General features: G+C 31.7%; 1 protein-coding gene across 3 annotated transcripts; it reads left to right on the top strand.

Moving 5' to 3' along the window:
* Positions 1-25,125: 25,125 nt before the first annotated feature.
* On the top strand, positions 25,126-126,974 carry LOC145265394 (uncharacterized). Of its 3 annotated transcripts, none has more exons than XM_080121211.1 (5): positions 25,126-32,116; positions 105,449-105,585; positions 108,908-109,201; positions 116,243-116,485; positions 126,379-126,974. In XM_080121211.1, the coding sequence occupies exons 1-5, from the start codon at positions 25,264-25,266 to the stop codon at positions 126,556-126,558; spliced, it is 7,707 nt and encodes a 2,568-aa protein (XP_079977337.1). In that variant the 5' UTR covers positions 25,126-25,263; the 3' UTR covers positions 126,559-126,974. The 3 variants fall into 3 exon arrangements, with proteins under 3 accessions (XP_079977337.1, XP_079977336.1, XP_079977339.1); XM_080121210.1 differs by having other exon boundaries at positions 116,243-116,521; XM_080121213.1 differs by lacking the exon at positions 116,243-116,485.
* The last annotated feature ends 17,205 nt before the right edge of the window (positions 126,975-144,179 follow it).

Here is a 144,179-nt window from a genome sequence, read left to right as displayed (position 1 = left end):
TTTTTAAAAACTCCTAATTGTTTCATTTTTATTTTATTTTATTTTTGGTTTTCTTAGAATTTTGCCAATATATGTGTGGTTGAATAGATTTATTAATTTTTTTAAATTTTTTTAATCGATAAATTTCGTTTTCAGGGAAGCAGTTAAAAAAATTAAAATAATTAAATACTCATTTTAAAATAAAAACAACTTTTAAATTAAAGATTTTAAATTTAAATAAAAAAAGAATAAAAAATTTATAGAATTGACATAACAATGGGATTATACGACAGTGCATGTATCTGCGATCAAGTCGGTCTTATTCTATTGGGGATTCAAGAAAAATAAGTCCCTCGATGATCACTTGGACTTTATAGAGACGACAGCTGAGGCCTTTCACACGACTCCGATGGAAACACCCTAGGTATGCTTAGAAAGGTAGGACTTAACTATAACATTTTAAGAAATATGATTTAAGATTACTATTAAAGCCAATCTGAATAAGGTCGATTTCCTAGACACAACCATAGACCTAGTAAATAAAGACATATTTCTACAAACAAAATAAAACTCTAATATATATAAATAAAGGATTCTGCCATTCAACTACAGTCTTCAAAAACATGGTCGCTAACATTAGTAAAAGAATATAAGATCTCGCATCAAATTATGCGATTTTGAACAAGAACACGATATTATAACGAAATACTATGCAGAAGTGGGTTCGCAGAGGTCTCATACTAGTTCATTCAGAATTAACAAACTCAAATCAACCACAATAGAATGCGAAATATCATTTGGTTCTCGCCCCCTTTTCCTTTAACATCGAAACACGAGTAAGTGATATATTCCTCAAGCTACCAACTAAATACTTCACCCACAGCATAAAATACACAGATTACTTAATATAAATGCAATTAAAAGTAGCTACTCTATAATCCATAAAGACATTCATCTCAAACGAACCGAAGATAAGAGAAAGCACCACCTAGAGGGTAACTAGCCGAATCCACTGTGAAAAATTTCCCCCACTCTTTATCTGTGTCTAAATCAAAACGTGGATTCCATGAACAAAGCTTCTTTCTTGGAACTGCACGCCTGTGGAACTCTGTTCTGTCTGCCTGCTTCCCACCTGACTACAACTTAGATGTCTTCAAGTCCAACGTTAACAAATTCCTAATGAACCGCCCCCTTAAGTAAACACTTCATCAAATCTCCACACTAAGGTAATGTACTTGCAATAACCCTTATCCCTGAGTGGCTTCCGGGCCTTGATAAGTGGTGACCAAAAAAAAAAACTGCAAGGAGAAATTCCTGTATATGAAGTGACGATCACAATTCAGCCCAAAGCCAGAAACATACATTGACACATTCAAGCAGAAATTATATCTACGCAGAAGCTCATTTGAAGTAAGAATAAGAATTAAAACAGCCTTAGTGACCCGAGTGTATTGATTAAACCATAACTGGAAAGAAATAGAGAGAAGGCCATCGTACTCCCCAGCCTCGACATACGCGAAAAATAAGGGACATTAACGATTCTAGTAAAACTTATTTAAGCAAATGAGCGAACTGTTCAAGGGATATCTCTACAGAAGACAAACACTCTTAATAAGCTGGGAAAGCTATTTGACGGATACAGAAATTACGTTAAAATTTAAAGTAAAATCAAGATAAATTCCTCATCTCACAAGCAGAAAAAAAAAAGATTGACATATAGATAAAGTATTTTAACTAACGAAGATTGTTTGTAAATTCCATTAATTTTGAAATTAATTATGTCATACTTTTTTTTTTATTTAATTTCTCAATACATAGATTACTTAACATAAATGCAATTAAAAGTAGCTACTCTATCATCCATAAAGACCTTTATCTCAAAGGAACCGAAGATAAGAGAAAGCACCACCTAGAGGGTAACTAGCCGAATCCACTGTGAAAAATTTCCCCCACTCTTTATCTGTGCCTAAATCAAAACGTGGATTCCATGAACAAAGCTTCTTTCTTGGAACTGTACGCCTGTGAAACTTCGACAGGATAAGTTTTAGATCAATCATGTTTATGATTTTAAAATAAAATTAAAATATATTTTTAAAGTAAAATTAAAATATATTTTGAAAGTAAAATAATTTTTTATGTTAAAACTTTCTCTAAAGTTATCATTAGTAAAATGACAATATAAAATAAACCCATGCTCTAAAAATATACACCTTTTAAAATGAAAATTACTTGCTCTTTGAGAAATAAAACTGGCTTTGACGAGATTAAAAAAACAAAAAAAACTTTTCGGTTTTACGATAAAATATAGACCATAACAGAACACATAAACAATTAAGAAATATTCTCATTTCGGGCAAAGGGGAACTAAGTAATTAATTTTAATCTAAGGTTTTTATATTTGATGCAATTTTTAATGCTTTAATTATTTAAGTTAATTGTTTTTAATTTTCTATGTTTTTATTTTAAAGTAATAATTTAGTTATTTCAAAATGTAATTTTTGCGTTCTTTTTTTCAAACCCTCGAACCCAAAAGTGTATGATTAAGAGGGTTTTGGTAACAATGCTAACTAAATTTAAGGAAATAAAAAGATAAATACATTTTATCCAATCACTCATGTCGGCAATTTAAAAAAAAAAATCCAAAATTAACATTAAAAAAATCAGGTTTAAAATAATATGATAAAATAATATCAAGAACTATAATCAACGTTGTATTCTGTGTAGCTTGCGAAATACCATTTCCGATCAGACAGATATAAGACAGCCCAACATAGACGTTCAGAGACTGGCCCCTTTCGTGTTAGATTTAAAACCGACGATACCGATGTTTTTCTAATCCTCGATAACACATATTCATATAAATATTACGCTGTTATATAGATGCTGGTATTCTCTCCCACAAACCTTACACCCCCCCACACACCCCGCTTATTTATCTTACCACTTATAAATGTCGCTTTCTTTATTTTTGTTATTGTTATTAATAAGAGTTGTGTTAAAGCTTATATTCACGCACTTCATAAGCGCTTGAGAGAGTTAACTCACGTACATGCATTAGGTTACCTCAATATCATTATGCATTTAGAAAGGCCATCGTAATTTACTGGCAAAAGAATTCTGTCATAGTCACGGCAAAACATGTGTCTGTGAATAACTGTTTTATCCATGAATAATATAAAAGAACGATAATCTATTAACCTAGATTATCATATATATATATATATATATATATATATATATATATATATATATATACACGTTTTATTTTTTGTTACCGTATCTTTCTGTTAAGTTACATTATTGTTTCGGCTACACGGCCGTTTTTTTTGGCCGTTTGTAGCGTCCTCAGACTTTTACAGAAAACGCATATTTGCTCTACAACAGTATTGAGCACTTTCTTCAGTTTTTATTAATTACCATCTCCACTATATATATATATATATATATATATATATATATATATATATATATATATATATATATATATATATATACTAGCAGGCCGCTCGGCGTTGCTCGGTCGCAAAAGACGCATAAATATTACATTTTAATTAATACAGAAACTGAGGCATGTGCATAGGATTATCATCTTTTTCTAAACAGTTCACTTCTTTTAAGAAAAAAAAAAAAAACTAAAACAAAACTCGAGCTGGGATTGAAACTTAAACCTAAACACATTGCGTCAAGTACGCTAACCATTACATCTGCTTGACACGTCCTTTACAAATTGTTTTCAAAAATCTTATTCTTAACATAAAGAAGCTGTCATGTTTCTCGACCGCACATGCGCAGTCGTGAAATAGTTGACAAACACGTAAAAATCCGACGACCTTTACGTACCAATTTTTCAATTTTGACCCGATAGCAGCCCCCTTTCCGGGTTAAGACGGATTAAAAAAGTTTTCCACACAACTATGAATATCCTTTATACCAAATTTCAAGTCTGTAGATCAAAAATTCGTTGAGTATATAAGTTCAGAAGTGTCCTCACACCACATTCTCATATATATATATATATATATATATATATATATATATATATATATATATATATATATATATATATATATATATATATAAATGACTACTTAATTTTATCACATAAATTAATATATGAAAATATAATTTTATGCGCAAATTTTAAGGATTTTCTTCAACAGTGCTCAATACATAGGCAGAGCTAGGTAGTAAGTTATAAAAATATATATGGTAATTAAGCTACACAGAATATCCCGCGTTTCATTCTCACGAGAATGAAACACGGAATATTCTGAAACATAGCTGATGGAACGAAAGCAGTCTACCACCGTGTGTTCGGAATTTCGCACAGATTCTCAGGTTTGACAGAAATATTCCTAATTTTGATAAAATACACCAGAAGAAAGAGAAGTTATATCGGCAGACATATATCCCCCATAGATCCTTTAAGCGATGCACGTAGATATTTAGCATAAAGAGGGACACGTAGAAATGTGGGATCACCACGAATATCTATCAGAGAATTTTATACGTAATTTCATAAAATATCCTATAACTGAAGTCTTAGGGGAGGTTCGACTCCCATAGCTCCCTTAGAGGACACTTAGAGATTCGAAGATATAATTTACATGTCATAAAACTAAAGTTTAAGTTTTAATAGTGGAGAGGCTGACCTCATAGCCATATTAGTTGAGCACACTTACGTTGTCTTCAATGGAAAGTCTGATTAGAGTTTTAGTGTAGACTTTGAAATCGTTCTTTCTAATGAGGGCACGCACAGACATTGACATTTATATCTATAGATTGTTTTTGCAACTTCTTATCGAGTCATGGTACATTAGACAACTGGGCCTTGTATATATTTTTTTCATCCCGTACCACAACTCCTCCTCGTTATTATAGATCTTTTCTGTTGAAAATACTTCATGCAGAACATCTTCAGTCAGTAAACAATTTATACGAGCATGACCTTATGCAGTATGCTTTATATATAATACGCGTATTTACGTTTTACGTGCGTTATCACTTTCACACTCTTAAATGTAATCGGAATTCAAAAATATAATAAAATAAATAAATGAAATATAAATAAATAAAAACTTGTTGAATTAAAAAAAAGTGAATAAAAAAAATGAATAAAAAAAGTGAATAAAAAAAAAATGAATAAAAAAAAAATGAATAAAAAAAAATGAATAAAAAAAATGAAAAAAAAAAATTAATTGGTGTCGCTAAGTTGAAAAATTCCGATTTACCCATTTTTAATTATTTGCATTAGCCAAACTACTGTTCTCATCTTTTTATTTTTTTTATTACATCTTCACCCCAAACAAGGCACATTGCCACTTTGATGTAGGGGGCTACTATTAGGGGCACAGGTGGGGAGTTGGACAGCAAAATGTCGGTTCACGTTACACTTGAACTTCTGCATGTCAGTACAGTTGGGGAAGCAGGAACCTGGCAGGGAGTTCTAAAGTCTAGCGGTTCTGGGGAAGAAGGCTCTCTTACATCTAGGGATCTCGACTGTGAAGGGGTGGGATTGTACTGCTTGTCGGGTTTGTCGGGGGTATTTACGTAGAGGAGGTACAGGTGCTTGCAGCTCGTCGGAACATACACCGTTAAAGTACTTGTAGAACAGGCAGAGGGATGCTGCATTGCGTCGATAGGACAGAGGCTGAAGCTTGGATGATAGTTCAGGACCTATTAGGTTGGCGACTCTCTTTTGAACCTTGTCTAGGAGTGAGAGACTAGTAGCAGATGCACCGGTCCAAATATGACAACAATACTCCATACATGGGTGAATGGTGGCCTTATAGAGGTACAGGGTACCGTCAGGGGTCAGTAGCTTTCTAGCACGGTAGAGAGAAGCTACTTTTTTCGCAGCAGTCCTAGCAATGCTCTCAATGTAATTGTTCCAACTCATGTTTCCTGTGAACGTTAAGCCGAGGAGTTTAAAAGATGTGCTTTCAGACAAAGCGTCTTTGGCCATTGCTATTGGTGGTAGAGAAGGTTTCTTGTAGTTATTGAAGGAAACCAGTTTAGTCTTGGCAGCATTGAATGTGACCATCCATTTTTGTCCCCATTCCACTACAAATTGGAGCTCATTGGAGATGCTTCTGTCATTTCTTTAGATATGTGTTCATTTGTTTTCCTGTCGTGTCTGTTATAGAGCGTTGTGTCATCAGCATATATACCCATCTCACAGGCAATTTTGTCAAGGAGGTCATTTATGAATATTAGGAATAATAGATGTCCAAGGATAGACCCCTGAGGCACTCCCGCATTTATATCATATTGTTTAGATGTACGACCGTCGAGGACAACCTGGATTTTTCTTTTATCTAAGACGGATTTAATTATGTTAAGTATTCTTCCAGTGATACCGTATGATTTGATTTTCCTGAGAAGACCTTCGTGCCATACCCTGTCAAAAGCCTTAGATATATCAAGAGCTACCGCTCTACCCTCCCCTGCTTTGTCAAGTGAATGGTATATACGCTCAGAGATTACAGTTAGAATGTCTGCTATGGAACAGGCTTGCCTGAATCCATATTTTTGGTCGGTAAGAAGTTTAGCATCTGTAAGGTGATGGACTAAAGCTTGGTTAATTATGGACTCCAATATTTTGACAAAAAGTGGGAGGAGGCTAATGGGGTGGTAATTTGCTGGGTCAGTTCTTTTGTCAGAATTCTTGAAAACTGGTACCACAGAAGCAGTTTTCCAGCAGGCAGGAAAACAAGATTCATTAAGGCATTTGTTGTAAAGTTTGGAGAGGATTCGAGCTACTTTGGCGGAGCACTTTTTTAATAGCACAGCCGGGATAAGATCAGGTCAACATGATTTTGCAGTTTCAAGATTTTTTATGATGGCATGCACCTGAGAAGGGGTGATTTTCAGATCGTCAATGTGGCGTCTGTCCGCAAAGGAAAGTCTGGTAGAGGGTGGTTAGCAGGGTCTAGTGTAGAGTTGGAGGCAAACCGACTGGCAATCATGTTAGCCTTCTCGATTGCTGAGCAAACAACTTCATGATTGTTGGATAGTGGGGGAATTGTTGATTGCCCATTATTTACTACACTGTTGGAGATTTTCCAAAAGTCACGGGTTCCTAATTTCTGAGCTTCGATGCGTTTTTGGGTGGTTTCTCTCTTAGCTGTCGCTATTTCTTTCTTACAGTTACTTCTGACTTCTATATTCTTCTGTCTGTTTGAACTGGATTTATGTCAGTTAAATCTGTGGTATGCGTGCTGCCTTTGCGCGATGGCAGCTGCACATATGGAAGTAAATCATTGGGGAGAGTGGGGCTTGCTATAAAATTTCCGCGTGGGGACATGTGCTGTTTTGAACCATTCAGTGGTCTCATTTGCGCACTGTTCAGCAGAAAGTGAAAAGATATTTCGCCATAGGGCGTCTCTAATGAGATCCCTGATGGCTTCCCAGTCGGCCTTTTTATAATATCTCGTTGTTTTGAGTAATGGCTCTTCCATTTTGGCTTTAGGGTGATTTCAACTATTATCACTACATGATCAGCATTCCCAAGTGGGCTGTAGGCGTTCGTAACACAATCATCAAGAACTGTGGTCAGAAACAGATCTAAAAGTGATGCGTGTTGCTCTTGCTGGTCAGGGAAACAGGTTGGAAACGTAGCCGTCTGTGATAGGGAATTAACTGTTATTTTTCACAATGTTTCGGCCAATATAACCTCTGACCTTCTTCAGGTGTATCTTGTTGAGGATTAATAATCTGTATTATTTGGATTATTCAGTCCCCTGCTCTCATCTTGGGTGTTATTTTCACAACGTTTCAGCCGATGTAACTTCCGAACTTCTTATCGAGACTCTGGAATCTTTCTATCAAATTCTGGAATTATTATTCGCAATCTAAAAAACAAAAGCTCGCAAATATAATATCAAATCGGCATTTGCCAATTTTAAAATGAATTAATTCAAAATCGAAATCAATTATCCTTTTTATTAAAACACTTAAAAAAACATTATTTTTTCATGAATATATAACAAATTAATGTTACCAAAGGCAAGATAAGTTACTCTACTACCTATCTGGATACGTTTAGTAGTGTTTTAACATATTTTAAAGCGTTTTTCGGTTCTAAAGAAGTCGTGTGCTCACTTTGTCGATTTAGAACGAAAACTAACAAAACACACCCAATAAATGTCACTAACTGTATGAAGATGTAACTGTATTTTGTTTAATGTTCGATTTGTAAACGATTATCAAGTGTGCTCGTGCAATGTTTATGACAGTCATGATTATTTTCTGTTCTAACTGCCCATGATTTTATTACTCAAGACAAGGCATGAAATCACTTGATGTATAGAAGTTAAGAAATACTACTTCAAGGCAAAAAAATAAAAAAATAAATAAAATAATAATAAAAAAATAATAAAAATAAAGTTATAACAATTTAAATTTTCTTAAAGAAGAAACTTAATAAATAATACTTATTAAACCTTGCATATGCTTATTATTTTCAGAGAAGTATTGCCACATGAGAAGGTAATGCATGGGAGGATAGTCTCGTAACAACAGAACAGATACGCCACTACATCCGACCTGAATTGGACATACAAAATAAATACATTAATCTGAAATAGTTTAGTAAATTGAATTGATCTTAGTTCAGTTGGAAACTTCTATTGAAGTAACAGTATAGTTTCGGCTTCAGACATACACAAAATGTTCATAAGTTATAAATCACGTTATCTATAATATAAATCTCACCTAACTGTTTAAATGTATGTATGTATGTATGTATGTATGTATGTATGTATGTATGTATGCCTAAAACTTTTGACAGAGGCAACGAATTTTCACGAAATTGGTATAATCTTGAAGCTCGACCCTTCGGCCGACAAATCGAAAAATTGGCCAAAAACATTAATTCCTTCAACCCTCAACTGGGCACATTTCTACAAGGAGGAGTCACTTTTTTTCGCCTATATTTTCGAAAGTCATCCCTTGTTTTCGATTGTCTAGCTTTAATTTAAACCTACGTCACTTCCATTTAGCGATGGGCGCAAAAACAATAAAGACGTCATGTTTTTTTTTTTTTTTTTTTTTTTTTTTTTTCCCACGTTCTTTTCCTCCTTCGGGGTACGGGTTCGAACCTACCTGCCTACTACTATTTTTTTTATTTTTTTTGTTCAACACACACCTCCAAACACAAACATCCAGGCAAGTCATTTTTAAGGGCGCAAACGTATTACTAGTAACACTTATACACCTCCTCCTCTTCCTTCTCTCCCTCCTCCTCCTACTACTACTAAAAGTAATGTTTTAATAACATGTTTTATGAAACCTAAATATTTAACGCGTTCTTTTTTGGTTGGTCGCTCTTATTAATAAACGTGTTCGTTGTGTTCGTAATAACAGGTTGTGGTACCCGAAAGAATGTTTCGTTTGACGCCGATGGTCGGCGCGTGACGTCACGCCGAAGAAAGGGCCTACGTTTAGATGGGTCGAGACACATCTACACACTGATCATGCGTTGATCAAGTTACTTGTTCTGTCACGAATATATTTAGAAGTCATATTTTTCGACGCGTAGATTTAATGTGGAAGTTTTTTTTTTTTAAACGCAAGCGTAACAGGTGAATGAAAATACGATTCCTGGCCAAGGGAAGTAATGTATGCGATTGGATTATTTCCCTTTATTAAAAGTATGTTTCGTACTTATCTCCCTTGCAATTTTCTCCGAAATTTTATGATTTCTATTTATTTATTTATAAATAAATAAATAACTTAATTAATTGATTAATAATAATAATAATAATAATAATAATAATAATAATAATAATAATAATAATTGTTGTTGTTGTTTAAATATAACCAAGTTTTAATTACCCTTTCGCGTATACCTCACCTCACTACTTACTATAAGTTATAGCTTATAACTAGGGCTGTGACAACAGCATATTCTTTTCATTGTTTTGGCTCTCGAATATATATCTGACACAGACTCAGTTAATCAACCGAAAGCCACATCACTCTATATAAAAAAAACATATAAAATATTAACTGATATATACTCGAGAGTCAAAACAATGAAAAGAATATTCTGTTGTCACACAGCCCTACTTATAACTAATTTATTTAATAATAATTTTTGTTACTAAAACATGAAATTTAAGAAGACACGACGTTGCGTTTTTATTTAGAATACAAATTAGTACAAATCAAAATGAAAAACATTTTTTTTTTTAAATATGTGGTTTTAAGCAAAAACGACAGTACTTACTTGTCATGTCGAAAATAGTAATATATAAATTTTTTTCGAAAATTCAGCGAGTAGAACAAATGCTATAAAAAAAGCCTATCACCATGGTCTAAAGTATGCCAAATATTAAAGTGGCGAAAAGAGAGATAAATAACTCCTCTGCATTCGCAATCTTTAAGGTGTTTACATTCAGGGAAAATGCGAATGATCCTAATTTTCTGTAAAAATTAATTGTAACTGTAAATAATTTTCTACTAGATGGATTTTCGTAATTTTTGGATATATTACTATTTTCGACATAACAATTAAGTAAGTACTCTTGTTTTTGCTTGCAATCATATATTTAAAAAATCAAGTCACTCAGACTCCAAATTACTATTGGCTCACAGGAGCTTTCACGCAATCAAAGATCTCTCCTTGAAAACAGCCTGTGGTGTTCCTTGGAGTTGTGTGACAACAAGTCTCCCCAGATTTCTAGTACTCTCCACCTCTTTCAATAGCATTTGTAAATAAATTTGCATTATCGCAACAGCCGCTTGCCATTGATTTCTCGTTGGTAGCCTCTATTATTCACTAGAACTTGAGTAAGCCTCCCCAAAGTCCCAGTTCTCTTTGCACTTATCCAGCGGAGGTCTGGTTAGTGCTCTCTTCGGTCTTTTATTCCTCCTTGACTGGCTATTCGGTTTCACTCTTTTTTTGGGTGGGGGGCGCAGTGATGTGGTAATCGGGGATGGGGTGGGATTAGAGAACTTATAGGTATGCAGCTTCAATGTTATTTTAGCGCCTCATGCTTTGTCTCTGCAGCAGTTTGTCTGGCCTGCACTTGTGGTCCATGTGTGTTAGTCACTACATTCAAGGGGTTTCCTTAATATTTCAGCTGTTTTCATTATTTTTGTTTGCTGTATTTTTCCAGTCTTTTATTTTGATTCCAATTTCTCCCATTCTTTTTTTAAAGTGTTTCAGGATTGTTCCTAGTGCTCCTACTATTATAGGTATTAGCTTGATTTTCGTCATCTTCCATATGACTTTCAGCTCTATGGCTAGGTCTGTATATTTGCTCCATCTCCCCTTTTCTTTGATATTCACTTTGTAGTCGGCTGGAACAGCAAAGTCTATGATTTGTATTATTATCATTATTATCATTATCATTATCATTATCATTATCATTATTATCATTATTATTATTATTATTATTATTATTATTATTATTATTATTGGCGGCGGCGGCGGCGGCGGCGGCGGCTCTCAAGGAGCTTTCACACAGGGTTTCAAAGATCTAATTGAATACAGCCTGTGGTGTTCCCTGGAAGCTGAGTGAAAACAAGTCTCCCCAGATTTTCCAGTACTCTCCACGTCTTTCGATACAATTTGCAAATAAATTTGCATCATCGCAACAGCTGCTTGCCATTGATTTCTCGTTGGACTGGAATTTGAGTGACAATAAGCCTCCCCAAGGTCCCAGTTCTCTTCGCACTTATCACTGGAGGTCTGGTCAGCGCTCACTCCTCGATCTTTCCTTCCTCCTTGACTACTTGGCTATTTGGTTTCACTCTTTTTATTGGGGAGGGGGCAGTGATGTGGTAATGAGGGGATCGGGGTGGGGTTTATTATTCACCCTAAGCAAGACATGTTGACACTTGAACGTAAGGGCCTACTAACCGGGATTATATCTAGGAGAGACTCTGGGGAGTTGAGCAATGAGACGTCAGTTTGCCTTACATTTAATCTTCTGCACGTTAGTACAGTCAGGGAATCAAGAAACAGGAAGGGAATTCCAAAGGCTAGCAATTCAAATGAAGAAATTATTAGCGTAGAAGACTTTCCGGGATTTTGGAACTTCAACAGGTAAGGGATGGTATTTGTGTTTCACTGTTTCCAGTTGGATCAAATTACGCACTGCCATGAGCATTCTTATGACAGTTTTATGAACCTTACTACTTGTGGGCTGGTTTATAACAAATTGGAACTGCTGGTTTTATTTCAGACAGTTGTAACGAAACGGTGCACTCTTTTAGTAACATAGTGCGTAAGGGCGCGTGTAAGAAAATCATCATCAGCAGCAGCCGTAGGATAGCTGACTAGCGAAAATAGCAGCAGCAGCAGCAGTTAAAGCAAGTATGCAAATTAGCAAGTGTGAACGCGCTGACGTCATGGGAAGAAGAAGGAGAGAAAAAGAAAATGAAAAAAAAAAAGGAAAGGAAGCGACCGGGGATGTTTTGAAGCAATGTGCCGTGGGGTCAGTGAAATGCATTGTCGGTAATTACTGGAATAAATGTTTTTTTTGTATTCACCTAAATAATAAAAAAAAAATACTGTCTCATTTGTATGTCCTTTCTTATTTGTTTGTTCCTGCGATGGTACCAAACAACGTGCGTGTCTGAGTGACTGAAATGTAATGACACGGTTCGAGCGTAACGGACGCATTACACACCTTTCAGAGCAAACAGATTCTTTCCATCCCGCTTTTTTGTTTTCATCTCACTTTCCTCCTCATAGATGGGTTGCCTTTAATCATGAAAGATAATACATTGATCTAAAATAGTACACTAAATTAGCATTAAAGATAGTACAAAATTTATTTCCAATCGATTTCATCAAATTTCATATTTAATCCTATCAACGGTTTTTGTTTTGATTATGAATATAAGATAGCTCTTCCACACAAACTCAAGTCATCTTTCTTTGCTAATGACAACGAGAAATTTGACAGGAATCTAATACTTTCCTATCCTTGGTTTTTGGTCAGCATCTTGCTGTTATGAATTCGGAATAATGGCATATGAGCAAGAAAATTTAATCCCACCGAAACTATAGTACTATAACTTCTATTAAGAATACTACTCCCAATCATGGTAATTCTGTACCATGATTATTTAGCTGCTACTACTACTACTACTACTACTACTACTACTACTACTAACACCACTACGACTAATTGTACCTATTTACAATGCCTCCCCACGGGACAGAGTTAGACACCAGGGTCGTTTTTTATCGTGGAGAAAAGGTACAAAAATTAAAACTCGTCTCAGTCGTGAAGGACTTCTCTTCCACTGAAAGAGAACAAGAAATGAAAGTGCAGCATTTCAAGAACATATACTACACTTTGATCTTGGCCAAAAGACACTACAACTAATTATAGTAAGAGTACTTTTATTCGTAGGCTCAAATTCGACGTCATTATAATGATATTCAAGGGAGATAATTCATTTTTTTCGCATTTGATCTAATTTCAAATCTCTATTCATTTTGATGACAACAATGACGGCGATTTTTTTCATAGTTGAATCTATTTTAACAAAACAAAACTATTCGATGAATTTACGTAAATTTTGGTGGATTCTACCTTTGTGTAGAGGAAATAAATATAAAAAAGATAAAAGGACAATAAATAAACAAAACAAACAAATAAAAACCCAAGAGATGAAACGAATCAAAGTCGGTGTTTTTTCTTCTCTCTGTTCTTTTTACTTTGAACGAAGTGGCCTTTCTGCTTTCGGCTTTGTGGTCGGCACTTAACGCCGATGGAATGCGTTTGGATTTCACGATTAGCCAATCGCCTCGCATGGAGACGCGGGAGGGCTTGAAACGTTTGTGACGAATTTATAATAGCCGTGTATTACGCATCACGTAGCGGCAGTGTTCCCATTTTCTTGCCTACGCACGAATGTATAGTTAGACACAAGGTTAGTTCCCTAAAAAGGGGTACCCTAGATTGGAACAAAAATAAAAATTGCATCACTCTAGAAGAACTTTTCCTTCACTGACCGAAGACAGAATAGACTAGCATCAGAACAGATACTACACTTTATTCCTAACCAAAAGGTATGATTGACCTACTGTTTAACTCCCAGTACTTGATAAGGCGATTGCACAGAGGACTAGCACACTTTCTACTACTACTACTACTACTACTACTACTACTACTACTACTACTACTACTAAAAATAACTACTACCATACTCACAACCGCTACTACGGCCACTAAGACTTATATTAAAACTGACATTACGACTATTCCCATTACAAATTTCGTTCCATATTAATCTTTTTTTTTAAATTGCGCATGCGTCCCAAAAAATCGAAAGAATAACATTCAACAATCGTACTTTATATATATATATATATATATATATATATATATATATATATATATATATATATATATATATATATAAATTACAATTAAATTTACCAAAATGATCCAAGATGGTAAAATTAAAGCATATTGTACATATTAAAGAATTAATATTTATAAAGTTATCTCAGCCAGATGTAAAAGCTCGATAAAACCAAATAGGAAATCGAGCTTATAATATGAACAAACAGTTAATAAAATATGCTAAAAAAAAAACACTTATATATATATATATATATATATATATATATATATATATATATATATATATAAAACGAAAGATTTTTTAATAAAAATAAAATTTTATTTACAAAAAACGAAATAATTTCATTTTTAAACAAAAAAGTCAATTTGGAATACCTTTTTGATGTTTATTTTTGTTATTTTACATAAGTCCAATTCACCGTTCACATTTAGAAATGTCGACTTTTAAAGGTTTTAGAGTATGTTTACAATGAATACCCTTCAACCTCCCCATGTTAAGAACAGCTTTCGGAATAGACACTCCCCAACAACCTCCCCATGTTAAGAACGGCTTTTGGAATTTGGCACTTTGGAGATATGACCGTTGTGGGTAATACTCCATGTTCAATGAGAAATCTTCTACTTAAATCTTCTTGTTCCCAAAATTTTACTTTTGCATAATTTTTTTTTTATATTTGCAACTTGCGATGGTCGTGCTATCCATTTTTTAAAACTTAATTTTTATTATTTTATCAATTACTTTCGATTTTTTTGGCGTATGACTAATTAAAAAAAAAAAAAGATTAAACCAGAACGAAATTTAGATTTCCGTTCCATTTTTAAAACTACCGTAAAACAGAGTGTTCTCCACAAGTTTAACCCAAATTTGTTTTACAGGTCTGAATTCCCTATATATCAAATTTCAAAACTGTAGACCAAAAATTGACAGAGTAGTTCGGTAGAGAGACCATTCCTCTCGCACACACAGAAGCAAGGTCACTTTTATATATAAATAGATTGTGATGACTACGATTTGTAAGATCCAACTACTGTGTCTACTACAACGAACACTTAAAGTACTAGTTTAACTACTACTACTACTACTACTACTACTACTACTACTACTACTACTACTACTACTACTACTACTACTAATAATACTACTAATAATAATAACAACAACAACAATCACAATAACAATAACAACAATGATAATAACAACAACAACAACGACAATAATAATAATAATAATAATAATAACAGCAACAACAATCCACAATAACAATAACAACAATGATAATAACTACAACAACAACAACAACAACAACAATAATAATAATAATAATAATAATAATAATAACAACAACAATCACAATAACAATAACAACAATGATAATAACTACAACAACAACAACAACAACAATAATAATAATAATAATAACAACAATCACAATAACAATAACAACAATGATAATAACTGCAACAACAACAACAACAACAATAATAATAATAATAATAATAATAATGATAACAACAACAATCACAATAACAATAACAACAATGATAATAACTACAACAACAACAACAACAACAACAATAATAATAATAATGATAATAATAATAAGAAGAATAATAATACTAATACTACAACACATTATCACATTATGACTAATTATAGTAAAAAGTACTATGTATTATGATTCCAACGACTACAAAGCCTACTACTCCTATAACGAACTACTAATTATAGCCACTATGGGACTATTACTCCTACTATTAAGAACGCTAGTGTAATTAATACTAAGACTACTACTTCGTGAACATCTATGAAAGGTTATGATATGACAATTACGTATAATACAAGTAATAGCAATATGAATAAGAATAATATTATTTCAATTTTTTTATCATTTTGTTTTGGCTGGGTATGGGGTATCCTACCGGATGCCAGGCATTCGGGCGCTATTTCTGACACACCAGGTCTTGGTCCTAACTGTCCCTTTAAGTGCAATTGTTTGTATATTTCTTGCACTTGGTTCACCGGGTTATTATGATTACTGTTATGACAACTATTATGAGTGCAAAAAGATACTGTAACTAATAAGAATAGTAATATGAATATTAATTCTAAACCAGTAGAACCCGTGGAAATTCCACGGAATGAGAAATACATCGAATCAACCGATATGTTTTGATAGAGTTGATATTTTTCTGGATAGCGCAAAAAATATTTTTTTGTAAAAAACACAAACAAAACAAATAACATGCAGCAAAAATGAGTTTATTAGCATTCCTATGAAAATAGTATCCATTGTATTTTAAATATAAAACTAATCCAAATGAGATAAATTAATAAGTACTTATAAATACTCATAAAGTAATATTGTGCTACATAGTTCAATACAGTTAATATAATTATATTGTAAGAGACTATTTTTAATTTACTCCTTCTGCCCAGGACCTTGGCAGACAATGTTCTTTTTCCCTGCTTCTTTCTAATGTTCCCTTTTTTGCATAACGTTTCGTTGATTTTTTTCTTTGGCGAAGAACTGCTGCATGTCGAAATTACTACCAATTCTTTTCTCACACCGTTACAGCAACGATCATATATTATTGTAACGATATTCGAAAACGAGACTATGTCAAAGGGAAATCACTCTCATATTCTTGTCCAGTGTTGTCAAATGGTATTTTGAAGCCAAATTTCGCGAGCTTGGCTTTTTCTGAAGCAGTTTGGCCTTAATAAATTATATTCAACTTTTTTCAAAGAGTAACGTACGGACTAACTAAGAAAGGGACAAGCCAAATATTATATATATATAGAATGATATAAGATCTGTTATTGATATTTTTTATTGGCGATATACGCAGTTGCTTTTTTTTTTTACACCACTTATCAAGGCCCGGAGGCCACTCAAGGATAAGGGTTAATGGGTATACGTAAGTAGTGGAAATTTTGTAAATTGGATTACTTAGGGGGATGGTTCATCAAGAACTTGTTTACGTTGGACTTGAAGACAATCAGGTTGTAGTCAGCTGGAAAGCAGGCAAACGGAAGAGAGTTCCATAGGCGTGCAGTTCTAAGAAATAAACTTTTTTTTCTGGAATCTACGTTTAGGTTTAGGCACAGATAAAGAATGTAAGAAATTGTTGATAGTCGTTTGGGTTAGACGAGTGTTTTTCGTGAAAGTTTGACGAGTGGAGACCATAGATTGAAGCTCAGACGAGCAGTCTCACAAAAAAAAAATAAAATGAAGGAATATAAAATAAAATGAATATTAAGAAAGATCCTCCTCCTCCTCCTCCTCCCCCTCCTCCTCCTCCCCCTCCTCCTCCTACTATGAATACTATGTATTATAGTTGCTTAGTAAAAATGATTACTATGTGTATATTGGCTACTACTATAAAACTACTTGGCCTTTTGGCCAAGATCAAAATGTAGTATCTGTTCTTCAGATGCGGCACTTCCATTTTTCGTTCTCTTTCAGTGGAGGAGAAATCCTTCACGACTGAGACTATTTTTATTTTTGTACCTTTTCTCCACGTTAAAAAACGACCCTGGTGTCTAACTCAGTCCCGTGGGGAGGCATTGTAAATAGGTACTATAATTAATAATAATACTAGGACTGCTAAGAATACTACTAATAATACAATGACGGTTAATATAACTACTAAGAATAATGCTATGACTAAAACTATGAATGCCATGAATAATGCTATCACTACAAAGGGAAAATGTGATAACTATTAATATGACTACTGCGTATAATACTATGATTACTAATATAATTAAGAATTATACGATAACTACTAAACAACAAGTATTATTACTACTAGATAATGAGAGATATATATAATACGAAAGTATAATTATGGAAAGTAAGCTACACAAAATAAAACACTTTGTTTCGTTTCAGGGCAAATAATTAGGGTAATATAATACTACTCAAATATTGAAGTAAATACCGAAAAATGCACCCAATCTGTTATATTATGAAACTTAAATCGTCTTGCTTGGGCGTTGAAACCACCCACCCGGTTTACAGTTTCTATAAAACAAAGCCATAAAAGCCTTTTTTTTTTCTTTTTAATCGACGTTTTTTTTTTTTCGCGTTTAAAATATGCAAATAAAAACAAAACCAAATTCCATTTCTGCTTTTTTTTTCATCGGCATTTTACGAATTTTATTTGTATTTTTCATTGCAAGTTGGAATCGTTCTCAAACAAAAACAAAACAACTGCGTTTACGATTTAATCTATTTTAAAGTCTTTTATATATTCTGTAATTGACAGTTTAAAGACGTTGAAAATACTCAGATCAGTTTGCTTAGGCGTTGAAACGGTATTAATAAAATGAAACTACCTATCAACGCATATTAAAATCTAACTTTTTTTTTAATGAATGGAACATAAAAAATCGTGCAATAAATAACTGTTACCAAATGCAATAAAAGTTACATCTCATAGTTAATCGGTTGGTTAAGAAACAACGAAAAATCAAATCCATTTAACCGGTAAATCCTATTTCTCGCTGTAACTGTAACCAAACGCAATAGCAGTTATTTTTTTTTTCTAGGTATTTGCTTTAATTTTTACGATTTAAACTATTTTAAAGCCATTTTTATTGCATTACATTCCGTAATTGGCAGTTTAAAGACGTTAAAATTACTTGCAAATGTTTATTAATATTTTGAAAATGCTGCAAACAATAAACTTTTTAGTTTTTTAAAATCGGTAAAAAGTTGTAGACGGTGACTTGTGATAAGTACTTTCGTTAAGAGTCGCGCTTCTTTGTTTACACAGCCATTCGATGGAAGTGACGTCAGACAAATTTTAAGGTACGGATGACCAACACTGTTTATAATAGGCACCGCCAAAAATGGCCGCAAAATCAAGTTGTTGTTGTTTAAAAAAATTTTTTTTTGTTTTGCTTAACTTAAATTAATTATTTTACTTAACATATTCACCGAATTTCACACTTCAAAACTCAAAAGCGGGATAATTAAACACAATCGAAGTTCTGATATTCAGACGTCAAAATAAGGTATGCAAACAATTTTTTTTTTTTTAATCTATAATTCTGTCCCTTACAACAACACAATATGTTTTGTTCAGTTTCAGATGATTATTTTAAGCATATTTGTTCCCACTTCAAAACAAGGGGGGGGGTTTGTAAGCAAAAAAAAAATATATATATAAATATCGTTTATGTAAAATAAGTACACTGTTATAAAGTTCATTCTTCTCCTAATAATCGCTGAAAATTTCGTATTGATCGGATAATTACCTGATTTTTGGTAGATTTTTAAAAAGACGGTCCGTCAAAAAGTACTGACCCCCCCCCCCAGTTTTGGCGGTGCCTAGTTTATAATGTAGCTTTTTTTTTTTTTTTTTTTTTTAAAGCAAATATAAAAATAGAAGCTTTGGTAAATTTTTATTTGATTTCTACCTTAACATTTTCTTTTAAAATGACGATTTTTGAATGTTTTCGAGTATGTTGAAAACGAATATCGCATTTAAATTTTCATTAAATAAGTAGTCTTCTGGATATTAAACAATGTAATTCCTTTTGTGGTGGCTAATGTTGTACACGCAAGCGCGCATATTTTTGGCATACTTGATATACTCGCTATTCCATAGATTCAACAGTATAACATATACTGACCCAACGGATCACGGGTAGTCTAGTATGTTATATAAGTTTGTATCATACACGAAGAATTACGGAAATATAGTGTAGTTCCCTAGTGTCCGCACCGGCGCACCAATATTCATATGAATATATTTTTTTTCCCAGTGTGATGATGCGACGTGTTTTCTTTTAGCTTTTTGTCCAGAATTCCTCCTATGCTTAAAAAAAAAAAAAAAAAAAAAAATCTAGATGATGTACGTCCCCATGACTGAAAGAAAATATCGTACGCCAAAAATCACGTAAATTGTGCTTATAAAAAAATATTCATGCCTTGGATTTTTATAAAACTTTTTGAAAAGTTGTAACTAACTGATTTCTATATAATTTTGTTTGTCTATACTTCGCGATAACTCTTGGGTGTGTCCTAGGGCTCCTTTAGGGCTAATAAAAACACCCCATTTTTGGGACTATTTTACTATATTTGTCCAAATTTTTCTGTGTATGTCTATTCAGCAGTTTTGCATGGTGCTGAACTCAAATTTAAATATGTTAAGGCTTTGGGGACTTTTGGAGCTAAATGGGAGGAGGACAAATTGTGAACTTAGTCATTTCTTTTTTTGCAGAACTCAAATTTACGTCAGTTAAGACCTAAAACTGCACCGTTTGTTCATTTTCACTAGGATTTGACGTCTCCTGGGGGACTTTTGGGTGGGGGTGGGGCAAATGCTGAACTTAGTCATTTTTTTATGCATCGTCCACTGTGCACTCGGGGGGGGGGGCATGCATGCTTCACTTATTTGTATTAATTTCACCCATTGAAAGGTTATTTTGTTTAATACGAACACTCGCGAAACATAATTTTTTAGCGTCATTTTTTTTTTTACAGAGGTTGTGTTGTGCACTGATCCTTTTTTATTTTCTTTCACAAAATAAGAAAAAGAAATGGTTTTTAAAATTCGTCGGTAGAGAGTTTGGGAGCGGACGAGAAATGAAAGGAGCGGCGTTCTAAAGAAAAGGAAAAACAATACATAAAAAAAACAAAACAAAAAAAAAACAAGTGCGAATGAATATTGTTAAGATATGACCATTCAAGTTGCGCGATTAACGACGAAAATGCTATTTGAATTGATCCACGAAAGACTAATAAATTGACGCACGGTTATAAATTCTCACAAAAGATTCACGGACGTATCAATAATGATATTTCGTATCAATAATGGTTTAGCGTGAGAGACTGGAGAAAATGCTATTTCAAAGTTAAACTGACAGACTGACGAAAATAATATTTAAACATGATGGAACGTTAATATAAACTTAAGTATGACAGACTGGAAAAAGATTTCAGACTTTAGCGTGACAGACTAACACTACTATTTCCAGATTAAGCGTGACAGACTGACGAAAATTATATTTGAAACCATAGTGCGACCGGACTCACAAAAATGGTATTTCAAACTTTAGCGTAACAGACTGATAAAATAATATTTCAAACTTTAGCGTGACATACTAACGACAATGGTATTTAAAATTTGGCGTGACAGACTGATGAAAATGGTATTTCGAACTTAAGAGTGACAGACTGACGAAAATGGTATTTTAAAATTTCGATTGACAAAATGGTATTTCAAACTTTAGCGTGACAGACTGATAAAATACTATTTCGAACATGAGCATGACAGACTGATTAAAATGGTATTTTGAACTTTAGCGTGACAGACTGATAAAATACTATTTCAAACTTTAGCGTGACAGGCTGACGGACATGTGTAAACGAAAAATAGACGAGAAAATCACGAACAAAACTGTCAATCCCATTGAGTATTTGAATAAAAGATATTTGTGAAGAAAGAAAGAAAGAAAGCGAGAGAGAGAGAGATAGAGAGAGAGAGAGAGAGAGAGAGAGAGAGAGAGAGAGGGGCATATTTATTATTATAATGTTATAAGTAATTTGAAAGAAAACTTTGTCAACAGACCGGACTCGTTCTCTTATCAATCGGATATACCTGTGCATAAAAACCGCACCCTAAGATCGAACCTGAAACTTTTCTTCGATTCCTATCCCCACACAAAATGTCTTCTGATTCGGTTCGTATTTATAAATGATCACCAAAATATCGATCTTCTATATCTATACTTATCTTTATATATAACAAAACAAAACAAAACAAAAATAACTAAAACATAACAAAACAACAACAACAACAACAACAACAAAAAACTGAAACAACAAACAAAAAAAAAAACAACAAACAAACAAACAAAAAAGAACAAAACAAAGAAATCGCAAAATAAATCTAAAAAAAAACAACAACAAAAAATATTTTCGATTTCTAAAGTTTTTAACGAAATCCTCTCTTAACGATTCCGACACGCTTACACACAACTACTGCAAACATGTTTAGCTTTTTAACGCCAAAGCAAATTCTATTCAATGCCCAGTCTTCTCTATTATTCATCGGTTCTTCATTTCCGTATATCTGACAATGTAATCGATTTCTCTAAATATCGATTGATGTTTTTATGCAAAACATTTTGTTTGTATTTTGCAAATTGACCACAGAAATTAAAAAAAAAAATTAAATAAACTTGTTTTGTATAGATAGATAGATAGATAGATAGATAGATAGATAGCTAGATAGATAGATAGATAGATAGATATCAAACTATTGATTTGATTACAATTACATTGATAAAAAAAAAAAAACAAGGTTCAGAAACTCTACAACGTAAAAGCAAAGTGTAGTATCTGTTTGGTGCTGCACTTCGTTTTTTTTTTTTGTCCTCGATTAGTGAATCCTTCTAAATTGAGGACAATATTATTTTTGTCCAAATTCGCAGTACCCATTTTTGGATTTACCCCACATTAAAAACTGACCTTGTACCTAGGCAAGTAAATAGGAACCAAAAATGATACGCACTCACTGACATTCGTATAAGACAAATAGATAGACAGACAGACAGACAGACAGACAGACAGACAGATAGATAGTGAATTCCTTAAAACATTTAAAAAGAGTTGATTTGAGGCTTGTTACAGGGCTTTGTTATAATTTTAAAAAATTATGTAAAACCACATCTTTTTCAGATTATTGATCTTAAACACGAACATATACCCCACGATATTATCGTCAGCTCGTTATACTTGCCTGTCGTTGCTCGGAATTCTTTTTCCTTTGATTTTTTTTAAATATTATTTTTTTATTCATATACTGTCATGTATATTTTATTTTAGGATTAAAAGAAAAATCCGGTATCGTATTGTCATTAAATGAGTGATTGAACAATTTTTTTTTTAATAAATTTAATCTCCATTTTTCTAAAATGATTGTATTGTAAATAGGTTCCCGAACTTTAAATTTCTATCACTTTAAAAATTGTTTATTTCAAAGATAAATTACTGACAATTTTATTCACTTATATGACTATATTGGATTACGTCCCAAATATAATTCTCATACAATAAAATAAAAAAAAAACATCACATAATAATACGATAAGACGTATGTTCGTATATACTTTATCTATTTGCGAACACATTCACCTAATTGGCGACTAATCTGATGTGGCCAAGGTAAACAATTCCGACTTTAACCATTTTTAAATGAATTGTTCTACAATCAAACATTGACTAAAACGTTACAATTTTAACTAAATCCATTTCAAAAAGTGACGTTTGTTTTATAAATTTGAATCTCGTTAGCAATTTATAATATACAGTTTTTTTTTTCGAGACATTTTGTTTTGCAGTTGAAACTTTCTTATTTTTTATACCACGGCATTTCATCTTTTCTATTGTTGATCAGTGAAGGATAAATTCTTCTAGACTGAGATAAATTAAATTGAGATGAATTAAATGTTCTGTCACAAGCCAAGGTGCCAAATCTGGGGGAACTGGATCTAACGACAACCCCCGTGGGGAAACAAGTGAACAGAGAGAAACATACATATGTAATTTACGTAGATAGATAAATATTTACAGTTGAAACGTTCTAGGTTGCCTTTTTGTATGTCGAATAAAATTTGGAACTTCTGAAAAAAAAAAAAAAAAAAAAAAAAATTCTGACGATTACGACTATTTTTCTTGGGTTCCCATAAATAAAAAGAATGGACACGGTGTCTTTTTGTTGTTCTCCGATTTTATGTTGGGAGGAGATTTATAAAAATACGTAAGCTTGTAATAAAAGTTCAAACAGGTTATTAGGACAAATAGAGAGAGAGAGAGAGAGAGAGAGAGAGAGAGAGAGAGAGGGAGAGGGAGAGAGGGAGAGAGGGAGGGAGAGAGATTGAAATAGAAAGATAGATAACTAGACAGATAGTTAGACTCGAATAAACTAGATAAATAGAAAGACTGACATACAGATAGATCGCACACACACACACACACACACACACACACACACACACACACACACACACACACACACACACACACACACACATATATATATATATATATATATATATATATATATATATATATATAAAGTCCGATAGAGAAATATACAGATAGAACGATCAACTGGAAGATACATAGTAAATAAAAGAAACAAGTGATAGATAGATAAATAGATACATACATACATACATACATACATACATACATACATACATACATACATACATAGCAACAAAGTGAATATATATATATATATATATATATATATATATATATATATATATATAGTGGATATTTGACGTTTATATATTTGGAAATTGTATGCATATATATTTCATTGATATATTTTTCGTTTTAATGCAAAAAGATACGCACTTTATTCCTACTTCTCCACCCCCCCCCCATTTAAACATACGTACACACATCATATAAACTAATTGCATATATAAATATATATTTATATATCCGTAAATATATATTTATGTGAGTATACATTTATACAATTGTAAAATTGATTACATTTACACATACATAAAATTAGTGTATAACACACATACACACACACACACACATATAAATTGGTATATAGCGTACACATACATGTATATATATATAACATATATATACATATATAGATAATATAATTAATATGAAATTAATTACACATATATAAAACTTATTACACACATATTCATTCAGCTATTAACTGTATAAATTACGAAGGTAACTGCCCCGAAGTTTTCGTGAAAAACGGGATAATAACATACTCTGCTTTGATCAGATCATTTCGTAATAAATGAAAACTTAATTATTTATTCATTTTTTTTTAAAATATATATTTTTTTTACACTGGATTTAATATTTTATTGCTAAATAATTTAAAAAACAACTGATTTGCTGTAATTACGATATCAGTGCAATAATAACTGATAAATATAAAAAATATGTCCAATCAATCACCAACTACGTCATCGATCGATCATTACGAAAGTTCGATTATCAAATATCAATCCCATCTGAATCCATCGGCCGATGAAGACCCCTGGTGTTTGTTTTGTAGAACCAATTTGAAAACGGAACACATTCCGTATAAATATATATTTGACGAACACCAGCCCTTGGACGGTCTAATTGAGTCTCGCTTGGGCCTAGAGTTGGATACGACTTTACCGTCCGCTTATCTATGCCACAAGTGCGAGAGGGAACTTCAGCGAATGAGCTGGCGAGACGCGACCGCCCGTAAAGACGTGCAGGCCAAGTTGGAGTCTAATTTGCACCTCTGGCCGCCCCACTCGTCGCTGCCGGCTCCTGGCGAACGGGGGACTGTCTCGACAAACGCAGCAAGCGACCACCAGCGCCTCTTCAACCAGGACGCGTCGTCATCTTCGAGTTTTCAAAACCTGCAGTCCGGTGCCCGTGTTGACTCGGCTACAATGGCATCGCCGAGAGGTTTTAGAGATGCGAGAGAGGTTCAATTCCAGGCAGGGGAGATCAAGGAAGAACCTCATGACAACGAAGAAGACGATGTCGAAGAAGAGGAAGATGATGATGAAGAAGAAATAACTGGAGATACGACAACTTATATTCTTTACTCTACGCCCAGTGGCACGCTTGAAACTAGACTTGTGTCCCACGAAACATTACGTAGCCCGTCTCGTAAACGTAAGGGGAACAAGAAAAGAACTAGTCGGTACAGCGTCGGGGACAGTGAAAAAAACAGTGGTTCGGAATCAACCTCATTTTCCCAGGATTCAACCTATGGAGATGTACTTTCGTTATCCGTCCCTGACAGACTAAATAAGACCGACCGAATTAGTAGTATTATCAGTAGCAGTTACAACGCCAGCAGAGACCTGACAGTACTCGAACCCCAGTCTCTGGAAATGAACATACCCGAGGATGGGGAGACGAGAAGCTCAACGGCAACTACGACCCGACTTCGTTACGAACACCTCGAAGAAGGTGGGAAATTGGCTGAAGATGATGACTCTCGGGAAGAATCGGATGAAGACGCCATGACCACCACAACCACCACTACGACAACGACAACCATGACCACGCCGAAAGGAACCACCCAGTGGACAAAAACGAAAATAAAAACAATATGGGATGATGTCGATGAAGAAGAGGAAACCGAAGAAGTTGCCGTCGAAGTGGCTACCCCGACCACAACCTTACCTTCGTCGACAGAAGCTGCGGTTGCCGCTGCCAGTGCCGCGACCAAAAAAGCCTTTAGTCATAGTCCGGATACCCGCCGGAGAAAGCGAGAGAATCGCCAGTCGAGCAAAGAAAAGAATGATGAGGAGGGCGACGGAGTTGAGAAGAAAGCTAAAACTGACCGGTTTGAGAGTGAATTCCTCCAAGAAGATGACCCTTGTCGAAGTCCAGGAGTAGTTGATATGGATACCACAACCAGGACTACACAGTATTATGAGCAGAGCCGGATGGATTCCGGCCGGCCAAGATCACTTCAGCTGGCCGGAGACCATTTAGGAAACGTATGTTTATATCGTGGAAACTACGGTGATGTTGGACAAGACTATGGGGAAAGAGATCGACGCATAGACAGTATGACGTCCGCTGGGATCGATATGAAATATATGAGTCCAGATCAGGGCTGGCAATATTTACACGATAAACCTGGATCTAGCACGGTTGAGTGGTCAGAAAAAGAAGATGGGCGGCTTGAGTATTACAATAAAAACATGGAAGATATGGTGCATTCAAAAATTGAGGACGAGGACTACTATATGAGAAATAAAGAACAAGAAAAAGACAAAAAACAACAAGAAGAAGAGAAAGAGAAGGAGAGTGGTGTAAATTATAGAGAGAAAGGAGAACATAGAGAAATAGAGGAAGAAAGAATGATGGAAACTAAAGTAGAAAAAAGAGAGTCGTACGCGAGTCAGTTTTACTCACAACAAGGTATTGACGTGTGCCAAGAATTTCCTTTCTCGTCACCCGATCAACAAACTGGTAATTACCGAAGCGATGTCGGGGTGGAAGGTGACGTACGTGTGGACGGTGGCTACAGACTGGACGAGAACAGAACAGCAACTATTATCAACTCGTCATTAGGGTATCAATCAACCGAGTTTAATAGCGATTACCCACCTTACCCGGGCAAGCAAAGCGAGAACGCAAAAGAACACTGGTCGAGCAGTTCGACGACGGATCGTAACATCGACGTGGACAGAGGTCAGATGCCAAAAGCCGGGGTCACAACAACCACGTACGATAGGTGGACGGACGACGGCTCACTAGCGAAAACTTACCCGAAAGAGCGCGACCAGACTCGGTCGGGTTTGGAACGTGTGACGGACTTGAGAGACGATTCTTGCGAGGAGATGTATTCGGCGGAGGAAGGGTCGTCTTGGGACGGTGCTGGTTCGTCGAAGAATCAAGGGGGAGGACAGAAGGGAGGAGGTGGAGATGAAGCATCTGGGTCAGGCTCCCCATCAAATTTGAGGAGGCAGGGTTCAAAGGAGAGTCGATCGGGCGGCCGGCATCGAAAAAGGCGACATAAAGGTAGAAAACGTGATCGGTCCAAAGACAGCGTGAACTCGAATGATTCCAGCAGCGGCAGCAGTAATCCCGTGATGCAACCCCACGAGGAGACTGGAGGAGGCGAAGAGGAGCGAGAGGTCGGGTTGGCACACCGCGAGAAGGGGCAGGTCAACCCGACAACAAGTGTCGAGGAAGGAGATGTCGTAACAGCTATGGCAACATGCAGCGGGCGGATGGAAGAGGAAGAAGTCGAAGAAGTTGGGGAGGGTGGCGGTGTCCCACCGACAGTCGAATGGCAGGAGAAGGTAGAAGAGAGCAATGCGGGCGCAACAACACCGGGGCACCACTTATGGACGACTGTAGCCGGTGACACCACCGACGAGAGGGGTGGGAGCACTGCTTCACCTGAAACTTATCACTCACCGACGACAGAGTTAGCTTACAAACACTACCCCGACGATTACAGTCAGAGGTATTACGACGACGGTGGTGGCGGCGGTGTTCGCGACGGCGGCGGCGGTGGTGGTGGTTACGAAGAGACCGGTAATAACAACAACGACAACTTCGAGGGGGAAGAGAAGAATCTTGACGAAGACAACAACAACAACAACAACAACGGTTTTAATAACTCTAATGACGAGTTTTGCAGCGTCGATCGAGAAGCAACCAGACTTACCGAGGAGACGCTTGTCGCTGCCTCTTTTACGGGAGACTCCTGGGGAGCAAACCCAGCCAGTTGCAATCCAATTGACAATTACCAACAATACGAGGGTCCCGAGGATAAAAATACTGACCGAAATTACGGCCAGGTGCCCGGCTCTGAACAATCACCGTCAACCCTAAACAACAAATCATTAGAAGACCCCTCTTCTCCTCCACTCGGTGGGGACTACAGCTCCCCTGATACTGTTGACAAAACGCAACCAGACGCTGATTACATTAGCCCGACATCACACAGTTTAGAAGAGAGCTGTCCCACGGTAAAACTCGTCTCTCCAACCATGGATTACCAAGATACTAAAACAGACAGCGATACGAACGCCATCTACACAGACAACATTGGAACTAATACCGATGTGAATGCGGACACCATCCGGATTGACACTGATTATGATTTGAACAACACTTCGACCCTTGAGGAAAATTCAAACATGGATAATAACCAGTTTGACTGTTCGGACAATCTGGATGATAATGTCGTCGGACATTCTGACAACGCTGATGCTGACCAAGTCCCACAGTTTGACAATATGGATTCGTACAAGGAAGACTATTCGGTCAATATATATGATGATCAAATCCAACATTCTGACAGACTTGATACTAACGAAGTCGAACAATCTAGCAATGTGGATGCCAATCAGAATCAATATTCATACATGGAACAATCTGAAAATATTGATGCTAACAATATGGATTCAAACCAGTTCCAATATTCCGAGAATACAGATTCTAACCCAGTTGAATATTCATATAATATGGATTCTAGCCAGGGGCAATATTCTGACAATACGGATGGCAACCCGGTGGAATATTCATACAATATTGATTCTAGCCAGGGACAATATTCTGACAATATGGATGGCGATGCCGTAAAATATTCATACAATATGGATTCTAGCCAGGGACAATATTCTGACAATACGGATGGTAACCCGGTGGAATATTCATACACTATGGATTCTAGCAAGGACCACTATTCTGACCACACGGATGGCGACCCCGTGGAATATTCATACAATATCGATTCTAACCAGGGTCAATATTCCGAGAATACGGATGGCAACCAGGTGGAGTATTCATACACTATGGATTCTAGTCAGCGACAATATTCTGACAACACGGGTGACGATCGTGTCGAATATTTAGATAGCATGGATTCTAACAAGGTCGAATATTCATATAATGTCGATTCGAACCAGGGCCAATATTCTGAGAATGCAGATGTTGACCCAGTTGAAATCTTAGACAATACGAATTCTAACCAGGTCGAATTTTCATACAATATTGATTCCAACCAGCCCGAATCTGGAAGGTATTTGAACGCGGACGCTACCATCACAGCGGAGACCAGCGACACCCAATGGAGAGAGCCGAACCTTGGAACTGACAATTTGAACGAAGGTTCAGAAATTAGAGATGATTATGAAAGTTATCACAAAGAATTCGGTTACACTGGTGAAACGGATTCTATTGGTAATAGAGGCTTCGTTTCAAACTACAACGCTTATGAAACTTCGAACCCAATGGATCAGTCGCCAATGAAAACCGAAGATGTAGCAGATTTCGAGAAAGCGCCATCTATCGATGAATGGGCCGGTTACAAAGATGGTGAATATGGCGATGAGCAAACACAGTCGTTTAACAAAGAGATAAACCAAGAAGAGCAAACTATGAATTGGAACGAGTCGCTTGAAAGTAAAGAAAGTTACGAAGATGGTTATGTGGCCAAAATTGAAACTTGGAGTCCGGTGGGTAGCGATGCTCAGAAAGAAGAGGGAGACGCCGAGGACGATGGGAATAGAAATTACAGTAACGATTATAATGTCACCTTCGAGACAGATAACGCGTACGGGCAACAAGATGGCGAGAAGTATGGAGGGGAATACAATCAAACTTACACGGACGATTCCAATAGAAATATCGAATTCGAAGTCGAAGCGAAAGAATCGTACAATAAAGAATACGAGATGTCGGAATCAAAACTGAACGACTATTCGGCGAATGACGCCTACACACGACAGGATACATATCCGCGTTATGGTGACAGCACTCCTGTCGAAACCAAATACATTGTCGAGGCGGGAGAAAGTCAAGATTATGGCGATAAAACTGGCGAATATAGCGGTGATACTAACGCCACCTACAATATTGAAGAAAGCGGATACTCCGTTACTGACTATGACGTCGATAAAGGAGATTATATAGACGAGCGACTGGTGGATCCGCTGGATAAAGATACCGACGAACCGTTAGAAAAAAATAGCGACTTTAAAATCGAAGAAGTCGACCTCAAAGAGAATTCTACTGAGTATGATATGAAGGAAAGTCCCGTTGATCAGGGGACGAGTTATGCCCAAGATGTTGATGACGAAGATGCCTGTTTCGGTGTAGACAATATGGCTGCTTTTGGCAATCAAGATTGGAACTTCAGTCAACAGGAAGATGAGAAGGAGGCCGGCATTGAAAGAGATACACCTGAGGAGCTTTCCTGGCAAAGTACTTCGTCTGCCCCAGCAGATTGTTCAGCCAGGAGGCCTGTTGATCTACACCTTACAAGCACGATATACAACGAAAATACTCTGACAGTTGGGCAGGAGTTTGATAATGGAAATACTCTAACGGTTGAGCAGGAGCTCGACTACGAAAAGCAATCTCCGGTAGAAAGTAACAACGTCGAGTATAGTGTATCTTCGCCTGTACAGGAAATACAGAGTAGTCCGTATAGCTCCCCTAGCGAGAAAAAAGACGAAACACAAGGAGAGGTGGTCGAAAGTCTGGCGGAACAAAATATTTATTCGATGAATGAAACAACTGGCGATGGAACTGGACAGGAAAGCGAAACCCCTGAACAGTTCCAGGGTGATGATATCATTTCTCACAATGTAACTAGCGTATGTTACGCAGCTGTTATAAGCCCGCGAGGTACAGGAGTTGAAGAAGAGGTTCTAATGGTCCAAACTGATGAGACTGAAGAAATTCCAATCGTGCCCGAGATTCGAACTCGTATTATAAATGGGAGACAACCATTCGACGATTCCCGTTACTCATCAATGTATGATGAAGATATGATTACATCCCTTGATGGCTCTTCATCAATAGGACCCGCATGGAGTTCATTCAGCGCTCAGTACGAGGTAGATGGTGTGGTCGAAGCAAGGCTAGAGGCTGTGGAGGAGGCCGTGATTGTACCTTCAGTACGTGGCGACGTGAATGATAGCTACAGTTATGGGTACGGTTTGATGACGATGGATGCTGTTGGAGAAGGCGAGGCTGTATTAGACACAGAGGGTGAATTGAAACTGCTCCCAATGGGGGTCAGGGATGAGCCGGGCGGAAGCAGCTTCCCGGATGGATCCTCTGAGTGTAATCAGGCCGGCTTGCCGAACAACAGCGGCGAGTTTGCGGACACATCGGAAGGGGGCTCTTTTCTGGATGTAGCGGGTGACACAGAACAGAAGAGGTGGGTGTGTTTCGAGTCCAGCGAGAATAAAGCACCTTCAGCCATCGGTGTGATACCGCAAATTGAACGTCTGAGATACGGAGTCAGGGTTCGATCGGGGCATGCAGGTAGGAACGATTTTCTTTAGTATTTTTATTTAATGTTTCTTTTTTGTGTTGGATGGTGATCTTAGAATATGACTTCAATTTTGTCTTCATGAAACTTTTCTCACCCATCTTTCTCTGTCTATATCTATCTATCTATCTATCTATCTATCTATCTATCTATCTATCTATCTATCTACCTATAATTTAATCATAGTTCATCTATGCAACTCTATCTCTCTACCTCCCCCCTCTCTCTCTCTCTTTAAACTGAAATTTAAGCCATTATCAGCGTACAAACAAGAAGGCTAGGCATATAAAACCAACAATCGGTTCTTTTATATGGCAGGAGCGCCTTCTAAATGGATGTTTCTGTTTAGAGCACAACTGATTCATGATACTTGTAATTTTGCATTGTAAACCATCTTATATAAATTGCATTGTAAACCATCTTATATATAAAAAAAGCCATCTTATATAAAAATAATTTTATAAAACCAACAGCAGGTCATCTACAGTGCTATGTAGCCTACAATGTATTGCGGATTAAGTTACTGCGGGAGGCATAGGAACTCTAGGAGTACCGCAATAGATCCCCAACTCGAGCAGGCGATTAATCGATTTGATTGAAAAATAGGGCGATTTTACTGATTCGTTGGTCATCATTCAATCACGAGTAAGGTCAGGTATCTTTGCTAGTATATATATATATATATATATATATATATATATATATACACACACTTAGATTATATATTACGTATATTATGTTGATATTTTTTGTTTCAGTATTTACTTACAGAACGTACTCAGCGCACATGAGTAGATCTGGGTAGTGTATAAACATTCTTATGGAGAATTAGCTACGCACACATGCACACGCACACACAAACACACACACACACACACGCGCACGCGCGCACACCCATCCATATATATATATATATATATATATATATATATATATATATATATACACACAATGAAATGAGAATTACAATTAAGTTTACAAAGATAATAAAAAATAGCAAACTTAAAATATATTATAAATATTAAAGACTTAATATTTATAAATTAATCCTAAGCAGATGTAAAAGCTCAATAAAACTAAATAGAAAATAGAGCTTATAATAAGAACAAAGAATTTATAAAGCATGGTAAAACACTTTAACAAGAGTTAAAAACATATTTAATTTTCAAAAAGAAGACACAAATTATATATATATATATATATATATAATTTGTGTCTCCTTTATATATATATATATATATATATATATATATATATATATATATGATGAGAATGATGGAAATAGTATTCCGACGAAATAGAGAAATAAAAAGAAACAAACCGAGTTATGTGTTCATCAATGTATCGTCTTTATTTCTAGACTTCCTCTGGAAGAATGCAATTAAGAAAACAAAAACACGAGTACAAATATTTGAACATTTTCTTGTAAAAAGTGTGACGCTGTTCCATTTCCTTCTTATTTCTTTATTTCTGTCTGTCTGTCTCTCTCTCCACACACACACACACACACACACACACACACACACACACACACACATATATATATATATATATATATATATATATATATATATATAGTATAACTAAAAGAAAACGCAATTGCAAATTCTCTTCTGATTTCCGGATTTTGTAATCATGCCGATATTCCTTTATTTTCTTGTAAAGTCAATGAGTTCCCATTCTTCTGATGAGTTAAGGGCGGAATAAATTTAAAAAATTGACATAATAATTACATGAATAATTCTCCGCTACGAAACAGGTGCAGTCAAGAATTGAACATTTTAACATGCTTAAAGAAATAAACGGTAAGATTGACAACATCTTTAAATTTAGAATACATAATTTTTATCATTTGTTTGTATACGCTCTGTAGTTTTACATCGAGCTTCATAAATGAAAGGATTGGTATGAATAAAGGGTGAACTATAATTGAAGATGCATATGATTTTACTTCCTTCTTTCCCCTTACTTTCTTCATCTCTATGTCACTAACTGTTAAATAACATTTTTGATGCAAGTATGATTAATTTCATATTTGTAGTTTCTTTTAATGCATTAACCTGCAAAACTTTTGCAAACCTCTTTCCTCTAATAAGAAAAATGGCATTTTCCGAAACTGGAATAAGGTATTTCTTGTGTATTTGTACTCCTTTACGGATAATTAAAATTTTGTATACCTTCCTTATAGGTTTATAATGTCATTTAGAAAATTTGAAAACATTTTCAATAATAATATTTTTCTGTTATATATATATATATACATATATATATATATATATATATATATATATATATATATATATATATATATATATATATATTTCTCTCTCTCTCTCTCTGTCTATATATATATATATATCAGTGAATTTATATCTATCTACCTATCTATCTATCTATCTATCTATCTATCTATCTATCTATCTATGTGTTTATATTTATCTATATATCTGTTATCTCAGTTCATATACTCACCAAGGTGTGTCATTTTCATTTTCACTACCTCCCCATTTTTCTCTCTCTGTTCTTGTTTTTTACGTCCCCCCTCTTTCTCTCACTAGGAAACCTTTACCAGCACTGTTATATCAAAGCAAAACATAAAACACGTGAACATATGTATAAACATTCTTTGATTTTGACAGCATAACAAAATAATAATGTTCGCACATTTTTTTTTTGCAATCGTAATCTGATTACTTTATTATATAACAAGCTAGCCGTGCTGCCCGGCATTGTCCAGGTGTTTGGAGGTGTGTGCTGAGCAAAAAAAAAAAAAAGTTAAAAATAATAAAAAAAATAAGTTATAGTAAGCAGGCTCGAACCCGTGACACGAAGACGGAAAAGAAAATGAAAGAAAATCTGACGTCTTACCGCTACTCCATGACGCGACCGGAAGTACGGAAAGTTAAAATTAGGTTAAGTCAATTCAACCGATACGATGACTTGGAAAAATGGCTCGCAAAAAAAAAAAGGACCCCTTTTTTGTAGAAAACTGTCTTGTTGAGGATGAAGGAATTAATGTTTTGGGCCAATTTTTCGATATTTGTCGTTCGAGATGTCGTGGTTCAAAATGATACCGATCTTGTAAAAATCCATCGTCTCTGTCGAAAGTTTTAGGCATACATACATACATACATACATACATACATACATTTAAACAGACAGGTGGGATTTATATTATAGACTAGCAGGGCTACCCGGCGTTGCTCGGGACCGTATAAACAATGAAAAAAACAAAAGCAGATATTGAACATATGTTTTATTCTTAGGGGAGAGGAATCTTTCAGCGTTACAAACAAACATTTTTCTTTTATATATATAGAAAATGACAGGTTTTTTGGGGGTCCCCCTAGAAGATAACTGATCAGTTGACCAACTTCTAGTGGTCCGTTTGACGTGAAATTTCGATATTTGTCATCCGGGTGATGGGGCTTCGATATGATATCAAATTTGTCAAGTTTGGTTTCGTCTTTCAAAAGTTTTAGCGTTACAAACAAACATACATACATACACACAGACGTTTGGCTTTTATATATATAGATGTCCTTTGAAACATCGTTTATAAACAAAATAAATAATGTTAAAATTTCGGAACTGAATGGTTATTAACCGATGGATTCGGCATAACTAAACGCAACAGCAACACGTGTGCCAACAGTAGGTTCAACGCAAGTTTGTTAAAAAGTCTGACAGTAAAGTGGTCTTAAACAATCTAGCAAACAAAATTGCAAATAAGCAAGATTATTGATGTGCCCGGCATTGCCCGGTATTAAACGTAACGTTAAATTCCTTTTAAAACATGAGTAAAAAAAAAAATGGAATACAACTGAGACATGTGCATGCGAATATTATGTTTTTTTCTAACCAGTTAACTTCTTGTACATAAAAAAAATACTCGAGCTGAGATCGAAACCAAAATCCAAAGACAATGAGTCAAGTACGATAACCATTAGGTCAGCTTGACAAGTTGCAAAAAAGTGTTTTCAAACCTACTTATTCTTAATATAATGTAAACGATTCGGGCATGCAGACTCGTGAAACAGTCGACAAACAGATAAAAATCCAATCACCCCCCAAGTATTAAATTTTCAGTTTTGACCCCTTAGCAGCCCCTTTTCTGGACGAAGCCCGATTTAAAAGATTTCTACGTGTCTGAATACTCTATATACTAAATTTCAAGTTTGTAGATAAAAAATTCGTTGAGTATATTGGTTGAGAAGTGTCCTCACAGACATACACATTCTCACTTTTATAGATATACTGGCAGTCCCGCCCGGCTTTGCTCAGGCCCTATGTACTGTTCATAACTTTATGTGCATATATGTATATATATTAAAAATGCAAATATATACGATAATGCCTTTCTATGTGACTTCCTTAACTACCATAGAGAAAAGTTGGTAGAGACCGCAGAGGTCATTTTTAAAACTTTGACCACAACTTTGACCCCTTAACATTTATTGTTTCGAGCTCAAATTAAATTATAATGTTTGATCCATGTCCACGTAACCTATATCTAAAATTTCAAGTGTTTAGACACAAAATTGGCGGAGGAGAATTGTAGAGTCTGCAAATGTCAACTCTGTAAACTTTGACATCTTGCCAGTCAAAATTTCGCCCAAATCTGATTAAAAAAGCTTGCTGAAAGTTTGAATACCTTTTATGTAAAATTTCAAATGTTTAGACACAAAATTGGCGGAGGAGAATTGTAGAGTCTGCAAATGTCAACTCTGTAAACTTTGACATCTTGCCAGTCAAAATTTCGCCCAAATCTGATTAAAAAAGCTTGCTGAAAGTTTGAATACCTTTTATGTAAAATTTCAAATGTTTAGACACAAAATTGGCGGAGGAGAATTGTAGAGTCTGCAAATGTCAACTCTGTAAACTTTGACATCTTGCCAGTCAAAATTTCGCCCAAATCTGATTAAAAAAGCTTGCTGAAAGTTTGAATACCTTTTATGTAAAATTTCAAATGTTTAGACACAAAATTGGCTGAGTTATTTGGTAGAGTCCGCAGATATCATTTTTTTTAAATTTTGACCCCAATTTTGACCCCTTAACGTTTACTATTTTGAGTTCAAGTAAAATTATAAAGTTAGATCCATGCCCAAGTAACCTATATTTAAATTTCATGTGTTTAGACCCAAAATTGGCGGAGGAGTTTGGTAGAGTTCTCAAATGTCAAATCGTTGAATTTTGACCCCTTAACAGCAAAATTTCTGGCCGAAACCCAATTAAAAAGATTTTCCCAAATCTCAATAATCTGTATGTCAAATTACGAGTCTGTAGACCGAAAATTGACAGAGTTGTTTGGTAGGGAAATGTAAACACGTAAACACACAGACACACACAGACACACACAGACACACACACACACACACACACACACACACACACACACACACACACACACACACACATTTTCACTTTTATAAATGTATAGATAGATTTGATTTTAACAAAACAGAATTGCGATTTAATATTTAATATCTGATTTTTAGAGGCATAATGTTGTAAAGAAAGTTCTTTTCAACCGAAAATGTACAAGTGATGATGCAGTCTATCATCCAGTTTAGCAATGCAATAAAGAATTGTAGTAAATTAAAAAAAAGAAAGCAATGGGGATTCGGTATTTGGCTCCCTCCCTCGGTGGAATGAATTGATATCAGAGTTCGAAACTGGAGTTTAAAGAGCTAGCATGCTAGAGGTAGAGCAATCTGGCCAGCAAAACATGCCCGGATAGTGACCGGCATTCCCCAATAGGGACGTCTCAGGCGATTAGCAACAAACTAGCCTATTCTCTAAGGGAGAACACAAAGCTTCACAGGACCAAAGCCATATTGCAGGGGTCACCAAACGAGGAGGGCATATTACTGTCTTTTTATTGCTATGCGGGTCAAAATAAAAATAAAATTAATTCGACGCGTTTTATGATGTTTTGCTTTTTAATTTTACTTTTCAGAGAAATTTTTCTCCCAAACTCCAGTCTTTTAATCATTTTCTGAAAAATAAATAAATAAATAAATAAAAAAATAAATAAATAAATAAATAAATAAAAATTAAAAAATCACCACACTATTTTCACACATTTCCATTTAAATTTTTTCCTGAATATTTTTACATTTTCCATAAGAGCTCCGCAGGGACGATTGAAAACTTTAGTGGGCCGAATCTGGCATGCGGGCTGTAGTTTGGATACCCTTGCCTTAGTTAAAAGGGAACAAGTCATCGCAACAAAGGTTGATATTCCATTGGCTTTTGTACCAAGAGTAAACCCCCGGACACTAACAATACAGGCGCCAACAGTACATTCAAGCGCAAGTCTGTTAAAAATGTCTGACTACAAAGTGGTTGTAAACAATCTAGCAAGTAAAATACACGCATCAACAATACTCTGACATTTGGGAAGGTACCATTAGTGTTTTTTTTTTGTTTTTTTAGTAATGGGATACGAAAGGTTTCATTTATTTGCATTCTCTTTTTTAGAGAGAATTTTTAAAAATAATTTTGAATGAAATTTCCCAGTTATTTGTGGGAACAGAGCAAATAATAATCGTCACTGTTGTCGCAAAATAAATTCATGATTTTGAAGCCTTTAAGTTTTCGCGAGTATTAATATTTATAGACAAAGGTCAAGTATTATGGTTCACTGGTTTTTGTAAAGCAAAGAGGAAACTATTTACAAAAAATGAAATTGAAACAAATGCGCAATTCTTGGAAAAGTATGTTGTTTCGTTGCAGACGAGGATATTTGACGTCATTATGGTTTTGCTAATTGATTCAATCCTTCCATCTTCTGTAATTTCGTTTAACAAAATATGTACATGTTTAGAAAAATACTTTAATGAAAGTATGCCCTCTATTTACTTGCTTATATACGGCATAATCCCGTTGGCACACTGAAGTTAAGCAACGCTGAGTCTGGTCAGTACCAGATGGGTGACCATTTCTGAATATCAGGCACTTTATGTAGGCAGAGGTATATTGTCATCTCCCCCTGAACGGTATGTACTTGCAACTAGGGGCCGCTTGTGAACATGATATTCCCATGAAGTTTTTCAAATGGGGGAAGCTCGTTCAACCCACCTAGGCTGCATGTCACTAACATTTATTTCCCCCCTCTCCCCTACGTAGGTAGAGTTAGGTTTTAAATGGTCGGTTTTTATCATAAAAGAAAATACTGCTCTCCACAAAGGAGCACTCTGGATTGAGAAAAAACTAAAAATTACCTCAGTCTATTAAGACCTCTCCTTCACTGACCAGTAACAGAAAAGATGAAGCCCAGTATCAGAATAGATACTTCACCTTGCTCCTAACCATGTAATTTAGAAAATCAGTTTTGCTATAAAATCGATAAGACATCTTTTACTAAATCATGAAATTTAAATCCCATAGATATTTTCGTTTTTTGATCCCTCCACAAAAGGAGGGTCGATCTGTAAATTCACCTTTGCCCGTCCGTTCGTCCGTTCGTCCGTCCGTTCGTGTGTCCGCACTTTTCTCAATGACTACAACTTAGAATTTTTTGAAATTTTGCAGAAACATTCAACATGATATGAGTAAAAAAGTAACAGAACGGATTTTCAGGGAGAACTCTGGTTGACACCCCCTCCCCACGGGTGCCTTTCGGGTTAAAATGGCTAAAATTGACAATTTTGTGCTTATTAAAAAAAACTGATGCCTTGGATTTTTATAAAACTCTCGGAAAAATTGTAACTAACTTATTTCTATGTAATTTTTGTTTTTCTATACTTCGCAATAACTCTTGGGTTTGCCCCAGGGGCTCTTTTAGGGCTAATAAAAACACTCAATTTTTGGGACTATTTTACCATATTTGTCCAAAATTTTCTGTGTATGTCTATTTAGCAGTTTTGCATGGTGCTGAACTCAAATTTAAATATGTTTAGGCACTATTTGTCCATTTTCACCAGGATTTGACGTCCCCTGGGGAATTTTGGAGCTAAATGGGGGGGGGTCAAATGCTGAACTTAGTCATATTTTTATGCCTCGTTCACTGTGCACTCACAGGGACCATGCATGCTTCACTTGTTTTTCACTTCTAAATTTATAAATAAGTATTTGTCCCGACCAGGTGTTATTTGTTTCTGTTTTTAAACTATGTCGTCTTTTTTCGAAAATATTTTTGTTAAACAAAGACAAGTATTTCTGCATTCACGAATACCAGGTAACGCCTTTTTATTAATTTTATTTTTTAAAAAAGATTACGTATGTATAAAAATAATTCTAACGCGGTCAAAATATGTTTTGAAGCAATTAAATCGAACTGCATATTATTGTTCTTAAGAATACACGGCAACAATGCACCAAAAGAACTGATGGATCATAATTTTGTCTCGATGGCAAAAATCGATAAATAGATTGATTTACTTTGTATATTAGTTGACTTTGTATTAAGATAATACGATAATACAGAACAATAGAATTGTTGGTTCATTGTTAAATAGATTTTCTTGTTCATTGTAAAATAAAATTTTGGTTGATTGTAAAATAAAATTTTTGGTTCATTGTGAAATAATTTCTTTGGTTCATTGTAAAATAGAATTCTTAGTCGATTGTAAAATAGACCTTTTGGTTCATTGTAAAATAATTCTTTGGTTCATTGTAAAATATTTTGTGTATCATTATAAAATAGAATTTTCGGTTCACTGTAAAAATAGATTTTTTGGTTTATTGTAAAATAGAATTTTTCGTTGATTGTAAAATAGAACTTTTGGTTCATTGTAACATACTTTTTTTGTTCATTGTAAACAAATTTTTGGTTGATTGTAAAAATAGATTTTTTGGTTCATAGCAAAAAAAATATTTTTGTTCATTGTAAAAATAGATTTTTTTGGTTCATTGTAAAATAGTTTTTTTAGTTCATAAAGAAAAAAAGATTTTTTGGTTCATTGTGAAAATACAAGTTTTGGCATGCTGGAAAAAATAGATTTTTTAGTTCATTGTAACATATCATTTTTGGTTCATTTTAAAAATATAATTTTCGGTTTATTATGAAAATAGAACCTTGGTTCATTTTAAGAATATAATTTTCAGTTCATTATGAAAATAGAACCTTGGTTCATTTTAAAAATATAATTTTTGGTTCATTATAAAAATAGAACCTTCGTTCATTTTAAAAATATAATTTTCAGTTCATTATGAAAATAGAACCTTGGTTCATTTTAAAAATACAATTTTCGGTTCATTATGAAAATAGAATCTGGGTTCATTTTAAAATACAATTTTAAATTCATTATGAAAATAGAACCTTGGTTCATTGTAAAAATATAATTTTCGGTTCATTATGAAAATAGAACCTTGGTTCATTTTAAAAATACAATTTTCGGTTCATTATGAAAATAGAACCTTGGTTCATTTTAAAATACAATTTCCGGTTCATTATGAAAATAGAACCTTGGTTCATTGTAAAAATATAATTTTCGGTTCATTATGAAAATAGAACCTTGGTTCATTTTAAAATACAATTTCCGGTTCATTATGAAAAAAAGAACCTTGGTTCAGTGTAAAAATATAATTTTCGGTTCATTATGACAATAGAACCTTGGTTCATTTTAAAATACAATTTCCGGTTCATTATGAAAATAGAACCTTGGTTCATTTTAAAAATATAATTGTCGCTTCATTATGAAAATAGAAGCTTGGTTCATTTTAAAAATATAATTTCCGGTTCATTATGAAAATAGAACCTTAGTTCATTGTAAAAATATAATTTTCGGTTCATTATGAAAATAGAATCTTGGTTCATTTTAAAATACAATTTTCGGTTCATTATGAAAATAGAACCTTGGTTCATTGTAAAAATATAATTGTCGGTTCATTATGAAAATAGAACCTTAGTTCATTGTAAAAATATAATTTTCGGTTCATTATGAAAATAGAACCTTGGTTCATTTTAAAATATAATTTCCTGTTCATTATGAAAATAGAACCTTGGTTCATTTTAAAAATATAATTGTCGGTTAATTATGAAAATAGAACCTTAGTTTATTGTAAAAATATAATTTTCGGTTCATTATGAAAATAGAACCTTGGTTCATTTTAAAATATAATTTCCGGTTCATTATGAAAATAGAACCTTGGTTCATTAAAAAAATATAATTGTCGGTTCATTATGAAAATAGAACCTTGGTTCATTGTAAAAATACAATTTCCGGTTCATTATGAAAATAGAACCTTGTTTCATTGTAAAAATATAATTTTCGGTTCATTATGAAAATAGAACCTTGGTTCATTGTAAAAATATAATTTTCGGTTCATTATGAAAATAGAACCTTCGTTCATTGTAAAAATATAATTTTCGGTTCATTATGAAAATAGAACCTTCGTTCATTTTAAAATACAATTTTCGGTTCATTATGAAAATAGAACCTTAGTTCATTGTAAAAATATAATTTTCGGTTCATTATGAAAATATAATCTTGGTTCATTTTAAAATACAATTTTTGGTTCATTATGAAAATAGAACCTTTGTTCATTGTAAAAATATAATTTTCGGTTCATTATGAAAATAGAACCTTGGTTCATTGTAAAAATATAATTTTCGGTTCATTATGAAAATAGAACCTTGTTTCATTGTAAAAATATAATTTCCGGTTCATTATGAAAATAGAACCTTCGTTCATTGTAAAAATATAATTTTCGGTTCATTATGAAAATAGAACCTTCGTTCATTGTAAAAATATAATTTTCGGTTCATTATGAAAATAGAACCTTCATTCATTGTAAAAATATAATTTTCGGTTCATTATGAAAATAGAACCTTCGTTCATTGTAAAAATATAATTTTTTGGTTCATTATGAAAATAGAACCTTCGTTCATTGTAAAAATATAATTTTTTGGTTCATTATGAAAATAGAACCTTCGTTCATTGTAAAAATATAATTTTTTGGTTCATTATGAAAATAGAACCTTCGTTCATGGTATTGCTTGTTATTTACCAGATAGTTCACTTTTCTTTGAATTGAAAACAGGCGTTTTTTTACACCCAAATACTAAATTCTGTTAAAAGTTTATTTTATCACGTGAGAATTATATACGGACGTAAGGTTATTGATAGGATTAAGGAAAAGAAAGTTATGAGGGGCTTACCACTCAGACCTAGAGTTAGTCGTATGGGAAAGCATAATTATTTTACTAACCATTCATCATGTCGAAAAAAATGAGAACGCATAGAATTTTTTTTCGTTAACTGCTCTAATGAGTAGGTAGGCTTTGTCTATCGCCTGACTCTTATACTCCTCCTTTTTTGTCTATTAGCAAGACATAGAATTACCATCACACGCACTCCCCATGCTTTATGTCGATTATCGCCTAGGATGTCGTCCCACCATCTTTCTCTCACACTGGAGAAATTGTGGACATTTGCTTGACGTTTTTTTCTTCACACGATTACATTGAGTCGGTCTTGTCTGACAGGTGAAGTGTACAGGTTTGACACCTTATATGGCTGCTATGTCCGACTGACCGGACAGGAGCCCTAATTCGTAGGAAGTATTAAGAGCCACTGCTTTATCATCAGTTGTATAATATCAGGTTAATTGTAGTACCATGTTGCACGTGGAAAGGGACCTCGCACTTATCTCCGGTGGGCTTCCCAAAGCCACAACCTCATAAATGAAGACTCGAGTAATGGTTTACTTGTGTAGGATTACTGCCATTAGGCAAGCACTTAATTTAAATACAATGTAAACAGACATCTTGTTTAACTCCCTAGTTGGAGTGTCCTTGTAGATATGGTCTCTAATTAACTGTAACCCCTTGCTTCTTGCAATTTGTCGAATTTGGGGTAAATATGAGTTAAAATAAGAATAGAATTACCCCGAAATGAGGGATCGTTTCTCAAACAAAACAGCTTTGCACCACTTTTATGACCTCTTATGAATATTAAAATGAAGATGTAATGCTTATTATCATATCATCCATTTGTCAAGAATCCTTATTCTAATGTTGTCCAGTTTTCATTACATTATTTTGATTCTAGAACATGGCTTCAATTTATGGCTGGAGAGATTTCAAGAGATTTGCTTAATTTGTGTCGAATGGAAATTAATCGAAAATTAAAGCGATCTAAAATATGTGAATTTTCATATTGAGAGATTATATCCCTAAAACACATTAAAATACCCCAAATAAAATTCGAGGATATTTATAAATTTATGTCTAACTTACAGGACCCGTGGAAATTCAACAGAATGAGAAATATATTGAATCAGCAACTATGTTTGATAGAGCTGATATTTTTCTGAATAACGCAAAAAACATTTTTCTTTTTTTTTGGGGGGGGGGGTGAGCAGAAAATCAATAACACGCAAAAATATGAGTTTATTAACATTTCTATGAAAATAGTGTCCATTATATTTTAAATATAGAACTAAGCCAAATAACATAAATTAATAATTACCAATAAATGCTCAGAAAGTAATATTGTGCTATAGTTCAATACAAATAATAAAATCACATTGTAAGATACATCGTCTGCCAAGAGGTTCTGGACTTAAGGTGTAAAAAAAAAAGAAGATTCTTTCTTACTATGTAATTATATTATTTGTATTGAACTATGTAGCACAATATTACTTTATGTTATTTATTAGTATTTATTAAGTTATATCATTTAGGTTAGTTTTATATTTAGAATACAATGGACACTATTTTCATAGAAATGTTAATAAACTCATAGTTTCCACGCGTTGTTGGTTTTCTTTCCTCCGCGCCAATAATTTTTTCACTATCCAAAAAATGTCAGCTATCAAAACATATTTGTTGATTTAGTATATTTCTCATTCCCTTGAATTTCTTACTAGTTTAAAATTAATAGTCAAATTACTATTTATACTAGTCACAGTATCTTTTTGCAATCACATTGTCATTACTTGTATTGGTTATATTAGTCACCATATTAGTACTCGTAATAACCCGATGAACCAAGTGATAGAAATGTACAACAATTTTACTTAAAGGGGCAGTTAGGATCTTTAAAAGATCTCTCTGTTGGAATGTCTGAAATAGCGGGCGAATGTCTGATATCTGGTAGGATATTCTTTCATCAGCAAAAACAAAATGATAACTGTCATGACCTGACTCTGTTCGCAAGCTCTTATGCTGATAACACGTAAATTTCTGTGTCACACAAAGACTCTTACATAGCGTCGACATACCTGCAATCACTGTTTGTTTTTGCGGCATGGCGTTTAACCTAACAAAAACAGTTGTACTATTGTCCTCTAGATATCTCTCTCCTATTCCTGTCCATGGGATTTGATTTCAAGACAGATTTGTGCCATTCTAGAAATGTCATAACGTTTTGGGAGTAATAATAATAACTTGCAATCTCAGGTTTGACGACCACTTGTCTTATATATAACACGAGGTTAATAGGAAGCTTTACGTGTTGCATATCTTGAACTACCAAACTCCTCATAAATGGTATTTGCTGACCAGGATTTACAAGGCAGTGATTCGTCCCCCACTTGAAATACAGGTCACTAGTGTTCGTTGGTGTTGGCAAGGTGTTCTCTTATTCTCTTGTGCGTCTACAGCATCATGCCATCAAATATATACTACATATTCCCTGCCGCAATCCTATTCCCTCTTAAATATATGATCTGATTGGGTTAGATTTGCTGTCTTCTCACTGGAATCTAGCAGTTGCTTCTGTTGCCTACAGTTTATTTCATGGTTCTTGTCCCATCGCAATGTTTAAATACCGCCCTGTGCAACAGGCACACCAAACCTGCGACTTTATACCATTCACGTTATACCCTCTGCATAATCACACCGGTGTTTGCACAGAGAGGTACTGATGATCTCATTTCGCATTGTGTTTTGCAGTCCTGAACGTGTTGCTTCAGAATTGTGTAAATGAACATGTCTAACTGTCACATTTCCGGAGTTCTGTATTGGCTGATTATTCTGGTGTTCCTAAGTTTTGTGCGTTCCTTATTTGCATAGAAACCTCTGTCTATTGCGAACGATTTTATGACAATGGTTAAATATAGGAAAAAAGGGAATTGAAACTAAAAAGACACCATTAATCTTACTCATATTACTATTCATTGCTTCATAATTAGTTGTAATAACATTATTTTTTGTATAATAATATTAATTGTAAAAGTCATAGTATTATATATCATAGTCATAGTATTATTTGTTGTAATCATGATATTATTTAAAGTAATAACAGTATTATTTGTAGTAGTGTTAGTATTATTTCTTGTTGTCATAGTATTATTTGTTGTAGTCATAGTATTATTTATAGTAGTGTTAGTATTACTTGTAATCGTCATAGTATTTTTGTAGTAGTTATAATATTGTTTAAATTAGTCAAAGTATTATTTGTCAGAATCATAGTATTATTTGTAGTAATTATAGTATTATTTGTTCTAGTCACAGTTTTATTTATAGTGGTCATAGTATTATTTTTAGTAGTCATGATTTGTTGTAGCGATAGTATTATTTGTAGTAGTCATAATATTATTTTTTGTAATCATAGGATTATTCGTGTTAGTTTAGTATTATTTGTAGTTGTTATAGTATTATTTGTTGTAGTCATAGAATTATTTGTTGTTGTTATAGTATTATTTGGTGTAGTTGTAGTATTATTCGTAGTAGTCATAGTATTACTTGTTGTAATCATATGATTATTTGTTGTAGTGAGAGTATTTTTGTGGTCATAGTATTATTTGTGGTAGTCATAGTATTATTTATCGTAGTCATAGTAATATTTATTTAGTCATAATATTATTTGTAGTATTTTTAATATTATTTGTAGTAGTCATAGCATTATTTGTTATAGTTATAGAATTATTCGTAGTAATTATAATAATATTTGTTGTACTCATGGTATAATTTATTGTAGTTATAGTAATATTTGTTGTACTCATGGTATAATTTATTGTAGTTATAGTAATATTTGTTGTACTCATGGTATAATTTATTGTAGTTATAGTAATATTTGTTGTACTCATGGTATAATTTATTGTAGTTATAGTAATATTTGTTGTACTCATGGTATAATTTATTGTAGTTATAGTAATATTTGTTGTACTCATGGTATAATTTATTGTAGTTATAATATTATTTGTAATCGTCATAGTATTATTTTTAGTAGTCATAGAATTATTTGTTGTAGTTATAATATTGTTCGTCATAGTCACAGTATTATTTGTTGAAGTTATATTATTATTTGTTGTAGTCATAGCGGTGTTTGTTGTAATTTTAGTATCATTTGTTTTTGTCATAGCATTATTTGATGTAGTGACACTATTATTCGTAATAGTCATAGTATTATTTGTAGTATTTATAGGATTATTTATTGTTATCATAGTTATCTTTTTAATAATTATAGTATTATATGTAATAGTCATAGTTTTATTTGTTGTAGTCATAATATTATTGGTTGTAGTCATAATATTATCTGTAGGAATTATTTGTTATAGTTACAGTAATATTTGTTGTAATCATGGATAATGCTGTTATAGTCATAATATTATTTGTAGAGTCATAGTAATATTTGTATAAGGCATAGTAATATTTGTTGTAATCATAGTATTATTTGTTATAATCAGATAATACTGTTATAGTCATAATATTATTTGTAGGAGTCATAGTAATATTTGTATAAGGCATAATATTATTTGCTATAGTCAGAGTATTATTTTTTGTAACCATAGTAATATTTGTTGTAGTCATAGTATTATTTTTTGTAATCATAGTAATATTTGTTGTAGTCATAGTATTATTTTTTGTAATAACAGTATTTTTGTAGTGGTAATAATATTTTTTGTTGTGGGCATAGTATTATTCGTTATAATCATAGTATTATTTATAGTTGTCATAGTAATCTTTGTAACAGTCATAGTATTATATGTAGTAGTCATAGTATTTTTCTAGTAATAATAATATTATTTATAGTAGTCATAGTATTATTTGTAGTAATAATATATATAAGACTCTATAGGGAACGAAGATACACAAACACAGATGAATTCCTTTTATATATTTTAATGTGAGGGTTAAGATTGTAGATAAAACAAAAAAAAAACAAAAAAAAAACAAAAAAACAAAAAACAAAAAAACATTATTGCGCCTATCAGATTTTAAGGTTGAAAATCCGAATTTTGAATGTGTTTAATTTTTCATCTTTTGTGTTTTGAAGTTTGAATATGCTAATAATAATTGTTATTTTTCGGATTAGCAAAAAAAAAAAAAAAAAAAAAATGTTAAATATTTTCATTATTTTAACGAAAATCACTTATTTAAAAATTTTTGAAAAATAAATTAATAATTTTCTTTTAGTTAGCCCAATATTGCTAATATACTATTAATTTGAAATGCTTTGAAAGAAAAAATCCATAAATAATTGCGCATTTTGCTAAAAATACAATAATTTCTTTTGGTCATTTGTTGTTACGTGATCTTACCTTAGTTATGGTAGACCATAAGGCCTACAAACAGTTGTTCGCATTACCAACAGTTGTTATCTCCCCTTTTTCCAAAATTACGTCAAAATCTAATGAAAGTCTTTTTCATAAATTATGCGATAAAAACTTAGGAAAAAAACAACAATTTCTTATGGTTTATGGAAAAAGTTTTATATGGTTTATGAAACAAGTATATGGTCCACAAGTTACAAGAAGGGAAAATGGTTGTAATCATGAAATTAAAAATACATTAAAAAAAATTATGGTTGATGTAAAACAAAAATATCAGAAAAAAAAAACAGTTTTAGTTTATTTTTATTCACAGGAATTTACAAGGAAAAATTTAAAGCTTGATAGAAATTAGTGTGAAGGAAAAAATATAAAGCGAAAATAACATAATATTGAAGGTATTTCACCATGAATGGCGTTTGGAATTATAATTTCACTTATTAAAAAAGGGTTTTGTTTGGTTACATAAAAAATATTTTAAGTTTATAAATGATCAGAAATGAAGAAGGGGGTTATGTCATCCGTCGTTGTCGATGAAGACCAAAACATCACTGTGTACCATCTGTTCTGATGCTACACTTAACCTATTCTTTCCTCCTACTTTTCCCCACATTAAAAACCGATCTTGTATCTAACTCTGCCCTCCTGGGGAGGAAAGTAAATAGGAACATCATCAGTTTGTCAACAATCTGATGATGATGTGACTTGTGCTTGACTTAGTCTAAAGTGTGGGGGACTTGCATCTACCACACTCTCTCGTTCAGAAACACTTGGTCCTGATGGCAAGACAGGGTCAAGACGACAAAGCGTGATAGTAGATGCAGGAGTTGTCTCCAACACATATGGCACCTAGTATTTCCAAAATGGTCACCTATCTGGTACTGGCCAGCCTCATCGTTGCTTAACTTCGGGGGAGGGGTATGTTGGCAACATATATATATATATATATATATATATATATATATATATATATATATATATATATATATATCGCTTATGGAAAAAAAATTAAACCCTTATAAAGTTAATTCTTCACTTAATCGTCAAAACAAAGGTTAAAAGTACATGGAAATTTACAGGACTAAATTAACTTCATTTAGTCCTGTAAAGGCTATCGTAGTTTTTTCCAAACTATATTTTGAATTTTTTAATTTCTCCACGCGAAATCTATAAAGTGAGATAAAAGATGGACTTATATGAAATTCAGGTACTTATGTTATAATATTTTTGCATATTCTTATAGCAAATCACCCTAGATCTTATTTAGACAAAAAAAAAAAAAAAAAACAAAAAACTAATCGATTCAAAAACCGTTAAAAAAAAGTATTTGATTATGTTATCCATCGTGACAAAAATGGCGGTGAATTGTGATCATTTGGAAAATTTAAAATTTAAAATTATATTGAAAATAATAAAAAAAATGTTTTATATTATTTTGCTTTTTATATGATAAAATTCAGGCTTTTATCTTTCTGGGAAAAAATTGCTCAAGAATAATGGATTTTAATAGATTTTAATTCATTTAAAAGAAAAGAAAACTTCGTTTTTCTTCCATTTTTGGCCGTGTCTAATGTATATATATATATATATATATATATATATATATATATTTATTGATTTATTTATTTGATGATGATAAAACTCGGTGCAGTTCCAGCATGGCATAAAGCCACGTGTTCTGTGAATCAAATTTTAAACAAGCAGTTAATTTTAAAATTAGAAATTTCAATTATTGCATTTCTTATACTCGAAACCCACTCGCTGGCATTCGAGCGAAACCCAAAATGTCCTCAACTGCCATAGGGTTTGGGCAGTCTAGATAGCATTCCGCTACTAGCCGAGCCCGCACGACCTTGTGCGTGACACTTGTTCTCGGTGTTCGAATTGTTTTAGCCTGGGAAGGAACCGACTACAATCTAACTTTTTTTTTATTATTTGTTCATTAGGCCGCCTACTTACTCCCACCAATTTTCTTAGTAGCTACCGCCTAAGCGGACATAATAAGAGGCTCTGTGTTCGGCTTGAGGATACAAAAAGACTTTAAGCTATGCGATGAATCTATTGCACGTGGCGACACTCTCAATAGGAAGAGTGGAAAAATAGAAGCTGTAATTGTGACTAGCAGACGAGAAAGAAGTCAAATAAAATGGCGACCGTTTAATCTATCTATATATCTATAAAAGTGAGAATGTGCGTGTGAGGATACTTCTCAACCTATATATTCAACGAATTTTTGATCTACAGACTTGAAATTTGATAGATAGGATATTCAGACACGTTGAAAACTTTTTAATCTGTTTTCATCCGGAAAAAAAGGGTAGCTAAGGGGATCCAAATTGAAAAATTGGTACCTGGGAGTCATATGATTGTTATCTATTTGCTAACTCTTTCATGAATACGCATGCGTGAATAGTTCATATTACAGATTAATTATGGTTAACATTGGTTAAAACGTGTCATGCTAGTGTAATGGTTATCGTGCTTGACTCACTGTCTTTAGGTTCTGATCTCAGCTCAAGTATATTTTCTTTTTTTTTTACTTACCAGAAGTGAACTGTTTAGGAAAAAACATAATATTTGCATGCACATGTCTCGGTTTCTGTATTAATAAAACTATAATATTATATGTATTTTACGACCTGGCAACACCGAGCTGACTGTTAATATTAATGTTCGCTTACGAATTTAATATTCCCTAGATATTTCCTTCTTCAAAGATGGACGATACAACCCTTAAGAATGAATGCTGCTGACATTAACAAATGATAAATGCAAAACTCTTCATTATATGATAGACAAATAGATTTATTTTTATCTTTTACTAGCAGGCCACCCGGCATTGCCCAGCCGTAAAATGCGCATTAATATTATATTTTAATTCATACAGAAACTGACATATGCATACGAGTATTATGTTTTCTTTTTTTTTCTGAACAGTTCAATTCCTGTAAGTAAAAAAAAAAAATAATAATCGAGCAGAGATCGAAACCAAAGCCTAAAGCCAGTTAGCCATGTACGATAACCATTAGACCAACTTGACACGGTTTTACAAAGTGTTTTCAAACCTATTTATAATTAACAAAAAGAAGCTATTAGTTTCGCGGCCGCGCATGCACATTCGTGAAACAGTTGACAAACAGATCAAAATCCGATGACTCTCACGTACCAATTTTTTCATTTTGACCTTTTTTCCGGATAAAAACGGATTAAAAAGTTTTCCACATGTCTGATTACCTTCTATATCAAATTTCAAGGCTGTAGATCAAAGATTCGTTGAGTATATAGGTTGAGAAGTGATCACCCACACGTATATCAAATCCATTGCCAAGGTCGCTGTAAAAATGGTGGGATCCTTCTACCGCTCCAGTAGATATCTCACTCACGATGCAATTCTCTACCTATATAAAAGCTAAGTACGGCCAACGATGGAGTACTGTTGCCACATCTGGGCAGGAGCTGATAGAAGCAGCTTATCCTGCCTTGGCAGCGTTCATAATTGATTTTGTAGCTTAGTGGGGGATGCCCGTTTCTCTTCCTTGTAACATCTTTCCCACAAAAGAGACGTTGCGAGCCTGTCTCTGCTTTATCGTTATTTTCATGGCAAGTGCTCAGCTGAGCTCCAATCTATGATCCCCCCCCCCTTCGCTAAACTTTCACAAAAAACACTCTTCTAGCCAAAACCACGATCAATACCGTAACCAGAGGCCTGAAAACATCGTATTCCATGTTGTAACCAGAAAAAAAAACAACAACAAAAAAAAAACAACAAAAAAAAAAACAACAAAAAAAAAAAAACAACAAAAAAAAAAACAAAAAAAAAAAAAAAAAAAAAACAACAAAAAAAAAAAAACAACAACAAAAAAAAAACAACAAAAAAAAAAAACAACAAAAAAAAACAAAAAAAAAAAAAAAAACAAAAAAAAAACAACGTATTTTAGGGTCACCGTATCCCGGGGTTCTATTGTAATCAAGATAAAAAACGTTGAGAATACTGGAAATTTTATATTTGGGCAACATTAATTCTTTATTAATGTTCATTCTTTATTCACGTTAAATCTTGCAACCGTTTGGCAAAGATATACATATAGTCTTGGAAGATTTTTAACCTTTAAAAGTATATAAAACTACTTATTTTTTATATTTTTTTTATCATCCGTTAGAAAACTGTTTAGTCAGTAAGTCGTTTAATTATCTGCAATCGCCGTATCAACTCAATATATAAAGGACGTTGTTCTGTTGACTGTCAGCATAGTGATCCCTTTAGCAGACTAGACGATGATGCAGCTAAAGGCTTTTTTTTTTTTACCTGAAGCGATGTTAATGTGTTAATGTGTTAATTGATGTAGTAGTTATAAAACAATGGGAGAAGATTAGTTTGTGTGTTTCTTGATTTCAGATATTGTGACGACAGTAGCGTCTTTCGATATTGCCATGCACTACGCCAACAATTAATATAAATTGTCTATAAAAATGTTGCTGTATAGTGAAGCAAGAAAGTGAAGCACATGAAACGAACATACATTCATATATTGAAAAATGGAAATCTATGAAACATTTAGGAATATTAGGGTCACCAGCTAGCCTGTGCTAGAGTTTTCAAATCAAAATTCAAGGAAAACATGATTAAATAACAACACATTTATATATCTAAACGTATTTGCAAAAATATAAAAAAGTATTTTTTTATATTCAATGACTTCACGTCTTGTCTGAAGCGATTTCCATAAAAAAGAGGGGGAGAAAGAAAAGATGAAAGATAGAAAAGATGAGAGAAAAAGGAAGAAATAGAGGAAGGAAAGATAAACGTAAAATAAAAAGAGTGATATAAAAAAAGAAAGAAAGAAAGAACGAAAGAAAGAAAAAGAAAATATGAAAAAGTATACAACAATTTGAAAAGAAAACTAATCTTCCGGACAACACCTAGTTACCTTATCTCGCAATTCTAATCGGCATGTTATTAAATTACAACCGGTCGCACCTTCTTTTTTTGTGCACGGACGAGAGTGACCTAAATTCAAGGCATTTTTTAAACAAAATTTTTATCATAAGTTTTAATGCAAGGTTTTGTCCGTTGCCCCGCCTGTATGTCACGTTATCTTCAACATAGTCTTATCACATAATATTCAAATTTTTTAAAAATCTTGAGCAATAGTTAAGTTCGGTGCCTCCATTCAGTCTCAAAAGACTAGATACCCTCTGTAATAATAGTTGCGCGTGTAATTGTGAGGCGAGGTTTGCGCAATTTCTAACCACAGCTCTTCAAAATCGGCACTTCTTGGGTCCAGTGGCAAGTAGAAATGCTAGACGACTGGAAACAATGCCGAGATACGCGGAGAGCACATACATACTGAAATTCTCAAATAGTAACCCATTTTAGTAATGAGCAGACACAACGTTGCTTAACTTCAATGATCTAACAAGAATCGGTGTGCCGTATAATTTTCAAGTTATCTCCCCCGAATTATACTGTGCTACAATAGAATGAAATCTTTAATTCCGGAAACTAAAATGTACGTAAATTCGTACGTGGACTAATTTAGTGCCGGATATTCTGCCTCTTTACCCGCAATGTTCCAGTGTAGCTTCGTGTTTTGAAATGATTTTACATCATTGACGCCTTCTCGTGAGATGTTGTTGTGATTGCCAGTTAAGAGATGAGACACTGTTATATACACATTTTATCAGAGTTTCTATATGTCGCAATATCCGCTATTAAAGGAGGCTCCAGATAATAAAGCAAAAATGTATTTACATGGTCCACATATTCTGTGTAATTCATTGCACTAGCAATCAACGTAATTTGATTTGAGGTATAAAGACATTTAACGTGGACTGTTTTCATAGTAACTATGTAGATAATTGTGTGTATATATATATATATATATATATATATATATATATATATATATATATATATATATATATACGTTTTATTTTTTATTACCGTATCTTTCTGTTAAGTTACATTATTGTTTTAGCTACCCGGCCGTTTTTTTGGCCGTCTGTAGCTTCCTCAGACTTTTACACGAACATTTCTGTAAAAGTCTGAGGAAGCTACAGCCGGCCCAAAATAAAAACAAAAAACGGCCGGGTAGCTGAAAAAATAATGTAACTTAACAGAAAGATACGGCAATAAATAATAAAACGCATATTTGCTCTACAACAGTATTGAGCACTTTCTTTAGTTTTTATTAGTTACCATTTCTACTATATATATATATATATATATATATATACATATATACATACATATATATATATATATATATATTATAATAATGTAGTGTATTAATTATCATATATCTTGGCTGTACTTCGCAAACGAAAATTCTATGGAGGCGTGGTCCACGAGCAACGGCAGGCACGCTTATAGCTGGCGAGCCTGATGCGGGACAAGCAGGTTTGGACACAATTATCATATATATTATATTACATTATACATATTATATATATTATTAAAATATTTTATGTTAATTATTATTTAATTTTTACTATATTATTAGGCATTATATGAATGAATTAAAGTATTATGGTGTCTTATATATATATATATATATATATATATATATATATATATATATATATATATATATATATATATTATGTTAATTCATTACATATCATACATTATTATAATACATCAATTGTTTTACATACATTTTAGTTTTTGTTTTACATATATTTTAGTTTCCGGAATTAAAGATTTTATTCTCTTGTAGCGTAGTATTATTCGGGGCACACACACACACACACACACACACACACACACACACACACACACACACACACACATATATATATATATATATATATATATATATATATATATATATATATATATATATAGTTTTGTTTTTCGGCGGGAAGGCATCCAAAAATTGAAAATAATTGAATTTCCACAAGGGTCGGTCATAGTGCTCAATCATAAGAGAGCAAGTTACATATATTTTTATTTTTATGGAAATACAATCATATCTTGCTACGATGTGCAGATCGTTTCAATCATATTAGACATTATCAGGCAAGAAAAATTAAGGTGCAAAAACTAAAAGTGTTCCAGATCAATTTCAAATTTTGAGGAGATTCGAAAAGGTCTGGAACCTTTTTAGTTTTGTACCTTTATTTTTCTTGTCTGCTGATATCTAATATGGTTGAAACGGTCTGCACATCATAACAAGATATGGCTGTATTTTCATGAAAAAAATATATATAAAGAAATGAAGGATGGATAGCTTTACTTCGTTCTGATCAAGAGAGACGTTCTGGATGGCTGGAGATTTTTTGTTCAACTTTTCTTCTGTTCGTTTGGGCGACATTGGTTTATTTGAAAGCCCCGGTAATTCGTCTACTACACTTTCGTAGATTCTTCTGGGAATTAAAATTCTGCCAGTTTTCTCCTATTAGTCATAATGAATCGTGAGAAATTTACCAGTGAGGTAACAGCAAGTTTATTCGACTTCACTCGGGATGCACAATATCGCCACTGTAGGCATATTACGATTTTTTAAGAAAAACATTAGTTTCATCTTATATACACATATACACATATACACATATATCTATCCGTCTCTCTATGTCTCTTTCTCTCTCTCTCTCTCTCTCTCTCTCTCTCTCTCTCTCTCTCTCTCTCTATATATATATATATATATATATATATATATATATATATATATACAATACTTATTATTACCCTTTCTTTATTATTGGTCTTTTTCTTTTTATATTTTCCTTTTATACTATCCTGCATAATGCAACCTATTCAACATGGCTGCGTTCGTTTTGGAAAATTGTAACTTCAACACTTGCATAACTATAATAGAAAGGTTTAATTTTGATATCGAATATCCGTAATTTAACAGAATATTCGATCAATTTTTTTTCTGTCACATTTAAGTTGGTATTTTTGTTGTTCTGTCACTCTCTTTGAATGCGTTCACGTCGTTAAACGCGTGGCTTAAATTGCGGATTAAACATTCACGTTTTCCTTTGGCTTCGCTTTAATCTCGGGGATAGTGAACAATCAATTTTAAGGTTTTGTTTATAATTCGATATAAAAATGTGATGATGTTACATCAAATTTAACGATAAAAGTCTTTTTACATACGTGCGCGGTCGATCGATGGCGGTTGATCGGATGTTTAGGCGAATAACACTCGTGTATAGAAAACACAATGAAGTCTTGTTGGTGCTCACACTTTATTGGAGAAAGTTTTCTCTTTGAGAGAGAGATAAAGAGATAGATAGATAGAGAGAGAGAGAGAGAGAGAGAGAGAGAGAGAGAGAGAGAGAGAGAGAGCACGGGATTTACTTCTGTTTAATTTTCTAACTTTACCTTAGATCGGTCGACCGATGGACAGAGTCTCCAGAAAATTTTTATAAAGATTTCTACATTGTCAGGCAGGATTTATTAACTTGTTACTCGACTCGAACTGTTAGACCTCTATTCTGTCCCCAGAACACAGAATGTAATTTCTCTGTAACATCATTCAACACCTAATTTTCTAGCGCGTTTTAATTTAAATGTATATATGATGTATAATGTATGAATAATATAAAATAATATAAAATATACACATAATATAAAATAATATGAAATATATAAAAAATGTTAAATAAATAAATAATATAAAATGCATATACGATATAAATTGTATAAATAATGTAAAATGAGTAAATAATATTAACTGTGTACATAATTTAAAATGTATAAATAATATGAAATATATAAATGAGGTAAGATTTATATATAATATAAAATGTATAAATTATGAAAAATAATGTAAAATGTATACATAATATATAACAAATAAATTATAAAAATATAAAATGTATAAACAATACAAAATATATAAATAATATAAAATGTAAAATACTGTAAAATGTATGAGTAAATACATGTATGTATACATGAAAAATGTATGATAGAAAATGTATGAATAATGTAAAATGAATAAGTTATGTAATATATATATATATGAATTATGTAAAGTGTATTAATGATACGCAAAATATGAATGATATAAAATATATAAATAATATAAAAATATAAAATGTATAAATTATATAAATTTTATAAAGTATATAAAATGTATTAATAATATAAAATGTACGAATAATATATAATGTAACAGTAATGTGAAATGTATAAATAATGATATATGTAAATAATATAAAATGCATGAATAATATCAAATGTATGAAAATGTATAATGTATAAATTATATAAAATGCATAAACATTATAAATGTATAAATAATATAAAATGTTTTTATAATAAAATATGTATAAATAATATAAAATGGACAAATAAAGTAAAATACACTAATGTTATAAAATGCATAAGTAATATAAAATATATACATGGTGTAAAATGTTTTAAGAAAGTAAAATATATAAATAATATAAAATATAGCATTATTATAAAAGTTATAAATAATTTAAAATGTATAAATAATATAAACTTTATAAAAATATAAAACGTATTTATAACATAAAATATATAAATAACATAAAATATATAAATAACATAAAATATATAAATAACATAAAATATATAAATAATATAAATTAAAAATAATGTAAAATATACAAATGACATACAAAGTATAAATAATATAAAATTTATAAATAATATTAAATATATAAATAATACAAAGTGTATAAATAATATGATATATAGATATTATCATATGTATAAATAATATAAAATGTATATATGTTTAAATGATATACAATATATGAATGTTATTTAATATATCAGCAACATAAAATTAATAAATAATATAAAATGTATATATCAATATATGAATGTTATTTAATATATACAATATATGAATGTTATTTAATATATCAACAACATAAAATTAATAAATAATATAAAATGTATGAATAATTAAAAATGCATAAATAACACGTTGTATAATTAATGTAAAATGTATCAATAATATAAAATGTATGAATGGCATACAATGTATAAATAATGTGAAATGTATCAAGAATGTAAAATGTATAAATAATACAAAATTTATAAATAATATAAAATATATGAATAATATAATATATATATAAATTGTGTAAAATATATAAATTATATAAAATATATTAACACTGTCAATATATGAATAATATAAAGTATACAATTATGAGAAATAATATAAATAATACAAAATGTGTAAATAACATTCAATCTGTAATGTAAAATAGACAAATAATGTAAATATATAAACCATGTATAATGTGTAAATAATATCAATGTATGGATAATATAAAATGTATAAATAATACACAATTTATAAATCATGTAAAATGTATACATGAAATGAAATATACAATATAAAATGTGTAAATAATATATAATATATAAATGTTATAAAATGTATGAATAATATATAATAAATAAATAATGTAATACATATAATAACAACGTAAAATGTATCAATAATATAAAATATATAAACAGTGTAAAATATATGAATAATTTAACTTATGAAAATAATATAAATCGCAGAAGTAATAAAATATGTGTAAATAACCTAAAATCTGTAATGGAAAATGTATAAATAATGATAAATTATATAAAATGTATAAATAATACTAAATTTTTAAATAATAAACAGTTATAAATAATATACAATGTATAAATAATATAACATGTAATAATAATACGAAATGTATGAATAAATTAAAATGTATAAATAACATAAGATGTATAAATAATATAATATGTATAAATAATGTAAATTGTATAAATAATATAAAATGTATAAATAATATAAAATTTATAAATGATATAAAATATATAAATATCATAAAGTGTATAAATAATAAATATCATAAAGTGTATAAATAATATATAATGTATATAATGTAATATATATATATATATAAATAACACAAAATGTATTAAAATATGAAATGTATAAATTATATAAAATGTATAAATAATATAAAATATATAAATAATCTTGAATGTATAAAGAGTATAAATGTTATGAATAATGTGAAATATATAAATAATATGAAGTATAGAAATAATTTCAAGTGTATAAATAATGTAAATGTATAAATATCGTCAAACGTATAAATAATATAAAATCTGTAATGTAAAATGCATAAACAATGAATATGCATAAATGAAGAAAAATGTATTGCTTGGATTTTTTAGTGTAATGTTTATGTTTTGGTTAAACTAACTACCGATATTATTCAAGTGTATCTTGCTAAACTCTAGAATCTTTCTATCGAAATCATTAATCTGCACGGAATTTCAAACGGAGACTGTTATCTAATGAACGGGTGTAGCATTATCTTCTTTCGACAGCCATAATTAGATAGAAATCATAAGTAATTTGCAATTGCATTTCCGGTCGCTTACACTAAGGATTGAACCCTCAACATTCAGAAGATAGTAACTTTTACAACTGAATTTTTTCAAGTACACTAAACACTACTCCACAGTCCCTGCAAACTCTTGTATATTTTCGCTAATTTTTTGTAGTTTTTCGATGTATTTTTATTTTAGTATTATTTCTGATCTAATATAACATGCATATAATAATGTAAAATGTATAAATAATATAACATTTATAAATAATGTATAATATAATGTTAAATATACAAACAATATAAAATATGTAATATAAAATGCATAAATAATATAAAATGCATACGTTCTAGAAAATATATAAATAATATAAAATGCATAAATAATATGAAATATGTAGCATAAAATAGAAAAATAATGTAAAATATATAAATACAATAAAATAATATATAAGTAATATTAAATATATAAATAATATAATATATATAAGTAATTTAAAAATAAATCTTATAAACTGCATGAATAATGTAAAATGTATAAATAATATAAAATTTACAAATAATATAAAATATAAAATATAAAAATATAAAATAATGTACAATATACAACGCAAACTGATTATAATAATATAAACTGATTAAATAATGTGATATGTATAAATAATATAAAATTTACAAATAATATAAAATATAAAATATAAAAATATAAAATAATGTACAATATACAACGCAAACTGATTATAATAATATAAACTGATTAAATAATGTAAAATGTATAAATAATATAAAATTTACAAATAATATAAAATATAAAATATAAAAATATAAAATAATGTACAATATACAACGCAAACTTATTATAATAATATAAACTGATTAAATAATGTGATATGTATAAATAATATAAAATGTATAGATAATGTAAATCGTAGAAATAATATAAATTGTATAAATAAATTGAAATTTATAAATAATTTATATCGTGTAGTTAAAGAAAACACGGTATCAAAGACAAAAAGTATCAAGGCTTATCGTCTACTCGACGATAAAGATCAAAGAAATTGTCAATTGTTCAAGAATCGCTGTCAAGAGGGGACAACCCTCCCCCCAAAAAAAACAAAGTGTGGAAAAGAGAGAAGATTAATAAGAGAACGGCTCAACAAGTATTTATTCGCTTTAGACTAAAAGACAATGATGCTGTAGTACTTTGGGAAGCAGACTCGCGGTATCATGCTTCACTAATGTCATTTGTTAGCAAATAAACTTTTTATTGGAAGTTCTGTTTGGTTTTTGATAAAAAGAAGCAGAAAAGAGAGAGAGAAAGAGATATGCTTTGCTATGGTTGTAGCCAGACCACTTTTTGCTTTGGATGTTCATAGGGGGTATCAGCGAATGGAGCTCGGCCAAGCACCTAATATCAGCATCAAGTTACAGCATAGGGAGGCTAGCAACATCTCTCCTGTCTGAAAGAGGTTGTAGGAACATGAAGGAGTCATCCCGCACACCACAAAAAGAGTACTTCGATCGGACCTCCTCAGACATGACAGCAGTACTCCATCTCATGGCGTATCTGACTCTTATGCAGACAGAGGATTGCTTCAGGAGTTAAGTACTTTCTGGAGCAGTAGGATGATCCAACCACTTTTCTAGCAACCTTAGCAACAGATGCTTTTATTGCAGGTCCGGAGTGAATGGGTCAATGTCAGTACTAGAAGTTTATAAAAAACAGTCCTCTTTCAGTACGAAGCCATTGATTTCGATCTGGGAAGAAGTAAGGTTTGAGCTTTGATGGTGAAAAGAAAGAAGTTTGGTGTTAGAGGCGTTAAAAATAACATTCCATCACATTGCACCATTTAAATTGAAGTATCGCTATATTTGACAATCCTAAAAGACAACGAAGCGTATGATATCTCCTTAAAAAAAAAGAATACGAAACCTATTGTTTTGGATTTTAAAAGTCAAGCTTTTTGGGTACGTCTTTTGAAATAAATGGGTAATCATAATTTTCAGCTTGTAGATTCACCCACGTAGAACGAAAGGTATCATGTGTTTGACACTTCGAATTCGTGGTTAAGTTGTTGCTCAACGAGTCCACACACACACACACACACACACACACACACACACACACACACGCACGCACGCACGCACGCACGCACGCACACATCATTAAATGTTTTTTTTTTTACAAATAGTAAAATGTATAAATAATCAAGATTCAAAAACAATTCAAGGTGTTGAGTTTGACAGACAAACGATTGATCATCGAGGGGTTTAATAACGATGGTCCAAATTTACTATTTAAGAGGACAGTTCAACATGAATTGGCTTATTCGACTTAAAACAACAATGTTGTAGTCAACCAGGAACGCAACCCGTGGTATAGTATTCCACACAGAGGTGGTTCACTTAAAAAAAAAATGCTTATGGTAGTTTCATTCAGTTTTAGGTAAACAGAAAAGAAAAGAGGGATTTTTGCAGTGGTTGTAGTAAGACCAGGTTTTGCTGTGGAAGTTTTCCCGGAGAGGACCATGACTAAATTCTCATTTGATAACCTGCCATGAAAATAACGTTGAACTAAAACAACGTCTGAAGAAACTTATATCGTCTTCTATCCCAGAAAAAAACTTAATTCGTCAAATATTTAAATTTAAATCAATTTCGTTAAATATTTTCATATAAAAATATTTTTGTATAAAGGAAAATATTTACAATACTAATTCTTCTAAAATGAAAATAAAATTCATAGAACTATCAAGATTTTAGCGCCACATAAGAGATACCATAGTCAGTTTGGGTATCCATTAGGTCGAACACTGTACCAAAGCAGTTCCAAATAGCGACTCGTAATTTACGTTCAAAAGTTTTACTGGTTATAATAAGTCACAGAACAAACGTTTCACAGACACATTCAAACAGGAAATAATTGAAACTTTGACCCTGCAAAGTTGTCAAAATTCAAGTGGATGACATCTCGCAACCTTTATGTTGACACCTCTTATCAAACAGAAAAATAAAAATCATATATATATATATATATATATATATATAAATATATATATATATATATATATAGGCATATGTCTGCATACATTTACATATATACATATATATATGTATATACTAATATGTATATATGATGATTGCAACGTCTTGTCAGACGAGTGCCACTCCCTCAGACATTTAAAATCCATGAGCCCAAATGCCTGAGGGAGTATCTATACAAATATGATGTTACAGAGTCTTAGCTTTGTACGACAGCTAAGTCTCTCTCTCGGTTCAAAATGTTGAGATCCAGCAACAAGCAAGAGCAAGATAGTCAGCAACAAATTAAACTGCAGACTAGCTTAATGCGGGTAATGGTCTTCCGCTTTATGGTTTTTTAAATCAGAGATTTGCTTCTCCTAGAAAGGTTGCCTTCACCACGGCTTACGGGAGCCCTCTCCACCCCAATACACGTATACACACACAAATATATATACATATATACATACATATATTTATACATATATACATACACATATATATAAATATATACACGTATATATACATATATATATAAATATTTATATATACTTACATATATATACATACAAGTTAGAAAAGCATTTCATCCAAGGTAAATTGTTAAACAAAATGTTTTTACTATAGGCTTTAAAAATAAAGGTACAAGATTCAATTTGAAATTTATTTATCTTCAAAGTGTACTTTTATAAATTTTACAAAGTAAGCTGTAAATATTTAATACCTTATTTTGTAAAATGTATAAAAGTGCACTTTGAAGATAAATAAATTTCAAATTGAATCTTGTACCTTTATTTTTAAAGTCTATAGTAAAAACATTTTGTTTAACAATTTTCATACCTTGGATGAAATGCTTTTCTAACTTGTATGTATATATATGTAAGTATATCTAAATATTTATATATATATGTATATATACGTGTATATATTTATATATATGTGTATGTATATATGTATAAATGCCTTGGATGAAATGCTTTTCTAATTTGTATCGTGTCTTTTTAAGATTATATTTGATTTAATTTATTAATTTGGATTTAAAAAAAGATGAATGTGGTTTTGTATGTATTTATAAAAACACTCCTACTCTCTATTTCAGATTGTATTTCTCCACACACCACAACTCATTTTTGCAACCCCCTCTTTGTATTATTACAGGTCTGAATATTCTGTTTCAGTTTGTAATTCTCCTCACACCACTACTCTTTTTGCAACCCCCTCTTTGTTATAAATGTCTGAATAATGAGAAAATCTGAATTTTTTAAACAAAAACTTTAAAATAACTTTTTTAGATTTAATTTTTTAAACTTCTTTCAGAATAGAAAATATTTACAATTTAATAAGGAACATATTTCATATAGGTTTCATTAAAAATATTCAGTAGATAACGAGAAAAATAGAGATGAAAATTTCAAAAGGAGTGTATAACTGGTTACGCTCAATAGTAGTCCTCACTAGCGAAAGACTTTGTTATTGTTATTCTATTATTATTATTATTATTATTTAAAACATTTTGTGTCCTGCGCTTTCGCGCGAGGACTAATATAACAGTTTATATTTTTTTAAATTTATTTTTATCTATTTTATACGAGCAACTTTACGCCTATGTACCACTAATTCTAACGCCGGGCAATACCAGATTGTATTGTTGGCAAACTAGGTTCCAGATGTGGTTAACACTTGGTAAAAAATCCAGATGTCCCAAATTGCTGTATATCAGAAAAGTAAGATTTCTCAGTATTAAATAACTGGTAACGCTCAATAGTAGTCCTCGCTAGCGAAAGACTTTGTTATTATTATTATTATTATTATTATTATTATTATTATTATTATTATTATTATTATTATTATTATTTAAAACATTTTGTGTCCTGCGCTTTCGCGCGAGGACTAATATATGTACTTTATGCAAATATGATTCATTTCATATATATATAAATACACAGATGTATATACACATATATGTATATATATACATGCATATATACGTATATACATATATATATACATATATATTTATGTATATACAAATATGTATGTATTCATATCTATACATAGATATATACATACATACACTTATATGCATATACAAATATGTAAACATACATATATATATATACATATATACATACATACATATATATACATACCTATATATACATACATGCATACACACATATATATATATATATGTATATATATAGTCATCCACATACAGTACTATTTCGCTGTTTCACACACACACACACACACACACACACACACACACACACACACACACACACATATATATATATATATATATATATATATATATATATATATATATATATATACAGGGTGTTTCAAAAGTCTTGGGAACATTACAACATTATTAATGTTGTAATGTTCCCAAGATTTTTGAAACACCCTGTATATATACATGTATATATATTATGCAAATATAATTCTTTTCATATTTGTAGTTTCTTTTGGCTAACTAGAACGAAAATAAAAAATATTATTCTCAGGTGAAGTTTTACCGGGGTAACCAAAGTTTAGAATCCAGTAACAGTACAGTACAGAGAGAGAGAGAGAGAGAGAGAGAGAGAGAGAGAGAGAGAGAGAGAGGGGACGAGAGAGAAAGAGAGGGAGAGAGAGAACGCTGTTAAAGGTTTGTCTTAAGGAGAATTGCTGTCCAACACCCTGGAAAACCTCGCCAGTGAGCTCTGTGTTTAAGAATTCAGGTGATCAGTCATACAGACCAATAAGTCTCCCGTGCGTCATGAGTAAGTTGCTGGAATCTATGCTAAATAGATAAGTAGTCAACAACCTTAGTAAAAATAACCTTCTTAGTGACATGCAATATGGTTTCCATTCTGCTAGATCTACAGCCGATGTGCTTATGGTTATATCTCAGGATTAGCGAATCTCTCGACAGAGGCTTCCTTTCTAGGGCAATTGGTCTTGACATATCAAAACCCTTTGATAGGGTATGGCATAAAGGTCTACTTCACAAGATCTCCAGCTGTGGTATAGCTGGAAATGTCTTCTCAATTATTAAATCATTTTTCTTTGATAGGTTCATAAGAGTAGTGGATGAGGGGCAGAAATCAGAAGCTCACAGTATTAATGCTGGAGTTCCTCAAGGGTCTATCCTGAGCCCAACTCTCTTTCTGATCTATATTAATGATTTTCCATCTTCCAAATAACATCCTTACATCATTCGTAGACATTTATGATGACGATACTACAATCTATGGTAGCACATCTAAAACCGTAAACGAGCAAGTTTTCTTAGATTCTCTCTCCTCTGATCTTGACCACGTGGTAGAATAGGGAAAGAGGTGTCTGGTTACTTTTAATGCATCTAAAACCAAGCTTCTATCTTTACATCATCAAGCTCTTATCCCCATCTGACATCAATTGAAATGAATGGCTTTCGTCTTCGTGAGGCTCCATATTTTGACAAGCTTCTGAGCTTGACCTTTACTCCTGACCTGAAATGGAACACGTACATCAAATCTGTTGTCAAGGTCGCTGCGAAAATGTTGGGATCTTTTTATCGATCTAGTTGATATCTCACTGCTGATGTAATTCTCTACCTACATAAGGGCCAGATACGTTCAAGAATGGAATACTTTGCACGAGCTGATAGAAAGACCTTACCTTGCCTTGACAGAGTTCAAAATAGACTTCGTAGCTTAGTAGGGGATGCCCTTTTCTCTTCCCTTCAACCTCTTTCTCACAGAAAAGATATTGCGAGCCGGTCTCTGCTTTTTCGTTATTTTCATGGCAAGGGCTCGTCTGGGCTCCAGTCTATGATCCCCTCGCCAAACTTTCACGAGAAACACTCGTCTAGTTGAATACACTATTAATAATTTCCCCCACTCTTTATCTGTGCCTAAACTTAAACGTAGATTTCATGAACAAAGCTTTCCTCTTAGAACCGCGCACTTACGGAACTCTCTTCCGTTTGCCTGCTTTCCAGCTGACTAAGATATGTTCGTATTCAAGTTCAACATAAACAAATTCTTGATGAGCCGTTTCCCTTAAGTAACCCAAATACCAAATTTCCACTACTAACGATTACTACGATATCGTCCCATTGACTACTGTACACCCTTTAACCCTTATCCTAGAGGTGCCTCTGGGCCATGATAAGTGGTGACTTCTATATAAATAAAAGAGAGGGAGAGAGAGAGAGAGAGAGAGAGAGGGAGGGTGAGCAACATGTTTTCTGTATGTAAGAGGCTATAGTTTCTTACATACAGAAGAAAGGACATTATCCTCCGCTAGATTGCGAAGCCAAATGTGTAGCAGGAAATCTCCCTGTTTATAAAACCACTATCATCAACCAGAGAGGGCTCTATTTGTTTTTATAAAGAATTTTTGCATTAAAACTAAAAATAGATGGCGATTTCGCTTACCACAATGCTCAACATATGAAGTGGTGGCGACACATATAGAATCATCCACAGATAGACTGTTTCACTGTATTAAAGCTCTTCAGTATGTCTAGACATGGCTAAGATTTATAACTGATCGTTTATTGACAGTCCTAACTTTGCGTAGAGTTCTTGGTTATTATTTTATATTTAAGCTTTGAGCTTGGTGCGAATTTCCTGCGTTGCTGATGATATTCGATATACATAAATCAATATTTAAAAAGCGTATTTAAATGTTTATTTCATTAAGTTGTTGACCGCATAACTATATACGCACATTATTTGTGTAACTGCGTGTTTTGTAGCTAAAAATGTTATAAAAAGTCGTTGCATATGTTTTGTAACTGACATAAAGCACTCGTGATATATATATATATATATATATATATATATATATATATATATATATATATATATATATATATGCCATCAGAGTGCTCAATTATGAGGAAAATCCGAAAATAAGATAGCCAATACTCATCTCTCTCTCTCTCGCTCTCTCTCTCTCTCTCTCTCTCTCTCTATATATATATATATATATATATATATATATATATATATATATATAGTCATCCACATCTGTTTCGCTGTTTCCTAGCTCATCAGTGGCTAGAAACTCGATCGCTCAAACGACAGTCGGAGCTTCTAACCGTTGTGTTATACGGCTGTGTCTTATATATATATATATATATATATATATATATATATATGTATGTATATATACATATATATACATATGTATATATACATATATATACATGTATATATACATATATATGTATATATACATATATATGTATATATACATATATATACATATATATATACATAAATATATATATATATGTTGAAGACACTTTGAGTATGTGTTTGCGCATGAGTTTATTCCATATAGACTCTCAAACAGCTGGGCCGATATTTTTTTTTAAATTTCACATAAATGTACTTTATTTGCCTGCAAGTGTTCTTAGTTTAGTTTTGTATGGGTATACCTCCGATAAGTATCGAAAATCAGAAAAAAAAAACAGATTAAAGAAAGAATAGTCCGATTTTCTGCAAAGTTAACACCCTTATATAATCTAACATCACAAGTGCATTCGAGAAGTTTTATCAACCCTCAAGCAGAAGTGTCCGGCGTATGAAATCAACGGTATTATCTATGATAAGACATGAGATTTTTCGAAATGAATGTTTTTAATTTATTTATTGCGGACTATTATTCTCATCTTTATTAGTTGTTGTTTCACGACGTTTCGGTCAACTATTCCTCTGGCCTTCGTCAGGTGGTAACCACGACGGATAGGAACTTGTAATCTCCTAACTGCATTCTCAGCAATTACTGCCATCCGCCAACTATCTCTATTCAACGTCTCTATCAACTGCGCCACGGGCCCCATTGAATCTCTACGGTTCCAGATGAGAATTGTCTTCAGATAGCGGTTTCAATCCTACTCAAAGCCGGCCAGAGGCTTACTTGGCCAAAAACGTGGTGAAACGACAACAACTACAGATGACAGTGATTGCTGAGAATGCAGTTAGGAGATTCGAAGTTCCTATCCGTCGCGGTTACCATCTGACGAAGACCAGAGGAATAGTTGGCCTAAACGTCGTGAAACAACAAATAATAAAGATGAGAATAATAGTCCGCAATAAATAAATTAATATAAATAAAACTCATCTTAATAATGAATTCCAATTACAACAATATAGATGAATGTTTTTGTTTAGAGCACAACTGAACAATAATACTTGGCTTTTGCATTTTGAACTTTAATTTAAGTTATTATAGACAAAATAATTTTATAAAATCAATAGTACCACAGCGGACTAAGTCACTATGAGGAGGTATGCGAAGCTCCACTTTGTGCACGGCGGTTGATCTCCGACTAGAAAAGACATTCAATCGATTTTATTAAAAAAAAAAGGACCGATTTCACCGATTTCGATGAGAATAAAGTTTGTAAAGTTTTGACATTTGTTGATCCTCATTCAATATTGGACAACGTCGAGTCTTCCTGGTAGTATATATATATATATATATATATATATATATATATATATATATATATATATATATATTTATATATATGTATATATATGTATATATATAAATGTATATATATGTATATATATATATAAATGTATATATATGTATATATATATATAAATGTATATATATGTATATATATATATGTATATAAATGTATATATATGTATGTATATATATGTATGCATATATATGTATACATATATGTATGTATATATATAAATGTATATATATGTATACATATATGTATGTATATATATGTATGTATATATATGTATGTATATGTATGTATATATATATATGTATATGTATGTATATATATGTATGTATATGCATGTATATGTATGTATATGTATGTATATATATGTATGTATATATATATGTATGTATATATATGTATATATATATGTATATATATGTATGTATATATATGTATGTATATATATATATATGTATATATATGTATATGTGTGTGTATGTATATATATGTATATGTATATATATATATACACACACTCATATATATATATATATATATATATATATATATATATATATATATATATATATATTAAAAAAACTAAAAAAAAAAAACAAAACAAACTAAATAGAAAAACCTGTGGCACTGTTGGGTTTATTCGAAGAAAATATTAACTGTCCCTGATAAGTTTCTTGGTATTCGTCCACCATTCAACGACCCACGTGTAAGACATAAAATATTATTAAAAAAACAATTTGTTGGCTTAGGAATGTAAACTACTGATATATATATATATATATATATATATATATATATATATATATATATATATATATAAACAGTGTTTCATGGTAAACAACTGATGATCCCTTGAAAAATAAATTATTGGTATTATAGTAAATTCGAGAGCGAGTTGATGCAGTGATTGCAGGTGATTAAATGACTTACTGACTAGATGGTTTTCTAACGAATGATAAAAAATATTTTTTTTTATAGTTTTAAACGTTAAAAACTTCAAAGACTATATATATATATATATATATATATATATATATATATATATATATATATATATATATATGTATATACGTATGTAAATGAACATATATATGGTTTTAGAGATAGATAGATTGATATGCCGAGAGAGGGAATGTGTGTCTGATTGTGTGTGTGTGAGAGAGAGATAGAGAGATAGAGAGATAGAGAGAGAGAGAGAGAGAGAGAGAGAGAGAGAGAGAGAGAGTTAAACAGAGAGACGCAGACCTGTGAGTTCGTTGGTCTGTCTTCGTCTTGGTCTGTAGGCGTTCCTAATTTCTTACTAGGCACGCATAAGTAAACAGTGACTTATGTTAGAATTAGGGGAGGAGAAGGGAGGATATCTCCAGGTTCAGTCACACGGAACCAACAAATTGCGTGGACATTTTAGTCTTCTCTCAGTTCACATATGTGTCATTGGTTTTTCTCACAGCCTGTCTTTTCACAAAGCGACTATTTTAGTCGGCATAAATGCGTAAACACTTTCTGAATATCTATTATTATTATTTTAACCCTGGGTCAATCAACGTTTGTTTCCCTTTTCTCCATCAACTCTAATTACAAAATATACATGCTAGAATATCCTTTAATTCTGGGATTGAGTTTTGTTCGAAAATGACGCTAAAGGTGTTATTAGTTTTTACTTCCCTTTTGTGTTCATATATTCTCTTATAGAGCTGACATTGTGTCGTGCCTATGTATATTTTTCCGCAGTCACGACAGGGTATGGTATATATGATATATATGGTATATATAGTATACATGGTATATACACCTGCTTTGGTTTTGGAATTGTGTTAGATATACGTTTATGGATTAAGTCTTTGATTTGTTGAAGAAGTTATATCTAATATTTCAATTTTATTTGATTTGATATTTGATATTTGATATTTGCACAATCAAAGACTTAATCCATAAACCTAAATCTGACACCAATTCCAAGATTAAAACATGTGTATGTTCTATATTCTGTCGAGACTGTGGGGAAATATACATAGGAGAGACACGACGTAACCTCGATTAGAGAATATATGAACACAAAGTGATATAAAAACTAATAAAACCCAAACGCCTTTTTTTGCCACATTACAGAGTATGATCAGTAGTTTGACTTTGAGAATGCAACTATCTTGAAAACGACACACAATAAATCAGTGCGTCGTTTAATTGAATCCGCTTTAATCTCCCATTCTTTCAATTTAATTAAACAAAAAATTGAATAAAACGAAGAAACGTTTTTCTTCACATCTGTCCGTACCTATCCAAAATAATAGCACAAGAAAAGAATTTAAGCAATGGTTAAAATCTAATTGTTTGATAATGAATAGTCATACATATAATGCACATATATTACCCGTGTTCATATATATATATATATATATATATATATATATATATAAATGAGATATTTTGAGACAGTGTGTTCTTATGCATATATATATTTTTTAAATACATATATATTTATATGCATATATATATATATACACACACACACACACACACACACACACACACACACATATATATATATATATATATATATATATATATATAATTTCTTTATTGATATGGAAAAATGCTGATATCCCCCACCTCTTAATTTATATACTCCTGATAAACTTTTTTGTCAAGGAACATTTTAAACACTTGGAAAAGCTCGCACCGAACGAGCGAAACGTCGTCGAGTTTTAAGGCCTCACCACCTCTGCTTTTAATACCATACATGTCGGATTTTTACCCTTGTTCATAAGTTTTTCATACTTTTATTAAATTTATTAAATTAATATTTTATGATGTTTTTCCTTTTGAAAAACATTTCTCCAAAAGGAAATTCCATAAACTGTTAAATAAAAAACTTTCATGTAAAAATATCTGAAGAGAGCTAAACAAGGTTCGAAACGCGTTATGAAAATATTTTAAAATATTCAAAAATGTTTGAAAAACCTACAATTGTTGATGGTTATACTCTTTTAAATATACATTTTTTCTCTGGTTAGAATCACACGACTATCACTTATATATATATACACTTGTGCCCGATATTATTCATACCCCTCGGATCTTTGAGATTTCTATAAGATTATTGCTCAAACCAGAAGGTAGACAATATTAAAGGGATTTCAAACAATAAATCAAGCATAAGCATTTAATTTAAACTCAACAAATAAATAAATTATGCAAGTTTGAAACATTATACAAAGAAAAACAATAATGGCACTAGTTCAAAATTATTCATACCTCTCTTACTAATAGTCAATAGCATGCCCTTTATTCTTAATAACTGCCTGTAACCGTTTTGGATATTTATCAACAAGGTTTTTACAAGCATCAACACTGATTTTTTACCATTCTTCAATGCAGTAGTTCTCCAAATCCCTCAAATTTCTAGGTTTCCGCTTTTTAACCTCAGTTTTCAATATGTGCCAGAGGTTTTCGATAGGGTTCAGGTCGGTACTCTGGCTAGGCCATTCCAAAACATTAATTTGATTATCCTCAAACCATTTCTTGACTATTTTGGCAGTATGTTTTGGATCATTATCCTGTTGAAGGACCCAGTTTGGTCCTAAATGGAGCTTCTTCGCATCCTGTCTAATGTTTTTCTGGAGTATCTCCAAATATTGCTCCTTCTTCATGGTTCCATCTATCTTGACCAAACTACCTGGACCACTAGCCGAAAAGGATCCCCAAAACATTAGGCTACCACCACCATGTTTCACCGTGGGTATGGTGTTCTTTGGGTTGTAAGCTTCTCCTTTCTTCCTCCAAACGTAAGAAGCATCCATATGGCCAAACAATTCAATTTTTGTTTTGTGAGTCCACAAAATACTTGAGAAAACGGACTCTGGAGAATTCACATGGTTCCTAGTAAACTTTAGACGTGCTGCAAGGTGTTTTCCGGTGTGCAATGGAGTCCTTCTTGGTCTTCTTCCTTTCAGACCATTTTCATGCAGAGTCCTTTGCAATGTTTGCCTTGATATTTTTATGCCAGAAGACTCCAGATTTTCTAAAATGTCCTTAGTAGTGGTGGTTGGATTTGCATTAACACTTCTTACAATATTCCTGGTGGCTCTAGCAGACAGTTTCCTTTTCCTTCCTCTACCAATCAAGTTGTTTGTTGTGTGGTGGCTCTGGAATTTTTTGATGATGCTCTGTACTGTTGCTGTAGGGACCTCAAATTTCTTGGAAATTGACTTTTAACCTAAACCATCCTTATGTGAATTCGCAATTTTAGTCCTAAGATCATTACTAAGCTCTTTTTTCTTCCCCATTCTAATAATTTTTATTCTTTTATTGGTTTTCAGTTGATATCATTTTAATTTCTGATAAAATGCAAAAAAAAAACGAAATGAAATTAATCAAAGGTTGTATAAAAGCATTCAAAATAAGAATCAAACAGGAAACAAACAGTCAGAAACTCGATTAATACTGAAAAAATAAGGGGGTATGATTATTTTTGAACATTGCAGATTTTATAAATAGCTGTATATTTCTTTTATTACAACTATCCCGAGATTTTAAGATGACGAAAATGATCAGAAGAGGTTTATTAAGAATATGTATCAATATGGATGTAAACAATAAATTCTAACAAAGTTACACCTAATAAACTCAATTTTCAAGGGGGGGTATGAATAATATCGGGCACAACTGTATATATATATATATATATATATATATATATATATATATATATATATATATATATACATGGTGATTCCCCCCCCCAAAAAAAAACCGGGCCCCAACTCTAATTAGGCCCCGTTTCTTAGTGTTTTGTCCGAATGAAATGAAACTTTGGTCATAACTAATTTATAATATTCAAAACATCACATCAAAACACTAGGGTCTTTGGCCTTTTTTTCTCCGTTCTACAACATATGTTCTAGATGGCCTCCATTTAGCTTTTGTTTTCTTTTTAGTCAACCTGTATATATATATATATATATATATATATATATATATATATATATATATATATATATTAAACAAGTAATTTTTTGTCCATGACAAAATATACATATTTATTGTTTCAAAATTTTCCAATCATTCACAAAGACGCTTCATCAGTGTATAACTATTCACAATTAGTCAGTAGATGAAGATTTAATTAATCTGATCAAAAGAGGAGAATACATTAAAAGGTATAAATTTTATGAATATTTAACGTATTTTTATGTTTTCTCAATCCATGAAAAGGAGATAAAATGTGTTTTAACATGATTAGAAATCCGAAAATTGGAAGAGAAGCTGCAAATAACTTTTAATATGTTTACATTTCGCCATTTCTAAATTGCAACCAAATTAAAGGAATAAATTGTAAGATGGTCAACCATGAACTTTGGAATAGATACTTTTGTCATTCATTCATTATATTGCTTTGTGATTTTTAAATAAGGATTGGTATATATTATAAGGGAATAAAGTATAGTTCCACAGATATATATATATATATATATATATATATATATATACATATATATATACATATATATATATATATATATATATATATATATATATATATATATATATATATATATATATATATATATACTCTGGTTACTATTTTCCAAAGTCGTGGAGGTTAGAGCCGAAACAGTCGATAAATAAAGGTTTAGATTGACTAAATTGCGACAAAAGAAAGCAATTTTGTATTCCAATGACTTTTCTTTCTTTTTCTAATAAAGATAACAATTGGTCGGCCAAGGGCAATCGACTTTTAGCCATCCTCTCTGCGCAAGGCCAGAAGTTAAATAACACTAATTGCTTAAGTATTAGCTAATAGGACCGCCGCTTTGTCTACGGCTAGGAAATAGTAATGGCTGACCCATGACGTCAACGACACCATTTTCCCTTTATCTGTGTCCTCGAAAAATGCCTTTCAAGACCACCATTCGCTTAATTATTCGCTTTTGTTATATCGCTTTCAAGATGTCGTCGCTAGTTAATTTCTTTCGTAGAAATAAGTTATTTTAATGTCAAAAATAGAAAGGGTGCATAATTTAGATCTTCCGAACTTCTATTCGAAATTTAGTTGTTATTTTCACAACGTTTCTACCGATTTAACCTTCGATTGTTTGCAGTTGCATCTTTTTAAACTTAGGAAACTTTCAGTAGAATTATTATTTTTTTTGATTTTTTAAAATCTTTTAGATGAGGCTTAATAATTCGTGCATTCATTTGTTTTTGTGGACTGTTATCCTCACCTTCATATTTGTTGTTGTTTAACCACGTTTCGGCCAACTCACTGCACGCCTGTGGAACTCTGTTCCATCTGCCTGCTTCCCACCGGACTACAACTTAGATGTCTTCAAGTCCAATGTTAAAAAATTCCTAATGAACCGCCCCCTTAAGTAAACACTTCATCAAATCTCCACACTAACGTAATGTACTTGCAATAACCCTTATCCCTGAGTGGCTTCCGGGCCTTGATAAGTGGTGATCACTGTGTAAAAAAAAAAAATCCTTTGGCCTTCTTCAGGTGATTAACCGCAACGGGATAGGAACGTCGAGACTTGTAACTGTATCCCCAGTAATTACTGCCTTCCATATTTGTTTTCTCACCACGTTTTGGTCAAATAATCCTCTGGCCGGTTTTGAGTAGGATTAAAACCACTATCTTCAGGCAATGCTCACCTAGAACCGTAGAAATCAATTCCTTTATATCCATTGCGCCACGAGCCCCGAAGTTGAGATAACAACTATGGAAGCCCGTAATTATTGGGGATAAGTTACAAGTTTCAGCGTTCCTATTCTGTCGCGGTTAAGCACCTGAAGAAGGCAAGAGGATGAGTTGGCTGAAACGTAATGAAACAATAACAAATATGAAGATGAGGATGATTATCTGCAACAAAAAAAAAAAAAAAATTAAAGGGCTTCTACTTCGTTAGAAATCTTCATGTCGGACTGAGGAACCGCTACATGAATTTGAATCGAACCTATGATATATTTAGAACTTGCGGAGAGAGAGAGAGAGAGAGAGAGAGAGAGAGAGAGAGAGAGAGAGAGAGAGAGAGAGGGGGCCAAGATGAATGAGCGACACAAAATTTTATGCATAGCATCTTTCCTCCTGATGTTGAATTGATAGATAATGTCTTTTTCTTTTTTTTTTTGGATTAAAAAAAAATGAATATATATATATATATATATATATATATATATATATATATATATATATATATATATAATTATTCACTGACACATGTTTCGTCGTCTGCGACTCATCATAGTTGCTTAATCTAGCGAGAGTCAGAATCGGGACCCCATGGTATATGAATATAAATATCTGTAATATATATATATATATATATATATATATATATATATATATATATATATATATATATATATATATATTTGTATATATATATATGCACATTTATATGTATATATATATGTATAAATATATATATATGTATATGTATGTATATATGCGTATTTATAATATCTATCTCTATATACTTCCTTCCATACATATCACATATATATACATATTATACATATATAAAGATATATTATACATATATTTATATGTATATATATATATATATATATATAGATAGATAGATAGATAGGGAGAAAGAGAAAGAGAGAGAGATAAAAATAAAACGACAATATGAAAATATATACTAATGTATAAAGATTTATACATTTGTTCAATAAGGATGATACTTCAATCAGGGATGTAGAATAAGTAAAACTATTTATACCATAGTATTTCGAGGCTTAATGCTTCTCATCAGAAACAAATATCAGAAAAATTAAGCTATAATCCTCCTCTATCACAGAGATAACTTTAGTTCTCCGATTCCCTCCCCAAACAGGTTTAATATTTTGCAATTCTCCTCTCACTGCACAACTATTTCATTCCTAATATAGCTATCGATGAACGGCGCATCCCTAATTTGTAACCTAGCATCTTCTCTCTTCTTCTGATGAGAAGCATTAGGCTTCGAAATACCATGGTATAAGGAGTTTTACTTATATCATACACCCCCAATTGATGTATCATCCTCATTGATTAAACGAATAAATAAGTATATATTTTTTATATTGTCGTTTTCTCATATTATTGATATTCTGAGCAACTTGCTGAGCTTTGAATTATCCTGATAAGTCCCTTTTTAAATTATCGATTTTATTATTATTTTTAACCACTTATATATATATATATATTTACATATGCATGTTTGCACTTAACATATATATTTTTAGTCAATATATATATAGAAGTAAAACATATATATTTTTATTTAATATATACATATATGTATATATCGAATATAAATATATATATTTTTATTCAATATATATATATATATATTGAATAAAATATATATTTTTATTTAATATATATATATCTATTATATCTATAAAAGTGTGTGTGTGTGTCTGTGTACATTTCCATACGCAATAACTCTGTCAATTTTTAGTATACAGACTCGAAATTTGATATACAGGGTACTGAGATTTGGGAAAATCGATGTGATCGAATTTCAGCCAGAAATTTGGCGATTAAGGGGTCAAAGTTCAACGATTTGACTTCTGAGAACTCTACCAAACTCCTCCGACAATTTTTGGCCAAAACACTTGAAATTTTAGATATAGGTTCATTGGACATGGATCTAACTTAATAACTTGATTTGAGTCCAAAACAATAACTTTTAATGGGTCATAATAGGGGTCAAAGTTAAAAAAATTGACCGCTTTTTTCTTTTTGCTCAACATACACCTCCAAATACCCGGGCAACGCCGGGCTGAAATGCTAGTATATATATATATATATATATATATATATATATATATATATATATATATATATTGAATATAGATTTATATATTTTTATTCAATATATGTATATGTATATATATATATATATATATATATATATATATATATATATATATATATATATATATATATATATAATATAAAGCTGTGTGTGTGTGTGTGTGCATGTGTGTGTGTGTGTGGTCACGAATAGGCTCCTATATATTTGACTATTTTAAAAAACTGCTCACATATAATGGTAGAAGATGTATCGAGACACAGGAATGGGTATGTTTGATCTGGCAGAACGGTGGTTCATTAAAATTGTGGGATCTGCGTTCGCGCCTGGTTCACAAAGTATGGAAATAAAAAATTAAAAAAAAAAAAAAAAAACGTTTACAAGTGTTTTTGATATAGATGTACATAATACTACTTTGATAAGTATGTTTGAACTTAAATAGGGATGGTATAATAAAATTGTGGGGTCGTCATTCGCGCTTGTCCTCCATAGAATTGAAATAGGCCCAAACTTTATAAAGACTTTTCATATCTATCTGCGTAAGTATACTTTGATAATTATGTTTCAGTTTGAAGAAATATGGTATAATATAATTATGGGGTATTCGTTCGCACCTGACCTCAATAGAATGGAAATATGTCACAAAGTTTAACAAGGTTTTTTAATATAGATCCACAGAATATTGTGATAAGTGTTTCAGTGTGAACAGGTATGGTATAATAAATTATGGGGGTTATCTATTTTATTTTTACTTTCATCATATTTTGCTTTGGTTTTGATATCCCCAAATTCAACCCAAATTTACAACCCTTCCTTTTCATAAGCTATCATACTTTCATAAATCAGAGTCCATTTTCTGTAGACTGTTTTCAACGACGGGTACTTTTGCTAGTATATATATATATATATATATATATATATATATATATATATATATATATATATATATGTATGTGTATGTGTGTATATATCTATATATTGAATACAAATTTATAAATTTTATCTATCTATCCATATATATATATATATATATATATATATATATATATATATATATATATATATATATATATATTGAATATAAATGTGTTAAGTGCAAATATTCTTAATATATAATTAATGACATTAAAGTAAACTTCTCGCCATTTAACGAAGCATGCATATGTAAAGAATATTACGTTAAATTCTAGTGACCAAGTTATTATTCATTTTTCTCTTTTTCAAAATACCAAAAGAAAAAGAAAACATTTGGTGCGTTTTGACAGATCGGTTCACGCACAGATGATATATTGAGTTTTTTTTTCTTTTAAACATTTATAATTTCCGTCCTTCTTCAGCAAATAAAACCCCGAAAACCGGTCAGAATTTTTTTCTGTTTTATTTCATTTTTTTAAAAAGAAATCAAGTTTCATTTTTTTAAAAGAAATCAAGTTTCATTTTTTTAAAAGAAATCAAGTTTCATTTTTTAAAAAAAAAATCAAGCTCCATTTTTTAAAAAAAAAATCAAGCTCCATTTATTTTTTAAAAAATCAAGCTCCATTTTTTTAAAAAAAAATCAAGCTCCATTTTTAAAAAAAAAAAATCAAGCTCCATTTTTAAAAAAAAAAATCAAGCTCCATTTTTTTTAAAAAAAATCAAGCTCCATTTTTTTTTTAAAAAATCAAGCTCCATTTTTAAAAAAAAAAATCAAGCTCCATTTTAAAAAAAAAAATCAAGCTCCATTTTTAAAAAAAAAAATCAAGCTCCATTTTTAAAAAAAAAAAATCAAGCTCCATTTTAAAAAAAAAAAAATCAAGTTCCATTTTTTTAAAAAAGAAATTCACGTTTTTGCTTCACTTTTGAATCGTGTCTTTGCTGTGCAGTAGAACCCCGGGATACGGCCTTAAAATTAGTAACAAAAAACGTACATTATATATAATACTTATGTATATAGTTAAATAAAATTCTAAATAACACCGTAAGGCGGGACAAATACCGTAACTAGGGCCGGAAAAAAAAAACATCGTATTTCACATCGTAACCTGAAAGAACCGTATCCTAGTGCCACTGTATCCCGAGCTTCTACTGTATATAAGAATAGGTTTAAGTTATATTTTTAATTCTAAATGTTCCATGTATATTGATATGTAGAGAGATCTCGAGAATTCAAGTATATCTGTCTCTCTCTTCATATACAAGGGGCGTTCAAAAAGTAACGCCTTCTATTTTTATTCCGCCCGAATGGATCAGAGTGGATTGTAAGTTGCATTGTTATGATGATTGAACTTATGCATTCATGACCTAAACGTTTTCTCTGTCTGTGAAAGATATTGACGATGTGAGACTAAGAAATAAACCTCTGTCATGGTCGTGCGTCAGAAGCGGAGATGCGTCATTGAATTCCTGGCAAAACTGCATTGAGAATCGTGGAGACCATCAAGAAAAATAAATCATGGAACACAAAATGTCGCTCATTTTAATGGTACCACTTTCGTCTTCGTAGCTTTTCAACTTTTGAGTTAAAAATTAGGAGGCTTTACGTTTGGAACGTCCCTCGTATATAACATGGTATAGTTTAGCACTACAGACATAATATCTGCACTTCGTTTGATTCGGCAGATAAATAATAATAAACTGGTATAAGATGGTTCGGTTTAAAAAGATCGAGATGACTTTCGAATTAATGTCTATGTATGATGGTGTATTCTTTATTTGGATAGCTATAGGATGGAACGATAAACTTTTCGCCATAGAAAAGACAACATGATTTCATTCCCATTCGACGAAAACCGGGTTTTTTTTTTTTGTGTGTAGGTTGCAGACTATCTACTAGTTGGCCAGTTGTATACAAATTCCAATAGGATTAACAGCCTTCTATCATGTTTGAAAGTGACACAATGTGCGACGAGCGAGATCGGAGATGCGCCGCTATACAACTCATGCTCTCTACCGATCCAAGTTATGACAACAGAACCAGTGCCAGCACACTCAAAATGCATCGCTAGATTGCCACGAATAATAGGGACGTGCCCAGAGTGATAAAAAACAAAGTTTCCGGCCACAGTTATGGTCTTTGGTGTGGTTTTAATAAGGACCACATCATGCCACCTCACATCTTCGAAGTCGGCTTGAAAGTTAATACCAAAGTGTACCTGGGTGTGTGGAAGAGAGTAGTGATCACCTGGTGCAATCAGGTAGCCACTAGCAGACTCTGGTTGTGGCAGCAGAACTCGACGCCGGCCCACAAGTTTAAAGAGACCCAGACTATGCTTCAGAAGGAGAGCTACAACTTTGTACCCTTAACTCACTGGCCCCCTCTTCCCCCGATCTGAACCCGCTGAACTATTTCGTTTGGCCGTACATCGAGAACATCTTCGACATGATCTCCGACAACACTAAAGCCAGCCTGATCACCGCCATCCACCGTGTAATCGCCGAGTCTAGCCGATTGATATTTGTTATTTATAATCTTATTTGATATTTCCCGTCGGCGCTTGTGGAAAAGGTATGTTTCTAGTTCCGGAACCTTATCAAGGCAGTGATTGAGGCTGAAGGTGGCTAGATTAAATAGATGTCAGCTCTACTGCATAATGAAGGTAATTGAATTGATTTTTCAATAAAGGTTTTAAAGTGAAGCCGTAATGTTGTTTTCTTTAGGGCGACAATTTTATCGTTCCACCCTGTAGATGAAGAATTCTGAAATTGGGATGTTGTAGCCGGGCCGATTTGTACATATTTTCTAGTGATGGGACGATTCCAATATTTTTCCCGATTCTGATACAATTACCGATTCCGTATTAAATTTCCGATTCCGATACATTTACCGATTTCGATTCTTTACAAATCTCTAAATATTTAACTATATAGTTGTATTTTTTTCCGATTACCGTAAAAACACACATGTTAAACGTTCAGAACGTAAAACAATATACTTGTGGGGGGAATCTATCGATTTTAGTATCTTTATTTATTTATTATTTTATCATTATTACTAGCAATGGAAAATTTAGCTTTAAACAAAATCAAATAGAAAAGATAATTAAAAGAATCGTTTTGGGATCGGAAAATCGGTACAAATTTTTCCGATTCCGATACCCATAAATCCGATTTTTTCCATTCCCGATTCCGATTAATCGTCCCAACACTAGCATTTTCATTTAAATTGGAATTCATTATTGAGATGAGTATTATTTATTATTTTATTTTTTTGCGGACTATTATCCTCATCTTTCTTAGTTGTTGTTTCATGAAGTTTCGGCCAACTCTTAACTCCGAATCTCTTAACTCCATTCTTAGCAATTACTGCCATCCATAGTTGTTGTCGTCTCACCATATTTTTGGTCAAGTAAGTCTTTAGCCGGCTTTGGGTAGGATTGAAACCGCTATCTTCAGACAATTCTCACCTGGAACCGTAAAGATTCAACGTCTCTATCCACTGCGCCACCGAAGAGGCCCGTGGCGCAGTGGCACTAATTGGTGGGAATACAGTTAGGGGGTTCGAAGTTACCACCTGACGAAGGAATAGTTGGTCGAAACGTCGTGAAACAACAACTTAGAAAGATGAGGAAAATAGTCCGCAATAAATAAATTAATAAACTAGTATTTTCGTTATGTACATTGCGATGTCCCAACTTAAAACACAAAACAATTAAAATAAACTAAATAAACTAAAAAAGGTTATTGCCGTCGGTTTACTTTATTTCTCTTGCTTTGTAGATAATCTCATGGATTTGCAAATGCGCTTGGAGTTAGTGCAATGCTATTACGGTTGTGGCAAAAGTCCGATTCAAGCCATCCATGATTACAAGAAACAGCATTGTCGTGTCGATAACCCATGCACTACACAAGATCTTATCAAATTAATCAAAATGTTTGAGACAAGCTATACTTTACACGATCTAAAAATATCTGAAATAATCGCAATCAACGGAGAAAAAAGTATAATCGTCAGTGAAATTGCAATAGAAACAATTTTCAATAAGCAGAAATCAACACCGGTTCATAATGTTTCCAAATCGACAGGTATTCCTTGATCAACTATTCGTAAATAAATGCATTGCGGAAAGGTTTTTTTATCGTTTCTACTTCTATAGAAAAAGTACTTTGTGTGTGTGTGTGTGTGTGTGTGAGAGTGTGTGTGCGTGTGTCATTATGGATTCGGAAACAACTGGGCAGAGTTTCATGAAATGTCATACAAATGTATTTTATATGTCTGGGAGTGTTCTTAGGTAGGTTTAAATCGAAATGTAACCAATAAGTTTCGAAAATTGAAAATCCGAAATAAATTTATTAAAGAAGGAACACCCTTATACAACCTAACATCACAAGTGCAAGTTTTATCAACACACAAGCAGCAAGGTCCTGAGTATAAAACAAACAGTAGATTTTGTGATAAGATAGGGGCGCGTTCGAAATAAATATTTCTGTTTAGAGCACAATGGGACTATAATACTTGACTTTTGCATTTTTAATTTTAATTCAAGCCATTATATGAACATAATTTTATAAAATTAGCATTAGATTCTCTACAGTACAATGCATATTGCAACGTATTGTAAACTAAGTCACTACGAAGAGGCATGTGAAACTTTCTCCCGGTTCACCTCGGTGGGTCTCCCACTAGAGCAGGCAATCAATCGATTTGATTGAAATATAGGCGATTCCATCGATTTGGATAACAATAAAATTATTGGGAGTGTGAAACATTCGTTAATTCTTATCAATCTCGGGCAACGCAATGTCTCCTTTCTATTATTTTACTAAAATATTTGGTGAAGTAAAGCAAGAGATATTTATTTCCGAGTAGGAATGTTATTAAAAAAAAATGAACGGAAAAACCCAAGAGAGACAGAAAGGAAAAACATTATCATTTAAGCCAATGACTTAATTATTTTCCGTTATCGGTGGAATAAAGCAAATGGTAATTGCTGTATAAAGTATAAAGTATAAAATATAAAGTACAAAGTATAAAGTATAAAATATAAAATATAAAATATAAAGTATAAAATATTAATTATAAAGTATAAAGTATAAAATATAAAGTATAAAGTATAAAACATAAAGTATAAATATAAAGTATAAAATATAAAGTATAAAGTATAAAATATAAAGTATAAAATATAAAGTATAAAATATAAAATATAAAGTATAAAATATAAAGTATAAAGTATAAAATATAAAGTATAAAGTATAAAATATAAATTATAAAATATAAAGTATAAAGTATAAAATATAAAGTATAAAGTGTAAAATATAAAATATAAAATATAAAGTATAAAATATAAAGTATAAAGTATAAAGTATAAAATATAAAGTATAAAGTATAAAATATGAAGTATAAAATATAAAGTATAAAATATAAAGTATAAAGTATAAAATATAAAATATAAAATATAAAATATAAAGTATAAAATATAAAGTATAAAATATAAGTATAAAATATAAAATATAAAGTATAAAATATAAAGTATAAAGTAGAAAATATAAAGTATAAAGTAGAAAATATAAAGTATAAAATATAAAGTATAAAGTATAAAGTATAAAATATAAAGTATAAAATATGAAATATAAAATATAAAGTATAAAATATAAAGTATAAAATATAAAGTATAAAATATAAAACATAAAGTATAAACTATAAAGTATAAAATATAAAATATAAAGTATAAAGTATAAAATATAAAGTATAAAATATAAAAGATAAAGTATAAAATATAAAGTATAAAGTATAAAATATAAATTATAAAATATAAAGTATAAACTATAAAGTATAAAATATAAAGTATAAAGTATAAAATATAAAATATAAAGTATAAAATATAAAGGATAAAATATAAAGTATAAAGTATACAGATGATAAAAAGAATAAAGTTTACTGCTGAGAAGATGGGCGGTTCATGGCGAATGGGCAACATTCTGCAGAAATATGAATAACGAGCAAAAAAAAACAACTTTCTAAGTGTTCATATGTATACGGCCTATAAGGATAAAATACAGGAAATATCATAAAATCAAATTTGGCGGAGACAAAATCTATGAAAGACAGAAAAGAAGAAAAATAAAACACAGTAAGAAATTAAAATAAAACGAGACCTTGACCAATCTGTTTCGTGTCAGCGAATGCATTCAGAAAAAGAAGTTATTAGATTGAAATCTTCACTTTTTTCTGTAGACATTTGTGCGAAGAAAACCGGTCAAACTTTTGTCTGATTTTAATTTCTTTTTTGTGTTTAACTGTTTTTCTTTACTGTTTTCTATACATACGACGTATGTGTTGCATATTTTTTAATTTTGAATAATATAAGTAAAATTGTCGACTATAGACCCGAACAGCTATGTTCATTAGCTACTAAACCGAGGGTACGACGCTTTTCTCAGGATTACGCCACTTACCCTTGATCCTCAGTTTATAGTGTTGAGTCGTAAGTAAATGGGCATTAAATGGATTAATTGTATTCTGTTAACGTGTCCCATCTCAAAATAATTTTTTCGATCTAACATCCAGGAAAGACTCAATTGCAGCTACCGCATTCAGTGTGACGTCATTTCCGCTTAAATTATATCGATTGTTATGCTCAACAACTCAGTCTTTTTGTCGACAAGTTGACTTCACTTGTCTTTGGTATATTCTGCTTGCACATTTCTAACAAATATGTATTAGAATAATATCTGTACAAGCTAAGACGTCCAAACCATTTAATAAGCATCGTACTTGGCCTTTTAGCAAGGAACAAAGTGTAGTATCTGTTCTGATACTAAATTTCACCTATTCTGTCCTCGGTCAGCGAAGGAGAAATTCTTCATGACTGAGAAAATTTATATTTTTGTTCCTAACCAAAGTACCCCTTTTTAGGGAGCTGGATTCCCCCACATTAAAAATCGATTTTATGTCTAACTCTGCCCTCTTGGGGAGGCAAGTAAATAGAAACATTTAAAATGTATAACATTGTCTGAAGCATACGTCGGGTTAATGGTTTGGATTACAGTTCTAATTTCCACATGGAAATATTTTGTGTGTCAGGTAAGGTGACATTTTCCCATTGACTACTGTACCCTTATCCTCGAGTGACCTCCGGGCCTTGATAAGTGGTGATTTCTTTGTAAAAAAAGGGGTTAGAATTTGGCTTAAAGTCTAAGTTTTCACGTTGAAATCCATAAAAAAACTAATTTTCCCGTCATATAAAGTGTAGAATAAACACCACTATGGAGCGCATTGCGGAATTGTAAGCAGCTATGTGAGTTATGTGAAGACAGAAATATAAGGCAAGCAATCATTTTCATGCAAACATGTACTAACATGAATGGAGCCCGAGCACTTAAGTAAGTAATACATTTTTTTTATTACAATCCGCATGTTGTCTGTTTTCTCAGGTGGCGGGTGTGTTTTTAACAGGACACTTTATATATCGTTAGTTATTATTCCAAAAATCAAGGTCCTGGATATGACCTTAAACTATATCGGATGGTGAGCCCCCAGCTTGCGGGCTTTGGGGAGTGTGGAGTCACCCTTTAATTGCCATTGCTCTCAGGTCCACTCTGAACCGGAGTGGTAGTACCTGTTAGGGTTACAACTATGGGTTGAATAGAAACCGACTTAAAAAAAAACCAAATATACTCCATTAAAAAATTGTTTTTCAAAATCACTGGATTCGGCATTAAATAGCCCAAAAGGGTTGATATGCCGTAAAACAAAAACAACCAACCAACCAACCAACCAACCAACCAACCAACCAAAAGATGCATACATTTCACACTCATAGTATTTTATGCAAATGTTTATGTAGTAAGTTTTCCACGTGTTTCGTTGAATAGCGTAAATCTACCGAACAACTCATCAGAGACAGGTCATGGATATGTGCTCCTCGGGGGTGGGGGGAAACAAACAAACAAACAAACAAAAACAGTTGGAGAATTTTTTTCTTCGAATAAAAACGATACGGCGAAGGAAAATGTTCATAAAATAAAATAAAATAAAACTCTGTTAAAATTCACAAAATCATGTGAATAAAAGAATCCTTACTATTATAGAGGATATAGAGACACCCTTCCAAAAGAAAAGCAGAGTTGAATTTAAGACTTATAAGATTAAAACTTTATATGTACTAGCAGGACCCGTTTACCGGCATTGCCCAGTCGGACAATACACTTAAACATGATATTTTAATTTATGCAGATTGCTTAAGTATTGTTATAGAATAGACCCTTCATCGTTTATTACATATTACGAGACATAATTTGGCCGGTGGATTAATTTGCAAAAAATAAATAAATAAAATAAATAAATAAATAAATAAAATAAATAATAAAAAATAATAATAAATAAAATAAATAAATAAATAAATAAATAATAATAATAATAATAATAATAATAATAATAATAATAATAATAATAATAATTAGCGAGACCTGTGGAAATTCCACAGGGGACTCATTCATATGTAATATATTGATGTTGGCATTCTGTAGATGTTCAGTGTAAATGGAGATGCTCTGATATTATTGTAGCTTTTTTGTTAAAACTGCAAAAGCATTTATCTAAGCTAGCACGAATGTCCAGTAAAGCCTGGTCGTAAAGTATGCTTAATATGATATTTTAATTCTTGCAGATTTCGTATATATTATTATAGAGTTAATGTTCTATCGATTTTTATATGTTACAAAGTTGCGATTTCAAAAATAAAAAAAATATATCCATATGAGTTGGATGCGTTAGTTTGAATTGAAACCGAAACCAAAACTTATGAAGAATTCTGGATAAAATTATTTATAAAAAATAGATGATTTAAGTGCCATCAGCTATAGTCGAAACCGAAACCCAAACTTATGAAGAATTTTTGGTAAAATTGTTTATGACAAGAAATACAAGAATATAACAATTAAACGACCCGGATGTAAGCTTGACACACAAAAGTACACACACGCTATCGTATTAATATATAGATGATGATGGTGGTGGTGGTGGTGGTGATGATGATGATGATGATGATGATGATGATGCATACAATAATAATATACAATAATATATATATATATATATAATAAGATGATGCATACAATAATAATAAAATAATATACAATGATATATAATAATAATAATAATAATAATAATAATAATAATAATAATAATAATAATAATAAATAAAAAAATAATAATGACAATGTCGCTCATTAAATTCCGTCTGTGTTTGTTTACAATATCACGTCAGTTGATATTTGGGTTTGACGATGAATATCATGAAAAAGTAACTTCTGATTAATGTTTAGTTTTTATATATACAAACGAAGAAATGTCTTGCAGCGATTTAAAATGATACCTTTTGTTTTATTGTAAACTGAACTCATTAATAATAAGAAAAAACTTAAAATAAATTGATAAGGAACATTCGGGCTTGAATAGGGGATAATTTGGTCCGTAGTCAAAAGCTCTACCACTAAGCTATTTCTACAAATGTTTGTTTTTAAAATGAAATAATTTACTGAGATTATATTATATATTTAACCGATGTAACGTAAAATATTCCCCGGTAAAATTATTCTTTTTTATTTATCAGAGAGAAAGACTATTATTTTAAGATCGAATTTTTTCGATTTTCGAAAATGATTTGCTGAGATTATATTATTTCCCTTGGTCGGTGTAACGTAAATTATTCTCCTGTAAAAAAAAAACTATTCTTTTTTTATCTGTAAGAAAGAAAAGACTATTTTTAAGATTGGATTTTTTCGGTTTTTCATTACTTATCGGATGAATTTCTGTACAAAACATATCTGAGAACACTGCCAGGCATATAAATTAGCTTTGTGTGAAATTTGCAAAAGATAGGCTCCACCATTCCATTCGAAACTTATGAGGAAGGAACTCACACACAAACGAAATAACTTTTATATAAGAGTGGGTATATATATATATATACATATATATATATATAAATATATATATATATATATATTTATATGTATATATATAATATATATATATATATATATATATATATATATATATATATATATATATATATTTGTTTACCAGTGGTGAAAAAAAACAGACTAGAGTACTCAATGTGTAGCCAGAGCAGTATATAGGAAATTTATTACTGTGAGTCCAGAATGAGTTTGCGTATTGTTTCAGCTAGGGAAAAATCCTCAAAAACAAGAGGAAATATCCGACTAGCTTCGTCAGAATTCATAGATGGACTAAGTTATAATAATCTTCTATATATATAAAAGCCAAACGTCTGTGTGTATGTATGTATGTTTGTTTGTAGCGCTAAAACTTTTGAAAGACGGAACCAAACTTAACAAATTTGGAATCATATCGAATGCCCATCACCCGAATGACAAATATCGAAATTTCACGTCAAACGGACCACTAGAAGTTGGTCAACTGATCAGTTATCTTCGAGGGGGCCCCAAAAAACCTGTCATTATCTATATATATAAAAGACAAATGTTTGTTTGTAACGCTAAAACTTGAGATGAAAGATTCCTCTCCCCTAAGAATAAAACATATGTTCAATATCTGCTTTTATTTTTTCATTGTTTATACGGTCCCGAGAAACGCCGGGTAGCCCTGCTAGTATATATATAAAAGCGAAAATGTATGTATGTATGCGTGTTCGCTTTTTCTGTGTGTCTACAAAAGGCTTCTTTCAGAGAAGCGGTCGGTCAGTTCACAACTTTTTAAAACTTTTTATATCACATATAAATGGTAATATCTCACAGTTAACAACGAAGCTCGCCTGTCTATTTAATTTGGTCGATTTCGGGAAGATAAATATTCAATATTTGTCGCTCGCCGCATGTGGGTTAGTCTTTTTCCTATAAGATCTTGAGTGTGGAAAAAAAAAAAAAAGCGTTCAGCAGTAAATGAATACCATCCCGCAGTCAAACTCATTAAAACGGGCACCTGCTAAATCCAAGTAATTAAATAAATTCAAACGTGTTTCCGTTAGCATCTCGCGGTGGGGCAATGGTTAACATCGCACTTTTTTTTTCACACTTTAATTTACAACTTTACCTCAAGGGATCGGGTTCGATCCTCATACTTACTTTTTTACCCCCCCCCCAAGCACCCGGGCAACGCCGGGTACCCCTCGCTAGTATCAAATAAGAATGGAAAAATCGTAGCAGATGCTTGAAAAAACTCGGTCTGAACGAGCGAAACGTCGTCGAGTTTTAAGGTCTCACCACCTCTGCTTTTAATAACATACATGTCGGATTTTCACCCTTGTGTATATATATATATATATATATATATATATATATATATATATATATATATATATACATCGATACCTCCGTTTAGTCTCAAGAGATAGACACCCGTATAAAGGGTAGATGCGCATGTAATTATGATGCAAGTGTTGCGCAATCCTTAACCACACCTGAATTGGCACTGCTTGAGTCCAGTGACAAGGAAATGCCCAAGACTGGCTAAAAACAATACCGAGATTAGCGGAGAGCACATACATCACCTGGAATTCCGAAATAGTCACCTATTTTCGTGCTGACCAGCCTCAATGTTGCTTAACTTCGTTGATCTAATGGGAACCGGTGTGTCAACGTGATTATGCCGTATATATGTATATACTATTATATAAAAGAAACTTTGTCTGTGTGTGTGTATATGTGTAAGTTTTGTTCTCTATAGACTCCAAAACGACTTGTCCGATTTTTACAAAATTTAATAAGTATATACTTTATTTATTTTATAGTGATTTTAGATAAGGTTTTGTATCGGAATACCTTCGATAAGGATGGATAATTAAAAAAAAAATCCGATGAATGAAGGAGCAAACGACTTTGATCAAAGTTAACACCTTATACAGCCTAACATCATCGGTGTATTTAAGACATTTTATTACTACACAGGCAGAAAGTCGTGGCATATAAAATCAACAGTAAATTCTTTGATAGAACAGGCGTACTTTCAAAATTAATGTTTCTGTTTAGAGCACAATTGAAGCATGATACTTGATTTTTTTCCCATTTTAAACTTAAATTCAAACCATTATATAAAAATAATTTTATAAAATCAGCAGTAGATTCTCTACAGTGCAATGTGGACTACTATGTATTATGAACTGCATATATTGCGGGAAGACATGTGAAGTTTCTTCCCCGGTGCATTGAGCTGGTAAACAATCGATTTGATTGAAAAATGGGCGATTTTACCGATTTCGATGACAATAGGAGGGTGAAACATTCGTTGATCATCATTTAATCCCGGGCAAAATCAGGCCTCATTGCTAGTATATATATATATATATATATATATATATATATATATATATATATATATATATATATATATATATATATATATAATATTAAATTTATCAACGTTTGTTTCCTAAGTCTCATATTTTTCTTCTGGGATTGGATTCTGTTGTTTTATTACAACCTGATTCTTTTTTTCTTTTTTTAAGGTGGTGGGGGATATTTGTTTGGTGTTTGGCTCTTCTACAAATTATTCCGATCATGAGATAATCTGAAGAACATTTTCGCATTTTACTTATAGTTTATGGAAGGGTTGCAGGTTAATACCTCTCCCCAGTTCTCCCTTCTAACTTTTCCTACCACAAGAGCAGAGTTAGTCATCAAGTTAGTCTTTAATATCGAGTAAATCCAGCTCCTTATTGATTGAGACGAATTTTTAAATTACCTTAGTCGAGAGAGATTTCTTATTCGTTGAACGAGGACAGAAAAATACGAAATATTAACAGAAATACTACACTTCATTCGTAGCCTATTACTTATGAATTAAAAAAAAGTCACATTTCGCCCCATTTTTATGAAGTCTTTTAATAATAAAGACGAAATATAAAAATTATCACATCCGTTAATGATATACTTTTGACTGTAAACATACAAGCACAGTTAGAATATATATATATATATATATATATATATATATATATATATATATATATATATATATAATATAAAGCTGAACGTCTGTGTGTGTGTCTGGTCACGAATAGGCTCCTATATGGTTGACTATTATAGAAAACTGATTACATATAATGATAGATGTATCGAGAAACAGGAATGGGTATGTTTGATCTGGCATAATGATGATTCATTAAAATTGTGGGGTCTGCGTGCGCGCCTGGTTCACAAAGTATGGAAATAAAAAATTTAAAAATTAAAAGAAAAACGTTTACAAGTGTTTTTGATATAGATGTATATAATAATACTTTGATACGTATGTTTTAACTTAAATAGGGATGGTATAATAAAATTGTGGGGTCTGCGTTCGCACCTTGCCTCCATAGAATTGAAATAGGCCCAAACTTTAATAAAGACTTTTCATATCTATCTGCGTAAGTATACTTTGATAATTATATTTCAGTTTGAAGAAATATGGTATAATATAATTATGGGGTGTTCGTTCGTTCCTTACCTCCATAGAATGGAAATATGTCACAAAGTTTAACAAGATTTTTTAATATAGATCCACAGAATATTGTGATAAGTGTTTCAGTGTGAACAGGTATGGTATAATAAATTATGGGGTTTATCTATTTTATTTTTACTTTCATCATATTTTGCTTTGGTTTTGATACCCCCAAATTCGAAGCTATCTCTTTACAACCCTTCCTTTTCATAAGCTATCATACTTTCATAGTCCATATATATATATATATATATATATATATATATATATATATATATATATATATATATATATATATATATATATATTGTTTTTTTTTTACTCACGTTCACCTCAAACAAGACGCACTTGGACATAAGGGGCTATTATTTGAGACTATGTCTAGAAAAGATTAATAAGATGTTGGTTTTCATTACATTTAAATTTCTGCATATCAGTACAGTCAAGGAAGCAAGTAGCAGGAAGGAAATGCCAAAGTCTAGCTGTTTGAGCGAAGAAACTATTAGCGTAGAAAGTATTCTAGTATTTGGGAACTTTACCAGTGAAGAGGTGTGATTTTGCTGCTAATCATGTTTATAGAAGTTATGTAGGTCGAGGGGGGTACAAGTGCAACGAGTTTATCAGAGCATATTCCATGAAAATACTTGTAAAACAAGCACATGGATGCAACATGTCGGTGATGGGACATATTAATACATTTCTGATGATGTGATCTACGTTGAAACTGCAGGAAAGCGATAACATCGCCAATTATTTATTCAGTTAAATATGAATTTACATGCAATATGATTACTGGTGATGGGACGATTCAAAATTTTTTTCTGATTCCGATACAATTATCGATCTTATTCTAAATTTCCGATTCTATCAACGATTTCGATTCCTTTAAAATCTCTATATGCTTAGTAATAGAGTTGCTTTTTTTTATTTTGTAATTTCGGATTAGCATGAAGATTTCTGTAATATTTTCGCAAACATCAAAATAAAGCTGTATTAGTTAAGTGTTACTAGCAGTTTAAAATCAATAAATACCTATCAATGTATCATTAGTGCCAGCAATGGAAAATTAAGTTTAAAACAAATCGAACACATTAAAAGAATAGTTTTTGGCATCGTAAAATAGGAAGAAAATTTCCCGATTCCAATACCGATTTCGATACACTTAAAAATGTGTCAGAGTTTTACGATTAATCATCCAAACACTAATATTAATAATTAATGAACATCTGATGATCGGATGTACAGTGAAACTGCAGCAAAGTTAATGCCTCTGTCAATTATTTATTATTGTTAAAAAATCTTATCCGAAAAGGCCAAGAGAGAGGGGAAGGTTATTCGTTTGCAATTATAAACACTAGCTACGAGCAGGACCCATTCGTCTGCTTGTATCAAATCCGTTATTCAAAGATGGCCGCGGTTAATTAGTCAGAATTGCCATTCGAACGTTTTTAGCAATTCTCGTCTTTTTCTCCTTCCTCTTTTTTATTGGTGCTTTTTTTGTTGTTAAGTGTGAATTACTTATGTGAAGCCAAGCTTGCCTGTCACTTTGAAAATGGTAGACACACACGAAAATAGAAAGATTCTTCGCATATTTGCCTGATAAATCAACAACCCTGATTAGCTGTTAAAAGCGACTCAACATTTTTTTTTTTTTTTTTTTTTAGTGGTCAAATCATTTCGTTTTCGTTCGAAATACTTTGTTGGTCAAACTCGGGAATTTATTCCGAAACCTAGAATAAATTTCACGGCACACAATCGCCAGATGTCATTTCTGTCGTATGAAATCAGATGATTATGGCGGGCATTCGTTTCTCCGATATCTTTCAAGTTAGAATTCTTTCTAGTGGGAGCACATGAAGATTGACAACATCTCTGAGTCAAAGTGTTTTCGTGGAAGGAACTGAACTCGAACTCGGAACACTCAAATTACCAATTTGCACCATTAACGTAATCAACATAATGTCCTTGTTCTCCTGCCTTCGTGTTTACTCGTCCTTCGATATATATATATATATATATATATATATATATATATAGTAAGATGATTAAAATAATTTATAATAAAAATTAAAAATCGCTTTCATAAGGATGAACAAAACAAAATCAATAAATTGTACGATCGTTTCGGAAACGGTGTTTTTATTGAGATAGATGTAGTTAAATTTACCATCCAAATGAATGCTTTGACGATGATACTTACGAATTTTAAAAGGCGAACCATTATAAGATACATCTGCCTTACTTAAAAAATGCTAGTTTTATTTTTGGTGTCTTTAAAAAAAAACACCCAATATCTTTGCTGATGAGGAGACTTTGTTTCAAAAAACTATATGTTAAAATTATTGTCCATGACTTAGTGTCTATCTCAATAAAAACATCGTTTCCGAAACGATCGTACAATTTATTAATTTTGTTTTATTCCTCCCTATGAAACCGATTTTTAATTTTAATTATAAATTATCAATCATCTTACTAAATATTAAAATAGCTCTAGGATATATATGCCTATTGAGCTTATATTGCATTACAACGAGCACTGTTTTTCTTGTATTTTAATTACATTAGTGATTTTACTATCACCTTAAAATACACTCTGCTCTTTAGACCGCTGTTCTAATCTCCTTTAAATTTATATATATATATATATATATATATATATATATATATATATATATATATATATATATATATAATGTACATATACATATATATATATATGTATATGTATGTGTGTATGTATGTATGTACCTATGTAGGTATGTGTGCGTATCAATGAAGGACTGAAATTTAATATATAGTGTTATCTAATATAAATCTCATCTGTCTGTTTAAATGTATGTATGTATGTATGTATGTATGTATGTATGTCTAAAACTTTCAACAGAGGCAACAGATTTTCACGGGATCGGTATCGTTTTGAAGCGCGACCCTTCGGACGACAAATATCAAAAATTGGCTAAAAACATTAATTCCTTCACCCTCAATTGGACACTTTTCTACAGGGAGGGGTCGCTTTTACGCCGATATTTTCGAATGTCATCTCCTTTTTTTCGTCACTTTCGGTTTGGCGATGGGAGCAAGGACGTCACGTTTTTTCCCGCTCTTTTCCTCCTTTGTGGTACGGGTTCGAGCCTGCCTGCCTACTACCACTTTTTTTCTTGCTCAACACACATCTCCAAACATCCGGGCAACGCCGGCACTCAAGCTAGTTAAAAATATATACTCATACACACTCAACTGAGCTCTCTATTAATTCCTCCGAATGTATGCCTAAAAAAAAAAAAATATATATATATATATATACTAGCAGGCCGCCCGATGTTGCCCGGTCGTAAAATACGCATAAATATTATATTGTTATATTGTAATTAATGCAGAATTCTTATTTATTATGAACAGATATATCATATTATCGTAGGTATTAAACGTAACGTAAAATCTCTGTAAAAAATGAAATAAAAAATAAATCCGGAAAGAAACTGAGACATGTTCATGCGAATTTTATTTTTCTAAACAATTGACTTTTTGAAAGTAAAAAAAAAAATACTTGAGCTGAGATCGAAACTGAAATCTAAAGTCAATGAGTCAACTATTACACCAGGCTGACATGACAGTGTTTTCAAATCAATTCATACGGAAGCTTTCATGTTTTACGACTGTGCATGCGCAGTCATCAAATACTTGAAAACAGATAAAACCCAACGGTGGACTCCCACGTACCAATTTTTCAATTTTGACCGCTTAGCAGCCCTTTTTTCCGGGTGAAAACGGATTCAAATTTTTTTCACATGTCTGAATACTCTATATACTAAATTTCAAGACTGTAGATAAAAAAAACGTTGAGTATATAGGTTTAGGAGTGTCCTCACACGCGTACGCATTCTCACTTTTATAGATATATAGATATACTTTTTATTGTTTTACATAAGAATCAATATGTCGCCACACAGTCATGAGCATGTTTCGGTCAGCTAGTTACAAATAACTAGAGGCTTCTTCAAGCGATATTGCTTATACAAAAGTTTAAACTTGTGCATAAATAATATCGCCTTAAGAAATCTCTAGTTATTTGTAAGTGGCTGACCGAAACATACTCAGGAATATGTGGCGACATATTGATGACTATGTAAAACAAATAAAAAGTATATCTTGCCCTATTCGGTATGGAACTATCTTGTATTAAACTTCATTAGTTGTTTTACCTGTAGAAAATATAAACCAGTAATTATATATATATATATATATATATATATATATATATATATATATATATATATATACATATATATATATATATATATATATATATATATATATATATATATATATATATATAGCATGAGTAAGTTAGTCAAATTGATCTTGAGCAGGAAACTAGATCCAATATCCGAAACATTTTTTTTGTTCTTGTGATTAACGGAAGTGGCGTTTGATCAACACTGCTGGGGAGCCATGATTTAATATACTGTTTTGTTGTTGTTGTTGTTTTTTTAAACCCCAAAACAAAGTTTCATGGTAAATAACATTATGGCTATTGTGAATTTGAGAAAGCAAGTTGATGAAGCGATTACAGGTGATTAAATGACAACTGACTAAATGATTTTAGTTTTGTTAAAGTCTTTAAGTAAATTTAAGTTATACGTTTTGAAAAATATTTATAAATAATTTTTGTACATTTATTGAACACCGTCTTTTCATTCTAGTCTATCGCTTTTTTTTATTTTTAATGTTTCACATATATTTCTCATTCATCATATTTTTCACATATATTTCTCATTCATCTTACACGTTTGATATTGTAACTCACGTACGGATTTTTTTTTTGTGTATTTATTTATCTTTTTATTATTTTTTCTGTTTATTTATTTATATTTCGATGTACGTATATTTTTACTTATATAATGGTCATTATTTTTTATATATCTTATATTTATTAAGACACACACACACACACACACACACACACACACACACACACACACACACACATATATATATGATATATATATACATAAAATTACCGGTAGTCAAAGGACAAAAGGTTCCGAATCTTTTATCTTCTGACTACCGGTAATTTTTATTTATTACACTGAAGACTGCATAAACATGAAACACCGGTGTCAGTGGCAAGAATAGTACAGATTTAGGTAAATATATAATATGTGTCTATGTGTGTGCGCGAATAATTAGTGTTAAATTATTTAAAAAAAAAACAACGTATAAAAACAACGCAAATGTTTGATCCTGAAAACTGCTTACTTGAATAAGCAATCGTTAGTCCAAGTTTAATTTTTTATTGCAAATAGTTTTTCTATTTCTTTCCTTTCATTTTTCCTGTTTGATTCATAAAAAAATAGTCCCCGGCAAAATGAAAGATGGCCGACGTGATGACTTGTTGTTTTAATGGCAATTTTTACTTTTGTTTTGTCTAAAAAGTAAAAATAGGAAAAAAAGATGACAGTTGTCGATTTGACAATGGGTGAGGATGATAGGTAGGTTAGTTTCGTGGTGGAGAGATCGGGGTTAAAAGTGCCTTATTGCAGGTGTTTGAAGGATTGGGGATTTTAGATGTATACGAATGTATTATATATATATATATATATATATGTATTTAGAACAGACTCTCTCTCTCTCTCACGCACACACACACACACACACACACACACACACACACACACACACACACACACACACACACACACACACACACACACATAAGTGCCTTATTGCAGGTGTTTGAAGGATTGGGGATTTTAAATGTATACAAATGTATTATATATATATATATATATATATATATATATGTATTTAGAACAGACTCTCTCTCTCTCTCACGCACGCACACACGCACACACACACACACACACACACACACACACACACACACACACATAAAATAATAAATGCAATTTAAATTCCCGGAAAAAAACTAAATTTAACCTATCGCAGACTTAACACCTACATAACTCGACTTCTAAAATGTTTATAATTACAAAAGAGAATTCAACTATATGAGGATGAAAAAAAAAAGAAATAAAGAAAGCCTTCAAGAAAGCTATATATATATATATATATATATATGATCATAAAACATATACACTGAGGTTCGAATCCCAGAAACAGTTAAGCTACGCAAACGAGAGAATACCTTGAAAAACGTGTTTTATAAAGAAAATAAATAAATAAATAAATAAATAATATTTGTTTATTTATTTACGCCCCCAAAATATAAGCACTTTTCTAAGGAAAAATATTTTTCATGATCTCCAAAGTTGGAGACGCTATTAACCGTATTATCGTTATATATATATAAATATATATATATATATATATATATATATATATATATATATATATATGTGTGTGTGTGTGTGTGTGTGTGTGTCTGTGTGTGTGTGTGCGTTCCTACAAATGAGAGTTTGCGAGCATGTCTCTGCTTTATCGTTATTTTTATGGCAAGTGCTCGTCTGAGCTTCAATCTATGCCCCCCCTCGCCAAACTTTCACGAAAAGCACTTGTCTAGTTAAAACCGCTATATATAATTTCCCCACTCTTTATCTGTGCCTAAACCTAAACGTAGATTCCATGAACGAAACTTCTTTGCTAGAATTGCTCGCCTCTGGAACTCTTTTTTGTTTCCCTGCTTTCCAACTGACTACATTATGGTTGTCTTCAAGTCCAACGTAAACAAGTTTTTGATGAGCCGCCCATTTAAACAATCCAAGTTACCAAATTTCCACTACTAACGATTAATATGATATTCTTACATTGACTACTGTACACTCATTAAACCTTATCTACTGGGCAGGTTGGCCGTCTGGTTTGCTCTTTGCTTATGGAGTTAAATTCAGGCTTGGGATATTCAAAAGTAGGAACTAATGAACTCAACGATGGTGGTAGTGCTCGATAACAAGTGCAAAATATTTTTAAAATATATATTCAAAGGTAAACAGCTATATTTGGTCGCTACAAACAGCCGTCTGTTTCAGTCAATGAGACTTTTTCCTATATCGTCGAATGATTCAAGTTCGCCCGACTAAGTTTCATTAACTGAAACAGATGGATGTTTGAAGCGACCAAATGTAACTGTTTACCTCCGAATAAATAATATATAAATATATATGTATATATATATATATATATATATATATATATATAAATATATATAACGAAAAAGTATATTCGATTTACTTGTTACGTATATATGCATATATCTATATACATAATGAAAAAATGTAAATTTTAATTTTCTTCACGCACACACACACACACACACACACACACACACACACATATATATATATATATATATATATATATATATATATATATATATATATATATATATATATATATATAACAAGCGGAAGGCTTTATAAAAAATCCGACCATTTGAGGTTCTTAGTGCAGCTCTGCAATATTTAGTCTCGGAGGAGATAGAGTTTGAAAAAATGGAGACAGACAGAAAGACATATAACTTTTATGTACTAGACTGAGAATACCAAGCGCTGAATAGAGGAGAATGACAACACTTTCCTAAAAAAACAAAAAAACAAAAAAAAAACAACTGTTCAAATCATTTTAGACTATCAACGATAACACAGTAGAAACAAAATAGCTAGGAAAAAAATTAGGTCGAGCATTATTTTAACGTTTTCCTTGACCCACACGTTGTGTGCAGCTTCAGTCGAAAAGGAGAGGGAGACAAGAATAGAAAATAACTCTAACCCGCTTGTTCTTTGCAGCAACAACATATATTTTCTCATTGGTTAAGCCGTTACGTCATCCACGTGATCCAGAACGTTTTCCACGTCTCTCACGAAATCTCGAACGTTCTCTATACCTCTCACGAAATCTTGAACGTTTTCAACATCTCTCACGAAATCTCGAACGTTTTCAACATCTCTCACGAAATCTCGAACGTTCTCTATGCCTCTCACGAAATCCCGAACGTTCTCTACGTCTCTCACGAAACCTCGAACGTTTTCCATGTCTCTCACGAAATCTCGAACGTTCTCTATGTCTCTCACGAAACCTCGAATGTTATCTCATCTCTTTTTTATAGTCCTTTCCCTCTCCCGATAGTGACGTCACATTGCATGCATTTACACACGCGCATCCGCGCTATGCTACATTATTAATTTTGTTAAAATAACCTTAGGAAAATGCATGAGTTCATTCGGGTTTTTAAATGAAAACAGCATTCATAGTTTGAGAAATGAGCGGACAAGTTTGTGGCAGCCGCCTCCGCACATATAAATACATTAGAACGTTTGTTTTTGTTTGTAAATAAGAATTTCTTTTTTTGTTGTTGTCCAATAACAAATGACCGAATTATTGGAACGTGAAGAAGAAAGACGCGTCTTATATTAATAGAATCCACGAAAGAAAGAAAGAAAAGCCATGTTTGAACGGACGAAATAGAATTATTGAAAGGCACGCATTATTCTCGCAAGAAAGGACGTATTTTTTAAAGCGTATTCGCATTTCTGTAAGAGGCTACGTCGGTCGGTCGATCGAGTCGGTGCTTGTGCAGATTGGTGATCTTTTAAAGCCACGCATTTCAGGTGAAAACATTATTACGCAATGACTTGTCATGTCGAAATTAGTATAAATTCTAAAAATTACGAAAATCATCGAAAACAAATGTGCTAGATGTATTTTATACAAAAAGTAATCCACAATTTCGTTTTAAAAATGTGTTTTAAAGTGTCAGACTTTCAATTTAAACCAAGAAAAACCCTTAGTTTTAATCAAAGGAGACCTTTAATTTTAATCAAGGGAGACCCTTAATTTTAATCAAGGGAGATAAATAAGTTTGTTATATTGAGTTAGTCACACAACTCTTCTACAATTATCGAGTTTTATCGTGTGACAAAACTATAATTCAATAAATTCTATTTTTACTTGTAATAATTTTTTTCTACTGGTTCAATTTTTGTAAGTTTTGGAATTTATACTAATTTCGACATGGCGTGTAGATACATATTTTACAAAAGAATCGCCACTTATCAAGGCCCAGAGGCCATTCAAGGATAAGGGTATCTGTACAGTAGTCAATGGGACAATATCGTAGTAATCGTTAGAAGTGTAAATTTGGTAAATTGGATTACTTAAGGGGAACGGCTCATTAAGAACTTGTTTACATTGGACTTGAAGACTGACATATTGTAGTTAGCTGGAAAGCAGGTAAACGGAAGAAAGTTCCATAGTGATGAAGTTTTTAGAAAGAAGCTTTGTTCATGGAATCTACGTTTAGGTCTAGGCACAAATAAAGAGTGGGAGAAATTATTGATAGTGTTTACAGCCACCGAGTGTTTCTCATGAAAGTTTGGCGAGGGGAGACTATAGATTGGAGCTCGGACGAGCTCTTGCCATAAAAAATTATGATAAAACAGAGATAGATTCGCAACGTCTCTTCTGTGAGAAAAAGGTTGCACGGAAGAGAAAAGGCATCCCTCACTAGGCTACGAAGTCTATTCTGAACTCTGTCAAGGCAAGATAAGCTCTTCCTAGCAGCTCTTGCACAGATGTGACAGCAATACTCCATCCTTGGACGTACCTGGCTCTTATATAGGTAGAGTCAGAAGTGAGATATCTACTGGATCGATAGAAGGATCCCATCATTTTTCCAGCGACCTTGGCAACGGATTGATGTACGTATTCCATTTTAGATCAGGAGTAAAAGTCAAGCCCAGAAGCTTGTCAAAACATGGAACCTCCTCAAGAAAAGAGCCATTCATTTCAGTTGATGCCAGATGGGGATCAGAACGTAGATGATGTAAAGAGAGAAGCTTGGTTTTAGATGCATTAAAAGTAACAAGCCACTTTTCCCCCAATGTACCACGTGCTCAAGATCATAGGAGAGAGAATCAGAGAGAACTTGGTCATTTAAGGCCTTTGATGTGCTGCCATAGATGGTAGTGTCGTCAGCAAAAATGTCTTCGAATAATCTAAGGATGTGATTTGGAAGATCATTAATACAGATCAGGAAGAGAGTTGAACCCAGGATGGACCCTTGAGGACTCCAGCATCAATACTATGAGCTTTCATCTAAAATGCATTGGTTTAAAAAATTGCCAATCTATACAAGGGCCGGAGAGTTTTTTTTTTTTTAATGCTAAACGCCAACATGTAAAGAACGCATTATAATTTAGATGTGTCTGGTCATCACTACGACACACTCCGTCGGTCTTTCACATTTTACTCTCTCTTTCCCTCTCTTTTCCTTCCTCTCTCTCTCTCTTTCTCGCTCTCACACATGCAAACAAGATGGTTGACTGAAACAAGGAGAAGTATATTTTCCCAGTAAATATATTGATATAAGTATATATTAATTTTTGCTGTAACTTTTCAAGGCATTAAAGAATGTTATTGTTATTGAAATTTATATGAATATTTGATATATTCAAAAACATGAATATCTATATCTACTATTATAAAAAAGGATTTTGTGTGTGTGTGTGTGTCTATGTGTGTGTCTATATGTGTGCGTATCTGTGCATCTGTGCGTATGTGTCTATGTGGGTGTCTATGTGTGTGTGAGCTCGTCTCTATAGACTCGAAAACAGCTAGGCCGATTTTGATGGAATTTTACATAAAGGTACTTTATGTGCCTGGCAGTGTTCTTAGATAGGTATTGTATCGGAATGTCTTCGATAAGTATTAATAATCGATAATCGAAATAATCCGATGAAAGAAGGTACAGGCTATTTTGACTAAAGTTAACATTTTACACAGCCTAACATCACAAGTGCATTTGTGAAGTTTTATTACCACACAAAACGAAAGGCCCGACATATAAAAATCAACAGTATCTTCTTTGATATGACAGGGCCGCGTTCGAAACGAATGTTTTTGTTTAAAGCGCAGTTGCAACAGGATACTTGACTATTTCATTTTAAACTTAAATTTAAGCCATTATCACCGCACAAGTAGTAAGGCTAAATATATAAAATCAACATTAGCTTTATTGATATGACAGGGGTGTGGCAGCTGACTACAATATTGTTGTGTTCAAGTTCACGGTAAACTAGTTCTTATAGAACCATCCTCATAAATAATCTAATTATACCAAATTTCCATTACTAACGATTACTACACCATTGTCCCAACAACAACCGTACACATATAAACCCTTATCCTCGAATGGCCTCTGGGTCTTGATATATGGTGACCACTTTGTAATAATAAAAAAAAAACTTCTGCCAATTCCATTCATCGTTTCAAATCATCTCTTTGTGGCGTCCATCGTCCAACTGACAATCTTTTAAAGCCTTAACATCGAATGAACGCCGGGAATTGATAAGCATTGTCCCAATATATAAAAAAGGTTGTGTTAGTTGGAGCATACAAGTGCGTTCCTGTTCTGCCTTCATGATCGTTGAACCGTAACTTTTCACATGTCTATACACATCTCCGAGAGAAAATCACTCACCGATTAGCAAATCCTCTTTCTTCAAAGTCCCAAGAGGGTGTCCATATCTGCTCGAAGGTTGAACCCTCTAGTAAGGGAGATCCCTGGCTTGCGCTTAGCGTAAAAGTCAAATATCATGGGGCAATTTTACTTTAAACAGATACATTTATTTCAAACGCACCCCTGTCATATCAAAGAACTTATTATTGATTTTATGTACTTTGCTTTTTAAAATGGACTTCTCAAGTACACTTGTGATGTTAGGCTGTGTGTTAAGGTGTTGCCTGTTCCTTCTTTCATCAGATTATTTCGATTATCAATACTTATCGAAGACATTCCAACGCAAAACTCATATAAGAACACTGTCAGGCACAGAAAGTCGTTTGTGTGAAATTTCATAAACGTCGACCTAGCCGTTTTCGAGACCATTCACACACACAAAGTTCATTCTATATATTAGTAGAGATCACGATTTACTGCTCTCCCCACAAGACGAATTTTAATGTGGGGTTATCCAACTCCCCCCTAAAGCTGCACTCTGGATTAGGATAAACAAAAACATCAGTCTATAAGGATTTTTTTTCACTGAGTGAGGACAGAACATATAAAGTGCAGTATGAGAACAGATACTATACTTTACTCATGTGTCATTTTCTTGAATAAAAACTATATTTATATGTAAGCTGTATATCGATTTAGTTTGGAAATTAAGCTGAGAATACAAATGGCTAACACGTCTCCACTTGAAAATTGCGCAATATATTAATTATTGGTAATTGTTTGTATTTTTGAGATGAGTTGTTTTCATTGATTGAGATTGTCGGACTGACTTCACTAATGTGACAATAACAACCAAGATGAGGAAGTCAGTCCGACAATCTCAATCAATATTAATTATTCATGTCATTTTTAATAAACAGTTGCACGCGTGTGTATATAAATTAATTAAGTAAATGTATATAAATTAATTAAATAAATTCAAATGTATTGAACTAAAAGACAATATTTTTTCCAGAAGTGCTCAACAAATATGTAGAGCTATTATAAATGAAATGATACAATCATTCAGAGAACAAACAAAAAACAAAAACAAAAAAAGTTTTGACGATGCCAATCGTTTCACCAAGTGTTCAAGACTGACTATGACTAAATACAAAGCTAACAAACTAAATAAAATACAAAATATAAAAAGGTAGAATGAAACAAGAAATAAAAAAATAAAGATTATTAGCCAAAGTAACTTTTAATGGTGTTACCCCCTCCGCACCCTAATGTGTTTGCCAAATGAGCAGGTTCTCCCTTCTTCTTTCCACATCTGATAAATCAAACAACCAGACAGAACGCTGGTATGCCAACACTTTTTCAATGTCACGTCTGTCCGGTGATTTTCATGGCGTCTTCTATAAAATTTTATAACGTTTGTTTGTTTGTTTGTTTCTACCATTTTCATTTCTCTCATTTCAGCTGCATCTGTTGGCCGTAAAACTGACGACCAGAAACCTCTTATCGAAGGTGACGGCAAAGAGTTTGACGACAGGGACGGTGACTCTGGATTTTGGACACCAGATACAGAAAACGACGAAAACACAGACACAGACACGGTAAGCCTTGATAAAGCGCACACACACGCACGCGCGCACACACACACGCGCGCGCGCACACACACACACACACACACACACACACACACACACACACACACACCACCATCATCATCGGCGGTCACTCGTGTCCGAGTAAGACTGTCCTATGTTGTGGCTTCTGTGGGTCCTCAGGTGAGCATAGAGCCCAATCCTAGACCCAATTTTTCTTGTGCAATTTGGGTAGATAAAGGGAGTGGTGGTGGGGTGGGGTTGGGTGTGTCTGGTTGATAATCTGTCCTTTCTGTGCTTGCGTTTATCCTCAGCAACTTGATTTAGGTCACTGCTATAAAGCGCAGCACCTTCGTGGACAGCGCTCCTCCATGCCAACCTGCTCCCAGCCACGTCCTCCCATGTCTCAAGGTCCATGTGAAACCGCTTTAAATTTACTTTGATGTTGTCCTTATACCTCATCTTTTGGCCACCCTGGGCACGCTTTCCCCCAACAAGCTGAGAGTAGAAAATCTGTTTTGGGAGGCGGAGATCCGGCATTTGGACAACATGACCAGTCCATCTGAACTGGCGTTGAGCAACAGTAGCGGTGATAGTAGGAATGTCAGCCTCACTCAGGACGCTGGTGTTGGTGCGTCGGTCTTTCCAACTGATTCTGAGGATTTTTCGGAGGCATCTTTGGTGGTACGTCTCCAGGGTTTTTACGTGCCTCCCGTATGTGGTCCAGGTCTCCGATCCATAGAGAAGAGTGGGCAGCACGACAGCTTTGTATACCATGATTTTGGTCTTTGCCAGAAGGTCACGGTTCTCAAATACTCTCTTCCCTTAGCCTTGAGAAAGCCCCACTGGCACAGCTGAGACGGTGTTGTATTTCATCATCTATGTTTGCTTTTGATGATAGGATGCTGCCTAGGTATGGGAAGTGGTCCACACACACACACACACACACACACACACACACACACACACACACACACACACACACACACACACTATAGCTGTGAAACCTGACAGTGATATGGGACAAAAAGGAGAGAGTAGCTAGCAATATCTGTACAAAGCAACAATTCACTTTTTTGGCAATTTTATAAGTTCCAAATCTCAGCGACTATTGATCAGAATTTAGCAAATGAAGGCTCGTTGGAAAGGTGTAGTTTAGTGGGCTATGTGACATTTGCCCTTAAAGTCGCACATTAAGAGATCATCCATCATCCAGAGCCTACTCTTGGCACATTTTTTTTATTGTTGCCACATCTGGGTTGGTGCACCTACCAGGAGTCAATCACTCTTAGACATGGTCTAGAAAAGAATCTCAAATCTAATAGACCCCGCACTATCTGCCAAGCTCCAACTTCTGTTACATCGCCGCGATGTTGTATCTCTATATCTTGCATGTACTTCAATGAAATATAGCATAACACTTGTGCCTTCTCAGCTTACATACGCCCGACCAACCCAACAAGCAGCAAAATCATGCCCCTTTACTTACTGTTGAGGTCTCCAGATACATGAATGCCTTCTACTCTAATTGTTTCTTTTTCAGCGCTGCTAGTTTTTGGGATACCTTCGCTGTTTCTTGCTTCACGGATTGTACTAAGCTGCAGAAGTTTAAACGTAACAGATATCTTGCTGTTCAACTCTCCACAGTTCCCTATTAGACGATCCCAAATACAGCCCTAAACGTTTCAATAGCAATATGGATGGAAAAGATAAAAAAAAAGTCTAGTTAAAGCCAGTGTCCTTAATGATACTTGTTTAAACAGTTGTGGGAGGGGGAAGATCATAAAATACCAAAAATATGACATAAAAAAACACAACAACGATAAAACAAACAAACAAACAAACAAAAAACTGGAATCTTGGGAAGATCTTTATTCTTCTAGTGATCATATGAACAATCGAGCTCATGAAAAAGAATTTCAAAAACTACCTGGCGAATATACCCGATGAACCAAGTGCAAGAGAGATACAAACAAACAGAAAAAAAAGAAAAGCATTAAACAAATACTTTTTCTATTAATTGTTCACTGTACTGTATTAATGGAGATTTGGTATCTGCCTGTCTGAAGCCAAAAACAACGCAATTACTTCCACCAATTGCATTATTGTATCATCTAAAATACTCAATTCAGTCTACGATACTATTTCAGAATAATGTACTATCTTTTAATACTCCAATTCTATTGAAGATTGGTGTAGTAGCTGTTCTGTTGTCATGATGCAATCCTCCCAGGTATCACCACCACCTTCTTGGGAAGAGAAAGAAATGGTACTGTAGTATATGTTCTATTATCTTGAATCACAAAACCATTCCTATAAGTATTATCTCCTCATTTGTATGGAGGATAGAGGATAGTGTAGTATATGTGTTTTGTAGTCATGGAATCATTCTTTCAGGTATCCCCTCTTAAATGTAATACATATTTATTCATTATTGATATTATATATATATATATATATATATATATATATATATATATATATATATACAAGTAGCCTGGCAAGACCACAGGGAAGAAAACCAGGCAAAATAACTCTAAGAAAAATTCATCCCAAAGCAGCAAAACTAAAGCTTGCCTGCCAGGACACTATATATACAAATGTAGGCAAATTTGGGCATATTTTATTGGTTTGAAAATATGGGTTGTTTTTTTTACCAATTGCCATAAAATTTTAAGTATAGAATAGTATTATAATCTTAGAAAAGCCTACAAATTTTCATGTAGTTTCGTCCCATGGAACCAATGATATGAGCATTTCAATATTCTATTTGGCAAGCAGTACCACCTTTTTTCGTAATTGTATAAGTTCCAAATCCCAGCGATATATATTGATGATTGTTAATAAAATACAACAGAGTATATATTAACTATTAACTATTCTGACAGCTTTTGCCTGGACAATATAATGCGTAATTTTTATGGTTTACCAGAAAGAGCAGGGATCTTGTTTCATGAATAAATTAAGATGGCTGCTTTTTCTATGTCTCTCCTCAACTGAAAACGCAATCAATTTAGTTTTTTTTTTTTTTTTTTTTTTTTTTTTTTAACTAAAAACAAACAAATGTTTCTCCTTTTTTTCTGGCGAAACACGCTTTTGGTTTCTGAAGAGTTAGTAGATTAAAGATTGGCGATTGTTATACTTATGTCGGATATTCTGTAAACGAAATACTGTAAAATATCTTTTTACGGTATATTTTTTTTTGTTGCGAAATACCTTTTTATATACTGTAACATATATCGAAATTTTGTTTTTTGTGTAATATATATATATATATATATATATATATTTATATATATATAATTTTGTTTTTGTTTTTTTGTGCGTCTAGATGCCTTTCGGCTTTGGAAAGAAGAAAAGCGCCCCTGTAATTGACAAGAAACCAGAACCTCCTGTTGCAGAACCTCCACAAAAGGTGGAGCCTGTCGAACAGGTTCCTGCCAAGAAAGAAGAGGTCGTCAAGTCGGCCGAAGATGCGGACGCTGGCGACAATACCAGCCAACAAACTATTGTGTCGATGAAGGAGACGACCAGCGCTCCAGAGGAGACTAACACCGAGATGGTCCCGTCAGATGCCGTCGATGGTGGTGCCGACCAACAAGTAGGCAATGAACCCGTTGAACAGGTAACACTCTCCTTCCTTCCCTCTCTCTCCCTCTCTCTCTTATATCTATCTATCTATCTATCTATCTATCTATCTCCCTCCCTCCCTCACTCCTTCTCTAATAATTTAAAATATATTTACAATTGAGATGGAATGGGTATGAGAACGATTAAGATATATCTCCGGGCAAGTCTAATGGTTTAACGAATTCTTTCTATCGGCAAAGCGACGGCTTGCGTTAAAGAATTGAGACTGACTTCAAAATATTTAAATTATCTTGAGAGTCAGCCCGGTGCAATATTCTGAAACAATCCATTTTATAGGCATTGGCACAAGCTGGATTTTTGATTAGATGTTGGCCAATGGCAGATTCCAAATCAGAAGAAGGGCGAAAACTACGTGGCTTGCAAAGTAGTGGGTGTTATATATATATATATATATATATATATATATATATATATATATATATATATATATATATATATATATATATATATATATATATATATATATATATATATATATATATATATATATATATATATATATATATATATATATATATATATATATATATATATATATATATATATATATATATATATATATATATATATATATATATATATATATATATATATATATATATATATATATATATATATATATATATATATATATATATATATATATATATATATATATATATATATATATATATATATATATATATATATATATATATATATATATATATATATATATATATATATATATATATATATATATATATATATATATATATATATATCGGTATGATGAGTTGCGTCTCTCTGAATTGAGATTCCACTGAAATATTTTTTGCACATATGTAGCCAATAATGTTTGTATAAAAAACAGACTATATACGTGCTCTGTCCTCCATTGAGCACTCTTTAATAATCACACGTGTTTCAGTTTATTTACATCTAGGAAACTAATTTATACAACCATATATATATATATATATATATATATATATATATATATATATATATATAAGTGAAAGTGTCTGTCTGTCTGTATGTCGTCTGTGTACATTTCCCTACACAATAACTCCGTTAACTTTCAGTTTACAAACTCGAAATTTGATATACAGGGTAGTAAGAGTCGGGAAAATCTTTGTAATTCGTTTTCGGCCAGAAATTTGGCTGTCAACGGGTCAAAGTTCAACGATATGACCTTTGAGAACTCTAACAAACTCCTCCACCAATTTTGGGGCGAAACACTTGAAATTTTAGATATAGGTTCCTTGGACATGGATCTAACTTTATAATTTGATTTGAGCCCAAAACGATAAAACGGGGTCATAATAGGGGTCAAAGTTAAACATTTTTTGTCCTCTGTGGTTTCTACCAAATTACTAAAGACAATTTCTGGTCTAAACATTTGAAATTTTACATAAAGAGTATTCAGAGATATGGTAAGATTTTTAATCAGTTTGGGTAAAAAATTTGAGCTACAAATATATAAATCTATGTATGTATGTTTGCATGTCTGTCTAAAACTTTCGACAGAGACGAGAGATTTTCACAAGATCAGTATCGTTTTGAAGCTCGATTTTACAGATTGTAGTTGCAAATTCGACAAAGACGACAAATACCGAATAATTGGCTAAAAACATTAATTTCTTCACCCTCAACTGGGCACTTTTCTACAGGGAGGGGTTGTTTTTTCGCCGATATTTTCGGAAATCATCCTCTCTTTTCGATTGTCTAGCCTTAATTTAAACCTACGCCACTTCCGGTTTTGCGATGGTCGTAACAACAAAGACGTCACGATTTTTTCCCGCTCTTTTCCTCCTTAGCGGTACAAGTTCGACCTGCCTCTCTGCCTGCCTGCCTACTACCACTATTTTTTTTTTTTTGCTCAACACACACCTCCAAATAACCGGGCAACGCCGGGCACCCATGCTAGTATATATATATATATATATATATATATATATATATATATATTAACATTATTATTTATCCACCTATGGGTATTTTAGAAATTAGTGCATTCCTGTAATGATCTGGTCCATGTTTATTGCGGCGGAAGCTGCTGTTGCTGTGCAGTTCTAGGAAATCCATCATCCCAGGCTTTGCCATCTCTATTTGAGGAGGGTTTAGTTTATTGCTAATTGCTTGAGGCGCCCTTACTGGGGAATGCCGACAGGGCTGCCCAGGCACCTTTTGCAAGTTAGAGTGCCCAATCTCGGGACACTTACTTCACAATTATTGGATAGCGGATTGGCCCAGAGAGGGTACAGCAAAAGACACGATCGTGGGGGACTCCAAATATATTGGGAGGTCTGTAAGAAGGTTGAGGTGAAGTGTGCTGGAAAGTGGTTTAAGGAGGTGCCTGATGAAGTGAGAACAAGTGCAGATGGCAAGGTAGAGGCATGGTGGGACAAAAGTGTCAGAACGATCCAGGAATTGGAACATAATCGTCCGGATTTGGTCGTCATTGACAAAGTCTCAAAAAACAAAAAAACAAAAAAAAAAAAACAAAAAAGAAAAACTGGCAGAATGTAGACTTCTCAGTACACCGAGACAGGAATGTGAGAGAGAAGAAGAATGAAAAGTGGAGCAATCATGCTTCATTGGCCTTGGAAATAATGCGTATACACAGGGTTAAAACATAAATAATCCCGGTCATAGTTGGTACGCTAGGAGTAGTATTAAGTCGTCTGGAAGGACAATTGAAAAAACTACGAATCCTCGATGTTTTAGGCGCCCTTTAGACCTCTGCTATTGTAGGTACCACCAACATCCTTAGGAAAACCCTTGATCTTTGAAGCTCCTGGTTTGGAGCCGGGATTGAGAGAAATATTTTGGAAATGAATCCCATCTTTTTTCAGGGAGACGTTGATAAATGAAATCAAAATTATTATTATCATTATTATTATTATTATTATTATTATTATTATTATTATTATTATTATTATTATTTTAATAATAATAATAATAATAATAATAATAATAATAATAATAATATCATATTACCTCATTCTTATATGCTTGATATGGTAAGCAATATCCTTTATGGATATGTAATAGGTTTTGTCATTGTACTTTGTATATTATTGATTTGTTATTTCTAATACTTTAAAACATTTATGTTTGTATTTTTAAAAGTTATTTTTAAATAACATATGCAGGGTCCACCTTAATTAACAGTTTAATTTTATTTCCAACATCAGCGTTCCTATAACAGGCTAACGTTCGGGTCTCGTACTGCAGTAAGCAGTGCTTTTTGTTAAACTGTCATTGCTCCGAGAAAATTTAATTCTGAATGTATGCCAACCATGGACTACATTAAGTACAAATTCTCTAAAAACAATTTCACACATTCAAACAAAATTGATTAAAATATGCGTGTGACTTCCTTTGTTCAAAATTACGTCTTTTTATTTATTTATATATTTATGTGAATAATTGTAAAAATTACCAATTAACTCATTGTAGTTCTCATTATTTGGTATGCAAAACATATAAAAACATCAAATTAATTTTACAAGAAAATTTTCTTTGCTTTTAACTGTGATATCTTAGATAATTCACATCGCCCCCAGTAATAGAACCCAATTGCATGATTGCAAGGCCTGTTATAGGGATGGCCATGATTTCAACATAAACCCATCGGACAAATTAATAGTTACTTATAGCGGACCTTGTATATTGTTTACTTATTATTCTATTATCCAGGACGACGAAAGCATAACATTGGTGAAATGCCTTGAAGTCATTAAGTAATTGCATTACGAACCTTGAAAATTATCATTTCACCCCAAATAAAACGAAAACAATCTGACTTTTCTCTAGAATAATAATGCTATTATCTAAAATATAAATCTCATCTGTCTGTTTAAATGTATATATGTATGTATGCTCGTATGTGTCGCAACAATTTTCGACAGAGGCAAAGGACCCTGATAAGATCGGTATCATTTTGCAACTGGATGTCTCGGACAACAAATATCGAAAAATTGGCAAAATCCCCCCATTAATTCCTTCACCCTAAACTCGGCCGTTTTGTACAAGGAGGGGTCGATTTTTTGTCGACTTTTTAGCAAGTAATCGTTACCGTTGGATTGCCTTCGGTTAATTTTAACGCTTTTGACTTCCAGTCGCGTTATGGAGACATCGGCTAAAACGTCAGATTTCCTTTTACTTTCTTTTCCGCCGCCCCGACACGGGTTCGAGCCTGCCTGCCTACTACCCTTTTTTTTCTGCTCAACTTACACGTCCAAACACCCGGGCAACGCCGGGAACCCAGGCTTGTAATAATATGAAGTAAAAAGTAAAATTTCCTTGGCTTTTTGGCCAGAAACAAAGTGTAGTCTCTGTTTTGATGCCTTAGTCTATTCTGCCCTCGATTATTCAAGGAGCCCTCCTAGACTTAGGCAGTATTTATTTTGGGTACAATTCAAAATTCACTTTTCATGTAAAAACTGAAATTGTGTCTATCAGTAATTGTGTAGAGAGGCAAGTAAATAGGACTTTTGGACTTTTGGCTAGGAGTAAAGTGTAGTATCTTTTCTGATTATGCATTTAATCTGTTCTGTGATCAGTCAGTGAATGAGTCCTTCTAGACTGAGGCAAATTTTATTTTTTTCAATGCAATGCTCTTCAATTGTTGAGCTGGATTTTCTTCATATTTTGTTACTAACTTGGCCCTCGTGGAAAGACAATGCATCTCAGTAGGAGACGTCCCCTTAAAGCTGAATTTTCTCCACATATTTAACCAAGTTCGTGTTTGAATTTGTCCTCAGTGGAAGGCAAGTAAATAGGACAATGTTGACGTTTTGGCTTTTCTACACTTAAGCAAATATTAAGTTTGTCTCCCAATCCAGAGTTTCCCTTTTTGGAGAGTTAGTTTTTCCGCATATAAAAAATCATATGTTTAACTTTGCCTTCGCAAGAAAATAAGACCAAGGCATCTCAGCATAAAACGTTCTACAGCCACACTTCGACAATCGGTTGAATGGACAAGCATCGTTAATAAAATTAATCTTTTCTGATATCCAATTCAACCATTTTTGGCAGAAATACATTTCAATCGAACCATTTTGGTAGAAATAAATTTCTAATCCAACCATGGTTACTATAAATAAACTCTAATCCAACCATTTTTGGTAGAAATAAACTTCAATCCAATAATTGTAAAGCACATAAATTTCAATCCAACCATTTTAATAGAAATAAAGTTCATTGCAGTCATATTTGAAAGAAATAAACTTCAATCCAACCATTTTAATAGAAATAAAGTTCGTTGCAGTCATATTTGAAAGAAATAAACTTCAGTCCAACCATTTTTGGTAGAAATAAATTTCAATCTAACCATGTTTGGTAAAAATAAACTTCAGCCTATTCCTGATGCGTTCACATAGCTTCCGCCATGAATGAAAGTTTTCGTTTGCAACTATACTTGTCTATACGACGTTTAGAATTGTCAAAAACTCTGCACACTCTTCTATTGGTGGTATCACCATTTGAGTTGTGATTGCCTTTATGAGTTCATAAATAATGAAGGTAGGCATTATCTTTAAGATAACCCTACATATGAATATTTGTCAGGTAAGCTCCATTAAGTAATAAGCAACCCTGGGCACACTTCTTTATTATCCATTTCCATTAATACCTTACAACATCTTGCTGTCTCTCTAAGACTTACCCCAACTCAAATTTGTTCGTCCTTCCAAGATTACTTATAATTTCTTAAGCATTATATAGCTCTCAGTATTAATAATGACTGAGCATCCATTCTCATGTTAAATGCAATAATCCTATGTTTTTATATCATGAAATCTGTTGGGACTGACTATTTCTTGTACTGTGATTCGTCAAAAGGAAAACTACTGATTGTAGATTTTTTTGTAATCAAAAGTCGAAATATTTAATGCTGTTGATAATTTTAATTTATGAACTTCAGTTTCTCACCGTCCTTGGAAATAGAATAATACAAGGATTATTATTAAATTAATACGTGTTTTTATTTCAAAGTTTTCATTTTTCTTTTTTTAATTTGTTTCTAAAAAAATAAAAAATAAAATACTTCAGTACAATCAATCATCCATGAAAAAAATGAAAAAGCGTATTTAAAAAAAATGTGCCGATTTTTTTAGTGAATACCTCAACAGTAATGTAGAATATCTTTGCATTCCAATAATTTTGTGTAAGGATGTTTTACATCTGAACGTCAATTATTATGCGATTACTTTACGGATGCCGCCATATTTGTTACTCGCCTGTGTTAAACAATTCCACTATGGCTTTCTCCAAATTATTGCTTTGAATAAATCCCACACAAATACAATATTTGAAAATATTTGGTGCTTTTGTAACGTGCATATAAATAATGATTCATTTTTTATTCTAACGGCTTTGGTTCGTTCAAGAGAAAAAAATTTTTCACATTATAATCGCACCACATTAAAAAAATTCTAACAACTATGTTTCGCTTGAACAAAACAACACAAAAAAAGATATATATTTTTAACGTCACAAACGCACAAAATTTGTTCAAATATTGTATTCGTGTGTTATTTTTCGAATTAATCATCTTGAGAAAATCTTAAAATAAAGACGAAACGTTGATGAATATCTAAATAAATTTTTGTATTTTCTTTTTTCATATATATAAATATATTCAGCTTTGTTTAAAGTACAAAGCGTAGTAATTAAGTATTATTCAAGCGAACGGCATCAGAAACAAGATATTCACGTATAAGTATCGTTGTTAGTGTAAACGTCACGATGAATATTTTCTTCTAAGTTAATTTAATTATAAAACTAAAACGTTGTGGATAAACAAGAAACCCATGCTCAAACTGGGAATATGTTTCATACCTGACTCCCTTTAGAAATGTAAAAATGTAAAAGATTTGGTAACTATTGGAGTATTTACACCGAAAATTGGTACACGAAAAAAATCTTTTTCATGGAAGAATGATCGCACGAAGCAACAAAAAAATTAAATAACAGAAATAATAATAATAATAATCATCATAATGGTTCCTAATGCGTCTGTGTTTAGAAAATTGAGGATCAAATCGAAATCCAGGAAAAAACGGTCGAAAACGCCTCGAAATCTCCAGATGAGACAGTGGAAAAGGCAGAAAAAACGGAAGTTCCCACTGCAAAGGAACCGGAAGTGATCGAACAAGATGTCGTCGACTGTGAGAAGGAGTTAGTCGCGGCGACGGATCATGTCGCTGACTTAGCCGTCACACAGGAGGTGATGAGTGTCGATCTAAATGAATTGGAAGACGATTTCGAGGTAGTCATATTAGATCGCTTTGAACTTTTAGGAAAGGTAATTGGGGCATGAAGTGAATACAGTTTTCTTTTCTGCATCTCGAATGTTATGCGTTACTAATAACGAACAAAATGGCGAATGGTATTTTTCTTAATCTTTTAAACTTTTTTTTTTAATATTTTAAAATTTATACACTTTTTTATTTTGATTGTCTAACACATGTGAATGATTTGATATCTTTCCGCACCGAAAAAAAAGTTCTTTCAGAAAGTCTTAAAGATGCATGCTGAATGGTATGTCTATGCTGGTTTTTTCAAATTTACTAATCTTGCATGAATATTTCAAAGATAAAACATGTATGTAGGCTTTACAAGGAATTCAAACATTGATAAACTTATGAAATGGCCATGATAAATGGCTATCATAGAAACATGTATGAAAACTTTTTTTTTTATTTTTCACAAACCTTCTAACATTAAAAAAAAAAACGACTGTATAGCACAGGTGAATGTTGTAATGGTTTTATATCGCATTTACTCAAACTTGATACCCCTTGACAAGTCTTTTTCAAAATTTCTAAATATTTAAATATCGTCTACACCGTTTTCTGAGAAAAGTGTATAAAATCTTTTGTCTTAATTAAAAAAATAACATAAAATGTCCTGCGTTTTAATTGTATATCACTAGTGAACATTACAATGTTATTTTCCATATCCCTTTTTATCCAGATTCGATATCTCTCCGCATTGAAAAAAAAGTGCTTTCAAAATTCATAAGTATACACACTGATTATTATATACACACGAATTATTGTTCATCGATACCGTTTTTAGATGAAAATGTATAAAACAATTTTCTTAATTTAAAAAACCCGCAACCATTTAAACGTTTTGAACATGTACATTTTATTTTAATATGAACATTTATAAAGGTAATGAGTTTAATGTTAATTTTCCGATATCTTTTACACAGATTTGATATCTCTTCGCACTGAAAAAAAGTTCTTTTAAAATTTACAAGCAAGACATATATATATATATATATATATATATATATATATATATATATATATATATATATATATATATATATATATATATATATGTATTTAAATATACTAAATTAGTAAAATTTATGCCACATTCTTCAAGTTTTTGACTCCCACATGAATACGTTAAAATAATTAAATTTACACACCTATGTAACTTCTATCGTATGATACAAGTGAATCTTGGAATGTTTTACTAAACCGTGATAAGTTTCCGCACCGAAAAAATGTCCTCTCAAAATGCAAAAATATACAATCTTAATCATGTGAACATTTCGCCTTTAACGTTTTCTGATGAAAATATACTTACGCTTATTTAGTTTTCCGACCTCTTAAACTCAGATTCGATAACTCTCCGCACCGAAAAAAAAGTTCTTTCGAATTGTATAAACAAGAAATTTATTTGATTATACTAAATTAGTTGAATTATCTGTTTATTCCCCTTTTCTCAAGCCTTTTAACTCCTACACCAAAATTACAAAGATGATAAAATGTATACAAACATTGATATATATGGCGTAATATGACCATTCCCGGAAAAATGCATAAATCTTTTACAAACATTTTAAAAATGCATAAATCTTTTAAAAACATTTAAAAAATGCATAAAACTTTTTAAAACATTTTGATTCTTTTTCATTTTTAAACATTTTATAACAATTAATAATATAATCACAATAAATATTCATTTTTCGAACTGCTTAATCCAGATTTGAAATTTGTTCTTGCCACATTTCTAAGCTTGGTGATTTTTTTTAGATTATTCCCTATAATGAATATTGACCGCAAAAAGAAAATAAAGAAAACAACTTAAAAATTTTATTTTATACTTACCTGTTTGGTTAAAAAAAAAGACAACGCATCTAAAATTATGGAAATTCATCCAGTATTTTTGTTTGAATAAAATAAAATACAAATTTCATCGGTGGAAGCTGTCGGTAGCCATTTTCGGCTTTTTAAATAACTCAAAATTTTATTCAAACAAAGAAAGAACCAACAAAGCCCCCCCGTTATGAATGACATTCTCGATTAACCTGTTAAAAAATACTGGATGAATTTATGTAAGGTTTGATTTATGGTCTTTTTTAACGTAACAGGTAAGTACTTAATACTTAATAATAAGTTTTTGTGTAATTTTCATTTTTAGATCTTGAGATAAATCTGTAGAAACGATCTCAGACTTTCTTGTCATGTGCGAACATTTTAAAGATGAAGGTGTGTACATAGGCTACGCGGAAAATTAATTAAAAAACTGATCCATGTATAATAATATGACGGGCACATTTAAAATTTATGAAAACGTTTTAAAAATTAAAATATGGTTAACATATAAAATTTGGATACACTTTTAGAAATTAGATCGTCTAACATATGTGAATTTTGTTATATTAAATTTCCGATCAAGCACCGAAAAAATGTTTTCAAATTCACAAATAAGCAATTCACATAACTATACTAAATTAATCATATAACTCATTTATGCCAGCTTTCTCAAATCGAACATCCTAACAGGCGTATAAACATAACCACAATTGCATTCAAACATTGATATATGCATTATAAAATTGTGGCCGCAAATAAAATAAATATAAACGTTTTCTTAAAACTTTTAAAAGCATTTTTAATACATAAAATTAATCCGTTTTCTTTATTTCAATCGTATATCAGAGGTGAATATTGCAATGTTAATTTTCCCACCTTGTTTACTATGATTTGATATTCCTCCACACCGAAAAAATTCCCTTCAAAACGTATAAATATGTATATTTTTTAATTACACTAAATTATCTGAATTCTGTCTCATTGCAGGGTTTCTCAAAATTTCTAGTCCTGGACAAAATTGCAAATACATTCAAACACTGATACATGTATTATAATATCACCATCAAATTAAAATTTATAAGTCATTTTCTCAATCTCTTTTTAAAGATTTTTGACCATTAAAATAAAAGATACACTTTTTATCGGTCTTATATTATAAATAATTATTTTAATTTTATTGTTTCTACTCATTTTCGTCATTTTTAGTGTTTTAATCGTACAACACAGGTGCATGATTTGATATCGATCCATACCGACAGAATAATTCTTTAAAAAATTCATAAACTTCATTGCTAAATTATTTGAATAATAAATATATACGGATTAAAAAATCTATTTCTGAACACCTAAAAACTGTTCTGTACAATAGAACAGTATTAAAAACATTATTAATGGATGGATATAATCGTATTTTGACATCAGTGACCGTTGACACATATCTTCAAAGAATTTTTTTGACATCAGTGACAGTTGACATCATCCTCAAAGAATGTTTTATCCGGAAAAGTTGATAATAATTTGTGATAATATTGTTCGAAGAAAACAGAAACTTATTGAACAAAAAAGACGAAATAGTGGCAATATGTTGATATGCATATGACATCATGTTATGTTTTTAATGATTAATCATTTCATGTAATTAACGGAATAATGCCGACGGTAAAATATTATTTGTGTACCAAATGCTATCCAACAACAAGGATTATATTTTGTTTTGTTAAAACAATTGCATGAAGCATGAAACGTGTCTAAAAATAAACAATACATTACATTTGTTTTATTTTAAATTCGAACTAATCATCGGGGCAAGAAAAAACAAAACAAAAAAAAACCCTGTAATTTCTATGTATTACTTCCAGTCAGCATTTTCTTTTAAACTTATTTAACGTTTTTAAGCTTCTCATTGGATTAGGGAGAAGTGGAAAGTAACTCTGAACGGGTAGTTTTAGTAATGCTCTAGAGGCATACTTGTTGTTTCAGAACGCTCTAAACAGGAGCAGTAAATTTAAGATTATATTTTGTAAGTGGTATATAGTAATCGAAAATAGTTCAACATCTTAAATAGAGCAGGTGTGTGTGTTAAACTCAGCGTTGCCCTGGAGAAAGAACTCCTCTGTTTTCTGTTAACTCGGTGTTGTCTATGAACCATAATAACCATTATACAGTATGATATTTGTTAAGTTGTAAAAGTTAATCCAACGTGCCCAATATCATAAATAGTGAAGTTGTTTTTACTCGGAGATGCCCGGCAGTCATCAATCTTACAGATAAAGCAAGCCTACATGAGGCAAGTAATTTTAATCGTTGACCGGAAAATATTTCACTATATTTTGTTATATGATTGTACACCAGAAAAACGTACTCTGCGTTGCTCAGGAGTTAAGTTTCTATATTCTAGATAGAGCAGGTGTGTACAATAATACATTAGTACATTTAAATTTGGTGTATGCTTGATGGAGAAGGAGAAGACAATAAACTTAGAATTGTCCTGAAACACACTAAAATAAATGTATGTTTCATTATATTATTAAGGGGTGAGGGTAGAAGATAACAAACTTGACGTTGCTAATGAATAAATTAAAACGAATATAAATGACATTTTTTAAGAAAGTGAGCGGGAAACAAACTCAGTGTTGCCCGGGGGGTAATAACTTAAAAACTAAAACCTCAGTTGAATGACTTATATTATTTTCATTTTGAATATATGAAAACAAGCAAAAGGAATAGGCTAGGCGAAAGTGACAGACGGGGAGGGATGTAGAAAAATAAGGAAGGTATGAAACAGCGAAAGAGGAAAGGGATTGAAATGGGCGGAGAGGAAGGAGTTTAAAAAAAAATTTTTTTATTACATTTTCACCCCAAACAAGGCAAATTGCCACTTTGGTGTAGGGGCTACTATCAGGGGCAACAACTATTGGGGTACTATGTAGGGATTTGGGCAGCAAGATGTCGGTTCACGTTACATTTGAACTTCTGCACGTCAGTACTGTTGGGGAAGCAGGGACCTGGAATGGAATTCCAAAATCTAGCGGTTCTGGGGAAGAAACTATTGGAGTAGAAAGATCTTTTACATCTAGGGATCTCTACAGTGTGGGGGTGGGATTTAGCAGCCTGTCGGGTTTGTCGAAGGTGCTCACGTCGTGGGGGCACAAGTGATTGCATTCACCACTAAAATACTTGTAGAACAGGCAGAATAAAAGAATGTAACGCACACGTTTTAACCACATCTTTTTCTTTTTATATATTCACGGGTTACACTGGGTAGACCTGCTAGTATACATATGCATATATGTGCACTCGTATATATATATATATATATATATATATATATATATATTACTTTTTAGGCATGCGCATGTGGGTCTGTTTTTGACATTTCAGTCACTTTCAATCTTTTTCCTTTTGTTTTCTTTTATCCATTTTTTGGTGTTTTGTTTTTAATTATTTTTGTTTTAATTAATTAATTAATTTTGTTTCAATTTATTTGTTTTACTGTGTTTATGTTATTGTGTTGTAATTGATAAAGCTTGAGTCGAAGATTAAGACAGAGGTAGTAGTAGGAGTAGTAGTAGTAGTAGTAGTTGTAGTAGTAGTAGTAATGTAATGTTGTGACCCTTTCGGCTGTTATCATAGCGTAGTATTTGTGTTAACTGTGGCAAGCAAAGCCAAGGGTCAAAACGTTATTATTATCATTATTATTATTATTATTAATTGATTCGAGTAACGACGGGTCGCTGGATCGATTATTATGATTAGAAAAATAAACAATTAGATTGGGAAAAAGAGATTGACAGCTGAAATAATAATATCGCTATAAAAGGAATGTGAAAATAGAAAATAGATGTAAACATGATTTTGGTTTGCATAAACAAATAACTAGATTGAGGTTACATCAGCTGTTGGTCTGAGACACGTAATGAGATGTAGATTTGAGGAGATTCTAGTCAGTCTTTGGCTGGACATCAGAGAGAACAGCTGACTCAAGAGGGTAGTTGGTCACCATGATGTGGGGAGCGGCGTTCTCTCAGGCAGCCAAGATGTAAAAACGTGTAATCTTTGAAGATATCAGCTGAAATCATGAAAATAAATGTTCGTAAATAATTCAGGTATGTGTTGTGTCATTTACATCTGTTAAAAAGAACTGTTTGTCTACAACTGTTTCGATACGTCCACGTCAATCGTTTCCTGCTAGAACTGTTGCATAAATGTTAAAATATACACACTAGACGATCAACTAAATGATACGACGTATATACATACATACATTTATACGTATATGAATATACAGATAGAATATAAAACCCAACTATTCAACATGTACGCCTTTATGGAACATATTCATTTACACACACAACGTAACAGTAGTAGTAATAGTAGTAGTAGTAGTAGCATTTGTAGCAGTAGTATTTGTGGCAGAAATGGTAGTACTAGTTTAGTAAAGATTAAAAAAATAATCTTAAATCCACTTCAAGGTGAGTCAATATTTATGTGGTTTCTTCATCACGTGTTTCGAGTTGTTCAACATCATATCAGCTCCACTGGTAAACCTGCCTTACTTTAATCATTAAATCCCGATCAAAGTGACACACGTTACATGGAATGTTGGGATATTTTATGCAAATAGGAAACATTTTACCTTTTTTTATCTAAAATTAGGTGAACTGTTTGGGCTATTTCTAACTTTGATCCTCCATTTAACCTAAGAATTTCGCAACTTTACTTGCTAATCAACTCGTAATATTCACTATCATTCATCTGTCAATCTATTAGTCTCATTAACTTTTATTATTCTCGAGTGTTTTTTTAGCCTTTAAAAAAGTAACTCAGTAAAATAGTTCCTTATGAAATCCCTTGATGCAGTTCCCTTATGCAGCTTAAGAAACTGTTAACAAATGCTTTTACCTAATTTGAATTCTACATGGAACCCTATGCCATAAACGTTCTTATCACATTCATTTCTTGAAAGAATTATACGGTTATTAATGGATATTGAGTATCTATCGAAAGTCGAAATTACCATAACTTCAATTAATGTAGCATTTTTCAATGCTCAATTCACACGAATAATGAAATATAGTAACTCTGCTAACATAGTTAAAAAAAAGAAACAGCAGGTATATTAACATTGTATATTTACGGCCGTAAAATATGCTTAAATATGATATTTAAATTCATACACATTATTTATTTATCATAGAGACAATTCTCTGTACACAATATATATATATATATATTTTCTTACACAGTGATCACCACTTATCAAGGCCCGGAAGCCACTCAGGGATAAGGGTTATTGCAAGTACATTACGTTAGTGTGGAGATTTGATGAAGTGTTTACTTAAGGGGGCGGTTCATTAGGAATTTGTTAACGTTGGACTTGAAGACATCCAGGTTGTAGTCAGGTGGGAAACAGGCAGACGGAACAGAGTTCCACAGGCGTGCATTTCTAAGAATGAAGCTTTGTTCATGGAATCCACGTTTTGATTTAGGCACAGATAAAGAGTGGGGGAAATTTTTCACAGTGGATTCAGCTAGACGGGTGTTTTTCGTGAAAGATTGGCGAGGGGGTACCAGAGATTGGAGTTCAGACGAGCACCTGCCATGGAAATAACGATAAAACAAGGATAGGCTCGCAACGTCTCTTCTGTGGGAGAAAGGTTGCAGGGTAGAGAAAAGGGCATCCCCCGCTAAGCCACGAAGTCTATTTTGTACTCTGTCAAGGCAGGATAGGCTGTTTTTAGCAGCTCCTGCCCAGATATGGCAACAGTATTCTATCTTTGGACGTACTTGACTTTTATATAGATAGAGAATTGCATCAGTAGTGAGATATCTTCTGGAGCGGTAGAAGGATCCCACCATCTTTCCAGTGAGTAATGCATTCAACAATTAGAAAAAATAACTTGCGTGCTATCAGCTAAAATCGAAACCAAAACATTTCGCTCTAAAGCGTTATTCGCTATCATCTGAGCCAACCGACTTAAACGTATACATACCTAAAGGATACACACAAGTTCGACTAACGCCTACTAGGTTCCAATTTTACAGTTCTGTCCCCTTAGCAGCTAAACCTAAATAGAATAGTTCCACAGGTTCGAATAGCCGATATATCAAGTCTGTAGTTCAAGAGTTAACTGAGGAATTTGGTAGAGACCGTTCAGTAGACATGCACACGCAGACAAGGTTACTTTTACATATAGAGAGATACATCAAATTTGATATATTTTTATTTTATTTGTTTATTCTAATATGTAAAAGAGCATTTATTATATAATTAGTATCCAGATTAAACGTCAATTTCCCAAGTTCTTATAAGGAAAAAAAACGAGTACACTTACAGTTTTGTAACCCCCCCAAAAAAAAGGCTGTTCAAAAGTCTTCTTACTCCAACCAAAAAGTTTATATAAGAACCCATGTCACCCGTTGAAAAAAAAAAAGATAAAATGAAAGTCTTGTGGGTTTGGTATTTCTGCCTTACTTGTTCCTGTCTCTGCTACATCTTATTTTGAATTAGACATGATTTTGAAAAGTATGAGTGCACTTACAGATGTTATGGCAAAAATCTCCCGATTTTTACAATCATATTTTGAACTAAAAAATGTCAGCTATTTTTAATTTCTTGGCATCTTAATATACGTTTATTGGTAATGAAAGTACAGTATAGTTCAAGGCTTCCTTCAGTCTTGACAGACTATGGATACCCACTGTAAGGGTGCCTGCGCGTGAAATTTGAGTGTCCAGAGTTGCGCAATCTCCAACCAGTCCTCTCCTGAGTCAACATTGTTGCATACCAGTGTCAAGTTGAGGTACAAGACGACTGGAAACAATGCCGAGATAACCGGAGAGCACATACAGCGCCTAGAATTCCCAAATGGTCACCCATCTGGTATTAGCCACGCTCAACGTTGCTTAACTTCGGTGATCTGACGAGAACCAGTATGTCAACGTGATTATGCCGTATACACTTAAGAAATCACGCAAAACAAAAGGTTTAACACGGTTTTCACCATTTTGTTTAGTTTATAAGTTCTCGAGTATTAATTATTCTGTACTTTACAGCTTAAGTTCCCTTTCTAATCGTTTCTATGCGTCAAAACTATGCGGATTCAGTAAGAAAGTTAATTCTAGTGCCTTTTATATAAATTATGCGTTTTATATTTTTTTACGAATTCTCAAGTGTTATCTATTCTGTAATTTTAACGTTTTCTATTCTAGTGTGTTATGTGTAAATAATGCATTTTTCTTTCTTTGTATGTGTAAATAATGTTTTCTATTCTAGTGTGTTATGTGTAAATAATGCATTTTTCTTTCTTTGTATGTGTAAATAATGCATTTATCTTTGTTTGTCAGAATTATTAATGGAGGATCAACGTAAAGTTAAAATGGAGTGTCGCCATTCCCTACATCCAGATGTAGCAACTAATGAAAAGGGAGTATTCGGGTCGCCCTCGACTATAATCGATCACTTAGCTTGTTTACGAGTTTTAAAGCAGTTCTATTTTGTAATTTTAAAATAAAAGTACCCTTACAACTCGTTTCCACACTTTAAAACTATGGGGATTCGATAAAACATTTTATTCTAATGCGTTTTATATAAATTATGTGTGTTTTTATTTGTTTACAAGTTTGTATAGACTTGAATGTTAGCTATTCTGTAAATTAAAATAGAATAAAAAAAACTTACAAGTTGTTTACACAATTTAAAACTATGTGGTTTGAATTCAATTCTAATGCGTTTTATATAAATTACTTGCTGTTGTCTTTTGTTTACGTGTTCACAAATGTTAACTATTCTGTAATTTTAACTTTTTCATTCTAATACGTTTTATATGAATTATGTTTGCCTGTCCTCAACTTCTGAATTGATTCTATTCTGTTTTGTAACATATTGTTATAAGTCGTTACGATACTTTAAAACTATGCGGTTTAGATTGAGAATTTAATTCTAGTGCGTTTTATATACATTTTGTGTTTTTTTTTCCTTTTTGCGTACACATTCTCGAGTATTAACTATTCTTTACTTTTATCTAATAATTTTTTTTTGCAGCCTGTTGTTGAAAAAATGCCTGTTGACAGCATCGCAGAGAAGACGGCTGTGGAGCCTCCGATTCCGGTCGTAGAGAAGCAAACCAAAAAGCAGCCGCGGGTCGAGTCAACCCCACTCATTGGAAAGCAAACCAAAGTGAAAGACACTCAACCCGGCTTTTTGTGTTGCACCATCATCTAAGATGGACAAAAAAAAAAAAAAAAAAAAATCTCCCCCAAAACTCCTTACACGAAACAGACAGATATTGCAGACGCAGACAGATTTTTTTAAAGAACACCCACACAGCCGAATATGTTCGTGTCAGAGAAACTACCGCAACTCCCCATAAAAAACTAAAACTACGTTTTTCCTACATTAAGTTGTCCCCATCTATATATGCCTTCCTGTCTGTCTTAAAATATCTTTCTTTCCTCTGCCAAAACCTTTTTTATTATTCCAATATTTATTCATGAGAATATATATCTGAAAACATCTTGGGAAACATTTTCATAATCAAGTCGCTCGTATTTATCCCTGTTTGCTATAAACCAATATGTTGCTCTCCACGGTATCCACTCCCAAAATAACGATAATTTCTTTAAAAAAATAATTAAAAATACATCTATTCAAAAGTCACCGCAACGAAAATGCAAAAATTTTTAGTCAAATTTTAAACTGATCGAAATAAGAGGGACTATTTTATCTTTTTATTCGTATTTTCTTATCGCAATGCTTTGCGTAGCTAATTTAAATATTAATCTTAAATTTCTTTAAAATATGAACACAAATCAATTGATCGAATTTATCGATCTAGAAAATTGATAGCTTTATATTGATTATGTTAGATACAAAGCCTAAAATAAAATTTTAAAACAAAACATCGAATCTTTAAAAAAAATTCAAAAACTAGCTTTATTATGATGAAGGAAGACGCTGAATCCCTCTCCCCCTTTTTTTTATTGAGATTTATTTTCCCACTTCCGGTATTTTTCACACTTTCCAGTATTTTTTTCAAACTTCCGGTTTTATTATCCCAATATTCATTTTTTTTTTACTCCGACGACATTTCCTTTTTCTTTTCTGTACTATTTTCTGTTTTATTCAATTATTTTAAAGTACTAAGCGTAAAAATGCTATTACCAAAAAAATATTCATAATAGTTCTATTATAAAAAATGAATAAATGATAGAAATAATTACGAATTAAATTATCTCCGTGAAATGTCTTCTTATTTCGAGCCTTTAGGGAGACTGACGGTTACCTGGCACGAAGTCAGTAGATTTTACTGCCTATAATAATTAAAATCTATGTACGTGCAAAACACATTGTGCACAAGTACATATGAAGTTATAGGTATTAACAGTCGTATGGCAAATCGAAATATATAACTAGAATGAGACAGATCAATTCAGATTTAAATCGATTGACCATATATATATATATATATATATATATATATATATATATATATATATATATATATATATAATGACGCATATTTTACTTTATAGAAATATTTTTGGCTATACATTTGCAAACATATTACAGATCTACTTGGAAATCAGCTGAACTTCATCAGGCCAAGTTTTTGGTTCGAAGATTGAGATCAAGCAACCAAACAAAAATAAAAACAAAAACAAACATGGCCACCTTCATACTAAGAAATTTGATTGTCGAGATGCTGATGATCCGCAGTTAGAGCTGAAACATGTCGGAAAATGTTTAGGCCAAAATACTTGTAGAATAAACATTTGCACTAAATAAATATAGTACTTTATTATTGGACACTATTAGACACAGCAGTAAGGATACACTAGACTAACATCTTTGAACAAGATTTTATCTGAATAATGTATATATATATATATATATATATATATATATATATATATATATATAAATAAAACATACTAAATTTACGCTATATATATATATATATATATATATATATATATATATATATATATATATATATATATATATAAAGGCACACAAATTTTATAAATAATAGCATCCCAGAATTGAAGTGATGATATTATGTCTGGCGTTTTTATGCCATACTTTAGTAGATGTATTTCCAGGGTGTATGACGTTAGGGTGATTTGTTATACCCTTGGTAGATGTATTACAAAAGTAATAGCATAGTCAGAGATAGCACTGAAACTCACAAATTTTGTCTGTAATTTGGATACGACCATCGCTTCAACCAAATAACATCTTAGAAATAAGAAATTAGTAAAGTAATAATAATAACTTCCTTCTTTAACTGGATATTTTTGGTAATTTTTTCCTTTCTTCTCTATCATATATATATATATATATATATATATATATATATATATATATATATTGGGTGAGTCAGGACGAACTGAGCAGTCAAAACGTTTGTTTAAATAATCACACTTATTGTTATCAGAAAGCTCTATAGTTTTAACAAAAATATTTTCACTGCCCAGTTAATTCTGCCTCACACAGTTTATATCTTCTTATAAAGGTTCGTTTTTGACCCCTTCTCCCAATCGGCCACCACTTTAGCACCGATATACTAACAATTAAGATAATCAATAAATAAAAGCGGTGCTAATAATAGTTCGATCTTGAAGAAAAAACAAACTTTCTTTCTTTACAAATGTTAAATATTATGAAGTTCTTATCTGGCATCCGTCTCGGTCAGCTTTATCTAATTCTTAGGTTATTTTTTTTTAAAAAGACCTTCCGATACCAGTAATGTTACCATCTCGTGGTAAATTCTAACACCACCAAAAACTTTGCAACATCAGAAATTGGACTCCAAGAAATCGCGTTCGCACTTCAATATTTTCAACTATGGAACACCATAAGGGGCTAAAATTGGTAATATTAAAGCGTCACTAAAAACGAATCAACCCCTTCTTTCTCTGTTTCTATTTTTTTGGGGTCCTTTAGAATAAAAAGTACTCTCTCCAAAAAGTGCTCGCACTTTTTCTATTTCATTTTCTTGTATCTCGAATACATATCTACATGTACATATATATATATATATATATATATATATATATATATATATATATATATATATATATATATATATATGCATCTGTATGTGTGTGTATATATGGTATTTTTTTTGTTATTATTATTAACCATCCGGTTATTTTCCTATACGTTCCCAATAAATTTTGATATCCTGTCTGGATTTTTTCTATCCCTTCCTTCCCCGCAACACAAGCAGAAATAGAATAATGGAACTATATCTAAAACAAATCAAATTATATAATGATTTTAAACCATTTCTTCTTCTTCTTCTTCTTCTTCTTCTTCTTCTTCTTCTTCTTCTCCTCCTATCCTCTTCCTCCTCCTCACCTCCTCCTTCTTCTGGCCTGCCTCGTCTTTCTTTTCCTTATTCTCCTAACTATTTTAATGGAGGACGCATTTCAAGAGAATGTCGTCTGCTCTTAACATCGCTTCTCCATCAGCTTTCTTTGAGATTGCTCAAGATGCCTGATTATAAAAATACGGTCCGCACACTTGCTAGCATCTTTCTCTCTTTAGACTCGGCGCCATTTTTAATCTGGTATCCTCACGTCAGCCAACGGGATTTTGCATATTTGTGGTCGGTCTATGAAGATAAAAAGAAAACAACACCCAACAAATAACGTGTTTTTAGTTGACTTCCCCTTCAGGAATAATAAGAAAATTACATATAAAATATGTATACATATATATAAATATATATAAATTATAAATAATAAGTAATCGTTTTTATTTTAGGATATCTTTTTTTTTTTTTTGCACGGAATGATTTCGGGTTCAATAGACGTATACTAATTATCATCGCGCAGGAACAATTAAAGAATCCACGGAGAGAAAAATGAAATTAAGTCAGGATTCAAATCTTCGACTAAGAATACGGAATAAATAGTCAATTAGTTAAGACATTGACTATAAGCGGTTTCAGTGAAGAGAGAGAATAGTTAACAAAGTCCTCTGCACATTAAGAATGGATTTCTAAATAATAATGTTATTATTTAGAAGCCCATTTTTAATGTGTTTCCGAAGGGCTTTTGTTAGCCATTATGTATCTTCACCGCGGTTTTTATTCTTAGACATGGATTTGAATCCTATCCGAATCTCAGATTTCTCTGTGGATTTTTCTACGTATCAACCCCGTAAATAATTATCATTGTATTCAATGCTGTGTTTGTCTACACAAAATCTGGGTTGGAGCTTACCTGCAAACTGCAGTTGCACGATTTACTCAATTCTCCAAAGTTCATTCTTGAGAAGTTTTATAGATTTCATAATTTCAAAATTTGAATTTGTATTCAAATCTATAAATTCGATCAAGAATATATTGAACAATTCCGCATATTGGATATACCATGAAATTGCATTTATCAGGTAGTTAATTGCCATGCGTTTATATAACACGAAACATGTCCATGCAAAACACGTTTATCCTAAAGAATTTAATGATAATAATAAACGGTAATCAGAGCTTACCTTTATACCTTACTGCAGTTTCATAGGTTGTTCAATCTTCCAAAGTGTTTTAATAATTTTTAAACAGTTTTATGGACTTTAACACAATTTAGAAAATTCAATTTTTTATTAAAATCTATAAAATTGTTAACGAATGCACTTCAGCATATTTGGATAGACCATAGATCTGCAGTAAGGTGTTAAGCTAAGTCATATTTATCATTATTTTTGTATATATGTATAGATATATATATATATATGTATAATAACATGGCAACTATTGAATTATATATATATCAAAATTAATGACCGTTGTTTGGCTATCGACGCTGAATGAAAAATAAAGAAATCTCCAACGTTTTAAAACTGAAAAGCGAAAAAAAAAAATCACAAGAAAATAAAGAAATACGCAATTGGAATTTTAAAAAAAGAAAGAAAATCATAATTATTTTTTCGATAGCAATTATAAATTTTAATCTTTGAAGACCAAGAAAGAAGAAGAAGAAACACACTGAAAAAAAAAAGAAGACATTTTTAAATATATATACTTATATAACTATATCTATATATATTTGAAAGAAAGAACAGTTAAAAACAAGACTTCGAGGAGATGTGCTGTCCAATAACACTTGAGCTATGCATGACATAACAGATATGTTAAAATCGACCAATCAGCATTTAGTTGGCTTAATGACTATAGACTACCGTTGAAATAGCCAATCGACATTAGGTTTACAAAGAAAGGAAAACATTTACTTAATTTATAAACAGTTTTTATTATTTTTTAAATAAGATTATTAACTTATATAGTTTTAATATGCTTATTAATTTGTAGACTTATAATCGTTTTATTAACTTGACTATTTAAATTATTATTTAACTATTTTAAATAATTTTATATTTTTATTAAAACACACTTTATCAAATTATAAATACGTATATTTTTTATAAGGTTAAAAAATATAACGCGGTGACTTTTGAAGGATAAATTACAGAGGAAGCAGCTACCTATTTTTTGCTATATATTTCTCTTTCCTTTTCTTCTATACATATATATTATAAAATGGGGACACACCAAAAAAATTGATAAAATATATTTAAAAAAAAATCTACCAGAAAAAAAAAAAAACGATTCAATAATTAAAACTAAAAAACAAAATGGCTTGAATTCACTAATTTTTCGTTTGGGCTTGACAGAAATCATTTTAAGTATCTATCTAAAAACAAAATATAAAAACAATATATAAGAATGAACATTAAAAAAACATCCAATAGAAAAAAAATCAACTATAAAAAAATGAAAAAAAAATGAAAATAAACCAAAAAAAGTGCATATATATATAAAACAAAATAAAAAGCAAAAAACTTAATTCTTGATAAAAAAAAAACACTCTTAAAATATGATAAAGTTTTTTGTTGTTTCTTCATATCGACCAGATTTTCGCCTACTAAAATATATATACACTTAATTATAATTGTGGTGAACATTCCTATCATCCCCTGTCTTCAGTTTAATAATGGACTGTCCCTGATTATAAATAGTCCTGGTTTTTATTAACTTTGTACTTAATAAATTGTTTTAAAAACACACAAAAAGCCGTATTAAGATTTTATACCGTGCAAATAAAGTTTGTAAAAAAGCGGGATCACTTATAATCAGGGTAGTCCATTATTACACCAGACAGGGGGGATAGGATAGTTCACCACAATAATTCTGTCATCACTAAATACTTTTAGTATTGTAATGCACATACTAAACTTATGAGACTATATTAATCGCAGATACCTATGTAGTTATCTTTTTTTAAAAACAATATTTTACTTATAAAAATGTAATATTAAGGCAATTATTTGTTATGTTAATTACTGGTGTTTGATAAATTCGTTTTTGAAGTGCCTTTTTTCGTTTGTTAAAAACGTGTGTGAGTTTTAGATAATTATATTCCTGCGGTCGCAATTAGTTTCATTTAAATAAAAAAAAAATAATTTCCAAAATGGCGCCTACGCAATGATGGCTACTGCTTTATTTAAACTTAGAAATTTAAAATTAAAAAAAAAATCAGGCGTTAAATTTGCACCCTTTTTTTTACAGCTCAGATCACAGGAAACTTGTTAAAAACTGAAAGAAGGCATAAATTTTAATTTATTACGTAGGAAAAATGGCTTGTGTGAATAATCGATACAATAAATGATTTTTATTCTGAAAACTAAACTGTTTTTTTTTTCGCTAGAAAACATTTTACTTAGCATTATTGTACGATTGACTTAGGTTTTTGACTAACACGACAATTTCAAACACAACGGCATAAACGACGCAGATTGACACTTATTGTTTCCTACCGAAACTTTTATCTTCTGTGATATATTTATTGATAAATGCTATTTGTATACGTTTTTTTTCTTAATTTATTTAAATACAACTTCTATTTATTATTGGCGCCAGATTAGATTGACCGTGGGCGCCATTTTGATTGGGCGCTTCGGAAGACATGGATTCATAGATGATCTCATAACTTTGGATAAATCGCATCGAAATCTTCCTAAATGTTTGATGTATTAAAACATACCTATATTTACTTAAAATTAAACTTCTTAGGTCGTTTTTTTATATAAAATTACATGTTAAAAAGAAATAGAGTAAGAAATGAAATGTTGCGAAAATATATAATGGATTATGTCATCGTAGCAAGTTAATGAGTCAAGAACATCTTCAGACAATACAGGTACACACACTAAATCATTTTTATAACTACATATATATATATATTTCATATGATGCTATACAAAAATATTCCGATTAGACATTGATACCTGCAGTTTCAGAAGGTATGAGAAATTGTATACATTGCGCTAAAGTATATCGCGTGTACTCTCTTCTTCTAAATGAAGATTAAACCACTGGAGAATATAGTACGTGTTAGACTTTAGTTTTCATATCTCCCGAAATCGCAGGTATCAATGGCTAATCGAAATATTGTTGTATATTATCATACGTAATAAATGTATGCTCGTATTTGAGCACTGTTTTTATTTCTCAAAATAAAACATACTAAATTTACGCTATATATATATATATATATATATATATATATATATATATATATATATATACAGTTAATGTGTGTGTCTTAGAATGTACTCTGAAGAAGCTGACAGTACAGTCAAACGCCAGTAAAGAGCAACGTCTATATGATAAAGTCATTATATACTTTACTTCTGTTAATTTCCAAACTCCCACATTTATAGGTATGTGAGACAATGATTATTTAGTCGGTCAATAAATATTACCTTGTCCAATGTATTAATCTCGCCATATTTACTATTTTGTAAATGCGTCTCCATTAAAAGTGATAAAATGTTCAAATTAGAAACAAACATGATTAATTACTAAATACACGTTTCTTTTATTTTCCATTGTAGTATATTTATTTACCTCATCCTTGTTCTTAATTCATATTTGATGCATACTCTTATATCGGTAGATATAACATCCGACTTTCTTCAACGGTTGTGTTCATCTTTTCTGAAAATGTCCATTTTGAATGGATACAAGTGCTATACGGCTGCATGAACGACGTTTAAAAACGTTACTTATCTAGAAAACACAAAAAGAAGACCGGAGCTTATTCAACCGAAGTAACGTTTATAGTATACATACGGGCTATTTAATACGACAGGGGTGCGTGCGAGAACTCATGTATTTCCTTAGTTTTGGTACGCAACTATACAAAAATACTTGACTCTTATGTTTAAACTTTAATTCAAGCTTGGGATTATTTTCTATTCAACAGTTAAAGGCTTCACAATAGCTTTAGAATTTCGAAAAGTGCCACAATCGTATGTATATATATATATATATATATATATATATATATATATATATATATATATATATATATATATATATATATAAGCTATTATTACAAAGAAAATGGCTGACATATGTTTTTACATTGTTTGTGACCCTTCGGAAATTTAGAGTGATTTTGAAGCATTTACACTGCCGAATTGAACGTAATTTGTAATTGATTTTATAATACTTTTCAAAATGGCCGACCTTGTGTCCCTTCGAAATTTTAAATTGATTTTAAATCTTTAAAAAATGTCGAAAGTGGATTTTGTCTTGAATTGACGATCAAGGGTATGAATCGAGTATTATTATCATCTAGTTGTGTTCTAAAACTTGAACAAACCATGAATATTCGGACGCGCGCCTGTCGTATCCAAGAACCAAAATTCGAACATTTGCATGGTAAATAATCTAGTTGGATATACGTAAAAATGAAAAAGACAGACAAATGTTTAACTACAAGGAAATTAAATAGGTTCTCCTTGCTGTAGCTTTATCTTTTTGGTTTCAAAATTTTCTAGACTTAAAAAAAATCGAATTCATATTTGCAGTTGTTTGTTACGTAGATCTCATATAAAGAAAAAGTAATCTGCTTGTTTATAATATAAAGAAATACCGAATGTTTTAACATCCAGTTTAATTAAGATGTTTATTATCCGATAAAAAGTTAAGGTAGGGAATGATTATTTTGACACCGTTTAATAAAAGACGCCGCAGACGATCTTTCTAGAGTGGTTATCTCCCCTTCCATTTTTATCCCCCATTTTCACTTTCAATTTTTTAAGTTCTTAATTATATCGAAAGTGAACAGCTTAAAATTCTTCAGTAAAGTTTTGAAAAGAAAATGATTTTATTATGTTTGTCCTTTGATTCGATAAGTGCACTGTCAATAAAGCCTGTGTTTTTTTTTAAAGATTACTAGCACAAATGAACCACGATACTTGACATTTGTCTCTGGAATTTAATTCAAGCAGCAAATTGCGATTTTTTCACTAGTTTACAGATGTTGAGATTTTGAAGGGTCACGATTTAAGAGTACCTGCCATTTTATACATTGATTGATAATCGATATATAACGGAGTGATTAAAACTCCATTATATATCTATTATAATTGTAAATACTTTATAGTAACAAACATGGCTTTCTCTCTTTCGTATTCCTTCGAAATTCGAATTTGACTTTGAAGACTTTAAATTAGCGAAATGAAATTTGTTTTGAACGATTATCTAAAGTCGATATCAAGTATTACGGTCCAGTTGTACTACAACACATGATCTTTGACATCTCTTTTATCACTTAATTGTTTTAATTATGTCATATGTAAAGAAACTATTGCTTTAAAAAAAAGTTTTATTAGTGACGTAAATTATAGTTATGTCCTTATAGCAAACAAACTTTTAAATATTAATCGTAAAAATAATAAAACTTGTAGATTTATAGATATAAAACATTGGCTTAATTATCCTCACTTAAGTATAGCTCTTTAATATACTGCTCTAATCTATAACTAATAACTCAAAGAGCCTGTTAGCTGAAACTGGTACGACAAAATAGAAAATGGCTCTAGCAAAGATCGCCATGTGCTGCCACTTCTTTACTATTCACACGACACACAAGAAAACAAATGACGTCACAGAAATGACAGGACAACAAGACGACTCGCCATTTTATTTTTATTTAAAACAATAATCTTATTTTTTAAATTCAATATGGCGTATTTTAAACACAAGCATAGTTTTATCCTCAATAAAACTGATACAGAAAACATATCGTCTTTGTTATTTTTCTTATTTTTTTTTAAATGCGAATAAAACATTTACTAACCGAACACAAATAACCGCGTGTGTGTGTGTGTGTGCGTGTGTGTGTGTGCGTGTGCGTGTGTGCGTGTGTGTGTGGCAAAGAGAGTGTGATGAAATACAGGTGGGTGTTGTATAAATACATAGCTTCAGATGTACATATATATATATATATATATATTTATATATATTTATATATATATATATATATATATATATATATATATATATATATATATATATATACGCATGTTTATGTACAGAGTTACCCCCCAAAAAACAAAAGCTAAATGGAGGCCATCTAGAACAGAGAAAAAAGGCCAAAGACCCTAGTGTTTTGATGTAATGTTTTGAATATAATAAACTAGTTATGACCAAAGTTTCATTTCATTCGGACAAAACACTAAGAAACGGGGCCTAATTAGAGTTGGGGCCTGTTTGTTTTTGGTCACCCTGTATATATATATATATATATGTATATACGTATGTATATATATATATATATATATATATATATATATATATATATATATACATATATATATATACATATTTGTATATGAGTATATGCATATATATATACATGCATATACTCATATACAAATATGTATATATATACATACATATATACATATATATACATACATATATGCATATATATATGTATATGCATACATACATATATATATATGCATACATACACACACACACACACACACATATATATATGTATATATATATAATCAAGCACATCTGATTGAACACGACAGAGTTATTCGTTTTTCCAATTTCTCTGGATATCTTTTCCATTCGTCGAGCGGTCTTTTAAATTTTAGCTGTCATTTGCATAAAATAGCGCCCAAAAGATGTTGTTCAGCCATATTCTTCTCAACCGCTTTCTATCAGTGCATCCGATTATCATCAGGAGCGATTGTTGTTGTTAATGTTTTCTTTTTCTCTTCCTTTAAGGCTTAGTGTATATATATATATATATATTTTTGTTTATTTGTTATTTGGTTTTATACATCATACTATAGCTTTATACAACATACCATAGTTTTATACAACATACTATAGCTTTATACAACATACCATAGTTTTATACAACATACCATAGTTTTATACAACATATCATAGTTTTATACAACATACTATAGTTTTATACAACATACTATAGTTTTATACAACCTATCATAGTTTTATACAACATACCATAGTTTTATACAACATACCATAGTTTTATACAACATACTATAGTTTTATACAAGATACCATAGTTTTATACAACATACCATAGTTTTATACAACATACAAAGGTTTTATACAACATATCATAATTTTATACAACATACCATAGTTTTATACAACATACTATAGTTTTATACAACATACCATAGTTTTATACAACATACTAAAGTTTTATACAACATATCATAGTTTTATACAACATACTAAAGTTTTATACAACATACTAAAGTTTTATACAACATACTATAGTTTTATACAATAATACCATAGTTTTATACAACATATCATAGTTTTATACAACATACCATAGTTTTATACAACATACCATAGATTTATACAACATATCATAGTTTTATTCAACATACCATAGTTCTATACATTTCATAATTTTATACAACATACCATAGTTTTATACAACATACCATAGTTTTATACAACATACCATAGTTTTATACAACATATCATAGTTTTATACAACATACCATAGTTTTATGCAACATACCATAGTTTTATACAACATATCATAGTTTTATACAACATACCATAGTTTTATACAACATACCATAGTTTTATACAACATACCATTGTTTTATTAAACATATCATAGTTTTATACAACATACTATAGTTTTATACAACATACCATAGTTTTATACAACATACCATAGTTTTATACAACATACTATAGTTTTATACAACATACCATAGTTTTATACAACATATCATAGTTTTATACAACATACGATAGTTTTATACAACATATCGTAGTTTTATACAGCATATCATAGTTTTATACAACATACCATAGTTTTATACAACATACCATAGTTTTATACAACATACTATAGTTTTATACAACATACTATAGTTTTATACAACATATCATAGTTTTATACAACATATCATCTGAAATTAAAAAGACCGTTCGACGAATGGAAAAATATCCAGAAACATTGAAAAAAGAATAACTCTGTCGTGTTCAATCAGACGTGCTTGCATAATGAACTACTGCCAAACTATACTAATATATATATATATATATATATATATATATATATATATATATATATACATATATATATACATACATATATATATACATACATATATATACATACATATATATATATACATACATATATATATATATATATACATACATATATATATACATACATATATATATATATACATACATATATATACATACATATATATATACATACATATATATATACATACATATATATACATACATATATATATACATACATATATATATACATACATATATATATATATACATATATATATACATACATATATATATATATATATATACATATCCATATATACATATATATACATATATATACATATATATATGCATATATATACATATATATATATATATATATATATGTATATATATACACACACACGAATCTTGGTTTCTTTTAGGCTGTTCATATTTTTTTACTTTTTCAATTTATGTCAAATAGCAAAATTTATGACTGCCTATACACAACATTTTGCTAAAAATATTTCCTCGGAAGAGATGAGCGATTTAGTGAATTATTAGATTCAGGTAAAATTTTTAAATTTTGTATTTCTTGTCAAATAATAAATTTATCTAAATTTTTTTAATTTATTAAATTTAATTCCAAATTGTCATTTTTACTATTGCTCTATATCGAATATTGAGCTTTTTATCTGATTGGGATTGTCTTATAAATTATTTATACTAAATAGAATTATTTACACAAATTAGAGGATGCTGTTCAAGTTTTGTGATAAAAAATGTGCTGCAGTTAACTTTAATTTTCTAAGAATTAAGAAATAGTAAATGAAATTCATTGCTATATGATACTTCAAGTATATATTAAGTTGAGTTTACGATATATTGCAAGTAAGAACTGTTAAATATTATTACCAGGAACAAAAACATTGAAAATAAATTAAATCTACTCTTACTTGTTAGGTATTTATTACCTAAGTTACCATCTATAGAAATCATACATTTATGTAAAATATAGTTTTTTTTATTTATTCATTGAATGAGTTTCATTGCAGTTTCTATTTTCATCGATTGAGCTCTCGGGCGCTGCCATTGTATTCCGTAAGCGATCACGAAAATCTACAATTTCTTGGTTCTGTAGCTTCTTTATGATAATATCTCTTCGGAGTGACATTGCTTGCAAAACATAGTTGTCACTAAAGTAAGAACTTTTTTTCTAGAAATTTTATAACCGTCTCCATAGACTTTTCTGCATCATCCCATGATATTGCTTCATCAGTGTTCTTGGTTATTTGCATTAGGGTTACAAGAATGGAAGCTGTCGCTATTTTCATCACCATTACTGCCTTCAGGATATCGATCAGTAGTTTCTCCATCTTGTTGCACCCACATTTCAATATCATTTGCATTAAGTGATTTAAGAACAGCGTGGTTGGTCGGTAACCGTTTGGTTTCAAGAATTTTTTCTAGACCAGATATATTCTCTAATTTTAGAGTTGCATGACATTGTGATGGGTTGTGTTACACTATTTTAAATATAGCAATCTGAAAAAAAATACAGTTAGTGTAAATTAATTATCACTAGCTAATATACATTAATTACATAGTACAAATATTAACATGTCTGCGCAATAAACCATGTAAACAGTTTTTCTGTAACAATTTGTATATATATATATTTGTATATATATATGTTTGTATATATATATTGTATATATATATATATTTGTATATATATATATTTATATATATAAATATATATGTATTTGTATATATATATTTATATATATATAAAGATGTGTATATATACATATATATATTTGTATATATATATATATACTAATATATATATACATACATATATGCATATATGTATATATAAAAATGTATGTATATATATATATATATATATGTATATACATAAACTTTAAGTATTTGCACCTAGTTTACGTAGAAATTTATACCTTCGTATATTAATTTATGTGAGTAAATGAAGTAGTTATATATATATATATATATATATATATATATATATATATATATATATATATATAGGTAGATGGAAAAATAAAAGAAAGAAAAAACAAGATTATTTTATATTATCATTAACGTTTTATATTTATTTCTGCGGTGATTGATTTGAAGAAATAAACTACAAATAAACATTTGGATTTTAAATAAATTTGTAATGTGGAAAATATGTTTTCCTCTTTTCATGAACATAACACAGCTGTTAGAATTCAAAATATATAATGCGTTTACGACATGGAATGAATAGTTTATTTTTTTTAACGACACACAGCCACTAGAATTCCAAAGATCTGGTGCGATTTTAAAGCGAAAACAATCATTTTTGTTTATTATTTTCCAACCAAACCAAAGTCGACTGATGACGTAACGAAATTTCTAGTTGCAAATAGAAGAGATACATTGTATTCGAAGACAATTATTTGTTTAGATTTTTTGGGTTATATATATATACTAGCAGGGCTACCCGGCGTTGCTCGGGACCGTATAAACAATGAAAAAACAAAAGCAGATATTGAATATATGTTTTATTCTTAGGGGAGAGGAATCTTTCATCTCTATGTATTATTTGTTTTATCTACCCTAGGACTGGTATTGTTCATGTTTTATCCCTAGCGTAGGTAATTTACAGCATGTATATGAAATTGTTTTACCTTAGGGAGAAGAGAACAGGTAATATACAACATAATGTGTCTATATTACATCCCTGGCAACGCCTAGAAACCAGCTAGAACATGTATTTCAGTCAATCTTTATTACATCCTGGGCTATGCCGGGAAACCAGCTAATCTCTATTTAGTGACTTGACCACCAAAATACCTCCCTAAGTGTGTCCTTTCTTTTGAACTTATTAGATATAGGTATCTAGAAATTTGTGTGAAATTTTGTTGAATGCATTGTTCACTATGATTTTCTTATTGTTCTACACAATATCAACTGTAGCGAAATAACACAGTAAACTTAGTGTAGTGTTAGAATAAAGAGCAAAGGAAAAAATTAGAATCATATTCTGTAATTGCAAATCTAAATATGCTAGCGTGTACCAGTATTTGCCAGGTTGTGGAAATTTGGAATTTATAACATATGTAGTGGCCTTTTCCTAGATACCTATTTTTATAATTGTTTCAGTACATTGCTACAAAATGTGACATTTGTTGGCGTTTGTAAAAAAAATCATGAATGTGCTTATATTCCAAAAAAGAAAATATCAGTGCACAGTATTGAAAGTGTTTGAGATTCAAAAGTCTGTAACATTTCTACTAACTTCATAAGATGTCATGTGAGAAACTTAATTGAATATCAAGACATTATCTGAAGCGTTTTTATTTTGGTGTATCAGATGTTTTTACAGTGAACCTTAACTTTTAATAAACAGATTGGTATGCAATGACATAGGCTAGGAATCTTAGACAAAATATATATAAATTGGAAAAATGTGTGAACAAATGAAAAAAAAATGATCCGCTGTACTTGATGACATCAAGCACAGTAATATTTTAGTGAAGAAAATATGAAATTGATGTTCAGTGATTAGTTTGGATGAATGAGAAAATGTAATTGTTTGATGCATAAAAAATAACTCATTTGCTGTATTTGATATTAAGCAGCAAAAAAATAGTGATTTGAATATTTAGGAAAACATCAAATCAGATTATGTAAAAAAAAAAGATGAAATTAGAAAATATATATTTTCTGTTTATGAGTTTTGCCAATCAAAATTTTGTGGCAGAAATTGGGTGATTACCATGCAATTTTATTTTATTATTTATTATTATTAGTGACTTGTTATCATCAAAATCCGCCCCAAAGAGTGTCCTTTCTTTTATTAGGTATCAGAATAGGTATCCAGATTTCTACTTCTATACAAATATGATATTGTAGTACAGTAAATGTCAAATTGTTTTTCAAGTATTAGTTTGTAACGTTTGTACTGACTTCATCAGATGTCATGTAAGAAACTGAATTCTATGTAAGAAGACTTTATCTGAAGTGTTTTTATTTTGGTATATCATGTGTGATTACACTGTAGTAATTGCGCTGAAAGCATGTTAATTACAAATGACAAAAGTTAAATCAATTTCTGATTCAGCTACACAATATAAACTAAAGGAAATCAAATTTGCAAAATAAAAGCAATATGTAGTTATGGGTTAGTTTGGAGTTAGAATAAAAAGCCAACAAAACAGTTAGTTTGTATTGTGTAGATTGGTCATTTCTGATAGTATTGAGAGTCGTCAATGAAAATCTTAATTTCTGACAAAATACTGAATGTTTCTTGGATACCTATTCGTAAAAAGTACCTTTTTTGGAAAAAAAAAAAAAAAAAACACTCCCCGGATCACCTTCACCACCTTAAAAAAAAAAAAACTTTATTCTTCAAAAAAATGTGCACATTGTTAGTGTAAAAAACAGATTCGCACCACTTGATGAAATCAAGCATAGTAATATTTTAGTAAAGAAAATATGAAATTGATTTTCAATAATTAGTTTGAATGAATATCAGAAAATGTAATTGTTTGATGCATAAGAAAGAACTCATCTGCTGAATTTGATATTAAGCAGCAAAATATTTCAAAACATAAAAATGTGAAACATAACATGAATACTCTCCGTTGTCACTTGAAAACATTGACCTTGGTAGGAAGTTTATTAGATACTGAAATTGTGGTCTTGGTATGGTGTGCTTAATATTATTGTATGCAAAATTTAAAAACACAAAAGAGGGTACAATCAATATTGAAAAAGTAACATCTGTCACAGAAAATAGTAATTTATAAATGTCAAAAGAAATATTACTCTGTACTTAAAATGTTAAACTTACTGTTAACAATAATTTAAAATGGTGATCAGGATGAGTCCAACAACTTAGTCCTTGAGCTTTCTTATTGGTCATAGTAAAAAGAAATTGTAGTCTTTCAAGTTTGTTGGTCGCATTGGGATTCTTGGAATGTATCAACAGATTCCTGCATATGAATCTTTGTTAATTCCACACAATACAAAATATATATACAAAACAAAGTAAAGCATAGTATAGGGTTAGTTGTGTCCTCTAATTATCAACCAAGTATATGTATTGATAAAAAGATAAAAGCAATGGAAATGTTTATTACAATGTATCAATATTAAATTTTTATCATGAACAACAAATCGAAATAATGATAGATATTTTGTGCTTATACGAAACTGGAATCAAGGATTGTCACCTGTGATTTTATATATGTCAATAGTGCATGCCACTACAAATGATATTAGCCAAATTAAGTTTTGTTTATTTCACCCATTATAAAATATATACACAAAATGCAGTAAACAAAGTTTAGGTTTAGTTAATGATAAGTTTAGGTTCGAGAAATAAGCAAAGAAAAGAAAAAAAGATACATTTGTTTATAGTGTGTAAATTGTAAGTTTGTAAATATTT

Source organism: Euprymna scolopes, chromosome 40, assembly GCF_053919585.1.
Source record: "Euprymna scolopes isolate OS-2025 chromosome 40, ASM5391958v1, whole genome shotgun sequence".
Lineage (NCBI taxonomy): Eukaryota > Metazoa > Mollusca > Cephalopoda > Sepiida > Sepiolidae > Euprymna > Euprymna scolopes.
This window is presented reverse-complemented; position numbering and strand designations above follow the sequence as displayed.

Excerpts from the sequence above, each read along its gene's own strand:
- LOC145265394 (XM_080121210.1), top strand. The coding sequence starts at position 25,264 with ATGTCCAATCAATCACCAACTACGTCATCGATCGATCATTACGAAAGT. Across the intron at positions 105,586-108,907 it reads AAAACACAGACACAGACACG|ATGCCTTTCGGCTTTGGAAA; the intron begins GTAAGCCTTGAT and ends TTGTGCGTCTAG. Across the intron at positions 109,202-116,242 it reads GCAATGAACCCGTTGAACAG|AAAATTGAGGATCAAATCGA; the intron begins GTAACACTCTCC and ends GTCTGTGTTTAG.